At 47.4% G+C, this 121,896-nt stretch overlaps 3 protein-coding genes across 9 annotated transcripts in view; 1 reads left to right on the top strand and 2 right to left on the bottom strand.

Moving 5' to 3' along the window:
• Positions 1–16,754: 16,754 nt before the first annotated feature.
• Positions 16,755–43,810, top strand: npc1 (Niemann-Pick disease, type C1). The gene is made up of 25 exons (XM_038808538.1): positions 16,755–16,929; positions 20,139–20,270; positions 21,268–21,374; positions 22,022–22,182; positions 24,858–25,025; positions 25,492–25,741; positions 25,865–25,944; positions 26,155–26,525; positions 27,387–27,613; positions 28,865–28,965; positions 30,297–30,399; positions 30,499–30,688; positions 30,950–31,132; positions 31,223–31,337; positions 31,581–31,708; positions 32,825–32,956; positions 34,550–34,639; positions 34,723–34,913; positions 35,789–35,904; positions 36,351–36,480; positions 37,571–37,771; positions 39,869–40,100; positions 41,188–41,301; positions 41,552–41,714; positions 43,331–43,810. Exons 1-25 carry the CDS (start codon positions 16,858–16,860, stop codon positions 43,408–43,410), a joined length of 3,837 nt encoding a protein of 1,278 aa, XP_038664466.1. The 5' UTR covers positions 16,755–16,857; the 3' UTR covers positions 43,411–43,810.
• On the bottom strand, positions 43,711–107,276 carry rmc1 (regulator of MON1-CCZ1). Of its 7 annotated transcripts, none has more exons than XM_038808540.1 (20): positions 107,085–107,276; positions 102,655–102,731; positions 92,376–92,460; positions 92,212–92,268; positions 92,031–92,117; positions 89,302–89,442; positions 86,019–86,116; positions 82,421–82,510; positions 82,231–82,336; positions 80,001–80,112; positions 77,885–77,929; positions 76,194–76,247; positions 72,412–72,540; positions 71,503–71,609; positions 69,992–70,111; positions 68,266–68,346; positions 68,072–68,176; positions 55,832–55,900; positions 51,953–52,178; positions 43,711–43,931 (listed from the first exon to the last, which is right to left on the bottom strand). In XM_038808540.1, the coding sequence occupies exons 1-20, from the start codon at positions 107,202–107,204 to the stop codon at positions 43,855–43,857; spliced, it is 1,986 nt and encodes a 661-aa protein (XP_038664468.1). In that variant the 5' UTR covers positions 107,205–107,276; the 3' UTR covers positions 43,711–43,854. The 7 variants fall into 7 exon arrangements, with proteins under 7 accessions (XP_038664468.1, XP_038664469.1, XP_038664474.1 ...); XM_038808541.1 differs by having other exon boundaries at positions 68,266–68,343; XM_038808546.1 differs by lacking the exon at positions 51,953–52,178.
• Positions 107,277–119,022: 11,746 nt separating this feature from the next.
• The window catches only part of riok3 (RIO kinase 3 (yeast)), a 25,130-nt gene continuing 22,256 nt past the window's right edge, over positions 119,023–121,896 (bottom strand). Inside the window, exon 12 of the mRNA XM_038808537.1 lies at positions 119,023–119,791. Within this exon, the coding sequence (XP_038664465.1) occupies positions 119,696–119,791 (96 nt within the window). The 3' untranslated portion in view covers positions 119,023–119,695. The remainder of the gene's footprint in view (positions 119,792–121,896) is intronic.

Below are 121,896 nucleotides of genomic sequence, written 5' to 3'. Positions count from 1 at the left end.
CAGGACATAGATAGGTTGGAGACTTGGGCAGGGAAATGGCAAATGGAGTTTAATCCGGACAAATGTGAGGTAATGCATTTTGATAGGTCTAACATAGAGGGGAAATATACCGTAAATGGCAAAACTCTTAGGAATATAGAAAGTCAGAGAGGTCTGGGCATGCAGGTCCACAGATCTTTGAAGATGGCAACACAAGTGGACAAGGTAGTTAAGAAAGCATACGGAATGCTTGCCTTCATTGGACAGGGCATCGAGTATAAAAACTGGCAAGTCTTGCCACAGTTGTATAGAACCTTGGTAAGGCCGCACTTGGAATATTGCGCACAATTCTCGTCGCCACACTACCAGAAGGATGTGGAGAATTTAGAGAGGGTGCAGAGGGGGTTTACCAGGATGTTGCCTGGTCTGGAGGGTGTTAGCTATGTGGAGAGGCTGAATAGACTCAGACTGTTTTCATTAGAAAGGTGGAGGTTTAGGGGTCAGCTGATAGAGGTCGACAAGGTTATGAGGGGCATGGATAGAGTGGATGGGCAGACACTCTTTCCCAGGATGGAGGGGCCAGTCACCAGGGGGCATAGGTTTAAGGTCCATGGGGCAAAGTTTAGAGGAGATGTATGAGGCAGGTTTTTTTACGCAGAGGGTGGTGAGTGCCTGGAACGCGTTTACTGGGGAACTTGTGGAACCAGATACATTAACGGCGTTAAAAAGGGATCTTGACAAACACATGGATAGTATGTGTATAGAGGGGTACGGCACAAGGAAGTGCTGAGGGTTTTGGCAAAGGTTGGTATCATGACTGGTATACGCTTGGAGGGCCGAAGGACCTGTTCCTGTGCTGTATTGTTCTTTGAGATGGCACTGGCAATACGTGGAACCGAGGCCAAAACTGCTGGGGTGGCAACCGCAGTGGAGAGCCTGGAACATGTCAGCACCATGAGTGGTGTTGTCCAAGGCGTTGTTCAGTGATGGCCATGCTGAGTACCTCGACAGCATGTCCCATTTGCTGGGGGACATCCCCCTGGCGCAGGTGGACCTTGCGGAGCATATCTCAGTCTCAGATGGGCATTGCCCCGACGCTGTAGGGCATGTCCCAGACGCAGGACTTCGGCGAGGCTCTGCAAATCGTGACCCAGTCATAGAGGGGCATCGTTAAGGGCATCCACATTGTGGTGCAGACAATGGGGAGCCGCCAGAGTTAGGTGATCAAGAGGCGTCTGGAGCTCAATCCAGCTGCCTCTCCGTCTCAAGGTGACACCGAGGGCCCAAAGGGCACCGACCGGGAGGAGGGAGCGCTGGAGGATGACCCAGAGCAGCACTATGGAGAGATGACGGTGGTCAACAGCTGACCAGAGTCTTCCCTCCTGACAACGGCGCATCTTGGGGTCAGCGGGCGCAACAGGGTGGCACGGCGAGGCATGTGTCACCACCAAGGCAGCCCCAGACCCTCCAGAGAATGCCCACCAGGGGCATCAAAGGCCACAGGTCACGGTAAGCAGGTGGCTGCCTCCCCCTCTGATGTGCATCTTGGTTACAAACCTAGACGTAGTGGCAGAGTACGGAGGCTAAAAAGAGGATCATTGAGAAATTACTGGTCGGGTGGGGGGGAGCACCATTGGTAGCTCGGGACAGTTCGGGTCATGATTGTACATCATTAAAACAATTTACACTTCCTGATGTATTATTACTGGGCGGCGAATGTGGAGAAGGTATGGAACTGGGTCAGAGGGGTTGACTCCCAATGGGTCAGAATGGAGGAGACTTTGGTTAGGGGATCGGGATTGAAGGCGCCAGTGAAAGCGCCGATCCCGACGGTCCCTGGGAGATACTCGGGGAGTCCGGCAGTAATAGCTTCATTGAAACTTTGGAGGCAGTTTCGACAGCACTTCGGGTTGGGGACAGGGTCAAGGGAAATGCCGATTCGGGGGAACCATAGATTTGAGCCAGGGAAGTGGGATGGAAATTTTTGGAGATGGGAGGAGAAAGGAATTGGGACACTAAAAGATTTATTTTTTAGGGTTCGTTTTGCGGGTTTGAAGGAGCTGGGAGAGAAGTATGGGCTGAAGCAGAGGGAAATAATTAGATACATGCAGATTTGAGACTTTGCCAGAAAGGAGATACAGAGCTCCCAGTAGAGCCGGCTTCCACATTGCTGGAGGAGGTGCTGACGACAGGGGGACTGGAGAAGGAGAGCGTATCGGCGGTTTACGGGGCTATTTTGGAGGAGGAGAAGGCGCCGCTAGAAGGGATCAAGGCAAAGTGGGAGGAAGAGTTGGGAGAGAGTGTGGAGGAGGTGTTCTGGTGTGAGGTGCTCCGGAGGGTGAACGCTTCCACCTCGTGTGCAAGGTTGGGGCTGATACAGCTGAAGGTGGTGTATAGAGCGCATCTCACAAGGGCGAAGATGAGCCGGCTCTTTGAGGGCTAGAAGTTTTGGTCCTGTCCAAAGCTGGAGGATTACTGGAAGGAGGTGTTTAAGGTAATTTCTAAAGTGGTGGAACTGGACCCAGGCCCCCGGGAGGCCATATTTGGGGTGTCGGACCAGCTGAAGTTGGAAACGGGTGCAGAGGCAGATGTTGTAGCCTTCGCCTCGTTGACTGCCTGAAGGTGGATCCTGTTAGGGTGGAGATCAACCTCTCCACCCTGTGCCCTGGTGTGGCGCGGGGATCTGCTGGAATTCTTGACCCTTGAAAAGGTCAAATTTGAACTGAGGGGAAGGATGGAGGGGTTCTACAATTTATGGGCGTTATTCATTCTGCACTTTCGAGAATTTGATCACGTTGACCATTAGGAAGGTTGGGGGCTGGGAGGGTTGGGGCTGAGGGGGACTGTATGTGTTAATGGTGACTATGGGTGATTCCTTATTCCTTTTTGTCATTTGTTTATGTTAACATGTGGGCCAATGTCTGGGGTTTGGTGGGAGGATAGGATCGTTATTATTGATAAGGGGATTGACATTACATTCGTTACTGATTATTGTTTATTGTTGGGTTTAAATTTGGGAGAAAATGTGAAAAAGGAGAATAATAAATATTTTTTTAAAAACAATTTACACTTGAGACATGTGAAGCGTCTGCCACGTTATTCCACTTTGCGAGTCAGCCTGCACCCCTTCCCCCGCTCACCCTCCCTGGCCTCAACCCTCCCGGGCACAGTGGTCCTGGATCTGTCCCCCCCACTCAAGGCATACCACATGCAGGTGATAGGTGTGAAAACGTTGTCAGCAGACAAGCAGAAGTTGCCATATGGCATAGATTGAGGAACACAAGAGCTCAGCTCGCAATGGGTTATCACACCCTCCTGCCTTAAATACTAACCTATTGACACTGCCAAAACAGGCCCATCACCCTGGAATGATGGAGGGTGGGACAGGGTGAAATAGGTGGGGGAGGGATGGGGGAAGAAGAGGCGGATCGAGTGGGACAAGTGGGGGGGGGGGGGGGGGGGGGGGGGGTACAAGTGGGTAGGATGGGGGGGGGGGGGGGGTGAGATGTTGGACGAAGTCACATCCTATGTGAAGCAGGCGAGGATGAGGGTTTCCCTGGCCCTCCGGGCATGCCGGACCCTCGTCGCCGTGCTCCATCCTCCAGTGGGCCCACTTCTGGCTCATGCTCCAGCCCTTCCTGGTTCAGATGTGCCTCGTCCTCCTCCTCCGCAGCCACATGTTCCTCCTCCTGCACCTCCAGCATGTCACCCTGCTGCTGTGCCAGGTTGTAGAGTATTGGATTTTGTTCTGGAAAATACAGAAGGTGTCATTTGAAACATAGAGGTCTGCCAATATCTGGTCTGGGAGAGTGCAGGGAAAGATCCCACAAGAGGTTGGTGGCAGCTGAAAAGAGCAGAAACTGTGGCCAGCTCTTCTGTCAAAAATGCAGTCAATTTCAGTCTGTCAGAATTGTTATTAACAACCTGCAGCAGGAGAAAGGGAAAAAGAAAAAACAGAGTTTGCATACATTTCTTTGTGTTGTTGAAATATTGTAATGGACTGCCCCTTTAAGCCCCGTAGTCCTTTCCCTATCGGAGGTCCCGATCTCCCGCCAAAAATCACTAAGCGCGGGCTTCCCTCGCTCCTCCCCCCACGTGCGAGGCAGCAGACATCGGGAGAAAAGCAGAACGCGAGGGAGCAGCAGCTGGAGAGGTCAGAACGGAGCTCAGAGGAAGGAGGACAGAAAACAGAGAACCAGCATCAGGAGAGAAGAGGAGGAGAGAGAGAGAGAGAGAGAACTCGGTCATGGGAAAGGCAAAGCAAGCAGCTGAGTGTAAACGGTAATAGATTTAAAGAAGGCTAGGATTTAAAGGTAAAATGTTAAGGTGGGTCTGAAGGTCCCCAACCAACCAGACAACATCCAAAATCACTAATCTGTTTACCTTTCTGTAAAGAAAGTGATTACAACTTATAAAAAAAAAGTATGATAATAATAAAATAATTTAACCTGGAAAAGTGGTTATTAGCTTACTTCACTTCCTTAATAACGCAGGACCCAGGACATCAATGCTATTAAGGGGTAAGTAGGTAAAATTCTTCGGTGAAGGTATGGGTTATACCGGGGGATAACTTGAAAGGAGAGTTTGACCTGAATAGCACCCACAGAAGCCTGTATCAGAGTCAGGGAGTGAGAATCCCTGTTCACCATTTTAGAATATTGGCCCTTTTTTGGTATAGGGGGAATTCTAAGACAGAGTGGTGGATTTACAAAAACAATTTCTTTACTGTCACATGTACAGTGAAAGGTATTTTTCTGTGAGCAGCTCAAACAGATCATTTAGTAGATGAAAAGAAAAGAAAATACAAAATACAAGGTGCGCAATGTAAATACATAGACACCGGCATTGGGTGAAGCATACAGGAGTGTAGTATTAATCAGGTCAGTCCATAAGAGGGCCATTTAAGAGGCTGGTCACAGCGGGGTAGGAGCTGTTTTTGAATCTGAAGGCACAGCAGGCCATCACAAAGTTAGCAACCCTCCAGGGGGTGTACTGCAATGCACCACCAGAGAGTTCGAGCATCGGAACAGCATTGTAAGCAGGCCAATGCACCGCTCAATGACAGCCCGGGTGGTCACATGGGTCTCATTATATCAGTCTCATCTACATCAGTCACCGACCTCTGTACTGGCATCATTAACCAGGTTCCAAGCAGGTACCCCTTAATATCCAAGAGCCATCCAGTCATCATTGAACATACAGTGCAGAAGGAGGTAATTCGGCCCATCGAGTCCGCACCGACCCACTTAAGCTCACTTCCACCCTATCCCCGTAACCCAGTCACTAAGGGCAATTTATCATGGCCAATCCACCTAACCTGCACGTCTTTGGACTGTGGGAGGAATCCGGAGCACCCAGAGGAAACCCACGCAGACACGGGGAGAACGTGCAGACTCCGCACAGACAGTGACCCAGCGGGAAATCATCCTGGGGTGTCCCTTGAAGACGCTGGAGATCTGACTGTCCCAGGATGTAGCTATCGTACACACTCCTGGGGAACTGTGCACACACTTGCATGATCTTCAAGTGGTGGTCACACACAAGTTGGACTTTGAAGGAGTGGAACCCTTTCCTGTTAATGAAGGGAGCTCTCGGTGCAAGACAAAATGCCTGCCATCTATTATCCCCTGAATCTGGGGCATCCCGCCGATAGCAGTCTGGACATCTTGGTGAGCTTGGTCCAGGTCAAAGTTTATATAGTCAGCTGTCTGGGCAAACAGGGATACACTTGTGTGTTGTTGGTTGGGATGTTGTACACAAGTCCCTGCTCGAGCCTTGAAATGAATCCGATATATAAAAGTTCAGGGCTGTGGTGACTTTGATGGCTTCCGGCAGTGGGTTTACTCCTCCTCACCTGGTGCCAAGCCCACAAAGACATGGCACAGGTGTCGCACCATACCCTTGTTGAGGCGAAGCCTCCTGCAGCATATGCTGTGCCTCATCTCTTCAAACGACCAGCGATGCCTGTACACCTTGGGCTGTCGCTGAACCCCCCCCAAGCTCCACCCCCCGGTCCCTTCTGGTCTGATGGGTAGCCGGGTCCTCAGGGTGTGGGGTGGGCCTCTGCACATGGGCTACCGCCTCAAGCCTCTGCCAACGATGTTGCTGCCACCGTCGTCAACATCAGGCCAACTGGACTGTCAATGCCAATGCGAGGCCAGTTGCTGCGGGGTTGACAATTTCATCCAAACTATGAAATTTGTAAGGAATTGGAGAGGGTGTGAGGCCAACAATCAGTTATGATTGCCACCCCGTTACTCTAATCCCCCAAGCCTCCCCCACTCTTACATTCCCTGCCATTTTGCAAGGTGCTATCCAACAACCCGTTTGTGCTGTGAGACACTGTCTGCACACGCACCGCTGGCCACAGCAGGAGCCCCAGGGCACCGAGCCCCAGACCCCTGCTGGGAATGGAACTAGGACCAGGCCTAGGTACTCCCCCCCCCCCCCCCCCCCCCAAACGATACTCACACCCACCCTCTGGTAGCAGAGATGTCCCCAGTGCTGCAGCCCAACTCTGGGTTGAATGGTTGTTGGCTGCTGCCCGTGCGGTTGTGCAGCCTCCAGTGTTCAGGTAATGTGTCCGTGCCGCAAAGTCTGATTGGGGTGCCAGGCAGTAACACCCGCCCACTTCGTGGCATGTCTACCCATGGGTATCCACTTGGAAGCTGTGTTGCAACATTGCCAATTCCCTACTGCCTTCAGCTGTGCGGCCACAGGTCACCACGGTTGGTGGGGCTAAAGGAACCTGCACCATATTACCACAGACAGGGCTTTGTCCTGGGCTGTTCAGTGGGATGGATAGGCAGAAGCTGAAGTCGCTGTCTGGGATGTGGGTATACAGGATCATGGCATGTCAGATCCGCATGCGCTGAGCCCCCTGCAACCCAGGTCAGGGGCGACCCCCTTACCGGTGGCGGCCCACACCGCGACCGGGCCCAACCCTCCCTCTGAGAACTCCCCCCCTCCCGAGCACTGGGGCTATTGATCTTCCTTGCACTTGGGTCTCCAAGCCCATATCATTCTTACTTACATAACTCTTCTGAGTGCCTATCACTGCAATTGGTCTTCCATTTAATCTCCAGCAGTCTGATCTTACATATCCATCCTGTTACATAGTAACGTGCTACTTTTCTTCCTTCACCTCTGCCTCGACCTCTCCATTTTTAGTAGACAGGCATCCTTCACCTTGTTCCTTATTTCTAAGCTATTCCAGTAAAGCTACAACACTGGCATCTACCCGGAAATGTGGAAAATTGCCCAGGTATGTCCTGTACACAAAAAGCAGGACAAATCCAACCTGGCAACTTATAGATTTGATTTGATTTAGAAGTCACATATATTAGTACACAGTGAAAAGTATTGTTTCTTGCACGCTATGCAGACAACACATACCGTACATAGGGAAGGAAGGAGAGACTACAGAATGTAATGTTACAGTCATAGGTAGGGTGTAGAGAAAACTGCCCTATCAGTCCACTCTCAATCATCAATAAAGTGATGGAGGGGATCATCAACAGTACTCTCAAGCAGCACTCACTTAGCAATAACATGCTCGCTGATGTTCAGTTTGGGTTCCGCCAGGGTCACTCAGCTCCTGGCCTCATTACAGCCTTGGTTCAAACATGTTCAAAAGAGCTGAGTTCCAAAGGTGAGGTGAGAGTATGGCATCAAGGAGCCCTAGCAAAATTGGAGTCAGTGGGAGTCAGGGGGAAAACTCTCCATTGGTTGGAGTCATACCTAGCACAAAGGAAGATGGTTGTGGTGGTTGTAGGTCAGTCATCTCAGTTCCAGGGCAACACTGCAGGGTAGTTCCTCAGGATAGTGTCCTAGGCCCAACAGTCTTCAGCTGCTTCATCAATGACCTTCCTTCCAACATAAAGGTCACATGTGGGGATATTTGCAGATGACTGCACAACGTTCAGCACCATTCACAACTCCTCAGCACTGAAGAAGTTCATGTCCAAATGCAGCAAGACCTGGACAATATCCAGACTTGGGCTGACCAGTGGCAAGTAACATTCAGGCCACACAAGTGCCAGGAAATGACCATCTCCAACAAGAGAGAACGTAACCATCGCCCCTTGACATTCAATGGCATTACCATCCCCGAATCCCGCACTATCAACATCCTGCAGGTTACCATTGATCAGAAACGGAACTGAACCAGCCATATTAATACTTTGGCTACAAAAGCAGGTCAGAGGCTAGGAATCCTGCAGTGAGTAACTCACCTCCTGCGTCCCCAAAGCCTTTCCACCATCTACAAGGCACAAGTCAGGAATGTGAGGGGATACTCTCCACTTGCCTGGATGAGTGCAGCTCCAACCACACTCTAGAAGTGCAACACCATCCAGGACAAAGCAGCCTGCTTGATTGGCACCCCTTCCACAAACATTCACTCCCTCTGATGCACAGTAGCAGCCGTGTGTACCATCTAGAAGATGCACAGCGGGAACTCACCAAGACTATTTAGGCAGCATTTTCCAAACCCATGACCACTAACATCCAGAAGGACAAGGGCAGCAGACACATGGGAACACCACCATTATAATAATGATAATCTTTATTAGCATCACAAGTAGGCTCACATTAACTTTTTTTTTTATAAATTTAGAGTACCCAATTATTTTTTTCCAATTAAGGGGTAATTTAGTGTGGCCAGTGAAACCCACACAGACATGGGGAGAATGTGCAAACTCCACACAGACAGTGAAGGGGCTGGGATTGAACCCAGGTCCTCAGCGCCGTAGGCAGCAGTGCTAACCGTGCTGTCCTGGTTAACACTGTAATGAAGTTACAGAGAAAATCCCCTAGTCATCACACTATGGCACCTGTTCGGGTATATTGAGGGAGAATTCCAAATATCCTAGTTACCTAACAAGCATGCCTTTCGGGACTTGTGGGAGGAAACCGGAGTACCCGGAGCAAACCCACGTAGACACGGGGAGAACGTGCAGACTCCACACAGATAGTGATCCAAGCCGAGAATCGAACCCAGGTCTCTGACACTATGAAGCAACAGTGCTAACCACTGTGCTACCGTGCCACGATGAGGTTCCACTCCAAGTCACTTGCCAGCCTATCTTTGAAATATTTCGCCATTCATTCACTGTCGCTGAGTCAAAATCCTGGAACTCCCTCCTTAACACAGTAGCACAGTGGGTGTACCTGAACCACATGGACTGCAGCAGTTGAAGAAGGCATCTTCTCAAAGGCAATTAGGGATGGGCAACAAATGCTGGCCTAGCCAGAGAAGCCCACATCCCATAAAAATACATTTTTGAAAAACACTTTTACCATACTAGGTTTTCTATGGGCATGATATACCGGATGCATCCCACCGGAATCGGGACAGGATGTGACAGGTAGATTCGGGAGAGGCCTCCCCCAGGATTTTCGACAACCATTACGCCTTGCAAGATCTAATCAGATCTCGCGAGGCATCGCGATCTGGATCCCATCCACAATGATTTAAAAACCCTCTTAACTCTGCATTCGCCGGATCAAATGACCACCTGGCATCTACCGGCCTTGCTGAGACAGACCCCAGCCGGTCGCTATTTAATACTGGTCTCCACAAATGGGGACCAGGCGTAACTGCCTTGGGGGGGGGGGGGGGGGGGGGCTCACCCAGGCGATCGAAACATATTGTCTTTGTACTCTATTTCCTTTTTCAACCACTCCCACTGCTCTGATATGGATCTTTATACAAGGAGCTGCTTCCAATTCACTTTGGCCAGATCCTGTCTGATTAAAATAGGCCTTCCCCCAATTCAGAATCTATATTTTCTGTCCTTTTCCATAACTACCTTAAGACTTACTTAGTTGTGGTCACTGTAGAGAAACGGAGTTAACGTTTGGAGTCGATGCAATTCTCCCCCAGAGCAGGGAAGTGGTTTTAATAGGGCAATACAATGTCCCCTCGCTGTACAAAAGGCAAGTTAGGGCATGGCCCGAGTAATGTGTGCTTTTCTGGTTGTGATACACCATGAATAACGCACGACGAGTGATGAACGTGACTGAGGCTTTATATGCATATACATACACATACATACAATACATATCATGCTGTGGGTTTCCTCCCACAGTCCAAAGATGTGCAGGTTGGGTGGACTGGTCATGATAAATTGCCCTTAGTGTCCAAAATTCTATGATTAACCTAGGACAAAAGTTCGGCACAACATCGTGGGCCGAAGGGCCTGTTCTGTGCTGTATTTCTCTATCTATCTCTACACTAAACAGCAACCTCCAGCCTCTGGACCGAACTGGGTGCGGAGGCGGAGACTTGCCACTTTTATACAGGAGACTGAGGGGAGGAGCCACAGGCGGAGCCAGCCTGGACAAGCCCAGGAATGCACAATACAGTACAATACATATCATGCAATAACGTGGTTTACCACATTCACCCCCTGTTTAAAAAAAGAGTCCGGGGGGGGGGGGTGAAGTGGTTTTAAAGGTCAAGTATGTCGGGGGCCTTGACCTTCCGCCGTGATTGCCTCAGTCCCGGCTGTGGTGTGGGCGCCGGCGTCAAGACCTGCACGTCCGTGAGCGTGTTGTCTTCACCTTCTTCACCCAGCTGTTGAGTCGGCGAAGGGGGGCCGATGTATGGGCGGAGGTGGTGGTGCTTGTCGCCGGTTGGCGTGCGGGTGTCAGTTCGTGAGGGTGGGGGGTGGTGGTGATGGTCAACGGGGAGCCTGCAGGAGCCAAATCCCGAAGGGAAACCGTGTCCTGCTGCCCGTCCTGGAGTGCCACGTATGCATATTGGGGGTTTGCATGGAGCAGCAGGACCTTCTCGACGAGGGGGTCGGTTTTATGGCTCCTCGAATGCTTGCGGAGAAGGGCGGGCCCCGGGACTGTCAGCCAGGACGGAAGCGAGATCCCGGAGGTGCACTTCCTGGGGAAGGCAAACATACGATTATGAGGAGTCGCGTTAGTGGCTGTACATAGGAGCGAATGGATGGAGTGAAGCGCATCGGGGAGGACCTCCTGCCAGCGGGAGACTGGGAGATTTTTAGACCGTAGGGCCAGGAGGACGGCCTTCCAGACCGCCGCGTTCTTCCGGTCCACCTGTCCGTTTCTCCAGGGGTTATAGCTGGTAGTCCTACTGGAGGTGATGCCTTTGCTGAGCAGGAACTTGACGTAACACGTCGCTCATAAAGGAGGAGCCCCGATCACTGTGGATGTACGCGGGGAACCCGAACAGGGTGAAAAGACTGTGCAGGGCCTTGATAATGGAGGCAGAGGTCATGTCAGAGCAGGGGATGGCGAAGGGGAATCTGGAGTACTCGTCAACGATGTTGAGGAAGTACACGTTACGGTCAGTGGAGGAGAGAGGCCCTTTGAAGTCCATGCTGAGGCGCTCAAAGGGGCGGGAGGCCTTTACCAGATGTGCTCTGTCTGGCCGATAGAAGTGCGGTTTGCACTCCGCACAGACCTGGCTGTCCCTGGTCACCGACCTGACCTCCTCGATGGAGTTGGGCAGGTTGCGAGCATTGATGAAGTGGAAAAACCGGGCGATCCCCGGGTGACATAGGTCATTGTGGAGGGCCCGGAATCGGTCTACTTGTGCGCTGGCACATGTACCGCAGGAGAGGGCATCTGGGGGCTCATTGAGCTTCCCAGGTCGATACAAGAGATCATAGCTGTAGTTGGAGAGCTCGATCCTTCACCTCAGGATTTTGTCATTCTTGATCTTGCCCCGCTGTGTGTTATTGAACATGAAGGCAACCGACTGTTGGTCAGTGAGGAGAGTGAATCGCCTGCCGGCCAGATAATGCCTCCAATATCTCACAGCTTCTACAATGGCTTGGGCTTCCTTTTCGGTGGAGGAGTGTTTCGGAGGCATGGAGGAAGAAAGCCACGGGCCTGCCCGCCTGGTTGAGTGTAGCGGCCAGAGCAAATTCCGACGCATCGCTCTCCACTTGGAATGGGATGGACTCATCGTGCATCGCGGCTTTGGCAATTTCTGCTTTGATGCGATTGAAGGCCAGTCGGGCCTAAGCCGTCAGGGGAAAAATGGTGGATTTAATCAGTGGACGGGCCTTGTCCGCATATTGGGGACTCACTGGGCTTAGTAAGAGAAGAACCCCAGGCCTTGGGGCAGTGGGGGAAGGGGAGTTCCAGAAGGGGGCGCATGCAGTCGGGGTCGGGCCCTAGGACTCCGTGTTCCACGGCGTAGCTGAGGATGGCCAGGCGGGTTGTGCGGAAGATGCATTTCTCTCTATTATAAGTTAGGTTCAGGAGTTTAGCGGTGTGGAGCAAGCGCCGGACGGTCTCGTCATGGTCCTGCTGGTCACGGCCGCAGGTGGTGACGTTGTCTAGGTACGGGAACGTGGCCCGCAGCTCGTACTGGTCAACCATTCGGTCCATTTCCCTTTGGAAGACCGAGACCCCGTTGGTGACGCCAAAGGGAACCCTGAGGAAGTGATAGAGACGGCCATCTGCCTCGAAGGCAGTGTATTGGCGGTCCTCCGGGCGGAGAGGGAGCTTGAGGTACGCAGACTTCAAGTCGACTGTAGAGAAGACTCGATACTGTGCAATCTGATTGACCATGTCAGATGCGCGGGGGTGGGGTGGGGAGTGTACGCATCGAGCTGCGTGTACCAATTGATAGTCTGGCTATAATCGAAGACCATCCGGTGCTTCTCCCCAGTCTTGACGACCACCACTTGGGCTCTCCAGGAGCTGTTACAAGCCTCAATGATGCCCTCTCTCAGGAGTCGCTGGACCTCCAACCTGATCAAGGCCCTGTCCTGGGCACTGTACCGTCTGCTTCTGGTAACAACGGGCTTACAGTCCGGGATGAGGTTTGCGAAGAGGGAGGGTGGGGCGACCTTAAGGGTCACGAGGCTACAGACGGTGAGGAGGGGGGCAGGGGTCCATTGAACTTTAGGGTAAGGCTCTGGAGATGGCACTGGACGTCGAGCCCCAGTAATAGGGCCGTGCAGAGATGGGGGATGACGTAGAGCCTAAAGTTGGTGTACTCTACGTCTTGCACAGTAAGGGTCGCGACACAGTACCCCCAGATTTCTGCTACGTGGGATCCGGAAGCCAGGGAGATTTTCTCGGTCGCGGGTAGTCTGGGGAGGGAGCAGCACCTTACCGTATCTGCATGTATGAAGCTGTCTGTGCTACCGGAGTCGAAAAGGCAGGCCGTCTCGGGCCCGTTGATGCGGACGGTCATCGTGGACTTCGCGAGGTGGTGCAGCCGGGACTGGTCGAGTGTGACGGAGGCGAGTGTCGGAGATAGCGGTGGCCAGCGTACGGTCGGGTGAGCTGGGCTCCCGGGAGGCTGCGGAGTGGTCCCAAGATGGCGGCCCCCATGAGTCGCGTGTGGTGGGTGGCATCCGCGATGGCGTCCAAGATGGCGGTCCCCATTGGTCGCACATGGTGGGAGTCGGTAGCGATGGCTACCAAGATGGCGGCCACCATGGGTCAAATGTGTCGGCCGAAATTAAAGATGGCGGTGCCCACGGGTCGCACATGGCGAGTGGCGCGGCATCTGGGGGCGGCCCCGACAGGCAGGAGGCAGCGCTGCTGGGCCTAGAAGATTTAGGGGGGATCGGGCCTGGCAGGCTTTTGTGAAGTGGCCCTTCTTCCCGCAGCCGTTACAAGTTGCATTCTATGCCGGGCAGCGTTGTCGGTGGGGGGTGATTACTCTGGCCGCAGAAGTAGCACCTCGGACCTCCGGGGTTGGCGGGCCGCTGCGCGGCGCAGGCATTTGTCGCACCCGGGTCAGTTGATGGCTGCGTCCATGAGGCCCATGAGATACCGCGCGGTCGGAGGTGTAGGCCCCCATGTTCTGGGAGGCCACCTCCAACGAGTTGGAGAGTTGTATTGTCTCTGGGAGCAGAGTGTCCCCCCTTCTAGTAGACGCTGCAGATATAGTTGGAGTTCATGCCCGCGACATAAGTGTCCCTGATCAGTAGCTCCGTGTGCTGGGTAGTCGATATCGCCCGGCAATCACAGTTCCGGCAGAAAATGCGCAGGGCACGCAGGATTTCTTCCAGTGATTCCCCAGGGCGATGCCGTCTCATGGCAAGGAGGTGCCTAGCATATACCTGGTTAACAGATTTCACGTATTGTCCTTTTAGCAGCGTTACTGCTTCCACATACGAGGGGGCATCCCTGATGAGGGGAAAGACCTTTGGGCCCACCCGTGCGTGGAGGACCTGCTTCTTCTGGAAGTCTGTGAGGTCTTCGTCGAAGGATGCGAGGTTCGCCTCGAACCAGCTCAGCCAGTGCTCAAAAGTCTCTGTAGCGTCGGCTGTTTCTGGGTCCAGTTCCAAGCGATCAGGCATGAGTGATGAACATAGAACAGTACAGCACAGAACAGGCTCTTCAGCCCTCGATGCTGTGCCGAGCAATGATCACCCTACTCAAACCCACGTATCCACCCTATACCCGTAACCCAACAACCCCCCCCCCCCCCCCCTAACCTTACTTTTTTAAGACACTACGGGCAATTTAGCATGGCCAATCCACTTAACCCGCACATCTTTGGACTGAGTTCATTTTGAGGAGTTTAGTGTATTAAATTGATACACCATCAATAACACACGACGAGTGATGAACTTGACTGAGGCTTTAATACACTAAACAGCAAACCTCCTGCCTCTGGACCCAAACTGGGTCCGGAGGCTGAGACTTGCCACTTTTATAAAGGAGCCCGAGGGAAGGAGCCACAGACGGAGCCAGCCTGGACAAGCCCAAGCATACGCAATACAGTACAATACATTTCATGCAATAACGTGGTTTACCACAGGTTGCCACACTGTAGAAAGGAAGAAAGGCAGTGACTACACCAGAGAGGGTGTTATGGAGATTCATCAGGATGTTACCTGGGCTGGAGCATTTCAGCTATGAAGAGAGGCTTAGAATCACACAGTGCAGAAGAGGCCCTTCGGCCTCAAGCATGCACTGACAAACAAAAAAACAATTCTAATCTAAACTCATCCCACTTCCCAGCACTTGACCCATAGCCTTGAATGTTGTGGCATTTCAAGTGCTAATCCAAGTACTTTTTAAAGGTTGCGAGGTTTCCTCCCAGCAGTGCATTCGAGATTCCCACTACCCTCTGGGTGAAAACATTTTTCCTCAAATCCCCTCTCAAACCTCCTGCCTCTCAACTTAAAATGATGCCCCCTTATCATTGACCCTTCAACTTAGGGGAACAGCTGCCTTCCATCCATCCTGTCCATGCCCCTCATAATCTTATATACGTCAATCAGGTCCCCCCTCAGCCTTCTCTGCTCCAAGGAAAACAGCCCGAGCTTATCCAGCCTCTCTTCATAGCTAAAATGTTCCATCCCAGGCAATATCCCGGTTAGGCTGGGGTTAAGTGGGCAGCACGGTAGCACAGTGGTTAGCATTGTTGCTTCACAGCTCCAGGGTCCCAGGTTCGATTCCCGTCTTGGGTCACTGTCTGTGTGGAGTTTGCACCTATTCCCCGTGTGTGTGTGGGTTTCCTCCGGGTGCTCCGGTTTCCTCCCACAGTCCAAAGATGTGCAGGTTAGGTGGAATCGCCATGCTAAATTGCCCTTAGTGTCCAAAGGGGTTGGGTGGGGTTGCTGGGTTGCGGGTATGGGGCGGAGTTCTGGGCTTAAATGGGGTGCTCTTTCCAAGGGAAAGTGCAGGCTTGATGGGCCAAATGGCCTCCTTCTGCACTGTAAATTCTATGTTAATAGAGAAGGTTGGGTGGTGGGGGGTGCTGATTGAGGTCCATAAGATTACGAGGGAAATAGATAGGGTGGATAGGAAGAAACTAATATAAGGTAGGAGACTGGAGATTTTGGGGGGGGGGGGGTTGAGGAAAAGGTGTTTCACCCAGCGGGTGGTGGGGAATTGGGAACTCACTGCCTGAAAGGGCAGAAGAGGCGGGAACCCTCACAACAATGAACGTGTGTTTAGATGAGCACCTGACATGCCATAAGCATGCGGGGCAGGGGGCGGAGCGCTGGAAAATGGGGTTATAATAATCTTTATTAGTGTCACAAGTAGGCTTATATTAACACTGCAATGAAGTTACTATGAAAAGCCCCTAGTTGCCACACTCCGGCGCCTGTTCGGGTACACAGAGGAAGAATTCACAATGTCCAATTCACCTAACAGCACGTCTTTCAGGACCTGTGGGAGGAAACCGGAGCACCCGGAGGAAACCCACGCAGACACGGGGGAGAACGTGCAGACTCCGCAGACAGTGACCCAAGCCGAGAATCGAACCTGTGGCCCTGGAGCAGCAGTGCTAGCCACTGTGCCACCAGTGCATCACACGAACCTGCCTCCCATTCATTGACTCCATCTACACCTCCCGCTGCCAGGGGAAAGTGGGCAGCATAATCAAAGATCCCTCCCACCCGGCTTACTCACTCTTCCAACTTCTTCCATCGGGCAGGAGATACAGGAGTCTGAGAACACACACAAACAGATTCAAATACTGTTTCTTCCCCACTGTCACCAGATTCCTAAATGACCCTCTTATTGACTGACCTCATGAACACTACACCCTGTATGCTTCATCCGATGCCAATGCTTATGTAGTTGCATTGTATATCTTGTGTTGCCCTATTATGTATTTCCTTTTCTTCCCATGCACTTAATGATCTGTTTAAGCTGCTGGCAGAAAAATACAGATCCAATCCAGTGCCTTCCTTGCAGTGTAAATGTGACACTAATAAAGATGATAATTGGGATTGGTGCTTGTTGGCGGGAGGGGAGGGGCGGGTTGGGGTTGCTCCGCCCGGGGGGAGGAGGAGGAGAGTTGGGGGATGGATTATAAAAAGGGGAGGCTGAGGCGAAGGGACTGTGTGTGAGTGGGAAACCGGCCACCTTTCCTTGTCGAGGTCTTTACCGTCAATCCTGAGCTGAGTGGCTGCCATGAGGAACCCGTGCGCCGCCGCCTCCGCGCTGCTGCTGCTGTTGGCGCTGCTGGAGCTTCCAGAACGTTCGGTGAGTGGCGCGAGCCGCCGTTTGAACCCTAACGGCCGCCGTTTGAACCCTAACGGCCGCCGACCCCCGCTAACGGCCGCGGGGCCCGCGATCAGTGCCCTCTGTGTGTATCTACCTGTGTGGGAGGCGAGGCCAGGGGAAGGGATCTCATTCCCTCTCTCTCCGGCCGCCTTCTTGAGGAAGATGCCGGGCCGGCGGCGTCCATCAGCCGGCGAGTCCGCCCGGAGGTTTGTGTTTGCCTGAAGGAAGCCGGGATAATTTGTGGGTGAATTGGGGGAGGAGAGGGACGTAGGTCTCGTCACTGGTTAAAATTCACCGGCTTTTATTAAATTAACCGACTTTTACTGAGTGTGTGTGAAGCCGTCCCATAAACACGCCACCCCCGAGGGCAGCCGGCTGACTGGTGCCGCCGTCAGTGGGCCGGGGGGGGGGGGGGGGGGTTTGTGCGGACGGGTCGATTAGCTGTTGGAAAGTGGGTATGTTTCTCTCCAATGCCGGCTCTCGGGGCATTTCGTCAGCGGCTCCGGTCGGTGTGTTCCCCCGGCGCCGAGGTGATGGACCGGCCGCTGGGAATCCCTGGTCCGCCCACGTGACTCACCTGTCACCTCGCCCATGGTCCGATCGGGTGGCTCAGTGCGCCTGCGCCCCGGATGTACACAGGCTTCCTCGTGACTGTGAATCTGTACTGGAAGGAGTATTTATCCCTGCAGCTGGGAGGGGTTCTGCTCTCAACTGCACTGTCATTAACTAAACTCTGAGCAAAGCCAGAATATGTCGGTGTTCAATAAAGGGTGTAATCGTGGATTTGCAAATGGTGAAAATTAGTTATCATCGTAAACAGTTAAGTTTAGAATGCACCAACTTCTTGGCCGTGTAAATAGTCTGGTGCAGAAGGATCTGGATAATTGCCATGGAGGCAGAGGTCCCTTCACCAGAACAGCAGTACAAGGTGCATTCAACTTGCTGTCTACACTGGGAGTTCAAGAGGATCTGATACTTCCTGTTTTGTATGAGGTGGTTCCCTTAATGGGGCATTCTTATTCCAATTGCCAGTCTCAGGGGCCTGGTCTAAGTCATTATACTTCCATGTGCAGGAAGTAATTGGGAAGGCAAATGGAAATTATTTCCCTGCCCCCCCCCCTCTTAAAGGGGGAAGATATTTTGCAGCAGCTGTGACTCCACACTTGGGGTACTGAGTGATTTTGGCCTCCTCCTTGCCCAATGATATACTTGCACTGGAGTTTGCATGTTCTCCCAGTGTCTGCATGGGTTTCCTCTAGGTGGTCAGGTTTATTCCCACAGTATCAAAAATGTGCAGGTTTGGTGGATTGACCATAATGACATCTTCCCCCCCCCCACCATGTGTCTGAAGGTCAGGTGGGGTTATGGGGAGTGGGCCTAGGTTGGGTGCTTGTGCAGACTGTTCACCTTCTGCACTGTAGGGATTGGCCAGGTTACTTGGAGGAAAAGTTGAACCTGTTCTAACGGGTGAATGAGGTGACGACTGGGTGGATGTCAAGCTGGGGGTAGGGTTTTGAAGCCGTGGCCTAAAGTGGAGGAGGCTTGATGGATTGTTTTACTGTTCCTGTGGGAGATGGGAGGCTATTCTGTTCCATGAAAGATTTAAAAATTAATCTGACTCTCTCAAACTCTGCAATATTTCCTTTCAGAAGGTTAATGTGCCACCATTTTTGGTTAAGCAGTGTTTATTGTCCATCAAATGGGCTGCTGTGTCCTGGATGGTGGACTTCCTGTGTCATTGGAGCTGCACTCATCCAGGCACGTATTCCCCACACCAACTTGTGCCTTGTAGATGGTGGACAGGCTTTGGGGGGTGGGGGGGCAGGGCAGGTGGTGAGTTCCTAGCCTTTGATCTGCTCTAGTAGCCACAATGTTAATATGGCTAGGCCAGTTCAGTTTGGGAACATAGAACAGCACAGAACAGGCCCTTCGGCCCTCTATGTTGTGCCGAGCAATGATCACCCTACTCAACCCCACATATCCACTCTATACCCGTGACCCATTAACCTTACTTTTAAGGACACTACGGGCAATTTAGCATGGCCAATCCACCTAACCCACACATCTTTGGACTGTGGGAGGAAACCGGAGGGAACCCACGCACACACTGGGAGGATGTGCAGACTCCGCACAGACAGTGACCCAGCCGGGAACCGAACCTGGGACCCTGGAGCTGTGAAGCATTTATGCTAACCACCATGCTATCGTGCTGCCCCTTGTAGAACCTTGGATGTTGATTGTGGGATTTGGTGATGGTAATGCCAAGGGGTGGTGATTGAAGTGTCTCCTTGAAAATGGTCATTGCCTGGCACGCGTGACATGAATATAACTTGCAACTCAGTCTAAGCCTGGATATAGAACATAGAACAGAACAGGCCCTTCGGCCCTCGATGTTGTGCCGAGCCATGATCACCCTACTCAAACCCACGTATCCACCCTATACCTGTAACCCAACAACCCCCCCCCCCCCCCCCCTTAACCTTACTTTTTAGGACACTACGGGCAATTTAGCATGGCCAATCCACCTAACCCGCACATCTTTGGACTGTGGGAGGAAACCGGAGGAAACCCACGCACACACTGGGAGGACGTGCAGACTCCGCACAGACAGTGACCCAGCCGGGAATTGAACCTGGGACCCTGGAGCTGTGAAGCATTTATGCTAACTACCGTGCTGCCCGGTATTGGGCTGGGTATATTGTCTGGGTTTTGCTGCATATGGACATGGACTGCTTCATTAGGCATGAATGGCACTGAATGTTGTGCAGTCATCTGCAAACATCCCCATCTCATGATGGAAGGGAGGTCATTGATGAAGCAATGTAATTAACTCTATCCTATCAGATGGACAGTTTCTTGATATCTTTGTTGAGGACTTGTGTTGACACAAGAATTGTATACCCACCCATAAGAACATGGAGTCGGAATAAACATGTTGGACCTTGCCTGTTCTGCATTAGTACAATTGTGATGGGTCCTTTCTGTCTGCTGATGGTTATTTCCTTTTTCTTCAAATTTCCCAGATTTGAATGTTCTGATCGCCAGATTGTTGCTGTAGCACTGAGCTTGACTAGCACTCATTTTCGGAGTTTCAAATACTGCATGATCCTGTCTTCAGGAAAATTGCTTGTTTTGATGTAAACACCTTTAAACTGCTGCCAGTTGATCTAAATTCAAATTTTTTCTAGGTGTCTGCACTGAATGGAACTTGTGTTTGGTATGGAGAATGTGGGACAGATCCAGCCACACAGAAACATTACAATTGTAAATATGGTGGCCCACCAAAACCATTGCCTCAAGCAGGATATGACTTAATTGATGTAAGTGGTCTTGTGTTTTTGCTGACAGTCTGCAAACTAAACAATAAACATTACATGCTTTGGGAAAAAACTAAATTTAAGATTTCAATTCCTTGTCAGAGTTGATAAACTAAAATTATTGAAAAAGACATGATGCTGAAGAGTCTTTTGCACTCATCAGGGCTGAGGCAAGAATAATTTTGTAATGTAGGATGTACAGTCCTACAAAGCACCAATTGATTCAATTAATACAATAGTATTTTCCAGTCTTGTAGGTCAGCAGCCATTCAGCCCAACTGTCCCATCTTGAAATGAAAATCGCTTATTGTCACAAGTAGGCTTCAAATGAAGTTACTGTAAAAAGCCCCTAGTCGCCACATTCCAGCACCTGTTCGGGGAGGCTGGTACGGGAATCGAACCGTGCTGTTGGTCTGCTTTCAAAGCCAGTGATTTAGCCCTGTGCTAAACAGCCCATCTTGGTGTTTATGCTCCACTTGGTATCCTTGCAATCTAGCTTCATAACTCCATTCTTTTCTCATGATATCGAGCTACCCCTTGAAATGTAACTGTTCTCTTCAATAGTGAGTTTCTCAATTCTGGGTACCCTGAACCCTTGCCTCTTGGTCACCACTTGACTGACCAATCTTTCCTGGTTTACACCTGCACATTCTGGTGTCATCCTTGAATTTTCTCCTTCCAGTATCTTGTCGTTGAATCTAAAACATTTCTAAGCTCTAATCTTTTTCAGTTAATTCTTAAGCACTTTCTTCCCTTTATTGTTGGCCATGCCATCAACTTCCCAGGTATCAGCTCTGGAATTGTCTGTATGGTGCAATGACATTTTGGTCACTGTCTTCAAAATATTCCAAACATTACAAGTGCCCTGGAACAGTTAGCTAATTTTGATGCTGTATAGAAGCTGATTGTACCCTAATCCTTGTGGACTGTAGCTTGTGCTCTGTAACCTAATTTTTTTACCCGCATAGATGCAGTCACTATTTTGTCATTTTTTTTCTAGGAATTGTGCCCTAGTTTTCACTATGGAAATCTTGAACTTTGCTGTGATGTTCAACAACTACATACCCTCAAGGATAATATGCAGCTACCACTGCAGTTCTTGTCCAGGTATCCATTCTTTGTCTTTTGTTTAAAATATGTTCTAATTGCATTGTACCCAGGCTGCATTTCTATCAATTGAGGTTCCATCAGGATCGCTGATGGTGCCTTTTCTTGAGGAATGTGCTTTTAATGGTGGTCAGTATTTATCTCCAACTGCCCTTGAGCAAATGGTGGTAACAATATGGTCCTCCTAGACCAGATTGGGTAAGAATGATGGACTTGTTGGTGTCACTGGCAAGTCCAGCATTTGTTGCCTTGTTACACATCCGCCTTGGTGGTGGTGGTGGTGATGAGCCACCCACGGCCACAGAGCTGAAGGGAAGCTTTCAAATTAAGAATAACGTAATGGATGCTGTGGAACTTGGGGTGGCAATCAACAAAATTGCTTGTAGTATTGGAGTAGCACTCAAACGCCAAGAGTAGTGGGAACCTTGAATTCTTCCAACCCTTCACCACAAGCTTGCTGTGGCAGCTGAAGGGCCAATTAACTTTCAGATTTAAGATTTGTCAGGCAAGTGTTTGGGATATGAAACAAATGCATTTGGATGATACAAATCAGTAACTGACTCAAGGCTGAATGAGCAAATGGGATTTGTGTTGCAGACTACAGTTTGCATTGTGCTGAACATAATATTTTTATCTTTGACTTGCAGGTGTCCATCTTGCTTTCACAATTTCATGACTTTTTACTGTGAACTAACCTGCAGTCCTGCTCAGAGCTTTTTTCTGAATGCCACCAAATTTAAACCATATGTTCAGAACCAAACCAGCATTATTGAGGTGGAATATTACATTGGATCAAGTTTTGCAAATGGTGAGAATTTCATTTTATAAAAAAATTCAAAACTACAACATGAGTCTGTTGACCCTCCAAGCCTCTGTCAATCATGATGCCCTAACTTAAACCCTCCTGATCTGTATCCCTCTATTTCCCCTCTATTCATGTATTAATCCAAATGTCTCAAATATTGCTAATGTGCCTGCTTCCTCCACATGCATGTTCCAGGCACCCAGCACGCCATGAAACATTCCCAGCACATCTCCCTTAAACACTCTCTCTCTCCTTGAACCTGTGTCCCCTTGTAATTGCCACTTCCACCCTTAAAAAAAGCCTTTGACTATCTATCCTATTTATGCCTCATAATTCTGTAGACCTCCATTTTTCCAAAGCAAACAATCCTAGTTTATTCAATATCTCATTGCCAACACCCTCAGGACCAGGCAACCTCCTTTGCACTCTAAAGCTTCCATGTCCTTCTGACAATGTGGTGACCAGATGTAACACTTGTATGCCTCAATTACCCTTGGCCATCTGTGTTGCCACTTTAGGGACCTGCATGCCCAAATCCCTCTGTTAATGTTCCAAAAGGCTTCTGTCATTTGCAGTATAATACCCATGTTCTATACCTAGATTTGATCTTCAAATGCATCACTTCACATTTGTCTCTGCCATTTCTGTGCCTGAAAGGGTGATGGTGGTGGGGGAGGGTGAAGTTGGATGATCAGCCATGATTATTATAATGGCAGCAGGCTCAAAGAGCCATGTGGCCTCCAACTCCTATTTTCTATTCCTTTTGGAATAATCTGATTTTTCCAATCTGACTATGCACTGCTTTCCATCAAGTTCACAAACCCACACTGCTAATGTTGGCATGAAGAGTGGGTGGTGCAGTAATGTTGGGCTATTCATTGAATCGTCATTCTGGTGACAGCACATCCACAAAGGTGAAGTATCTATTTGGGAGTATTTGTTTCTGCAAACTTTCAATAGCACCTATTTGGGGATGAGGAATTGTGACCTGCTCAGCCCAAGACAGTAAAACTATATAGTTGTGAACCCAGTCCATCAAATTCCACTGCCTTGGGGAAAGCAGGCAGCATAATCAAAGACCCCCCCCCCCCCCCCTGCTCATTCTCTGTTCCAACTTCCATTGCCCATCCTTGGTTGCCCTTTGGGATGTGGTGATGACTTGCCTTTAACTGCTGCAGTCCTTTAGGTGTTGTGGGTGAGTTCCAGGATTTTGACCGTGTCAGTGAAGGAACAGCGAGATAATCCCAGTCAGGATGGTGAGTGACTGGTGGGTTCCCAGGTATCTGCTGATCCTGTCCTTCTAGATGCTGGTGGTTGTGGATTTGAAGTTGCTGTCTAAGGAACTTTGGGTTACTGCAATGCATTTTGTAAGATGGTACACAGCCGCCACTGTTAGTGGTGAAGGGATTGAATGAGTGTCAAGCTCAAGTGGTGGAGCTGCATTCACCCAGGGAAAATTGGGAGTAGTCATTACATTGCTGACTTGTGCCCTTTGAGAGGCTCATTTGGTGAGTTACTTGCCATAGGATTCCCAGCCTTTGACCTGCCCTGGTTGCCATAGTATTAATGTGGCCAGTTCAGTTTCTGATCAATAGTAACCTCTGGGATGTTTGTGGGGATTTGAGGCATTGAATGTGGAGGGGTGGTGATTAGATCCCCTCTTGTAGGAGATGGCCATTGTGTGGTGTGAATGTAGACCACTTATTGGGTAGCATGGTGGTTAGCATAAATGCTTCACAGCTCCAGGGTCCCAGGTTCGATTCCCGGCTGGGTCACTGTCTGTGCACAGTCTGCACGTCCTCCCCGTGTGTGCGTGGGTTTCCTCCAGGTGCTCCGGTTTCCTCCCACAGTCCAAAGATGTGTGGGTTAGGTGGATTGGCCATGCTAAATTGCCCATAGTGTCCTAAAAGTAAGGGGGGGGGGGGGGGGGGGGGGGGGTTGTTGGGTTACGGGTATAGGGTGGATACGTGGGTTTGGGTAGGGTCATCATGGCTCGGCACAACATTGAGGGCCGAAGGGCCTGTTCTGTGCTTGTACTGTTCTATGTTCTATCAGTCCAAGCCTGGGTATTGTCCAGATCTTGCCACATTTGGGCATGGACTGCTTTACTGAACATTGTGCAATCATTCTCAAACATCCCCACTTCTGATCTTGATGGCATGGAGGTCATTGATTAAGCAGCTGGATGGTTGGATCTACAGTGATGCTTTTCACTACCTGTGTATATGCTGACGAATCTAATGGAAGGCTTTTGTCTAACTGCAGATGGACAGGCTCTAATTAGCTTTCTAGGGTCATGTATCCAACTCCAGCTGAGTGGTACCTGTCATTGACTTGATCCACTGTCTGCCCCTGGGGAATGAGTAACCTTTTCCCTTGCAGCCAAAAGCAAATCACTTGATTAGTTTGTGATTGTTTCACCAGGTAGTTGATTAGCTTTGTACGGTTTAATGGACACAACACTTGGGGAAAACATTCCTTGCACAAGTTGTATTTTCATGGATTTGTCAGCAGTCCTGATTAATGAGTGGCGAGACCATTGCCCAATGGCCTACACAATGTCTTAATGAGCTAATATACTGAGTGCAATTTTGAGTTTCTACAATATCCATGTTATACTGAGGGAATGGCTCACTTTCTGTTTTGGCACTCCATTAATTGTGGTGTTTTTTAAACAGCTATGTACAATGCCTGCAAAGATGTTCAGTCTCCTTCAAGTAACGAAAAGGCTCTGGGATTGCTTTGTGGAAAAGATGTGAAAGATTGTAATGCAACCAACTGGATTCAGTACATGTGCAGCACAAGTAATGCCCAGACTCCCTTCAACATTATTCCCATCTTCAGTGGTAAGCCTTTGAAGACATTTGAGCAATAATGCAATGTAGACATGCCTTTTATTAAGATGCATCACATTTTACAAGTCCTGATTTGAACAATGCCCAAAAGTGCAAGGAACAATTTTGGTACTGATTACATTTGAACAGGAGATTAATTTTAAATTCATGGACTGCCTCTTGGCCATAGTCCTGATCACCTTCCTATGGTGGAATGAACTTGAAAATACCTTGCTAGCTTGGAAATTTGAAGTTCCTTCAAACGTCAATTCCCTTTAATGCAAAATGACCCATGTTTAGCTGATGGGAAAGAATGTGCTGTAGCTAAAAATCCATCATCCTTCCTTTCAATTGTGCAGAGGTATCAATGCAGTTTATACTAGCAAGAACTTCTGAAAATGATCACAATCCAGAATTTATCATTAATAGAAGCTTGCACACTTAATCTTTATTTTAGCAATTGTCTTTTTTCTTGTAGAGCATCCAATTGGAAGAATGATCCCAATGAATAATGAAACCAGAGGCTGCAATGAGACATTGGATGATGGTTCCCCACCATGCAGTTGCCAGGACTGCTCACTGGTCTGTGGTCCAAAACCAGTTCCCCCACCACTCCCTGTCCCATGGACTATATTTGGTTTAGATGCTATGGTTGTTATTATGTGGATCTCCTATCTGATCTTTTTGGCTGTCTTTGTGGGAGCAGTCATTAGCATGTGGTATTGCAGGTAACAATCTCTTTTTTTTTAAACTTGGCTCAATGACTGGCTTGGAAATTTGAAGTTCAATGACTTGATCTATTGAGAGTTCAAGTATATTAATGTCTGCAATTCAATCTATTACTCCTACAGAAAAATGCATATTGCTTCAGAATATGCACCAATAACTGATACCAGTGTGAATCAGTCAGTCAACATCAGTCATGACCTAGGTAGGTTATTCCATTTGTAGACTTGTGATCACTGTTAACATGGAGTGGGGGAATCATTGCTAAAGCTGAAGTTGCCAATATGGTACAGCTAGTTCTTAGAAGTGGATTGTCAATTTGCCTCTAACATTATTGGGGCATTTTTCCTCTTATTTGAAGGGACAGTGGTTTCCCTTCCCCCATTATTGATCATTTGCCACCTTCTCTCCTCAGATAACATATCTTGTTGTGAACAGCTTGGTGCAAAATCTGAAGCTCTTCTGCGTGACCTATTCACTTGGTGGGGGTCCTTCTGCGTCAGAAATCCTGCTCTGGTTATTGTGCTGACCGTTATTGCTGTTGGAATCTGCAGCTCTGGTTTGCTATTCATGAAAATAACAACTGATCCAGTTGAAATCTGGTCTGCTCCAACTAGCCAAGCTCGCAAGGAGAAGTATTATTTTGACACCCACTTTGGACCATTTTTCCGCACTGAGCAGTTGATTATTACAGCCCCAAATAGCTCATGGACCACTTACGCTCCTTATCCATCAGGGTCAGATGTGCCATTTGGCCCTCCACTGGGCAAAGACATCCTACATCAGGTTTGTTCTGTTCATAGTAACACTAGAAATATACTGGGCATTAGATGAGGATACTGGGCATGAGATGAGGAAGCTGGACTTCATTTTAAGATTTGACACTAAATGAGACAACTTGTGGCAGAAGGGGACTATAAGGAGAGCAGAGAATGGAACTAGAACCAACTGGTCTGGCAGGCTTTTAAATGGATAAATGACCAAGATGAAATGTTCCCAGGCTTCTGAGTGAGGCAAGGGAGGAAATAGCAGGGGTGCTGGCAGAATTTTCCATTCTTCTCTCACTGCAGGAGAGATGCTGGAGGACTAGGGATAATCCTATTGGAAAAATTAAGTCTGAATTATCAGCATTTGGGAAGGGCAGGGATTAATTTAGACCAGTTTTTTGTGCAAATTTTAGAGTTACCCCAGTGGCAGTATAGGCTGCAGAGGGTAATTGTTGGGAGGGTGTCTTTCTGACTGGGAGCCCTTGCTGTTGTGTGGATTGATTTGGATATGATCAGTTTACATTTAATACAGAAATGGGTGGTAAATAGTAACACAGGATGCAGATGGTCTGGCAGTGAGATGGTGCATTGGGCAGGCCAAAGCATTGAGGATTCTGTGCCTGTACACCAGTCCCTTGAGTAACAGGCCAAGTGAATACAGTAGTTATGTGGCATATTTAGAACAGGGATGTTATGCTGGAACTGGATTAGAATGGTTAGGTGGTTTAGTGCAGACATGGGCTGAAGGGTCTTTCTGTGCTGTATGATCCTCAGACTTGTGAATGGAGTAGCTCTTGCAAGTCATTATTTATTCTGGCTGTTGGCACTGAATCAACCTAAATTCAATGCAACATAGACCCAAGTATCTTTTTATTTTTAGGTACTGGATTTGCAGGATGCTATTCAAGATTTGGTAGCTTACTACAACAATGATACCGTGACGCTGCAGGACCTCTGCTTGGCACCTCTGGCTCCATATAACAATAATTGTACCATCTTGAGTGTCTTAAACTACTTTCAAAACAGCCATGCTGTCCTTGATCATTCTATTGGTGATGACTTTTTCGTGTATGCTGACTACCATAGCCACTTCCTGTATTGCACTAGGTATGTGACTCCTGACTTGACTGTAACACACCAAATCTATCTTCAAGAGTTCTCTATATAAAGAATGAATTGCATGCAAGGATAGAATTTATGCCCACCATTTGAGTCATGGAATTACTCCCTTGTCCTTTTGGTGAAATGCTGTCCAGACAGCAGTGGTTCAATAGTTGGCACTACTGCCTCAGTGCTGAGGCCCCAGGTTTGATCCTGGGTCATTGTCTGTGTGGAGTTTGCACATCTGTCTGTGGGTCTCTCCCACAACCCAAAGATGTGCAGGCTAGGTGGATTGGCTACACTAAATTGCCCTTTAATTGGAAAGACAATACTTGTTTCTTAAATCAAACCATTAATAGTTTCTACACTAGTCAACACACAATCACTATTTTATACACAAGACACTCTGCTCCTACAGCTAAGAGTTAGAATGAGTTCAAATATTTTGCAGATATGACCCTACCCAATCTTGCTCCAAACCAAATGCATGCCACCTGGTCTAGTAGTCCCATCAGCTTATCCAACATTTATCCCAAATACTGGAATATAATTTCAACTTCACTGGTGCTTTGTAGAGCTTGACAGTAGAGGCCATTCAGCCCATTGTTTTGTGCTGGCCATCAAGCACCTAAATCTCTTTTCATTTTCCAGCACTTAGTCTGTAGCCTGTGCTTGTGGTGTTCCAAGTGCTCATCTAAATGTTGAGGATTTGAAATGAAAACTGCTTATTGTCACAAGTAGGCTTCAAATGAAGTTACTGAAAAGCCCCTAGTCGCCACATTCCAGTGCCTATTTGGGGAGGCCGGTACGGAAATCGAACCATGCTGCTGGCCTGCTTTCAAAGCCAGCGATTTAGCAGTGTGCTAAACGCCTCTCTTGCCTCTTTAAGCTAGCCCCCCAGCTATTAACCCTCTTACTGAGGGGGAAGTTTAATATGATATGAATTTGTTTTTATACACTAACCTACTCTGCCATACAACTCGACCACTTCACTCGCTTCCTTCTCTTCAGTCCCAGCCTCCAGTAATTTACTAGTAAATGCAGCTTTTTATGCTTGAGCCCAAAGTTACTTTGGGTGGAGGGTGCAAGTATGCTAGTGGATTTCCTGTGGTGATTGTGGCAGTATTGGTTTGTGACTTGCTAAAAGAGACCATTTGGTCTGACTGCCAACATTAATTTTTAGTTTCATTATAGCAGCAATATTGGTATCTGATCTCATTACAACTGATCAATCCTAAACTATTTTGTTTCAAACAGAGCTCCAACTTCACTTAATGATACCACAATGCTCCACGATCCCTGTTTGGGCACATTTGGTGGACCAGTTTTTCCATGGCTGGTTTTGGGAGGATACAATGGTAAGCAAGTCTTGCACATTTAGACCCTCCCTAACTCCTAAGCAGCAGGAGGCCTTTCCTTTGATAAAGTTAGGAAACCATTATAGCCAATTCCTGTAGCCCACAGTACCAAATCCTGAGTTGAGCAATTCTTTATTCATTTGTGGGATGTGCTGACCAGGCCAGCATTTATTGCTTATCCCAAGTGCCTTGTAACTGATGCTGCTGCCTGGAACAACAATAGGCTGTTCAGCCAGGAAGTTGTCCTAGAGGGAAATTTGCAGGTGGTTATCCCTGGCTCCCCCCTCCCCCCAAACATGTATCGACCTTCCTTTCTATTAGAATGTACTACTGAAGGAGCCTTAGTGCAGTATCTCTTGTAGATGGTACAATGGCGAGGCTGTGAATACCTCTGGTGGGGTGATATCCAGCAGGCTGCTTTGGTGACTGGGTGAGTGCAGCTCCATCAACACAAGTGTTCCATCACACTGCTGAATTGTGCTTTATGGAGGCTTTGAAGTCCAGTTGCACTCATCACATCTGGTGTGGCAATAGTATTTAAATGGGGGAGTCCAATTCTGTTATCATCCAATGGTAACCCTGAGGATGTGAGGGGTGGTGGAATGCAAGTATTGTCACCAGCATCCCCACTTCTGACCTAATGTAATGAAGGTTTTTGAAGCAGCTGAAGGTGGTTGGGCTTGGGACATGAGCCTGAATGTGTCCTGGGACTGATATCATCATTGATTACCAACAGCCTTACTGTCCTTGTGCTCCCTGAGTCCAACAGCAGTCTCCTGGATCCCATTGTCTCAGTTCCTTGATCCCACACTAGATAAATGCTGTCTTGATGTAAAAGAGCAGTCCACTCCAATCAGAAGGCTATAATGGAGGTCCGGGCCAGTGAATCTTTGGTTGAAGATTATTAACACAGTCTGAATCTTGTTGATGCCTCCACTATTTGCATGACTTGTGCAGAATTGCCCTGGAATGAAACTTCACTCCACAATTAAGTGGAACACTGTCTGACTCGGGCGAGCTGTAATTTGAGCCACAATTCACTATTTTGGCAGGGCTTGTTCACTGTTGAGGAATTTAGCCTAATGGATGGGGAAACCCAACTGACAGGGATTGAGTAAATGGGTGTGGAGCAAAATGCTCCACTTTTAGTTTCATTTCGGGTGAGCAGGTAAATTATAAGCCAAGATCACCAACTAGCTGCTGAACCATGTAACCGTTTGTGGTCCAGATTTGTCAGTACTTTCCCAAATGTCCTGCTTTTACTGGATAAGCAGTGTAGAATGAACAAGTGGTTGAAATGCTAGAAGCTAATTGTAACTTTGACCCCACAGGTGATGATTATAACAATGCCACAGCACTGGTGATCACTTTCCCTCTAAATAATTATCACAATGACACTGAGAAATTAAACAAAGCTTTGGCTTGGGAGAAGGTGTAAGTAATATTTTGCTTTAGTTAGAAATGAATGGTTAAGACTTGATTTAATGTCTGTTTTGTGAAGCATGAGATGACTCTTTTCTTCTTCTTCTTCAGATTTATTGATTTTCTGAAAAATTACAATGAGTCCAACTTGACCATTGCTTTCTCTGCTGAACGAAGCATTGAAGATGAGATCAATCGCGAGAGTAACAGTGACATCAACACAATTATCATTAGCTACGCTATCATGTTCTTGTACATTTCCATTTCCCTGGGACACGTCAAAAGCTGCTGGACTTTCATGGTGGGTGGAACTGGAATGCACTGTTTAATAGGTTTTGAGTTGTGGAACAATGTTTCTATTCAAACACTAAATTGGGGGAGGAGAAAGACACAAAGCAAAAAACAGGCTTGTACAATGACATGGAATCTCAGTCGTGGATAAAGGCTTGGGTTCTGGATTGGGATTTTAGAGTTGGTCTTCGAGACCTAGATTAAAATTTCTCAAGCATTTGGCTGAAGTACATTGCTTTTCTCAAGTGTCCTTTATTGCAATCTTTTCCAGGTGGATTCTAAGATTTCTCTGGGTGTTGCTGGTATAGTCATTGTCCTGAGCTCCGTGACCTGTTCCCTTGGGATTTTCAGTTACGCAGGTATCCCCCTCACACTGATTGTAATTGAAGTCATCCCCTTTTTGGTATTGGCAGTTGGTGTCGACAACATCTTTATCATCGTTCAGACATTTCGGGTATGGATTCTACTTTCATGCACTGCAATGCTTTCACCAGCTTCCACTTGACTATGCATGAATACAATTTGTCGTCTTCTTTCTATCCAGAGAGACCAACGTTTACCGAATGAATCGCTTGACCAACAGATTGGCAGAGTGCTGGGGGATGTAGCACCAAGTATTTTCCTTTCGTCTTTCTCTGAGACCGTGGCATTCTTTCTGGGTATGTGATGCTCTTTTGAGGGCAGTAGCAGGCTCTCACCACTTGATTCAAAATACAAATGGGGTCAGCTTACAACTTTAGTGGTGATTTGAAATCCACATCAGGGTGGCAGATATTAACACTGCTGCCTTATTTCCAGTCACTGCCTTGTTGGGAGGGGGAACACCATTCTAGTCTCATTTGGGGCAGGAAGAGCTGTTTTGGACTGGGGGAAACTTAAACTTTTTTTATATTTGCCTTTAGGTTCTTTGTCAACAATGCCAGCAGTTCGCACCTTCTCCATTTTTGCAGGAATGGCTGTATTTATAGATTTCATACTCCAGATAACCTGCTTTGTAAGTCTCTTTGGGCTGGATATTCAGCGACAAGAGGTGAGTGAGTATCCATATTGGAATGAGCTCCATCTGATTCTCTTATCTTCAAATGCTCTGGTCATCCTATATTCAGACAGTGCAAGTCTTGTTCACCCATTTTCACTTTGCTTAAAATCCCAGTGCTCTGCCTCTCCCTATTTCTACTACAACCTTCCCTTGTACACTTTCTCCCTTCCCATAATGTTCAATTGCAGTAACATTGGTAACTGCCTTCAATTCTAAGGCTGTTTTACCTGCCTAAAAATCTTCATCTCTCAACCCCTCAGATGTTCCTTAACTTTCTTTGTCACCTGCTGACGAGTCTGAATTCCATCAGGGCTGCTTGGCTCCTGACCCCCATTATTCTTGGTATAAACATGGACAAAAGAGCTGAATGCCAGAAGTGAATGACTGCCCTTGACATCCAGGCAGCATTTGGCCAAGTGTGGCATCAAGGAGCCCTGACACCAATGAAGATGGTTGTGGAGGTCAATCATCTCCACCCCAGGAGTTCCTCCAGGTAGTGTCCTAGACCCAACCATCTTCAGCTGCTTTGTTAAATGACCTCCCTTCCATCAGTAAGTGGGGATGTTTGTGGATGACTCAACCATTCACAACTTTGACTACTCCGATAATGAAGCAGTCCCATGTCTAAGACCTGGAAGTGCCAGGCAATGACCATCTCCTACAAGAGTATCTAACCATTGCCTCTTGACATTCAATGGCATTACCATTACTGAATCTCCCACTGGGGTCTACCATTGACCAGGAACTGGACTAGCCATATTAATCCTGCAGGGAAGGTCAAGGCTAGGAATCCTACAGTGAAGATGCAAAGTGATGGAATACTCTCCACTTGCCTGGATGAGTGTAGCTCCAACAACACAAGAAGCTCGACACCATCCAGGACAAGCAGCCCACTTGATCACTCCCCCTTCACAAATATTCAAACCCTCCATAATGGCAGCCCGTGCACCATCTACAACATGCACTGCAGCAACTGCCCACCACCTGATGGGCAATAAATGCAGGCCTAGCCATGATGCCAAAGTCCCATAAATGAATGAACAAAGATCATTTGTGGCTTGGCATCAAAGCAAGTGCTAAATGTATTGTGTTCTCCACTTATTGCAGAGTAATCGTATGGATATCGTATGTTGTGTGAAACAAGAAAAAGTTGGTCGTCATTCAGAAGAGCTCCTCTTCAGAGGCTTCAAAAATGTGTACGCACCATTTTTATTAACTAACTGGGTGCGGCCCACTGTGGTAAGTATTGGATTCTGTTTGGATAAATGCTAACATTGTCAACAACTTTCAAATGTGGTTAATTTTCAGAACGGGCTGGTTTCAAATATAATCTTTAGTGTCACATGTGGGTTTACATTAACACTGCAATGAAGTTACTATGAAAAGTCGCCACACTGGCACCTGCTCAGGTATTCGGAATGTCAATTCACCTAGGCACTTGTGGGAAGAAACCGAAGCACCTGCAGGGAACCCCCCTCCCCAAGGAAACCCACGCAGAAACCTGGAGAATGTACAGACTCCAGTGACCCTCTAACCAGGTTCCCTGGCACTTGGTACTAACCCAGATTGTGGGATTCGGCACAATAGATAAAGTTGTTTGATCTACAATGAGCACCTGGGCAGGACTAGGGCTATGTCTTGGGGATTTGCGAGTGGCTGGGGAGAGCTCAAATTCAAGTGTCATGGGGATTAGACAGAGTCCAGGGGGAGAATAAGAACCGTGATGGACAGAAACCCAGGGCCGCAGGGATAAAAGATCGGGGATTGAAGATAAATGTAGGTCCCTGAGTCATATGGGAAATAAATTGGCTGAGCAACGTTGTTCAACAGAACCAATACACGGGCTGGATAAATCCCCAGAGCCTGAATCAACATCCCAGATGTTGAGGGAAATGGCCCTAGAAATGGTGGATACTGCATTGGTCGTCATTGTCCAAGTGTCTATGGACTCAAAAACAGTTATACAGATTGCAGGAGACCGCACCATTTTTTTTTAAAGTAGAGAAAAACAGCAGACATCATAGAATTACAGTGCAGAAGGAAACCATTCAGCCCATCAAGTCTGCACTGGCCCTTGGAAAGAGCACATGGGTCTTCCACAGGATCAGTCCTAGGCCCCCAGTTATTCAAGTGTATTAATGATTTTGAGGGAACTTGCTGCTTTGGGCACATGCCATTATCTACTTTGGTAGAAATGTGGGAAGGCAGATTATGAACTTGAGGCTATAGATTTATGGGGAAAAGCAATGAGACTTTGATGTCCTTGTACACCAGTTGCTGCAAGTGGTATGTTTGCATTGCAGTACAGAAGCAGATGCCCACAGGGCCTTTGGTGAGACCACCTAGAAAATGTGTAGTTTTGGCCTCTGGAGGAAAGAATGTTCTTTCTGGAGGGAGTGCAGCAAAGATCAGACCAATTTGGGAGGATTGACTTGAGGGTCAGTTAGGTTTGAAATTGTGTTCACTATGAAGCTTGAAACAAAAGAGGGAGATGTCTCATAGAAACCTAAAAATTAATAGGACAGTTGCTGCAGGAAGGATGTTCCCATTCAGCCACACCCAGTGACCAGAAGTTCCTGCCAGCGGTTAACAGACCCTTCATAGTCCTCATTGTATTTGTGGCAATCTTGTGGAAATGTTTTTGGAGTGATATGGGGGTTATGAACAGGTTACAAGTTATCAACCATGACAGAGCTGGCTCAAATGACTACCTCTGCGCATATCACAAACCTTTTGGCCCCACAATGAACTCTCATTTCAAAGGAGGAAAATATTATTCATTGGGTTTATCTAGTGTCATTAGCACTGATCTGAATTTTTCTTGCTCCATAGATATCAGTGTTTGTTGGTCTCCTGTCATTCAGTATTGCAGTATTAAATAAAGTTGAGATTGGGTTGAATCAAAGTTACTCCATGCCAGATGTAAGTACAACTCTGATTTTATTTGTTCCTCCAACTGCTGTAGGAGCTCATTCCGATACCAATGGTTATTCTCCTTTCCCCAGGACTCTTACGTGCTGCACTACTTTGAATCAATGGCCGAGTTTTTGAATGCAGGCCCTCCTGTCTACTTTGTGATTGAAGAAGGACATAATTACACTTCTCTAGAAGGACAGAATAGTGTGTGTGGTGGGATTGGCTGTAACAATGACTCACTTGTCCAACAAATTTATACTGCTGCTCTGCTGGACAACTAGTAAGTTGCACCTCAATTGCATAACATTTTTCTTGATCATCTGACTGGTCATGCTGCCCCCACTCCAGAGAAAAGATACTAAACTTGGGCAGTGTCAACATTCGAGCTGCTTCTCCAGATGGTTTTTCTTGATCATCTGACTGGTCATGCTGCCCCCGCTCCAGAGAAAAGATACTAAACTTGGGCAGTGTCAACATTCGAGCTGCTTCTCCAGATGGTTTTGCTGTTTGCTTGGCTTACCTTTCTAATCTTGGGTTGCACACCCCAATGTGTATTGATTGACATTAAAATCTTCAGGACTGTTCTCATAAAATCGCAGGGCAGCAGTGGGTTAGCCCTGCTTCCTTAGAGCACTGAGCTCCCAGGTTCAATCCCAGCTCTGGGTCACTGTCCATGTGAAGTGAATCTCCTGGTGTCTGCATGGGTGTCACCCCCCCCACAACCCACTATGTGCAGGGTAGGTGGATTGGCCACACTAAATTGTCCCTTAATTGGAAAAAATGAATTAGGTACTCTAAAATTTTTAATAAATTAAAATCTCCTTTGCACATCCCATATGGTCTTCCTGAAGTGTGGTAGCATTCAATTCACTTGGACCTGGCCAGTGGAATGAAAGGAAAAATATTAGAAAATCTCCAAGTCTGGCAGCATCTGTCGGGAGTGAACATTAGCTCTTGTCTCTCCCTACAGATGCTGCCAGACTTGCTGAGATTTTCCCTTTCGTTTCAGATTCCAGCATCCACAGTAATTTGCTTTTATCCTGACCAGTGGAAGATGTGTAAACTGTCTGCACTTGGGAACCCCATTTGCCGATATAGGCCTCTGTTTTAGATAATAGATGATTTGCTGGCTGAAGTGTGTTCAATTTCCCACAGTACAAGAATTGGTTTCCCATCGTCATCATGGATCGATGATTACTTTGACTGGGTGAAGCCACAATCCTCCTGTTGCAGACTCTACAACACTTCAGAGACGTTCTGCAATGCATCAGGTGACACTGTATTCTTGCTATTGTTTCAAATGATGGCCCAGCCCATGGGTGAGGGGCAAAATGTAATTTGAGGGTAGGTGGAAACTATACCCTCTGGTAGAGAGCCCAGAACAGATAACAAAATGGGACATGGTCATTTGGGGATGTCAGGAGGCACCTCACAGAACAATGGAAATCCAACTTCAGCATCAACTGAATCCAGGGTTGTTTTTTTTTTTGTAGATAAGTGGGTAAATGGAGTTTCTGCTATAATCCACATGAACGACAGACCTGCCTGCAGTCTTAACCAATCACTAAGTGAAAAATGGGCCATGGGGTAGATTAGCCAAGGTTTCTGTTACTGTTGCCATGAGTTAAGCTTTGGCACTTGCTAATCATCCTCCAGAGGGAGGTAGAAAATAATTCTCTACCCAAATCAACATGTTGTTTCTGTGCTTTTTTTTTAGTTGTTAATTCATCCTGTGTTCACTGCCGTCCATTAACGAAAGAAGGAAAACAAAGGCCTTATGGAGAAGACTTCATGACTTTTCTCCCCATGTTTCTGGCTGACAATCCAAGTCCAAAATGTGGTAAAGGGTAAGGAACCATCCTTGTACCTGTAGCATGACTTTCAAGACTCACTTGAGCAATCAAGTCTCTTATTCTTTGTTTATTTCTGCCCCCCCCCCCCCCCAGGGTGTAAAACAAACCTCGTGTTGCCTTTTGAATACCTTATTTAATAAGCTCCTTGAGTAGACTGGCAGGTGTGCATGAGGACATGAACTTGGGCTATGCCAGCCCATCTCCCAATGACACTTGAATTACCATCACTGAATTCCCCCCACAATGGGGGAGGGGGGAGAAAGAAAATTATCTTTGACCAGGAACTACTGACTAGCCATATAAATACTGGCTACACGAGCAGCTCTAGATCCTGGATTGGGGAATGCAGCAAGCAACTCGAGCGGTTTGCTTGATGGTACCCCCATCCATAAGTGTACCATGTACAAGGAGAACTGTAGCAAGGCTCCTTTGATATCTGCTTCCAAATAAACCACCAAAGGACCAGGGCAGTAGATGTCATAGAATCATAGAATTTACAGTACAGGAGGCCATTCAGCCCATCAAATCTGCACCAGCTCTTGGAAGGAGCACCCCACATCTCCACCCTATCCCCGTAACCCCACCCAACACTAAGGGCAATTTTGGGCAATTTAGCATGGCCAATCTGCCAAACCAGCACATCTTTGGACTGTGGGAAGAAACCCATACAGACTCCAGTGACCCAAGCTGGGAATTGAACCTGGGTCCCTGGAGCTGTGAAGCACTTGGTGCTAACCACTATGCTACCATGCTGCCCATGTGTGGAAATACCACCAGAAAGTTTCCCTCCAAACCCCACACCATCCTGACTTGAAAATATATCCCATTTTCCAATCATTACTGGGTGTACTGCGCCACACTGCAGTGTTTTGAAGGTGCCCTGTGCAAAATAATGTTTGCATCTAACATGACCTCCATCTGTACAATCGGTTTGATGTGGTTGTTGAAAGCTTTTGCTTCCCCATTTCAAATCTACTGCTTGACACCCCTTTGGAATCTTGGCCCATTTGAAAAGATACTTTTTAAAAAAAAAAAACAAAAAAAAAAAAAATCTACATTTACTATTTTTTTATTCCTTCTGTAGGGGCCATGCAGCATATGGCTCTGCAGTCAACCTGCTGGACAACAATACAGCTGTGGGAGCCACTTACTTTATGACTTTCCACACTGTACTGAAAACATCTGCTGATTACATTGCTGCTGCTGAGAATGCACATAGTCTAGCTGCAAACATCACTGAATCCATGGGCACTTCTCTCAAAGGCTATCGTGTCTTTCCATACAGGTAACTAACTTAATCTGAAGCCACATTCACTTCCCCAATCTTAATATGAGCAGTAAACTTGTGTACATCCAAAGGCTCTTTCAATAGTATTCCAGCTGGGGAGGACACTACCAACCATCCCCAATAGTAACGGGAAACAGAAAGGAAGGAACTTTGGGGGGTGGGAAATTGTTGGCATCCATTAATTAAGGAGGAAAGACATTTGGAAAGTCAAAATGCAATCTGTCAAGGTTTTGTGCAGGGTAAAGGACTAGTTCAAAGATGCAACGAGCCAAGTGACTATTGGGATCTATCCTGTAGATGTAGTATCTACTTCTAGACAACGTTTAGACCATAAGACATAGGAGCAGAATTAAGCCACTCTGCCTATTGAATGAATGGCAGAGCAGACTCCATCCTGGCTGAGATTTTCTCATTTTTTTCTTCCCCCCCCCCCCCCCCCCTCCATTCTCCTGCCTTCTCCCCATGATCCCCTTGTGCTGCAGTTAATACAAAGTGAAATGACTTTGGAATTGGGGGTGGTTTATTAGCTTGGATAGAAGACTGGCTAACTGACAAGGCAGTTGGGATAAATGGTCTGGTTGGCAAGATGTAATTAGTAGAGGGGAGAAATGAAATGACTTGGATGCAGGAAGATGGTCATATGGTCAAACTTGCGCTGTTCTGGTCACCACATTACTGGAAGGACTCTATTGCTCTGGAGTGGAGCTGGAAGGAGATTGGGTAGGTTGGGGTTAGTTTTCCTTTGGAACAAAGGCTGAGGGGTGACTTTGAGGGATAATATTGTTTCCCTTGGCGAGGAATCTAAAACCAGGGGCAGAAAGTGCAGAGGACATGAGAAACACCAGATAGCAAGTTTGGAATTCACTGCCTGAATTGGTTGTGGAGGCAGAGACTCTGGATCTGCACTACAGGACTATGGACTGGATGCAGGAAGGTGGCATTAGAAAGGGTACCCCTGTCCTTGGGCTGGCATGGACACAAATGGTCTCCCTTGCTTTGGTTGCAAATGGATATCTATTGATGGGTGAGTAAGCCAAAATTTGGTAGATGAGTGATATCCACATTGGTCAGAAGTGGAAAGGCAGAGGGATCTGGGTGTCCCTGTGCATGAATTGCAAAAAATTGGCATGCAGGTAATAAGAAGACAAACAAAATTTGGGCTTTTAAAAGTCCAAGGAATAAGAGTAAGTGTTGCTGCAACTGTAAAAGGCATTGGTGACTGCACCTGGAATGCCATGTAAAGTTTTCATCCCCTTGTTTGAGGAAGGATCATAGCATTTACAGCAGAGGCCATTCAGCCCATCAAGTATGCACCAGCCCTTGGAAAGAGCACCCCACTGAGTCCCACATCTCCACCCTATTCCCCCTGACCCCTGTAACCTATTAACTCCACCTAACTTTTTGGACATGAGGGCAATTTGGAATAGCCAATCCACCTAACCTGCACATCTTTGGATGAGAGCCAGCTCCAAGGAGGGTCACTTGATTCCAGAGGGATTTCTTGAAGAATGAGCCAGTTTAGGCTTATACTCATTGAGCTAAAATTGTGAAGGTATTCACAAAAGTAGATGTATTAAAGATGCATCTAGAATAACAGGTCATTTTTTGAATAACAGAAGAGCAAATTACTTGGTCATGGATCTGTAATTCACTCTCAATGTGATGGGTTATGGTAAGTAGTGAGACTGAGATTAGATCATCCATATTCTTACTGAATGATGGAATAAACATAGGTCATATACTGTAGTCATATTTGAGGACAAGGGATAATTTGCAGGAAATTTGGGCATGCCATTCTGGTCACATTACAGGAAGGACTTCATTGCTTGATTGGAGCTATTGACTGGGAGATTGGATAGGTTAGTTTTCCTTGGCACAAAGGCTGAAGGGTAAAATATGTTGCTATTTTAACACACTTTATCTATCTTGTCCACCTCTTCTCTCTCATGAGGATAGTGACCTATTAAGCTAGTGTTTCCAAGCTTGGCTTTTACCTCTACTTTTATTCCAACCTGAAATTGTTATGTTTACTTGCAGCTCCTGGGAATTTTGTTCAAAGGCACATAATAATAATCTTGTACTGTTTATTTACAGTGTGTTTTATGTATTTTATGAACAATATTTCACAATTGTGAAAGACACCATTTTCAACATCTGTATGTCACTGGGAGCTGTATTTATTGTGACTACAATCCTGCTGGGCTGTGAAATCTGGTCTGCTGCCATTGTCTGCATTACTATTTCTATGATAATCACAAACATGTTTGGAGTCATGTGGTTATGGAACATCAGCCTTAATGCAGTCTCATTAGTAAACCTGGTTATGGTAAGTGGATTACTTGGCATTTACATTTACATATCTGCTGTTTGTTTCCTGCTGATTTTGGTCTTTATGCCTGTTCCACACTGATCCATGTCATGCATTTTGTGATCTCTCATATCCTGATCTTTTGATGCTTTCCTCCAGTGGTGGAGAATCCCACTGGCTCACCAAGTGAAGGAGTTCTTCTCCTCCTCCTCCTCTTCCCCCCCCCCCCCCCCCCCCCACTTGCAGCAGAGGAAATTCCATCCCTGCATCCAGTCTGTCCAGCACAGAATTTTGTACATTTCCAACAGATTCCCTCAAGGCCCAGTTGACCCAATCTCATCCTAGCATCAGTCTGGCGAACCTCAACTGCACAATACTGGTGTCAATGGCCCTGTACAACTGCAGCCATCCTTGCTCCTATACTCCAATCTCAATGAAGGCCAACATATCACTTTCTTTGTTTGCTGTGCCTGCTTCCAGTGACTGGATACAAGAATGCCCAAGTCCTCATGAATATCCAGTCTTATCACCATTTAATTGTGCCACCTGTTTCTGTCACCGTATCTGTCAGCATCTATCGTGTATTTGCCTACTCAAACCTGTTACTATTAAATATTGTCAAATTAAAGCAGTTTGAGACTTGCAGGTTTCGAGTGAAGCTAGTAACTCCAAACTTTTACTAGCTGATGGTAGTGGGAAACTAGAATGCCCTTTTGGGGCATTATTCTGCCACTTCGGATCATTTGTGCTTAAACTGGCCACAAGATGGAGGAGCAGAAGTTGGCTATTTGGCCCATTGCATCTGCTCTGCTATTCAATGAGATCTGGCTGGTTGGAATCCTCAACTTCACTTTCTCACCACAGCCCCGATACTTGGATTCCCAAAGCACAGGTTCATATTGGCTAAATATTTTAATTTCAGCAATGCCATGAGTTGGAATACAGAATGGCAAATCATGTTTGGTTGAATGGTGTTACACTCTTGGGTGGGTTTCTCTACATACTTGAAACAGGTGATTAAATACACTCTCTATTCAGCTGAAGGAATATTGGGCTCTTATCTTGGGACAATGGATATTTGACAACTTTTTTCATTTCCTTGTAGTGCTGTGGTATTTCAGTTGAATTCTGTAGCCACATTGTTCGTGCATTTTCTGTCAGTATGAAGAAAACTAGGGTGCAGCGTGCTGAGGAAGCATTAGCAAATATGGGTAGTTCGGTAAGTACATTTACATATGCTATCAAACATCTGCTTATGGTTTTTAAACTGCTGCACACTTGCATTTTGGCCTCGCAAATGTACATGATCTGAACCTCTATTTTAAATTTGTTGGCAAAGCCACATTTGTACCTTAACTGCTTCAATCTGGTGTAGGTATTAATTTGGCCCACTATGGGATCCTCCAAGACTGGCAGTAGGTCTTTTACTGTAGCTGCAATACACAGATAATGAATTTTGTCTCTCCTAGGTATTCAGTGGCATCACATTGACTAAGTTTGGAGGTATTGTGATCCTGGCATTTTCCAAATCACAAATTTTCCAGATCTTCTACTTCAGGATGTACTTGGCAATTGTGCTTTTGGGAGCTGCTCATGGCCTTGTATTCCTTCCAGTATTGCTCAGTTACATAGGTAAGATTCATTGCAACATGTGTGTAATTCTCAATTCACTACAGGAACAGGCCTGTCAGCCCTCCAAGCCTGTGCTGATCATGATGCCTTAACTTCTGCCCTTCATCTGTATCCATCCAGATGCTGCTTTCACCTCTACCAGGCACCCACTACTCTCCTGCACATCTCCCTTAAACTTTACCCCCTCTCTCATTGAACCTGTGCTCCCTTGTAATTTACACTTCTCTAAGAAAAAGCCTCCTCTGACTATCCACCCTATTTATGACTCTTGAAATTTTGTAGATGTCAATCAGTCTCTCCTCAGCCTCCTAGGAAATTCAACGTCTCCTGCCAACATCCTGGTGAATCTTCTTTGCACTCAAAGCTTCCATGACCTTCAGATATGGTGACCAAGAACTGCATGCAATATTCCAAATGTGACCTAAAATTGTAGAAATACATGTTTTCCCAACTCTCCTGGCTGAAGGAGAGCATGCCATATGCTGCCTTGATCACTCTACCTGTGTTGCCACTTTAGGGAACTGTGTACCAGCACCCAGATCCCAAAGGGTTTCTACCATTTGGTATAATTCGTACCAAATTTGATCCTCCAAAATGCATCACATAAATTGTCCAGATTAAACTCCATCTGCCAAAGTCTCCAATCTATATATCCTGTTATCCCCTGCTATCAGCAACTTGCCAATCTGTCACCTGCAAAAGTAATCAGACCACCCATATTGGATCACTAGATCTCCATTCTGAAAAACACCCTTTCACCACTGTCTTCTATAATCAAGCCAGTTCTGTATCTATTGATTTCCTGACCTCCACCCATAATGTCTCATTAAAAGATCCCTCAACACAGCTGTATCTGCTCCCTAATCAGCAATGCAACTCCACCCCCCTCCCTGCTTCCTCCTTCTGTCCTGTCTAAAACACTGATATCCTGGAATGTTAAGCTGCCAATCCTGTATCTCCAACTGTCTCTGCAATTGCATCCTGGTTCCAGGCTCAGTTCATCTGTATACCTGTTATACTTTAAAGCAAACTTACTCCAGACCTACAGTCCCACTGAATCCTGGACTAGGGTATTGCTGGGATAGATTCTCCCTCTTGTATGGATATCGACTACAACAGAAGAGACTAGTTTCCATTGCAGAAAAGATTTACCAGGATTAGGGGTGATCTTGGGTCTGTAATATATTGAATGGTATAGATGAGTTAGATGGTCACCATCTCTTCCCAAAGGTAGGAAGTCTAAAACCAGAAGGGAGATGCAAAACAGTTAAGTGGGGTGTGTCTAGACATTTAAAGACCATTATATAGGCACGATGAGTGAGGGATATGGGCCAAATGTAGGCAATTTGGGACTAGCTTAGCATTAAAATCTGGACAGCATAGGCAAGTTGAGCTGATGCTGACTGACTATTTCATTGCAGCAGTCAGCAGCTGAAGATTTATGCTCCTGTCTTGGACCATATTCATAACTGAGTTTTATCCTGCAAATGTTGGCTTTCTACATCTAGCTAAAATTGATCACATTCATTTTCTAGAACATAGTTTAGACTTGGATGTTATACAGTTTAATGTTTTTGGATGTTATACTGGATTAATTAATTATTTTCTTTGTTTAGGACCACCAATGAACAAAGGGAAAGTTTTTGCACTGCACAACCACTACAAAGGCACTGAACGGGAGCGACTACTGAAATAAACATGGAGGACTAATCATCCTAAATGTGAAGGCACTGCAAGGGTACTGAACGGGAGCGACTGAAATAAACCAACCGGGTCTAAACATCCTAAATGTGAAGGATTTTGAACTACCTTTTTTAATGAGGTTGTGGTACTTTGAACTCAGGAAATTGGCTCGGTTTGCTTCAGCACAAACTTGTTTGGGTTCCCAACTGTGTCCAGTTTTATTGGATTAGTTATCTTGACTGCAGTTCTGTAAAACCAATTGCAATAATGCAACTTTTCCAGTTGACCTGTTTTGAAGAATGACACTGGGGAGTGACACTAATGCATATTTTTAATACATGCCAAAATTGTGTAGATATTTTTATGATCCTTTTTATAATGCACATTAATAAAGTTTAGCCATTCAGTAATAATAGTACATTGTTTTCTAAGTCTGTTCATAGAGCCAGATCCATGTTCATAAAGCCATTGTCAGAAGTGCTTGTTCGCCAAAAAGGGTTTTGAAATGGGTGATGTGTTCTTCACAATGCTCTCCTGAAAATAAAACGGCCCACAATGAGGTATGTGACCAGTATGTTGATGTCCCATTACTACAAATTGAGGGTGCCATTAACACAACTTATTCATGAGATGGGCATTTGACCTGGTCAGCATGTTGCCCATACCATTTGCCCTTTGGCTTATACCAATGCAGGCAAGTCAGGTGTCGCTAAAGGGACAAACTTTAATTCCAGATTTTTACGTGTGTTTTTTTTTGGCTATCTACCATGATGGGAATCTAAATCTGCGTCCCTGTACAATTACCCTGGCTCTGATTACCAGTCCACATGCTTTAATTTGCATTTGGTTTAATTTTGTCAATGCAACTTAAAATGAATAGTAAAATTCTAGCTGGAATTTAAAGATTCAAACTAGTTCCTCAAGTCCAAACATTAATGGGTGGGTGGGGGACTTTATATACTGCCTTATGACCAAGATATGGATAGAAAGTTGGTTAGTGGACAAAGTGGAGTTAGAATAATTTATTTTTTTTCTCCAGCAGGAGATGACTAGTTGGGCACCACCAGGATCTGTGCTGGGATTCCAACTGTTCACTTTTATATTAATTTGGGCAAGGAAACTATTCTCAACCATGTCTGATCCATCTCTTGCACATCTGCTCTTCCTTTCTTCTCATTCCCTCCCCCCCCCCCCCCCCCCCCAACCAGGATGGGGTCCCCTCATCCAACCCCACCAGCCTCCACATTCAGAATCATCAGCCAACTCTAGCATGATTCCGCCACCAAAAGACATCATCTTCTCCCTCACTCCAGCCACAATTCACAGGGACCATTTCCTCCAATATACCATGGGCTACTCCTACACACCACTTCCCATGATGCCTTTCCTTGTAATCACTCCATGAAACCGCAGACAGTGTAATCCTGCCCCTTTTTCTGCTTGCCATCCCAGGCCTAAAACAGTCAGCACTTCCCATGTTTCTCCAATCTGGTCTGCTGCTGCTCCCAATATGGTCTACTCTACATTGAGAGACTAAACACTGGCTGGGTGACCACTTTGCAGAACACTTCCAGTCCATTTTTGCAAGCAGGACCCAGACTTTCATGGTATTTCAACTTGCCATCCTATCCTTGGCTGGCCTGCAGTGTTCTAGTGCTCAGTGCAAAGTTACAGCCATCTGACTAATTTGGCTTCAGAGTGAACACTCCTCCACCTCCTGGTTTTTGCCACCCATCTGTTCCTAGTTGCACTTTTACACCTGTCATTCTCACATTCTCTTTTGTGCCAGCATCAGCACCCTTCCTAGTCTTAATCACTGCCACTTGCATCCCATTAGTTGTTCTCTATCAATCATTGCCCCAACAACTCCAGTGCGCCCCCCCCCCCCCCCCCCACGTATAGATCTGACCCTATTTCTAGTGTTGACAGAATCTCCAGACTCTAACATTGACAGCATTGGTCAAGAGAAGGGAGCCAGACTGTTGGTTGTCCAGTTTTTGTTTCAGATCCAGCAATTTGAACTAAATGGGTAAATTTGCAGATACAAAAGGGTGATCAGAGGATTGATGCATAATGTGGATAAATGTGATCCACTCAGGAGCAAAAAATAGGAAGGTGGGTTATTTTGAATGGATGTAAATTGAGGTAGATACTCCAACCTTGGCTGTCTTTGTGCAACCGGTGCTGAAAGTGCAGGTACAGCAGGCAGTAAAGAAGGCAAATGGGATGTTGGACTTGTAGCAATGATTTAGTAGTAAGGTTTACTAGTGTGTGTGTATATAAGGCAGATTTTACTAATAGGGCAGTGATGAGGCCTCAGCTGGAGTATTGTATGCAGTTTTGGTGGAGGGAGTGATCCCATGAGATGTTGAGTTAGGATTGTTTGGATTAGACCAGGTACATTCGATGTTCCTGATGGGGTAGCTCACATTAGTTCTAAAGGTTTATCCCTAAAACTATGACCCCTGACTGTAGGAAGGGGTATACAGTTTAATGGGTGATTCTTTCCTTCATTGGAAAGCTCCTCCAAATGAGGCAAACCAGGAGTAAGCTCTGGTAATGTGCAAGCAGACACCAAATTAATGACCTTAGCACTATACTAGAAGTGCAGAGGAGGCCTGTCAGCCCATCAAGCCTACACCAACCCAAGAGCCTTGACCTGCCCACCTAATCCCATTTGCCAGCAGTTGGCCCATGGCCTTCCTGGACAGGTGCTGGAATATGGCAACTAGGGGCTTTTCACAGTAACTTCGTTGGTGCCTATTCGTGACAATCGATTTTCAATGTTATGGATCCAGGAAAGTGAGGCATCCTGCCTCTACCATCCTCCCAGGCAATACATTCCAGACCATCACAACTCTTTGGAAAAGTTCTCTAATCCCCACTGAACCTCCCACCTTGAACTTGTGACCTTTCAACAAGGAACAGCTGCTACCTGTATGCTCTTCAACCAGTCATCCCCTCTTCAAAGAAAACAATCCAAGCCTATCCAACCTCTTCCATTGTGTCGAGGGATAATTGGGCATGGAGGAAAGATTCCAGTCAGGCTTTACCTACATTCCATGAAGATGGAGTAACTAATATAATTTGAAGGAATATTGTAATTGATAAGATGGTGCTGGCTACAGTGAACTGGGAAATTAGGTTAAGGAATCTGTCCAGATACAGTAGCAGATATTAGCGAGTTTCAGGCTAGATTCATTCCAGTGAGATACTTGGGGGAAAGACTGAACCATCCAGAAGGGTGGCTGGCTGAACAGAAAAGACTGACAGATTGAGGTGCTTTCTACAGAGGCTGGAAAATTATCAAAGAAATGGTGAATGAATTGAACAGGCTACCTCATTGTAGATCAGGATGCAAAATGGAGGGGAACCTGAAACTAGATAGTCCTCATCCTAGGATTGGAGCTAGAGTGGTAGTTGCATCTAGAGAGGCCACAGCAAGTTGTAAAATAGTGAATTTGACTCTAAAGGAAACTATAGGGCTTAACATGTCAGAAAAATTGCTGGAATCTATTTTGTCATAGCAAGTCACTAAAATCTCAATCTGAAAGGGATATAATGTTTGTCCAATTAATTTGGAGTTCTTTGTGGAAGTAACAAACAAGGGGAACATTTGGATGTGATATACTTGGATTTCCAGAGGCATTTGACAAGGTGCCACATCAATGGTTACGATGCAAAGCAAGGGTTTACGATGAGGACGTTAGCATGGAATAGAGGATTGGTCAGGAAACCAGCAAAAATGGGTAATTTTCCAAGTGGGAGTGCCACAGGAATCCACTATGTACAATTTATATTCGATTAGGATGGAAGGATCAAATGCACAGTTGCTAAATTTATTGATAAGAGTAGAAAAGTAAGTAGTGAAGAAGACATCCTTTAGTGTCTGCAAAGTGAGAAAGGCAAAGTTTAGCAAGATGGAGTACAATGCAGGAAAAATATCCATTTTGGCAGGAGATTGCAGAATGCAGAGGGATCTGGGTGGCTTGGTACATGAATCAATCAAAGTTAGTATAGACTTAAATGAAGTTACTGTGAAAAGCCCTTTGTTGCCACCTTCCAGCACCTGTTTGGGGAGGCCGGTACAGGGATGGAACCCACACTGCTGGTCTTGTTCTACATTACAAGCCAGCTGTTTAGCCCACTATGCTACCAGCCCCTCCCATATCTGGAACACTATATGGAATGTTAAACAGGAGTAGGCCCTTCGAGCCTGCTCCACTGTTCATTTTGATCATGGCTGATCGTTCAGTGACCTATTTGCACTTTCCCCCATATTTTCATCCCTTTTAACCCAAGAACTATATATAAATTCTTCTTAAACTGTTTTGGCCTAACATCTTTCTGTGGTAGAGAATTCCATAGGCTCACCACTCTCTGGGTGAAGAAAGTTCTCCATCTCAGTCCTACACGGCCTACCCCGTATCCTCGGACCCCTGGATGTGCACACACCCACCACCAGGAACATCCTTCCTGCATCTACCCTGTCCACTTACAGTTTTGGGTTTCTACAAGATCTTCCACACACAACCAACCCCCCCCCCCCCCCCCCCCCCCCCAAATGTTCTTCTGAATGCCGGCGAGCACAATCCTGACCGTCTCAAATCTCTCCTCGTACATCAGTCCCACTATTGTTACACACACTCCATAGCAAGAACATCCTTCCTCTGATAAGGAGATCAAAACACTAGCACTGCAGTTTCACAGGGACCCGGGTTTGATTCTGGCCTTGGGTGAGGGTGTTGAGTTTGTGTTGCGTGGGTTTTCTCTGGTTTCTTCACCGTTCACAGATGTGCAGATTAGGTAGTTTGGCCATGTTAAATTGCTCCTTAGTGTCCAAAGTTGTGCAGGTTAAGTGAAAGGGTTATTGGAGGGGGTAAGTGGAGTGCTCTTTCAGAGGGTCAGTGCAGACTCGATGGGCCGAATGGTCTCCTGCACTGCAGGGATTCTATGAAAACTGCACACAACATTCCAGGTGCAATCTTGCAAGACACCCCTGCTCCTGTACCAACATACCACACTCCTCCTTTATTAGTGTCACAACTAGGCTTACATTAACACTGCAAAGTTACTTCACTGCCTGCTTGCTTACTTTCAGAGACTGCTATACAAGGACCCCCAGGTCTCGATCTATAGAAATTCAGATAATCTGCCTTCCTGCTTTCCCTACCAAGTGGATAACCTCACATTTATCTACATTATACTTCATCTGCCATGCATTCTTGCACACTCGCTCAACTTATCCAAATCATGTTGTAGGATCTCTCCATCATTGTCACAGCTCATCTTCCCACCCAACTGTCATCTGCAAATTTGGAGATATTAAATTTAGCTCCCTCATCTAAGATCATTAATATATACTGTGAATAGCTGTGTCCATGCAGTGATACTAGTCACTGTGACACTTCAAAAAAGACACATTTATTCCTACTCTTCCTATACTCCATGACTGTGGAGTTTGCACTTTCTCCCTGTGTCTGTGTGGGTTTCATCCGGGTGCTCCGGTTTCCTCCCACAGTCCAAAGATGTGCAGGTTAGATGGATTGGCCATGTTAAATTGCCCCTTTGTGTCTAAAAGGTTAGATGGAGTTACTGGAATATGGAGGCGTGAGCTTAAGTAGAGTGGTCTTCCCAGGGGTCGGTGCAGACTCAATAGGCCGAATGGCCTCCTTTTGCACTGTAAATTCTATGAAATATCTCTATTCATTTGTAAGGTTCTTATTTCATCAGTGTAACTTACTACCCCACCTATTTTAGTGTCATCTGCAAATTTGGCTGCAGAATCTTCCATCCTGTATACAAGTTGTTAATATACACTGACACTCCACTAGTCACCCAGGAAAAGACCCATTTATCCCAACTCCATCTCCTGTCTGTCAGCCAATCTTCTATCCAAACAAATAAATTACCCCTAACCCCATGTGATCTAACCTTGTGTATGAACCTTAGATAGGCTAATGAGAGGTGAGGCCATATTGGATTTGGTACTGGGTAATGAACCAGGACAAGTGTTAGATTTGGAGGTAGGTGAGCATTTTGGTGATAGTGACCACAATTCGATTACGTTTACTTTAGTGATGGAAAGGGATAGGTACATAACGCAGGGCAAGAGTTATATCTGGGGGAAAGGCAATTATGATGCGATGAGGCAGGACTTAGGATGCATCGGATGAGGAGGGAAATTGCAGGGGATGGGCACAATGGAAATGTGGAGCTTGTTCAAGGAACAGCTACTGCGTGTCCTTGATAAGTATGTACCTGTCAGGCAGGGAGGAAGTGGTCGAGCGAGGGAACCATGGTTTACTAAAGCAGTTGAAACACTTGTCAAGAGGAAGGAGGAGGCTTACGTAAAGATGAGACCTGAAGGTTCAGTTAGGGCGCTCGAGAGTTACAAGTTAGCTTGGAAGGATCTAAAGAGAGTGCGAAGAAGAGCCAGGAGGGGACATGAGAAGTCTTTGGCAGGTAGGATCAAGGATAACCCTAAAGCTTTCTATAGATATGTCGGGAATAAAAGAATGACTAGGGTAAGAGTAAGGCCAGTCAAGGACAGTAGTGGGAAGTTGTGCGTGGAGTCCGAGGAGATAGGAGAGGTGCTAAATGAATATTTTTCGTCAGTATTCACGCAGGAAAAAGACAATGTTGTCGAGGAGAATACTGAGATACCGGCTACTAGACTAGAAGAGCTTGAGGTTCATAAGGAGGTGTGAGCAATTCTGGAAAGAGTGAAAATAGATACGTCCCCTGGGCTGGATGGGATTTATGTTAGGATTCTCTGGGAAGCTAGGGAGGGGATTGCTGAGCCTTTGGCTTTGATCTTTAAGTCATCTTTGTCGACAGGAATAGTGCCAGAAGACTGGAGGATAGCAAATGTTGTCCCCTTGTTCAAGAGAGTAGAGACAACCCCGGTAACTATAGACCAGTGAGCCTTACTTCTGTTGTGGGCAAAGTCTTGGAAAGGTTAATAAGAGATAGGATGTATAATAATCTGGAAAGGAATAATTTGATTAGAGATAGTCAACACGGATTTGTGAAAGGTAGGTCGTGCCTCACAAACCTTATTGAGTTCTTTGAGAAGGTGACCAAACAGGTGGATGAGGATAATGCAGTTGATGTGGTGTATATGGATTTCAGTAAAGTGTTTGATAAGGTTCCCCATGGTAGGCTATTGCAGAAAATACGGAGGCATGGGATTCAGGGTGATTTAGCAGTCTGGATCAGAAATTGGCTAGCTGGAAGACGACAAAGGGTGGTGGTTGATGGGAAATGTTCAGACTGGAGTCCAGTTACTAGTGGTGTAACACAAAGATCTGTTTTGGGGCCACTGCTGTTTGTCATTTTTATCAATGACCTGGAGGAGGGCGTAGAAGGATGGGTGAGTAAATTTGCAGATGACACTAAAGTCGGTGGAGTTGTGGACAGTGCGGAAGGATGTTACAAATCACAGAGGGACATAGATAAGCTGCAGAGCTGGGCTGAGAGGTGGCAAATGGAGTTTAATACAGAAAAGTGTGAGGTGATTCATTTTGGAAGGAATAACAGGAAGACAGAGTACTGGGCTAATGGTAAGATTCTTGATAGTGTGGATGAGCAGAGAGATCTCGGTGAACATGTACATAGATCCCTGAAAATTGCCACCCAGTTTGAGAGGGTTGTTAAGAAGGCGTATGGTGTGTTAGATTTTATTGGTAGAGTTTCGGAGCCATGAGGTCATGTTGCAGCTGTACAAACACTCTGGTGCGGCGTGCAGTTCTGGTCGCCTCATTATAGGAAGGATGTGGAAGCATTGGAAAGGGTGCAGAGGAGATTTACAAGAATGTTGCCTGGTATGGAGGGAAGATCTTATGAGGGAAGGCTGAGGGACTGGAGGCTGTTTTCGTTAGAGAGAAGAAGGTTAAGAGGTGACTTAATTGAGGCACACAAGATGATCAGATAGGGTGGACAGTGAGAGCCTTTTTCCTCGGATGGTGATGTCTAGTACGAGGGGACATAGCTTTAAATTGAGGGGAGATCGATACAGGACAGATGTCAACGGTAGGTTCTTTACTCAGAGTAGTAAGGGCGTGGAATGCCCTGCCTGCAACAGTAGTGGACTCGCCAACACTAAGGGCATTCAAATGGTCATTGGATAGACATATGGATGATAAGGGAATAGTGTAGATGGGCTTTAGAGGGGTTTCAAAGGTCGGCGCAATATCGAGGGCCGAAGGGCCTGTACTGCGCTGTAATGTTCTATGTGGCACCTTATCAAACACCTTCCAGAAGTTCACATATACAACATCTACTGGATCCCCATTATCCACTTGGCTTGTTAAGGCAAGGGTAGGTGGAGTTAAGGTCAGAGGAGAATGAGATTTTCCAATGATTACACTGAATTACCTACTCCTTATGCTCATGTGCTTCAATACACTTGAAGATTACTGCTCATTTAAGACCACCCTCGTTTGAGGAAAACTACTTCTCTAATCTTTTGAAATAGCGGTTAATGCACCTTTTTTGTAGTAATGGGACTATTCTCCCTCCCTACCACCATGCCGAAAGTAATCTGTATTTACCTGGTGTAAAATGTGAACTTCCCCGTAACCTCTGATTCCTTTGCTCAAAGAATTTGAAGGTGGTGTAGAACAGCATTGCATCTCCAGTCTGCCTTGCTGCATCCAAGAACTTGCGTGCTGAGATATTATCATGGCTGCCAACACTTCGAACAAACCGCAGTGCACCTAGAACCTGGTGTTTGGATAGTAAAACTTCCACAATCTCATCGTTGGCTGTGGAGAGTCTCTGCAATAGTGGAATTTCAAAAACTATTCATCCTGAGCCAAGTCAATCACATTACCAACAAGAGTACAATGCATACAGTGTTAGTGCTTTCTAGAATGAGAAATTGCTTTGTCAACATTAATTTTGCATTGTTGATTAGATGGAAAGAATGACTACAGTAAATCGCCATTCATTTAGCATGTCGTTATCTCTTTTATTGAACAGCCAGGTGAGAGACCGACTGCCAAAAGACAGTTTGCTACAAAACTTTACTTGTGAAAAGCGAGCCATGGATTCAGACGATAGACTATTAGTTTGCAGTGATTTTTATTCATTTGTGGGATGTCACTGGCAAGGTCAGCATTTATTGCCTATGCCTAATTGCATTTGGTAGGTGATGGTGAGACACCACCTTGAACCGTTGCAGTCCATGAGGTGTCGGTAGACCCAGAGTTCTATGAGAAAGGAGTTACATTCTGACACTGATAGTGTGCGCCCTGGAGGAAACTTGCAGGTTGTCGTGTTCCCATGTGTATGCTCCCTTTAGGTAGTAGAGGTCACAGGAGGTTTGGCAAGTGGCAGTGTGCATCATGTAGATGGTGTTGCTGCCAGTGTGGACCAGTGGTGGAGGAATTGTTGTTTATGGAAGGGGTGCTAATCAAGCAGCTTGCTTTGTCCCAGATGGTGTCGAACTGGAGTGTTGGCGTTGCATTCATTCAGGCAAGCAGAGAGTATTCTGTCACACTTCTGACATGTGCCTTGTAGATAGTGGAAAGGTTTTGGGAAGTCAGGGGGAGTTACTCACCACAAAATTCCAAGACTTCTACAGATGTGCCATAGCCCGGGACCGCAAGGAACTGCAGAGTGTGGTGAACTCACACAAGCTTGCCATCCTCCCATAGATTCTGTATACATCTCCCGCTGCCTCAAAGGCAGACAGCATTGTCAGAGACCCCTCACATCCAGACTTTGCCCTCTTCCAGACCCTCCCATCAGGCAGAAGATACAGAAGTCTCAAGACCCGAACATCCAGACATAGGAACAGCTTCCTCCCCACGGCTACCAGTTTCCTCAATGACTCTCCCTTGGACGGATCTGTTCCCTGTAAGAACACTATTCACAACGCCCTGTGCTGCTCTTGTTTGGCCCTTGTTCTGCACTGTAACCAATCACTATTTATTGATGTACCATTGTCAATGTCGTCTGTTGATTATTCTTTTGTCTACTATGTACGTACTGTGTACATTCCCTTGGCCGCAGGAAAATACTTTTCACTGTACTTCAGTACATGTGACAAGAAATGTCAATCAAGATGGTTATTGACTGGAACTAAATGACAAGTAACATTTTGCCACAAAGCAGTCCAAGTAGCAAACGTACAGTCTTGCTGCATGTGTACACAAACTACATCATTCTCCCAAGAGCTGCAGGTACTGAAAAGTCTGCAATAAATATCCCCACTTCTGACTTTGTGATTGAGGGAAGGTCACTGAAGTATCTAAAAATGATAAGGCCCAGGTTCCACACTGAGGAACTCCCTCAGGAGATGCCCTAGGACTGAGATGATTTCCTCCAACTATTTTTTATTTCCTTTTTTTATAAATTCATTTTTTCCAATGAAGGGGCAATTTAGCGTGGCTAATCCACCTACCCTGCACATCTTTTCGGTTGTGGGGGCGAAACCCACGCAAACACAGGGAGAATGTGCAAACTCCAGACAGGCAGTGACCCAGAGCCGGCATCGAACCTGGGACCTCGGGCGCAGTGAGGCAGCAGTGCTAACCCACTGTGCCACCGTGCTGCCCTATTCTAACAACTATAACCATCTTCCTTTGTGCTAGGTACGACTCAAACCAGAGGAGTGTGTTTCTCTATCACCCACCCGATTTCCATTGACTCCAATTTTGTTAAGGCTTCTTGATACCACACATTCATTAGCATAACCCAACAGGAATCTATTGAGGAAACTATGTTAACCATGATATATTATGAAGCTACATAATCAAAAGTAGAAATTCTGGCATTAGCAGCTATACTGATAATCTTTACTTGTTAGATTTCTATGAGATTTTGTTTAAAGGGGTGAGTGAGGGCAAGGTCCTATTTATTTATTAGAAATTGAACGTTAAATTTTGTGCAGTGTTTGAAGCCTTGGATCGTATTGGTGTGGACATTGATAATTCTTGAAACGTAGCATTCATTTTTGAAGCAAGTGATGTACCTCATAGGTGAGCTTGGAAGTGTATACCATGGCAACAGAATACAACCACTGCCCTAGCCATAGTGTTATTTCTTGCTGTTTCGATTGCTTTTTATTTGCATATCGAGACAGGACTACCTCAGAGCAGTATTTTATTTGCTTTTTTTTTTTAAAAACAAAAGTCAGCCGGTCGATTGTTTCAGAAGTTTATCACCCCAGCACCTCCACTGGTAGTGTCCCAGAAATGAATTTTAAAAATACCCAATGACTGTGGAGGGAATCTTGACCCAAATCATTGCTGACAAGGCGTACAAGAGCATCAGTGCATTTCAGGGAAAGCTGGATAAACAAGAAGGATAAAATCAAGGAAGTTAATGAGGGCAGGAGGAGACAATGGAGATGGAACAACAACACTGGCAATAAATAAGTGTTGTAACTTCAATATAACAAGCAGAAACCATTTAGCCATGGACAGTCTACCTGGTACAGATATTTGGGTTCAGCATGGTAAGAGTGGATACATACGGTATATGCTTGAAACAGTTCCCCATCACAGCTCTTTGAATCATCACAAGATGTTGCATGGTCAATTCATTCTTATATCATCGTGTGAAGGTTTCGCATTTATTTTCTTCCATTTCTTCCTGAACTGGAACACCTTGTGCGGGACTGTCCTTTATTACTTCACACCAGTGACTAATTTGGAATTGTGACTGAGTGTCTGCATTCCATTATGTGGCAGGGGAAGAACCAAACATAATGTTCCCTCGACTGTTGGTCACGTGTAAGTGTTTTGGGTAGGGGGACAATTCACAGAATTGTCCCGATTGAAAGCAGGTGCTTCTCGAGACTGAAACCAGTGTTTTCTTGATCCCAACAGTTTACAATCAAACATTGCTTGCTCAGCATTAGAGAAAGTGTCTGAGCCATAATATTAACCATTTCACTTGGGGCTATTAAAATCACACGTGTCCAATTCATGAGTTACACAGCTGCTGCATTGGATACATAATAACTTGCATTTATACAGCAGCGTTAACATAATAAAATATCCAAAGGAGTTTTACAGGAGTGATTATCAAACAAATTTGACACTGACCTCCAAAAGGAGATATCAAGACAGATGACAAAAAGCCCAATCAACAAAGTCCAAAATTTGTAAGGCTTTGGGGAAAGAGAAGCATTTTCAAGAAGACAGCACAGACGTGATGTGCCAAACTGCCTTGAGGTGTGCTGTATGATTCTCTGATTGTGCAATGGATTATTTAAGAGAATGGCTAAATGGACACAATCTATTTTAAGCCAAACTTGCTTGACCAAGGGTTTAAGTTATAAAGAATCCATCAATTGACATTAAATTCTGACCAAACCAGGCTGTCTTATAGGGCCCTTTGGGAGGGTGGTCACGATTAAGTGAGAAAGATGCTGCCAGAAAGCATTAAGGGATTATTTCACCCCCAATGTGAGCTCCTACCTTCAGCATGTCCAGGGAGAGTTGATGTGCAGGAGGGTAGGTGCTCTCCAGCGATAGAAGCAGACAGGCCTGGAACATAAAAGCACATCTAAAATCAATATCTTTTTTTCCAAAATTGAACGTGACTGTTATGCATTTATTGAATGGGAATGTTAGATAGATAGATAGATAGATAGAACAGTACAGCACTCGTGGTGAGTACGGGACTGATTCCGAGAGTGGAGGAGGCCGAGTATTCGGCCATTGCAATCTCCGACCACGCTCCGCATTGGATAGAGTTGGAGATGGGGGAGGTGCGAGACCAACGTCCGTTGTGGCGGTTGGATGTGGGGTTGTTGGCGGAGGAGGAGGTGTGTAGGAGGGTCCGGGCAAGTATTGAGGGGTACCTTGAGGTGAATGATACGGGGGAGGTTCAGGTGGGGATGGTCTGGGAAGCCCTGAAGGCAGTAATTCGTGGGGAGCTGATATCCATCCGGGCACACAGGGAGAGGAGCGAGAGGAGTGAGAGGGATAGACTGGTGGGAAAGATGCTGGAGGTGGACAGGAGGTATGCAGAGGCACCAGAGGAGGGACTGTTGGGGGAGAGGCGCAGCCTGCAGGCTAAATTTGATTTGCTGACCACTAGAAAGGCGGAGGCACAGTGGAGGAAGGCACAAGGGGCAGTGTATGAATATGGTGAAAAGGCGAGTAAGATGCTGGCTCATCAGCTCCGTAAGCAGGATGCGGCTAAGGAGATTGCTGGAGTGAGAGACAAGAGTGGGAATGTGGTGCGGAAGGGGGTAGAGGTGAATGAGGTCTTCAAGGACTTTTACGGGGAACTGTACCGGTCGGAGCCAACGGGGGAGAGGAGGGGAATGGAGAGGTTCCTTGACAGGCTTTCTTTCCCGAAGGTGCAGGTGGAGAAGGTGGAGGGGCTGGGTGCGCCGATTGAGCTGGAGGAGCTAGTTAAGGGGATCGGACAGATGCAGTCAGGGAAGGCACCGGGGCCGGATGGGTTCCCGGTGGAATTTTATAAAAAGTTTGTGGACCTAGTGGGCCCCTTGCTGGTGCGGACACTCAACGAAGCGTGGGAAGGGGGAACTTTGCCCCCGACGATGTCACGGGCGCTGATCTCGTTAATTTTAAAGAAGGACAAGGACCCCCAGCAGTGTGGTTCATACAGGCCCATATCTCTCCTCAACGTGGATGCTACGGTGCTGGCAAAAATCCTGGCCACCGGGATAGAGGACTGTGTGCCAGGGGTTGTGCATGAGGACCAGACAGGTTTTGTGAAGGGAAGGCAGCTGAACACGAATGTGCGGAGATTGCTGAATGTCATTATGATGCCAGCGATTGAGGGGGAGGCAGAGATAGTGGTGGCGCTGGATGCGGAGAAGGCCTTCGATAGAGTGGAGTGGGGGTACCTATGGTAGGTGTTGGGGAGGTTTGGATTTGGTGAAGGGTTCATTAGATGGGTAAGGCTGTTATATGAGGCCCCGATGGCGTGCGTGGCTATGAATAGGAGGAGGTCGGAGTACTTCCGGCTTTACCGAGGGACCAGGCAGGGTTGCTCCCTGTCCCCCTTGTTGTTTGCACTGGCAATCGAGCCGCTGGCGATGGCATTGAGAGATTCAGAGAGGTGGAGAGGCTTGGTGCGAGGTGGAGAGGAACATAGGGTGTCGTTGTATGCCGACGACCTGTTACTGTATGTGGCGGACCCGGTGGGAGGGATGCCGGGAGTGATGGAGTTACTAGCCGAGTTTGGGACCTTCTGAGGTTATAAATTAAACTTAGGCAAGAGCGAGGTGTTTGTGGTGCACCCTGGAGACCAGGAGGAAGGAATTGGTAGGCTCCCGCTTAGGCAGGCAGGGGAGAGCTTTAGGTACCTGGGGGTGCAAGTGGCCAGGGACTGGGGGACTCTCCACAAGCATAACTTTACCAGACTGGTAGATCAGATGGAGGAGGAGTTCAGGAGGTGGGACATGCTGCCATTGTCGTTGGCGGGGAGGGTGCAGTCCGTCAAAATGACAGTGCTTCCGAGGTTCTTGTTCCTTTTTCAGTGCCTGCCCATATTTATCCCCAGGGCCTTCTTTAGGAGAGTGACCGGCAGTATTCTGAGCTTTGTGTGGGCACATGGGACTCCGAGAGTGAGGAGGGTGTTCCTGGAGCGAGGAAGGGATAGAGGCGGGCTGGCGCTGCTCAACCTTCTGGGGTACTATTGGGCAGCCAATGTGTCAATGATGCGTAAATGGGTGATGGAGGGGGAGGGGCGGCGTGGAAAAGAATGGAGATGGCGTCATGTAGAGGTACGATCCTGGTTGCCATGGTAACGGCACCGTTGCCGCTCTCCCCTAAGAGGTTTACCACAAGCCCGGTGGTGGCGGCGACCCTAAGAATCTGGGGACAGTGGAGACGGCATCGGGGGGAAACAGGGGGCTCGATGGAGGCTCCACTGGGTGGCAACCATCGGTTCATCCCAGGGAACAAGGATGGGGGATTCAGGGGGTGGCAAAGGGCGGGCATCAGTAAATTGAGGGGCCTGTTTATTGGCGGGAGGTTTGCGTGCCTGGGGGAACTGGAAGATAAATTTGGCCTTCCCCAGGGGAACATGTTCAGATACCTGCAGGTAAAGGCGTTTGCTAGGCGACAGGTAGAGGGATTCCCTTTGCTGCCCTCGCAGGGGACGATGGACAGAGTGCTTTCGGGGGTGTGGGTAGGAGAGGGGAAGGTGTCTGACATCTATAAGGTAATGCAGGAGGTGGCGGAGTCGTCAGTGGAGGAGCTGAAGGCTAAATGGGAGGAGGAACTCGGGGAGCAGATAGAGGACGGGACTTGGGTGGAGGCCTTGGAGAGAGTCAACTCTTCCTCCTCATGTGCGAGGCTTAGTCTCATCCAATTTAAGGTGCTGCACCGGGCCCACATGTCCGGGACTAGGATGAGTAGGTTCTTCGGGGGTGAGGACAGGTGCACCAGATGTTCGGGGAGTCCTGCGAACCACGCCCATATGTTCTGGGCATGCCCAGCACTGGAAGAATTCTGGAAGGGGGTGGCGGGGACGGTGTCGAGGGTGGTTGGATCCAGGGTCAAACCAGGGTGGGGACTCGCGATTTTTGGAGTTGCGGTAGAGCCGGGAGTGCAGGAGGTGAAAGAGGCCGGTGTCCTGGCCTTTGCGTCCCTAGTAGCCCGTCGAAGGATTCTGTTACAATGGAAGGATGCAAGGCCCCCAAGCGTGGAGACCTGGATCAGTGACATGGCGGGATTTATAAAATTGGAAAATGTCAAATTTGCCCTGAGAGGATCAATACAAGGGTTCTATAAACGATGGCAGCCTTTTCTGGACTTCCTGGCTCAGAGATAGGTAACTGGGTCAATAGCAGCAGCAACCCGGGGGGGGGGGGGGGGGGGGGGGGGGCATTATAGTAGTGTTTATTCTGTAACTGTATAGTGTGTTAATTTGCGTTGTTGTTAAAATGCTGGGTTGTTCATGGGGATGGGGCGAATGCATATGATTGTTAATATTATTGTTATTTTCGGTATTTTACTAAGGTGCGTCAATGTTGTATAAAATCAAAATTTCTCAATAAAAATTATTTTTTAAAAAAAAGAACAGTACAGCACAGAACAGGCCCTTCGGCCCTCGATGTTGCGCTGAGCAATGATGACCCTACTCAAACCCACGTATCCACCCTATACCCGTAACCCCAACAATCCCCCCCCCCCCCCCCCTAACCTTACTTTTTAGGACACTGCGGGCAATTTAGCATGGCCAATCCACCTAACCCGCACATCTTTGGACTGTGGGAGGAAACCGGAGCACCCGGAGGAAACCCACGCACACACGGGGAGGACGTGCAGACTCCGCACAGACAGTGACCCAGCCGGGAACCGAACCTGGGACCCTGGAGCTGTGAAGCATTTATGCTAACCACCATGCTACCGTGCTGCCCCACACACCTCCCACATGGTTTAAATACTGCCCTCAGTGGATCACACATCTACCTTGGAGAGGATAGTGAGAGATAGGGAGGGACACGTGAGAGGATGAATTGGGGTCATAAAGAGTACCATCTGCAAGAACCTGTATTTATAGGTGTTTTAAGGTACTTTACAGGAGAGTTATCAAACAAAATTTGACACCAAGCCGCATAATATTAGAGCAGGTGACCAAAAGCGGCATCAAAACATTAGGTTTAAGGAGGATAGGATCAGGGAGACAATTCCTGAGTTTAGGGTCTCAACAACTCGAGGAATGGCCACCAGTAGTGGAGCGATGGAAATTTGTGGTGCACAAGGGGTCAGAATAGGAGGAGCAGAGAGATCAGAGAGGGTTGTAGGGCTGGAGGGGAGAGATCAGAGAGGGTTGTAGGGCTGGAGGGGAGAGATCAGAGAGGGTTGTAGGGCTGGAGGGGAGAGATCAGAGAGGGTTGTAGGGCTGGAGGGGAGAGATCAGAGAGGGTTGTAGGGCTGGAGGGGAGAGATCAGAGAGGGTAGTAGGGCTGGAGGAGGGAGATCGGAGAGGGTTGTAGGGCTGGAGGAGAGAGATCGGAGAGGGTTGTAGGGGAGAGATCGGAGAGGGTTGTAGGGCTGGAGGGGAGAGATCGGAGAGGGTTGTAGGGATGGAGGACAGAGATCGGAGAGGGTTGTAGGGGAGAGATCGGAGAGGGCTGTAGGGGAGAGATCGGAGAGGGTTGTAGGGCTGGAGGAGAGAGATCGGAGAGGGTTGTAGGGCTGGAGGAGAGAGATCGGAGAGGATTGTAGGGGAGAGATCGGAGAGGGTTGTAGGGCTGGAGGGGAGAGATCGGAGAGGGTTGTAGGGGAGAGATCAGAGAGGGTTGTAGGGCTGGAGGGGAGAGATCGGAGAGGGTTGTAGGGGAGAGATCAGAGAGGGTTGTAGGGCTGGAGGAGAGAGATTGGAGAGGGTTGTAGGGCTGGAGGAGAGAGATTGGAGAGGGTTGTAGGGCTGGAGGAGAGAGATCGGAGAGGATTGTAGGGGAGAGATCGGAGAGGGTTGTAGGGCTGGAGGGGAGAGATCGGAGGGTTGTAGGGATGGAGGACAGAGATCGGAGAGGGTTGTAGGGGAGAGATCGGAGAGGGCTGTAGGGGAGAGATCGGAGAGGGTTGTAGGGCTGGAGATGAGATCAGAGAGGGTTGTAGGGCTGGAGGAGATATCAGAGTAGGTTGTAGGGCTGGAGGAGAGAGATCGGAGAGGGTTGTAGGGGAGAGATCGGAGAGGGTTGTAGGGGAGAGATCAGAGAGGGTTGTAGGGCTGGAGGAGAGAGATTGGAGAGGGTTGTAGGGCTGGAGGAGAGAGATCGGAGAGGATTGTAGGGGAGAGATGAGAGAGGGTTGTAGGGCTAGAGGGGAGAGATCAGAGAGGGTTGTAGGGTTGGGGGAGAGAGATCGGAGAGGGTTGTATGGCTGGAGAGGAGAGATCGGAGAGGGTTGTAGGGCTGTAGGGCTGGAGGAGAGAGATCGGAGAGGGTTGTAGGGCTGGAGGAGAGAGATCGGAGAGGGTTGTAGGGCTGGAGGGGAGAGATCGGAGAGGGTTGTAGGGGAGAGATCAGAGAGGGTTGTAGGGCTAGAGGGGAGAGATCAGAGAGGGTTGTAGGGTTGGGGGAGAGAGATCGGAGAGGGTTGTATGGCTGGAGGGGAGAGATCGGAGAGGGTTGTAGGGCTGGAGGATAGAGATCAGAGAGGGTTGTAGGGCTGCAGGAGAGATCGGAGAGGGTTGTAGGGCTGGAGGAGAGATCAGAGAGGGTTGTAGGGCTGGAGGAGAGATCAGAGAGGGTTGTAGGGCTGGAGGGGAGAGATCGGAGAGGATTGTAGGGGAGAGATCGGAGGGGGTTGTAGGGCTGGAGGAGAGATCAGAGAGGGTTGTAGGGCTGGAGGAGAGATCGGAGAGGATTGTAGGGGAGAGATCGGAGAGGGTTGTAGGGCTGGAGGAGAGATCAGAGAGGGTTGTAGGGCTGGAGGAGAGATCAGAGAGGGTTGTAGGGGAGAGAGATCGGAGAGGGTTGTAGGGCTGGAGGAGAGATCAGAGAGAGTTGTAGGGCTGGAGGAGAGAGATCGGAGAGGGTTGTAGGGCTGGAGGAGAGAGATCGGAGAGGGTTGTAGGGCTGGAGGATAGAGATCAGAGAGGGTTGTAGGGCTGCAGGAGAGATCGGAGAGGGTTGTAGGGCTGGAGGAGAGATCAGAGAGGGTTGTAGGGCTGGAGGAGAGATCAGAGAGGGTTGTAGGGCTGGAGGGGAGAGATCGGAGAGGATTGTAGGGGAGAGATTGGAGGGGGTTGTAGGGCTGGAGGAGAGATCAGAGAGGGTTGTAGGGCTGGAGGAGAGATCGGAGAGGATTGTAGGGGAGAGATCGGAGAGGGTTGTAGGGCTGGAGGAGAGATCAGAGAGGGTTGTAGGGCTGGAGGAGAGATCAGAGAGGGTTGTAGGGGAGAGAGATCGGAGAGGGTTGTAGGGCTGGAGGAGAGATCAGAGAGAGTTGTAGGGCTGGAGGAGAGATCAGAGAGGGTTGTAGGGGAGAGAGATCGGAGAGAGTTGTAGGGCTGGAGGAGAGATCAGAGAGAGTTGTAGGGCTGGAGGAGAGATCAGAGAGGGTTGTAGGGCTGGAGGAGAGATCAGAGAGGGTTGTAGGGGAGAGAGATCGGAGAGGGTTGTAGGGCTGGAGGAGAGATCAGAGAGAGTTGTAGGGCTGGAGGAGAGAGATCGGAGAGGGTTGTAGGGCTGGAGGAGAGAGATCGGAGAGGGTTGTAGGGCTAGAGGAGAGATCGGAGAGGGTTGTAGGGGAGAGAGATCGGAGAGGGTTGTAGGGCTGGAGGAGAGAGATCAGAGAGGGTTGTAGGGCTGGAGGAGAGAGATCGGAGAGGGTTGTAGGGCTGGAGCAGTGATCGGAGAGGGTTGTAGGGCTGGAGGAGAGAGATCGGAGAGGGTTGTAGGGCTGGAGCAGCGATCGGAGAGGGTTGTAGGGGAGAGATCTCACAGGGTTGTAGGGCTGGAGGAGAGAGATCGGAGAGGGTTGTAGGGCAGGAGCAGCGATCGGAGAGGGTTGTAGGGGAGAGATCTCACCGGGTTGTAGGGCTGGAGGAGATGCACTATATAACTGCAAGTCTTTCTTCGTCTTTTTGCTTTAACTTGGACCCCTCTGGAATTCTTTTACATCCAAAATATTTGTGATTATGACATCTAATAATAAAAATTGAAAATGCTGGAAATACTCAGCAGGTCTGACAGCATATGTGGACAGAGAAAACAGATTTAATGTTTCAGGTCTGTGACCCTCCACCAGAACTGGGAAATCTACCAACAGTGAGGGAACCAACAAGAGGGAAAATCTGCTTCACCTCGTCCATACCAATCTACCTGTTGCCGATGCATCTGTCCATGATAGTATTGGTAAGAGTTACCAACCACTTGGACCTTGTGGAGACAAAATCCCATCTTCACATTGACAATGCCCTCCATCGTGTTCTGTGGCACTACCACTGTGCAAAATGGGATAGACTTCAACAGATCTAGCAACTCAAGACTGGGCATCAATGAGGCGCCATGGGCCATCAGCAGCAGCAGAATTGTATTCCACCACAATCTGTAACGTCATGGCCCTCACTCGTATATGCCACCATGGTCACAGACTTCATGAGTAACTATGTCGAAGATTGCGTGCCAAAGAAGGGAGTACATGCGTTCCTCAACCGGAAACCATGGTTTAACGATAGATTCACTCCATACTGAAGGCCAGGTCTGAGGCGTTCAAGACAGGTGATCCTGACCTATACAAGAAATCCAGTTATGACCTCCGCAAAGCCATCAGAAACGCTAAGAGGCAATACCAGACTAAGCTAGAGTCACAGACTAACAACATGGATCTCGTCGGTTGTGGCTACAAAGCAAAGCCAAGTAGAATTTCTGTCAACAGAGTACACCTCCTCGATGAACTCAGTGTATTCTATGCTCTTTTCAAGCAGGAATCCAACAAACCATTGTCAACTGCCCCGAAAGCCTCGGACACACCCACACCTCCCGTCACAGTCTCAGAAGTCAGATCGGCTTTCTTGAAAGTTCACCCACGGAAAGCAATGCTACCCTAGCCAACCGCACCCGATGTGGTCATCAACAGTGCAACCAAGCGGCAATTACTCAACAATAACCTGCTCACTGACGCTCAGATTGGGTTCCACCAGGGTCACTCAGCTCCTGACCTCATTGCAGTCTTGGTTCAATCAAACATGGACAAAGAGCTGAATGCTACTGTAGGAGTTCCTCAGGGTAGTGTTCTGGGCCCAACTATCGTCAGCTGATTCATCAATGACCTCACTTCCATCATAAGGTCAAAGTGGGAATGTTTGCAGATGACTGCACAATGTTCAGCACCATTAGCAACTCCTCAGATAATGAAGCAGCCCATGTCCAAATGCAGCAAGACCTGGACAATATCCAGGCTTGGGCTGACAAGTAGCAAATTACATTTGTGCCACACAAGTGCCATGCAATGATTATCTCCTATAAGAGAGGATTTAACCACCGTCCTTGACATTCAATAGCATTACTATCGCTGAAACACCCGCAATCAATATCCTGGGGGTTACCATTGATCAGAAACTGAACTGGACTAGCCATATTAATATTGTGGCTACCAGGGCAGGTCAAAGGCTGGGAATCCTATGGCGAGTAACTCATCTCCTGACCCCCGAAAGCCTGTCCACCATCTACAAGGCACAAGTCAAGAGCGTGATGGAATACTCTCCACTTACCTGGATGAGTGCAGCTCCAACAACACTCAAGAAGCTCGACACCACCCAGGACAAAGCAGCCCCACTTGATTGCTCCCCCTTCCACAAACATTCACTCCCTCCACCACCGACGAACAATGGCAGCCGTGTGTACCATCTACAAAGATGCACTGCAGTAACTCACCAAGTTTCCTTAGAAGCACATTCCAAACCCACGACCACTGACATCTAGAAGGACAAGAGCAGCAGATACCTGGGAACCCCACCACCTGGAGGTTCCCCTCCAAGTCACTCACCACGATGACTTGGAAATATATCAGCCATTTCTTCACTGTCGCTGGAGCAACATCCTGGAACTCCCTTCCTAACAGTACACCTCAAGGACGACAGCGGTTCAGAAAGGCAACTCACCACCACCTTCTAAAGCAGGGGTGGGCAAACTTTTCCGTGCAAGGGCCACATTCAGAAATTCACAATTTTAAAGGGCCGCATAGTATATTAAGTAAAATAATTAATATTTAAAATAGCCAAAATAAAAGGTTTTTAAAGAAAAAAGCAATTAATTTTTATTAATTAATATTTTAAAGTAGAAACTTTACATGAAACACATTTATTTGAAAAACAAAGTAACTCAGTTTAAAGAAAAAAAAGCAATTAATTTTTATTAATTAATATTTTAAAGTAGAAACTTCACATGAAACACATGTTGTGCCGAGCAATGATCACCCTACTCAAGTAACGTATCCACCCTATACCGGTAACCCAACAGCACCCCCCCCCCCCATTATGACTTGATCTTGGTGGGCCGCATGCGGCCCGCGGGCCGTAGTTTGCCCACCCCTGTTCTAAAGGGTAACTAGGAATGGACAATAAATGCTGTCCAAACCAGCGATACACATCCCAAAAATGAATAATTTTAAAAATCCCATGAAAGACAAAAAAATGAGAATGGATGGAAAAAGGAACAAGAGAGGCATCTGTGACCGTCGGAGGCTCAGAAAGATTAAACAACAAAAGGGATTATTGTGCTAGACCAAAGCAAATAATAATGGGACAAGGAACAAAAGATGTTATTTGGAGACCGGACCTGACCCCAACGTTGGTTAGGATGCCGGACCCGACCCCAACGTTGGTTAGGATGCCGGACCCGACCCCAACGTTGGTTAGGATGCCGGACCCGACCCCAACGTTGGTTAGGATGCCGGACCCGACCCCAACGTTGGTTAGGATGCCGGAACCGACCCCAACGTTGGTTAGGATGCCGGAACCGACCCCAACGTTGGTTAGGATGCCGGACCCGACCCCAACGTTGGTTAGGATGCCGGACCCGACCCCAACGTTGGTTAGGATGCCGGACCCGACCCCAACGTTGGTTAGGATGCCGGACCCGACCCCAACGTTGGTTAGGAATCCGGACCCGACCCCAACGTTGGTTAGGATGCCGGACCCGACCCCAACGTTGGTTAGGATGCCGGACCCGACCCCAACGTTGGTTAGGATGCCGGACCCGACCCCAGCGTTGGTTTGGATGCCGGACCCGACCCCAACGTTGGTTAGGATGCCGGACCCGACCCCAACATTGGTTAGGATGCCGGACCCGACCCCAACGTTGTTAGGATGCCGGACCCGACCCCAACGTTGGTTAGGATGCCGGACCCGACCCCAACGTTGGTTAGGATGCCGGACCCGACCCCAACGTTGGTTAGGAATCCGGACCCGACCCCAATGTTGGTTAGGATGCCGGACCCGACCCCAACGTTGGTTAGGATGCCGGACCCGACCCCAACGTTGGTTAGGATGCCGGACCCGACCCCAACGTTGGTTAGGATGCCGGACCCGACCCCAACGTTGGTTAGGATGCCGGACCCGACCCCAACGTTGGTTAGGATGCCGGACCCGACCCCAACGTTGGTTAGGAATCCGGACCCGACCCCAATGTTGGTTAGGATGCCGGACCCGACCCCAACGTTGGTTAGGATGCCGGACCCGACCCCAACGTTGGTTAGGATGCCGGACCCGACCCCAACGTTGGTTAGGATGCCGGACCCGACCCCAACGTTGGTTAGGATGCCGGACCCGACCCCAAACGTTGGTTCGGATGCCGGACAAGGACCCCAAACAATTTTTCAATTTGTAAAACTGCGAGGAAAGGATACTTCAGCCCAGGAATGACGACTCTGATCTGATAGTATCTTTTATGTTAAACCAAACTTTAATTTACACAAAGAATTAACCACATTATCAAATAAATACCTTTACAATTATCAGTTAACAGTTCTTAAATAAAAGGAATAACTTTAACTTCCTATTCACACCTGCCACTAATTCCAATTGAGCATCCCATTACATTCAAATGCCACCAATAAATAAAGTTACCAAAAACAGGTTACTTGATTATCGGTGTAGTGACGTTTGGAGAGAGTTCCTTTCAAGAATAGATCCAATCCAAGATGAGCATTTGAAACACCATAGTTTACAAGGCTATAGACCAAGTGCTGGAAACTGGAATTAGGATAGGTGCTTGATGGCCGGATATGATGGGCCAAAGGCCGGGGGCAAGATTCTCTCACCCCAGGGCCAGGCCGGGACCGGCGCGAATCGCCCCACGCCGCCCCAACCTGGTGATTCTCCGGAGGGCGCCGTTCACACCTGCTCTTACCCGGCAAGATCTCGGCGTGGATGCATCCGGGGGCGGCCTGGTGGTGGTGGGGTGGGTCTGACCGGGGGGGGGGGGGGGGGCTCCGCTGTGGCCTGGCCCAGTGGCCCACCGATCGGTGGGCCAGCCTCCCACACCAGCCCCTGTAGCCCTATGCCATGTTGCGTCGGGGCCGGCGCCACTGCACATGTGTGCATTGGTGCCTGCCGCACTGCGCATGCGCAGAACTGCGCCGCCCATCTGACGCTGCGGATCAGCAGCTGGAGCGGCGTGGGTCGCTCCTGTGCCGTGCTGGTCCCCTGGAGGGATCAGAATTGCTGCTCCTGAGGTCACGTTGACGCCGTTGTGAAACACAACGACGTTTACGACGGCGTCATCACTTAGCCTCCGGATCAGAGAATCTCGCCCCCTCTTCCAGTGTTGTAAAATTCTCTAGGCTATGAATTCAGAAAGCTGCAAACTGCCCGGTCAAGGGATGAGACCCTGCCTTGAGCTCACTGGAATAACATACCAGGTTGTTACCCCCTCCTCTGGTTTTACGCCATGAAATCTTTTATCATTTAATCTCAGTTGCCCTCCCACACTATCATAGACCTCCCCTTTCTTTTCTTTTGCCATCCCCCCCACCCTTTCAGCAGTTCAAAATCTATTGAATTTCCTTCTTTTCCCAGTTCTGACCAAAGGTCACAAACCTAAAACGTTAACTCGGTTCCTCTCTCCACAGAGGCTGCCTGACCTGCCGAGTATTTCTAGCATTGTGTTTTATTTCAGATTTCCAGTATTTTGTTAAAAGTTTGAAATGAATATTGTTTATCAGATTAAAGCTCAATTGAACAGTCAGGTGAATAGTTCAGAAAGTCAGGTACCTTACCAGTGGTTTGGAGTCACTAAGCACATGGTACTGTAGAAACTGGTGAAGCATGTAGAACAAGCTGTGCTGGACGAGGGTTTTTATAACCAATTCATACAGGTAATGCTGTAATAAAATACAATGTTTTAAAGAAAGTAAATAATTCAATTTCACAAATGTTGATATTACTGATTGAAATGAAAGGGTTGGATTACCTGGACTGTGATCTGATACTGATTTAGAGACCGGATGTATTCCATCAACACTGCACTAACAAACTTGTGGGGAAGGCCCTGCTAAAAGAGGTTGTAAAATAAAATCACATGATCCAAATAGGGAACAAGACCATTCAATCCACCAACGCCAGCATGTAAAAGCATTGTAGACTCTTAGCATAATCAATCAATGTGCTAAATATGTGCAGATAATGCTACCAGGGCTCTAGAAATACAATTCTGGCCATCAGAAACTCGAGGATTGCAATCAATAATGCAACGCTGGCTTTTTTACAAAACAATATTGGCCTAGAGTTTGCATTAATAATAATGGTGAGGCTATCACCTACAGTACTATGTCCATTGCTGGCCACTGTAATTTCAGAAGGATGCGAAGACTGAACAAGAAAGGCTCCAGGGATGCGTCACATCAGATAGGCAGAAAGACTGGGGAAACTGGGACAGTTTTCCTCAGCGATCAAAACGTTGAAAGGCGATTTAGAACATAGAACATAGAACAGTACAGCACAGAACAGGCCCTTCGGCACTCGATGTTGTGCCGAGCCATGATCACCCTACTCAAACCCACGTATCCACCCCTAACCCAACAACCCCCCGCTTAACCTTACTTTTTAGGACACTACGGGCAATTTAGCATGGCCAATCCACCTAACCCGCACATCTTTGGACTGTGGGAGGAAACCGGAGCATCCGGAGGAAACCCACGCACACACGGGGAGGACGTGCAGACTCTGCACAGACAGTGACCCAGCCGGGAATCGAACCTGGGACCCTGGAGCTGTGAAGCATTTATGCTAACCACTATGCTACCGTGCTGATTTGATTGAAGTGTTCAAAATCATGAGGGGTCTGGACAGATAGAAGGATTGAGAGCCAGAGGGCATAGATTTACGATGATTGGCAAAAGAACCAAAGGCCAGATGAGGAAAATACTTTTTTTTTTTGTCGGCAAGCGGTTAGGGTCTGGAATGCACTCCCCGAGAGAGCGGTGGAGGCTGGTTCAATTGTGGCTTTCAAAAGGGAATTGAATAAGCACCTAAAGGGAAGGAAAACTGCAGGGATACAGCACAAGGGTGGGGGAGTGGCGAGTAGTGAAACTGCCCTCGCAGTGTCGGTCTGGATCAGACGGATCAAATGATCTTTTTTCTGTACCGAAACCATTCTATGATCCTGCACTAACCGTTGTTAGAGGGCAAATCGGACAACTCTGACATCGGCACATGCACACAAATCGAGAAGTAGCCCACGCTGCCACAAGATGTGCTATTGCTGAACTCGCTGATGCTCAGCATTGAAAAGACTTGTAATGGTGTGAACTTAGCATACTTACCCACTAATTACTGGCTGACAGCCTCTAGCCCTAAAACTTAAATTTTACAATTGTGGAGTCCATTTCTTTTGAAGCTAAACATTACTGTTTGTTGGTGCTTGCTGCGTGCATTTTGGCTGCCCATTTTCTTTACAACAGTGCCTACATTTCAAAAAGCATTTAATTGGATGTTGGTTTATAATTATCCTGGAGAAGCTCTAAGGGGGTCAACAGAATACTTCAAAAGGTGCTAACACTGTACCAGTGTATAACTGCTGGATAATTTGGGATCGCCTGTCCCACTGTGCCATTGGATTAGAATGAGTTTTGGTTTATTTTGCTTTCCTCAGTTTTTTATTTCTCAACTTCAAGTGAATCTCATTCAGCAACACTAACCTTTTTCTCGGTGAACACAGACAAGACGTGGGTGTACATGTCAGATTGGTCTATGACAGCCTGTGTACGCACTGGCCTCTTCGGAGTTGAGCTACTGCGACTTGTTCCCGACTCTACAGTCTATGCAAAAGAGAAATGCTTCAATCACTGCACTCAAGGTGCTTATTTTCATACTCGGCTAGAAGGAGAAAGAAAAGATTGTGCCTAAAAGGCAGATATGGGATCTTATGCAAGGGGTACAAATCCTTTAACTCAATTTCAACAATGTGTAGAGGTACTGCTCCTCTTTGACTTTACCAAATGTTTTCTCCCAACCAACATCATTACCAAAAAAAATTAACTAGTTATTGTTACAATGCTATTTGTAATCTCGCTGTGTGCAAGCTGCTGTGGCCATCTAAAATGGCCGCCCGCAAAGGTTGATGGGAAATTTGGCCAAGCTGGAACACAAACAGGCTGCAGCCTGCAAAATATGCAAACTGGAGCCCAGACTTTATGCAGAAACTAACACAGGAGAAAGGCCATTTGGAGGTCTCCGCGGGACAATGGGTTCCAGGTAGAAACTAACAATAAGTGGTAGACTCAGCGGTGCAGGCTTTCTTTATTTGGGAAGACCTACGTACCTCGGACACTAACGGCCACGGCCGACCGGGACCCGCCCAGCCATCAAGGTGTCCGCCCCCAATTGGTCAGGGTGATCAAGACCCTATGGATCTTCACCTGGGACTGCCCAAAAGGGCACGAAAGATAGGAGGATAAAAGGCACTGCGCAGGCCATCATTCGCTCTCGCGACTGCCGCATCGACAGCTACCATCAACAGCCAAGAACAAGAGCCAACACCGTGCACAGAAGGACGACAACAGAGAACACAGACTACCTACTAGAACTACAGCCCTCCCATAAACGAGCAACACTGCCTACTGTTCTTACTACATTGCAACAGTGATTTTAGTTCAAAAAAAGTACTTAATTGGCTGTAAAGCACCAGGATGTGAAGGATGCAGTACAAATTCAATACCACTGAAGTCACGTTTTCAAAGCTTTTTGTCTTGCACTCATTAGGACCAGATAGAAGAACACCAAATTTCAAAGGGAGCTACAAGTCATACTGCATGAGAAAAGGGTGCTGATTGGCAGTTTTGGGCCCTTTTCTCACACAGCAAAAATGGTTGCTCCCTTCGAAATGTGACGTTCTTCCACCTGTCCTGACGAGTGCAAGACAGAAAGCTTCAACCATATGTCTCTTTTTTTTTCCCCAGCAAAACTCTTTCTTTTTCTTCTTTTGAAGATTATGTGGACAAACAGCTCTCAAAATATTTGAGTAATTCATCTAACTGACAACCCTATTATGCTCTGAATTTCACAGGAGGATCACCAGTTATGGAGGAATCGAAGGGCAGTGAGATTCTCGCCTGCACTTCTTGCTCCATGTCTTCTAGCAGTAAATTAAACTGCATCCCATTCGGGACTAAGCATTGCAAACAGTGAATACGCCGCAGGCAGTTCTCACCAAGGTATAGTTCTGCTCAGCATCCAGGTATTCCTTGTAGACCTGATTGAGTTTATCAAATACGGTAGCAATCACAGGCAAGCTACCACGCTCTGCTGCACTCAGCACTGGAATGAAAAGGTGCAACAGGATCAAAGGGCAGCCTCAGCAGACCCATACAACAATAATTAGAAAATTCCTTTGTAATATGCCACCAGGAACAGGAGCAGACCATTCAGCTTGCTCTGTCATTCAATTAGATCATGATCAATTTATATCTTTTAACTCCTTCTACCCACCTTGCAAGTAACCCTTAAAATCCCCTTCCCCAAATTATCCTATCTATCTCCACCTTGAAGCTTTCAACTGACCTCCCCCAGCCTCAACAGCTTCCTGGAGTGGGAAGAGTTCCAGATTTCCACTACCCTTTGTGCGAAGAGGTGCTTCCTGATGTAACCACCGAATGGCCTAGATCTAATTTTAAGGTTCCGCCTGCTTGTTCTGAACTTTCTCCACCAGACCAGAGGAAATAGTTTCTGTCAACCCTATCAAATCCTTCAATTCTCGTATACACCTCTATTGTATTGTCTATATTCAGGGGATTTCAAGCCTAGTTTAGGCACCAGTCTTCATATAAATTAACCCTCTAATCCCCTACGTCTACTACCAGAGTATATAGTACAAAGATAACAGCAAATTCTCAGCAGAAATGTCTGTTTTTTACGTTGTTAAACCTACGCTGCTTGCATAATGCGAAACAAACTTGACAAGTGATGAAAATAATCATAAAATTGGAATAGGAGGAAGGGATTCTGGATAAAACGCTGAAGGTTCATTTTAAAATGAGAAATTCTGCTTTATTATTGGTGTCTTCCAGACTAAAAACACATGAATGGTTATGATTCATTCCAAGTGCAGTCAGGTACTCACTCTGACAGCACACAGACAAGGTGACCATTTTGCAGTCTTTCCTCTGCAGTAAGAAATCCATTAACCGCCCCTTGTCTTGAAGCATGTGGACTATAGGCTGCAGCTTTATCTGGAGACACCACAAGTAACCTATTCACAAACCACAGAGACCAGTCAATTTAAAAAAGCTACAGAAAGAAGGAAGTTACAATAAACTTTTATAAAACTGCATAAACCACAGCCAGAGCAGTGGGTCCAATTCTGAGCCCCACGCTGTAGGAGGGTGTGAAGGAGGTTCACTAGAATAGTGTTGACAGACTTTAGTTACACAGAGAGCATGGAGAAGCTGGGATTGTTCTCTATTAGAGCAGGGAAGGGAAATTTCCGAAAGGGAAATTGATGATAGTTTCATGGTCACCATTACAGAAACTAGCTTTCAATTCCAGATTTATTAACGGAATTTCAATTCCACCAGCTGCATGGGTGAGACTTGAACCCACACCCGAGAGTACTGGTCCAGGCCTCAGGATTACTCATCCCGGCCTCTGGATTACTCATCCTGGCCTCTGGATTACTCATCCCGTGACATTACTACTACCCCACCACCTCCCCGCAATAGATGGAGTAAATAGAAGTAACTTTTTCACTGGTAGGAAACACAGATTTAAGATGTGGATAAGGTTTTTTTTTAAAATGCAACAAGTTCTGGAAATGGAGAAAATTGCAGGGACTATAGGGAAAGAGTAGGGGAGGTAGGGCAGACACAATGGGACAATTAGCTTCCTTCAGTGTATAAATCACTTGACATTACTCGTTCACAGAAAATCTGCACAGTTGCGATTTAATTAAATGCCAGCAGGTAGTAGACGCAATTGCCATAGTCCCAGATGACCATGGCTGTCTTTGACTGGTGGGGATTTAACCTGAGGATCACCACACCTCAGGCAAGGTGCAAGGTTGAGATGGTGGAGCCTTTGTGAATAACCTCAGCCAGTACAGGAATTGTACCCGCACTGCTGGCCTTGCTCTGTATCTCAAACCAGCTGTCTAGCTAACTGTGTTAAACTGGTCCTGCAGAAGCAGACGGAAGAATGGTCACTCAAGTCCAGGCACAATGCAATGTTCACAGGTGAGTAAATTGAAAATAAAACATGAAAATGTGCCAACTTATTTTTGTAGATGTACAGATATATTTAAGGTAAAACCAGATAAGCACATGAGGGGGAACAGTGCCTTTCATACAGTTCAACAAGAGTGCAGGAGGGCATGCCAGGAGCAATACCAGGCATACCAAAAAATGAGGTGTCAACCTGGTGAAGCTACAACACAGGAATACTTACATTCAAAACAGCATAAGCAGCAAATGATCGATAGAGCCAAGCGATTCCATAACCAGCAGATCAGATCTAAGCTCTACAGTCCCACTACACCCAGCTGGGAATGGTGGTGGACAATTAAACAACTCACTGGAGAAGGAGGTTCCACAAATATCCCCATCCTCAATGATGGAGGCGCCCAGCACATCTGAACAAAAGACAAGGCTGACAGGGCGGCATGTGGCGCAGTGGATAGCACTGGGACTGCGACCTGAGGACCCAGGTTCAAATCCCGGCTCTGGGTCACTGTCCGTGTGGAGTTTGCACATTCTCCCCATGTCTGCATGGGTTTCACCCCCACAACCCAAAGATGTGCAGGCTAGGTGGATTGGCCACGCTAAATTGCCCCTTAATTGCAAAAAATAATAATTGGGTACTCTAAATTTATATTAAAAAAAGACACGGCTGAAGCATTCACAACAATCATCAGCCAGAAGTGCCAAGTGAATGATCCATCTCGATCTCCTCCGGAGGTCCCCAGCATCACAGACGTCAGTCTTCAGCCAATACGATTCACTCCACATGATGTCAAGAAACATGTGAAGGCACTGGATATGGCAACGGCTATGAACCCTGACAATATTCCGGCAATATTACTGAAGACTTGTGCTCCAGAACTGGCCGCACCCCTCGACAACTACAACACTGGCATCTACCCGGCTATGTGGAAAATTGCCCAGCTGTGTCCTGTACACAAGAAACAGAACAAATCCAACCCAATCTTGATCATCAGAAAATTATGGAAGGGGTCATCAACAGTGCTATCAAGCGACACCTACTCAGCAATAACCTCACTGATGCTCGGTTTGGGTTCCGCCAGGGTCACTCAGTATCATGGACAATGGGAATCAGGGGTAAAAGCCTCCACTGGGCGAAGTTTAAAGTTGTGCAGGTCACGTGAATTGGCCATCCTTGTCCAGGGATGTGCAGATTAGGTTAAGGGGTTCGAGTGAGGGAGTGGACCTAGGTAGAGTGCTCTTTCAGAGGGTTGGTGCAGATTAGACAGGCCGGATTGCCTTTTTCCGTACTGTAGGGATTCCTAATACAAAAGGAAGATGACTGTGGTTGTTGGAGTTCATCATCGTTATCTGGGTCATCACTGCAGGAGTTCCTCAGGATAGTGTCCTAGGCCCAACCGTCCTCAGCTGCTTCATCAATGACCTTCCTTCCATCATATCAAAAGTGGGGATGTTTGCTGATGACTGCACAATGTTCAGCGCCATTCACGACTCCTCAGATACTGAAGCAGTCCATGTCTAAATGCAGCAAGACCTGGACAATATCCAGGCTTGGGCTGACCAGTGGGAAGTAACATTCAGGCCACACAAGTGCCAGGAAATGACCATCTCCAACAAGAGAGAACGTAACCATCGCCCCTTGACATTCAATGGCATTACCATCACTAAATCCCCCACTATCACTATTCTGGATTATCATGAACCAGAAACTGAACTGGGCTATCCATATAAATAAGGTGGCTACAATAGCAGGTGAGAGACTAGGAATCCTGCAGTGAATAATTCACCCCCCAGTCTCCCCAAAGCCTACCCACCACCTACAGGGCACAGGTCAGGAGCGTGATGGAACACTCCCCACTTGCCTGAATGAGTGCAGCTCCAACAACACTACCAGCATCCAGGACAAAGCAGCCCGTTTGATTGCTCCCCTTCCAAATTCAAACCCTCCACCACTGACGAACAGTAGCAGCCGTGTGTACCATCGACAAGCTGCACTGCAGGAACTCACCAAGGCTCCTTAGACAGCACCTTCCAAACTCACGACCACTACCATCTAGAAGGACAAGAGCAGCACAAACCTGGGAACACCACCACCTGGAGGTCACTTACCATCCAGACTTGGAACTATATTGCCATTTCTACACTGTCGCCGGGACAAAATCCTGGAACTCCCTCCCTAACAGCACCCTGGGTGTACCTACACCACATGGACTGCCGCAGTTCAAGAAGCAGCTCACAAGCACGTTCTCGAGGGCAATTAGGGATGGGCAATAAATGTTGGCCTCGTCAGAGATACTCAAATCCCATGGATTAATTTTTTAAAAAGACAGTAATAACTGGCTGTGTTAGAAAAAAAAATTAACTCCCCTTTAGTCATTTGTCAATTACCATCTTCTGGAAGACTTGCCAGATAACAGCAGGTAAATGACTGGGAGGACAGGGCAGAGTGAATGAGGGCAAAAAAGGCAAATAAATTACACACACACACAAATATGGCATTGCACTCTGGATTCACATTAAAAAAGTGACCTTGTAACAGTTGGCCACAAAGAATCAAACCGCTATCTTTCCGCAAGGTTTAAAACCAGTACAAGCTGGTTTAGGGATTGTTGCAAACCACTTTATTGACACTTTGCAAGTTTATAAATGTCCACATCACTAATATTAAGAACTGCCAGAATTCACTCACCTTCACTGGCATTGATTATAATATCAGGTTGAAACACAGTCCATGAGGAAGAATCTAAGTGTTAAAGAACGCACGGATGTCATTGACAAGATAATTACATCTTTACTGAATTTACTTGTGCATGGTTTTAAGAAAGATGGGCTTGCATTGATTATAGCACTTTACACAATCACTGGATGTGTCAAAATGCTCTAGTCAATAAAATCTTTTGTTGTCATTGTTGTGATGTAGGAAACGCGGCAACTAATTTGTACACAGCAAGCATCCAGACAGCAATGTGATAATGACCAGATAACCCGTTCTTGTGATGTTGATGGAGGGATTACAATTCACCGGAACACTGGGACTAGCACCACCCTGCTTTTTCCCCAAAATAACAGGGCTTTTATGTCCACCCTTGGTTTGACATCTCACCCAAAACATTTTCTCTTCACGTCTTCCAAAACTCACTCACTCGGCAGCTGGCTCTCTATTATCCCATATAGGGTTCCGGTTTATATCCCACCCTTCATGTTTTAGAGCCACCCACGATCATAAATAGCTCTGCGATATTATTTCTGAAGCCATTTCTTTTTAAATTATAGATTCAAGCGTAACTGGCATCTGAAACTCCCAAATTACCACCTTTTTCTTGAATGGCTTGTTCGGTTCTGCAACGGCCCTTAGAAAAAGCACCCAAATTAGTCTCCACCCTAGCCCTGTAACCTGGTAACCCCACCTAACCTTTTGGACACTAAGGGGCAATTTAGCATGGCAAATCCACCTAACCTGCACGTCTTTGGACTGTGGGAGGAAACCTCTTTTTCGACGGAGAAGTGCTGAATTTCGGAGGCATGGAGGGTGCGGGAGAAGAATGCCACGGGCCTGCCTGCCTGGTTGAGGGTGGCGGCCAGAGCGACGTCTGATGCATCACTCTCCGTCACTAACCAATCAGCATTCCTCCTCTGTTTGTCATTGCCTAAGTTGGTAATATCAACTAGCTTTAGCTTCTTGTGACTGTCTGGCGCAGACCCCTATTCACATATTGAAAACATCCATTTACCCGTATTTCCTACTTCCAAAAACAAATGAAAAATTCTCACTCCATTCAAAAACCCAGGTCATAAATGCTGTAAAAAAGCAGAGCTCGCTCAAATCGCTTGACTTTTACTGTATTCCGTGGCCAGAATTGAACCCGGGACCTTGGAGCTGTGAGGTAGCAGTGCTAACCACCATGCCGCCCTCTTGGCCTCTCTTTTCAGCAGTACCTGCTCACTCTACCTCAGAGACGCCCTGACCTACATTTCATTTCATTCTTCACCCCACCCCGTGCACTTCATTTCAGGTGTAAAGCACTGCAAGCTTCAATGGTTCAAAAGATACTAATGCCAACCCCCCCCCCCCCCTTGCTGACTCCGTCATTTCTTCCAATCATTCCTGACCTCCATTCTATCACATACCTTCCCCTTTCACCTTTCCTCCCCAACCCCTCTGCTCTGCAAAGATGTTATCTCTAACTTTTTACCATTCTGATTAATTGACCTGAAACTGTTCGCTGCTGTCCTCTCCACAGATGCTACCTGTCCTGCTGAGTGTATTTCAGTAGCCCAGCATCAGTCAAATTGCGCTCGTTTTGGAGTTTATCCCAAAATTCCCAAGAACTACTTTTAATTGTCACAGTGCACTGGTGTCCAATCCCCTCCGAAGGATACAAAGTTCACATGGGACTGGGCTTTGCGTTGTTACAGCTGATGGACCTGCCAAGACATTAACACAATATTATGTGTGGTGAAATTCTTATGTAAGATACAGTTTCCACATCTGTATTTAACTTCACAGGAATGTTATCAACTACCGAAGGCACATAAGGAGAGATCAGGACTGGCAAACAAAAGTTGGATCAAAGAACCACAAAAGAGAAGAGGGGGGGTGGGGGGGAAGAACCGATCCAGAGGGCGGCAAAATGCATATAGGGTCAATTAAATGAAAGACAAAAATAAACCTCTCTGTACAATAAAGTAAATTAACAGAGGTAGGAAAAATGTGATGTATATATATATATAAATATGAGCAATGCCAATAAAAAGATTTTTTTGAAAGTTGGATCAAAGATGCTCAACATTTTAAAGTAAGAAGTCTTACAACATCAGGTTAAAGTCCAACAGGTTTGTTTCAAATCACTAGCTTTCAGAGCACTGCTCCTTCCTCAGGTGAATTTCCTCAGCAGTGCTCCGAAAGCTAGTGTTTGAAACAAACCTGTTGGACTTTAGGGGCAACACGGTAGCATGGTGGTTAGCATAAATGCTTCACAGCTCCAGGGTCCCAGGTTCGATTCCCGGCTGGGTCACTGTCTGTGCGGAGTCTGCACGTCCTCCCAGTGTGTGCGTGGGTTTCCTCCGGGTGCTCCGGTTTCCTCCCACAGTCCAAAAGATGTGCAGGTGTAGAAGTGGATTTCATTTGGAACTTCGCTGATAGGGTTAATATAACAGTTCTGAAAAGCTCTGTGAAAGAGATGTCAACAGGTCAAGGGATGAAATAAAGGGAGCGTGTTCTGACCGGCATCTGTGAAAGCAGAGATGTCAGAAGGTTATGGGATGGAAGAAGGGGAGTGTGGCTTTAGTACTATTTAATGTTCTGACCCGCATCTGTGAAAGCAGAGAGGTCAAAAAGTCAAAGAATGGAATGAATGGGAAGCGTTACTTTATTGCAGAGATAGCGCAATTAAGCTCGTTTGACCAGTTGAAACGAATAAACATTGAGATGTAAGAGGAATGGGCTTTGGAATGAGTTAAGCCAGATGGCCATGGGATACAAAAACCTTTGTAGTAATATTAATAGTGACTTGTGCTAATGATTATGTCAAAAATAACCTCCCGACCTCGAAGAATAATTCCATATATGTACATGTTCTGGATCCTTGCCAAATCATAGGTGTATCTAGGAATTTAAGGGGACCACCCCTAAGCTGTAAAATGTATAAAAATACAGTCCTTATTCTGGGATTTTGGCACTTCTCGAAGGTAGTTACCCGACTGCTTAGAGATTTGTCCCGGCCGTAAATAAACGAATATTCGTTACTGACGTGTTCGAGTGTTTTACTTCTGGACTGACGATCAGATACGTGAAAGCGCAATTCACACAGGTTAGGTGGATTGGCCATGCTAAATTGCCCGTAGTGTCCTAAAAAGTAAGGTTAAGGGGGGGGGGGTTGTTGGGTTACGGGTATAGGGTGGACACGTGGGTTTGAGTAGGGTGATCATTGTTCGGCACAACATTGAGGGCCGAAGGGCCTGTTCTGTGCTGTACTGTTCTATTCTATTCTATTTAACCTGGTGTTGTAAGACTTCTTACTGTGCTCACCTCAGTCCAACACCGGCATCTCCACATCACAACATTTTAAAGAGCACCTTAAAGGAGAAGTGAGAGAATTAGAGGGGCGGAGGGGTTTGGTGAAGGAATTCCAGAGCTTAGGCCAAGACAGCCGAGGGCAAAGCCACCCACAGTGGGGTAGAGATAGCGGAGGATGCTCAAGATGCCAGAATTGGAGGGGATTACAGAGATCAGCAAACAGCAGCCTCCGCTACCTTACCATCCAGAAAGAGGAGCACCAGGGCTACTTTTAACACCTCCTTGTTTCTCTAGCTTTGGAATCACACAGGCTGGTGCTCCACAGCTCAGTTGGGGGTGGGAGGTGGGACTGAGGGAGAATTTACTTCTAAATTACATCCCTTTTCCATGAAGACAGAAACTGTGCTCAGCATTACACAAACCACCATCGAATTATGCAAAAATATCACTTACGCTCAAGACTTTTTTGAACTTACGCACCTGCTCGAGGAATCTTGCATGGGTGAATGGATAGAGATGGGAGCACTTGAGGATGAATCACGACAGCGCCATCAAATTCTGCTCGTAGTTTTATGTCAAAAATCATAGATGTCTGAACAAAATAAAACAAACTGCAAAGTCATATTTAGAGGTTCACAATTCTTTCCTCTCTCTCCTACAGTAACTGCATAAGATAAAGGTGTACGACGTTACGGGTAATGTAGTAGCAGAGATAGAGGATTGGTTAACTGACAGAAAGCAAAGAGCGGGGTTAAATTGGTGTTTTTCTGGTTGGTGATCAGTGACTAATGGTGTGCCTCAGGGATCAGTGTTGGGTCTGCAATTGTTCACAAATTACATAAATGATCTGGGGTTGGGGACCGAGTGTAATATGTCAAAGTTCACAGATGACACTAAGAAGAGTGGTACAGTAAAGTGTGCAGAGGACACAGAGTCTGCAGAGGGATATAGATAGTTTAAGTGAGTGAGCAAAGGTCTGGCAGATGGAGTTCAATGTTGATAAATGTAAGGTCATCCATTTTGGTAGGAATAACAGCAAAACGGACTATTATTTAAATGGTAAGAAATTGCAGCATGCTCCTGTGCAGAGGGACCTGGGTTTCCTTGTGCAAGAATCACAAAATGTTGGTTTGCGGGTGCAGCAGGTGATTAAGACGTCAAATGGAATGTTGTCCTTTATTGTTAAGAGGGATGGAGTTTAAAAACAGGGAAGTTATGCTGTAAGTGTATATGGTGCTGGTGAGGCCACACCTGGAGTACTGTGTACAGTATTGGTCTCCTTACTTGAGAAAGGATGTACTGGCACTGGAGGGCGTGCAGAGGAGATTCACTAGGTTAATTCGGAGTTGAGAGGATTGGCTTATGAGGAGAGACTAAGTAGACTGGAACTATAGTCATTGGAATTTAGAAGAATAAGGGAATTTTATAGAAACATATAAAATTAGGAAGGGAATAGATAGGATAGATGCGGGCAGATTGTTTCCACTGGCGGGTGAAACTAGAACAAGGGGGCATAGCCTCAAAATAAGGGGGAGTAGATTTAGGACTGAGTTGAGTAGGAACCTCTTCACTCAAAGGGTTGTGAATCTATGGAATTCCTGTCCATTGAAGCAGTTGAGGCTACCTCGTTAAATGTTTTAAGGCAAAGATAGAAACAGTGAAGGAATTAAGGGTTACGGTGAATGGGCAGGTAAGTGGAGCTGAGTACACAAAAAGATCAGCCATGATCTTGTTGAATGGCGGAGCAGACTCAAGGGGCCAGATGGCCTACTCCTGCTCCTAGTTCTTATGTAACTCCCATTAAAAGAACAACCACAATGCCAAAAGCCTTAAATTAAATCACTTTCAAAAGCTTTAAGAACAAAAGATCCACAAGCTATTGCACACCATCCTGACTTGGAACTATATCGCCATTCCTCAATTGTCATTGGATCCAAATCCTAGAACTGTTGCCCGAACAGCACTGTGGGGGCACCTCAGTCATATGGACTGCAGCGGTTCAAGGCAGCTCACCACCACCTTCTCACAGCCAACCAAGGATGGGCAATAACAATGATACCCACATCTCAAGGATGAATTTTTAAAACAATGATGGCAGTAGCAGTTCAGAGAAGGCACACTGGATTAATATCTGGGATGAAGGGGCAGACTCAGGAGGAACGATTGCGCAGGTTGGGTCTATACCCATTGGACCTCACAAAAATGAGGGGTGACCTTATTGAAACAGAAGAGATTCTGAGGGGGCCTGACTGATGTTAACAAGATGTTTCGTCTCGTGGGGGAATTTAGAACTGGGGTGCACAGTTTAACAATAACGGTCACCCATTTAAGATGAAGATGAGGAAGAATTTATTTCCTTAGAGAGTCATTAAAAAGGAAAATAAGAAGGGCTCCAGGACTTGATGGCTAAGGAAGATGTGTTCATAACGTCACCAAACAGGTTCAATGTGTCAACCTGCAAATCCCTCCAACATGCCAACAGCAAGTGTTAAGGGCATAGAGACTCCTGGTCAGACATGTTTGATGCAGAGTGGCACCCCTCAAGGTATAAGCCTCTGGCAACCAGTTCCAGGAAAAGCCTCGCTGTGGGAACAGATGAAAGTCTGCCATGTGCACATTAGATGCAGGAAAAGAAACAATATCAACTAAGATTATACATGCTGTAGGATCAAATAGCAACTGGGAAAGAGGCTACTGGTAAATTTCTTACCTGAGAACTCTGGTGATGCACCACAACCAAATTATCAACAACATTCAAAGCAAATTTTCCCGTGGTATTAAGTTTTAATATATGCTGTTTCTTACACTGTCCTTCCCTGCAATTAAAATGAAGCATATATTTAGGAAAACCATTCTAAAATACAGTGGAGGAAAATGTGATTCCAATCGACAAATCTTACCTGGATAAACAGTACAAAATCACTTCTGCACCTGGGTTATTGGGAGTTCTAGGTTGGTGCTTCAGATAAAGAACATAAAGTTGCCCATATCTGGTGTAAAAGATAGGTTTTTAAAACATTATTATGGCATTTTTAAAATTAACCCAACTGGATATACTGAGAGAAACAGGCACCTGTAAATAAATAGGAGGGATTCATTAGCATTTTTGAATAAGAATAAAAATCTTTACTACTGTCGCAAGTAGGCTTACATTAACACTGCAATGAAGTTACTGTGAAAATCCCCTCGTCGCCACACTCCGGCGTCTGTTCAGGTACACTGAGGGAGAATTCGGAATGTCCAAATTACCTAACAGCACGTCTTTCGGGACTCGTGGAAGGAAACCGGAACACCCGGAGGAAACCCACGCACACACGGGGAAAACGTGCAGACTCCGCACAGACAGTGACCCAAGCCGGGAATCAAACCCGGGAATCAAACCTGGCATTGTGAAGCAACAGTGCTAACCATTGCGCTGCCATGCACCAATAGAATGTGGGATAACTCAGCTCTGGAGGGAAGCAGCGGCAAGGGAAATTCGTCAGGTGAGGGATAGGGCAGGGAAGTTGGTGGTGGCTCCGGAGCTGATTAACAAGGTTTTTGAGGAGTTTTATGAGAGGTTGTACAGGTCAGAGCCACCCGGGGGAGACCGTGAGATTTAGGAATTTCTCGATGGGTTGGAGTACCCGAGGCTAGGGGAGGGGGACAGGGCTACATTAGAAGGAGCAATAGTGGAGTAGGAAATAAAGGATGCGATTGGGAGGATGCAGTCGGGGAAGGTGGCAGGGTCGGATGGGTTTCCGGTGGAATATTATAAAAAATTCAAGGATAAGCTGGCACCCCTGATGGTGGGGATGTTTGAAGAGGTGATAGGGGAAGGGGGTGTTGCCACAAACCTTGGGGCGGGCATCGATTTCACTGTTGCTAAAAAAAAGATAAGGATCCGACGGAGTGTGGGTCATATAAGCCCATATCACTTCTGAATGTGGACGCAAAAGTATCGGCGAAGGTACTGGCGGGTAGGCTGGAGGAGTGCTTCCCAAAGGTGAATGGTGAGGATCAGACAGGGTTCGTGAGAGGGAGGCAGCTTTTTTCGAACATTAGGAGGGTTTTGAACGTCGTTATGGCACGAGCAGAAGGGAAGGAAACAGAGGTGGTTGTGGCACTGAACGTCGAGAAGGCGTTTGACCGGGTAGAGTAGGGGTACTTGATGGCAGTTCTGGAGCGGTTTGGGATTGGACTAAACAGTTTGTGAACTGGGTAAAGCTATTATACAAGGAGCCGAAGGCGAGTGTCCGCACAAACATCAGCTCGAGATACTTTTCTCTCCACCGTGGGACGAGGCAGGTATGTCCTATGTCCCACCTGCTGTTTGCACTTGCGATTGAGCCGTTGGCCATCGCATTAAGAAGTTTGGGAGCATGGAAAGGAATAGTGTTTTGGGGGGGGGGGGGGGGATATGCCGACGACTTGCTGCTGTATGTGTCAGAACCGAGTGTGTCGATCGGGGGAATATTGGAGCTACTGCGAGTATTTGGGTCGTTCTTGAGGTCCAAGCTGAACCTGGACAAGAGAGTGAGTATTTTGTGGTGTCTCGGCCAGGGGGGGGGGGGGGGGGGGGGGGGGGGGGGGGGGGGGGGCTGCCATTCCGTAGGGCAGGGACTCGGGGGGGGGGGGGGGGGGCTTTGCAGGTACATCTCTAGTTTGGTGGGGAGAGTGAAAGCCGATCTGGCAAGGTGGGATGGTCTCCCTCGGTCACTGGTGGGTCGGGTAGAGGCGGTTCAAATGAATGTGTTGCCGCGGTTTCTGTTTATTTTACAATGCCTACCGATTTTCCTGCCAAAGGCTTTTTTGAGGGAGATTGAGGGAAGGATTACCTCGTTTATATGAGGAGGGAAGGTGGACAGAGTTAGAAAGGTGCTGCTGCAGAGGGGAAGGCAGGCAGGGAGTTTGGATCTTCCGAACCTGATGTGCTACTACTGGGCGGCGAATGTGGAGAAGGTGCGGAGCTGGGTCAGAGGGGTTGATACCCAGTGGGTCAGAATCAAGGAGAGTTTGTGCAGGGGGTCGGGATTGAAGGCACTAGCAACGGCACCGCTCCAGATAGCTCCGGGGAAATACTCAGGAAGTCCGGTAATAAGAGCTTCATTGAAAATCTAGAGGCAGTTTCGCTTCGGGTTGGGGGTGGGGTCAAGGGAAATGCCGATTCGGGGGAACCACAGATTTGAGCCAGGGAGGTGGGATGGAAATTTTCGGAAATGGGAAGAGAAGGGGATTAAGACGCTAGAAGATTTGTTTCTTAGGGGTCGGTTTGCAGGACTGAGGGAGCTGGAAGCAAAGTATCAGCTGGAGCAGGGAGAAATGTTTAGATACATGCAGGTTCGAGATTTTGCCAGAAAGGAGATACAGAGCTTCCCGGAGGAACCGGTCTCCACATTGCTGGAGGAGGTGCTGACGACAAGGGGTCTGGAAAAGGGGGCAGTGTCAACGGTGTACGGAGCTATTTTGGAAGAGGAGAAGGCACCACTGGAAGGGATCAAAGCAAAGTGGGAGGAAGAGTTGGGAGAGGTTTTAGAGGAGGGGGTCTGGTGTGAGGTACTCCGGAGAGTAAATGCCTCCACCCATGTGCAAGGTTGGGGCTGATACAGCTGAATGTGGTATACAGAGCACACCTCACGAGGGCGAGGATGAGCCGATTCTTTGAAGGAGTAGAAGGTGTGTGATCGTTGCGTGTGCGCCGGGGGTGGGGTTCATATTTTTGGTCCTGTCCAAAGCTAGAGGATTACTGGACTTGAAGGAGGTTTTTAGGGTAATTTCCAAAGCGGTGCATGTGAAACTGGACCCGGGCCCCCGAGAGGCTATATTCAGGGTGTCGGACTAGCCAGGGTTGGAAACGGGTGCGGAGGCAGATATCGTAGCCTTCGCCTCATTGAACGCCCGAAGGCGGATCCTGTTGCGATGGAGAGCAGCCTCTCCACCCTGTGCCCTGTTGTGGCGGGGGAACCTGTTGGAATTCTTGACTCTTGAGAAGGTTAAGTTTGAACTGAGGGGAAGGACGGAGAGGTTCTACAAGTCATGGGCATTATTCATTATGCATTTTCAAGAAATTTGAACATTAGTTGGGGGAGGATGGGTGAGAGGGTTGGGGGAGAGGGGGGGCTGTGTGTATTAAGGGTGAGTATGGATAATCCCTGATTCCTTTTTGTCATTTGTTTATGTAAACATGCGGGCTGATGTTTGGGGGTTGGTGGGAGGATGGGATTGTTGTTCTTGTTATGGGGATTGACATATTTGTTGCTGATTATTGTTTATTGCTGGTGGGTGTAAATCCGGGAGAAAATGTAAAAAAAGGAGAATAAAAATATTTTTTAAAAAAAGAATGTGGGATAACTGAAGAGTCAGGATCAAGCACAGCTGAAAGTCCTTCTAACCCGTACAAAGGATTTGCGCTGTCTTAGGATGGTAGCTTTGTTACTTAACAGATGCTCATCTGAAGTGTGAATGGTAGGCACCAATTTGGATAGAACAGTTGGAGAGAAATTGAAGCATTTTACTTACATGGTGGCCATTATAATATCAGAAAGACAGAGGTTTCCAGATTTAGGAGAAGCAGGTAACTCGATTTCAAACTTTGGCATTTTGGACATTGTTCCACTCTGGAAAGTAAAATCAAATTAATTCAAATCTCAACACGCAAACATTTGTGCCACAACTGCTCATCGTGACACAAGAGGTTTGGCTCTGTGCACTCAGTGTGTCACAGAGGATAAAGCTAGACCTCTCTCCAGAACAGGTAAATTGCTGAACCGCAATTGGTCGCTGACCTACATTGGTGTCTGCTCAAGCAATGTCTTAATTTAAAAATTCTCATGCTAGTTTCCAATCTCTCCATGGCCTCACGGACCCCGCTACCCCACCCCCCGCATCTCTCTCTTTTCTTCCAAATAACACACGCGTCTAATTCTGGCCTCATTCCGGATTTGAAATCGCTCCACCTTTGGCAGCTGTGCCTTCAGCTGCTTGGAATTTCCTCCCGAAACCCCTCTGCCTCTTCTTCCTCTTTCAAGATGCTCCTAAAAAGCTACCTCTTTGACCAAGTTTTTGATCACCCAGCCGAATATTTCCTTACAGGGTTCAGTGCCACGTTTGCTAACACTGCTGTGAAGCGCCTCGTGAGGTTTAATTACGTTAAAAGGTGCTCTATAAATACAAGGTACTATTCTGAACTTCAAATCTTATCTGACATCCCTTAGCCACACTGGATTCCAGAGATTTCGGGTAAATTTTCCAGTCCTACCCATTGCAGGAATCGGTGTGCACAGGGCAATTTGACAATCGAAAGGTCTGTTAACCTCGGGTGGGAATCTCTTATCCCGGGGCAGACAAGGCAAGAAAATCTCACTCACAGAATCTTCCTCGACACCCAGCACTGCTAGGGTGCAAATAGTGAAAAAACAACAGGCACCGTTCACTACTTTTGGATCTTCCAAACTGCTTGACAACAAAAAGTTTTTTTAAAGCGCAATCACGGTCATAATGTGGCAGACAATTAGTGAACAGCAAGATCCCAGACAACAATGTGATAGTGGCCTAGGAGGCGATTTAATGGCCTGACTTGGCGACAAGACAAGATCATTGAATGTTGCGAGAGGCCCCTCACATGATTCACAACGCTCGAAACACTGCACGGATTTAATGAGATCTCATGAAATGTCGCAATCTGGATCCCCGCCCCCGCTGGGCGAGACCCAGATTAACATATTTAAGTGAGTCATAAGGCTCATTTAAACATGTCTGCGCCATATTCACCCGGGAACTAAAGGCCTCGCCTGGGAGACCGCACCAGGATGCCATTTAGCGCAGGTTTCCACAAATGTGGACCAGGCATAGCGGCACCTGGGGGTGGGGCTCTGGACAGGGTTATAATCTGGCACTCCCACCTGGGCACCCCTTTTGCCAAGCTGTTGAGCTAGTCAGTACAGGAAATGAGCAAATGCGGCCTCTGCGGCGCATTCCTCACCGAGGCCAAAATAAACAGCAAAGTCCCATTAAAAGCAGCATCATTCTCGGCACTGCAGGCAACAAGAAACACCCAGCTAAACGCGCCCAAACGGGACTCTATTTTGGTCCCGTTCAATCACCCTCCAGATTTTGTTTCCGCGTGGGAATTCCATGGGACAGTTTTGTTCCCTCATGTACATAAATAACAACCACCTATTTGTAGAGTGGTGCCTGATGCTAATTCCGGCAGATCTGGAAGAGCAGGAAAGGGGAGGGGGATCCATCATCAATTTCCATCCACACCTGCACAAATCACTTTTTTTTTTTAAAACAGGCTAAAACCTTGGGCGCACTCTGCGAGATTGGAGATGCACCTGCCCGCTGAGCTCTTGGAGGTTTGATCAACTGTTTAATTCATTCCTCTGGGCCCAAATCTGCCTCTGTGAGTTCATTAACTTCTATATAAAGTCAAAGTCTCGATAAAGTCTGCATTGTGTTCTAGATTTAGAACACATTGGAGATGATCTCAAGTATTAAATGTTACACAATTTTAACAAACATCGAAATTCAAAAACTCCCTCTTATTAAAACAAAGGCACACAAAAATGTTTAATAAATTCTTCACAAAACAGATTTTACCCAGTTATTAACTTGAGAGAATTACCATTCCATTAAAATTCTGATTCAACACTTTCAGTTTTTCAAAACTAAGCACCATGAGATTATTCTGCCACAAAGAAATGCTTTGATTAATCACATGACTCCTTCCTTCTCGATCCTCCACAATGTTCCCACGTCCAATTATTCATTTATCAGTGTTCCCTCGTTCACTATCCCAGAGATGGAATTCAATGCCACAGACTGCCTTCCCACCGTCTTTCACTGTTGCACTCCCGATTTTCCTCCTCACTGAATATTTTTGTTCCCATTTATCTGCTTCCCAAGACAAAATTAAGCTGGCAATCCAAGAAATATCATTTGAGAATTGGGGTGGGCGTAGGCTTTAGACACTTATTCGATTTATAAAATAACAAACTGCATAATGTTTCAAGGAAACTGCATGAAAGTATTGCAACATAGTCACAGCACAGAACAGACCGTTCAACCCTCCTGATCTAACCCCATCGACATTTTGTTTCTCCCTTATCCACTTACCCAAGTTCCCTTTAATGCATCAATGCTATTTGTCTCAACTAGGACTGAGATGAGGAGGAATTTCTTCATTCACAGGATGGCGAATCTTTGGAATTCTCTAGGGGACTGTGGAAGCTCAATCATAGAACATGTTCAAGAAATACATTGATAGCTATTAAAGATAATGAGGGACGGTGCAGGAAAATGGCACTGGGGTAGAAGATCAGCTGTGATCTAGCTGAATGGTGGAGCAGGTTCAAAGGGGGGGGGGGGGGGGGTCGAAAAGCATACACCTGCTCTTAGTTCCTATATAACCCCCCCTTCTGATAGTAAATTTCACATTCAAATCATTCTCTGGGCAAAGCAGTTTCTCCAGAATGCTCCATTGAATTTATTAGTGAATGTTTATATTAGTCTCGTATTAGTCTCTCCCAACAAGTGGGAGTATCATTTCTACATTTATCCTCTCAGATCCTTTCATACTTTTACAGATCCTCTTCTGGCCACATCTCAGTCTTGGCTTTTCCAGAGAAAAGCAGTGCAGTGCGTTCAAGCCTTCCTGATAATTTCCCACTCCTGTTATTATTATTCTAGTAAATCTTTTCTGCACCTTCTCCAAGTGCTTTGGTGTCCTTTTATTTAATTTAGTTCAAAGAATTATGCAGAGGCTTCAAGCGGTGAGAGTAGAGAAAGATGCCCGACTTACCCGGAAATAAAATGGCTGAAGAACGTTGCCATGCACTGTGGTAGATAGGAGGAGTACAGCAGTTTCTGGGGAGTACATGCACCAATTAACATTGATGCTCTGATTCTTTAGAAGCTTGAGACTGCGCTTGTCAGGTAAAACCTGGGAATAACAAAAACAACACCAGCTGAGGCCAAATTCCAAAAAGCACCATTGTACCTTTCAGTGTTTTGGGATTTTAGCTTGTCTCTTCTGGACTGGGGCTTTAAATCAAAAAGCAAATTTCCAATTACATCAGCGATGGCAGAAGCAGCCTCGTTCTCTTTTGAATTTTCAACAGTGTGTCTGCGAGGCCAAGCATAACAGAAAACAAATTTTGACCGTAGAAGGTAGTGCCAAAGATTCAAGAAGTGTTTGCAGTTTATTGAAATGGAAGGATTACTGCTAACCCAATTGTCTAACCTTTCCACACTTACTCAGCAATGACCTGCACACTGACACTGGGTTCCGCCAGGGCCACTCTGCTCCTGATCTCATTAGGAGATGTAGAGTGACTACCCTTGACATCAAGGCAGTATGTGACAGAGTGCGTCATCAAGCTGCCCTAGCAAAACTGCAAACAATTAATATTGCAGCATGGTGACCAACTTACGTCGATGGAGAAGGAGATGCGGAAGGTGATGGAGGTGAACAAGGATCTGCGAGGGAAAATGGAAGACCGGGTGAAGAGGGCACTGTACATTAACAAGGTGCAGTGCGGCATTGTATATCCAGCAAAGCTGAGGGTGACTTACAAGCTCAAGGACTTTTATTTTGGAACAGCGGAGGAGTTTGCGAAGGCAGAAGGACTGTGGCAGAACTGAGAAATTGAGAAATGGCCATGTGCCGATGTAACCTCATGACTGTATTTCTTTTTTTTTGTTTGTTTGTTTCACTGCATGCGGGTGTATGGGCTAAAGGAGCCGGTGTTGTATATATTTGGACAAGGGAAGTGAAAAAGGGAAGGGAAAAATCTGGTCCACTCACGTCGACGCTATCACCAAGAAAGCACAACAGCGCCTACACTTCCTCAGGAAACTAAGGAAATTCGGCATGTCCACATTAACCCTGACCAACTTTTACAGATGCACTATAGAAAGCATCCTCTCGGGCTGCATCACAGCCTGGTATGGCAACTGCTCGGCCCAGGACCGCAAGAAACTTCAGAGAGTCGTGAATACCGCCCAGTCCATCACACGAACCTGCCTCCCATCCATGGACTCCATCTACACCTCCCGCTGCCGGGGGAAAGCGGGCAGCATAATCAAGGATCCCTCCCACCCGGCTTACTCACTTTTCCAACTTCTTCCATTGGGCAGGAGATTCAGAAGTCTGAGAACACGCACGAACAGACTCAAAAACAGCTTCTTCCCCACTGTCACCAGACTCCTAAATGACCGTCTTATTGACTGACCTCATTAACACTACACCCTGTATACTTCAACCGATGCCAATGTTTATGTAGTTACATTGTATATCTTGTGTTGCCCTATTATATATTCTCATGTATTTTCTTGAATTTTGTTTAATTCCCTTTTCTTCTATGTACTGAATGATCTGTTGAGCTGCTTGCAGAAAAATACTTTTCACTGTACCTCGGTACACATGACAATAAACAAATCCAATCCAATCCAATCGAATGGGACTTTCACTCGAAGTGAGGGCTCTTTGGGGTGTAGGTGGATATGCGGGGTTTGTGCACTAAAAGGGGGATTTTGGGGCTTTCCTAGGGTCGGGCAAGGGGGAAAGGGACCCGGGCGGGGACCTCCACACTGGCCGGTCTAAGCCGGCCAGTGAACGGGAGTGAGGTGGGGGGGAGGGGCTGCGGCCATCGGAGCCTGGCAGAACAGGGTCCGAGTGGTCTAGCCGGGGTGGAAAGGTGGAAAGTTGGAGGGGAAGGAACAGAGGTTGAGGGAAGGAGTTTTACAAGAGGTAGTGGACAGCAGGAGTTTGGGGGGGGGGGGTTGTTACAACTCTTGGGTATCATGTACGGCACTCTTTCAGAAGTTGGACGGCATTGAGTGTGTGTGTGTGTGTGGGGGGGGAGGGTGGAAGAGAGAGAGAGAGAGAGAGAGTGAGAGTGAGAGTGAGAGTGAGAGTGAGAGTGAGAGTGAGAGTGAGAGTGAGAGTGAGAGAGCGAGAACTCTATGGTGACCATGGGCGGTCCCGGACTTTTTTTCTTTTTCTCCTTTGCTTTTTGTTTCCACCGTGGGAGAGTTTGTTTTATTGGATGCATATATTGACAGGTGGGCCGTTGTTAGCGGTGGTGGGATGATGGGATCGTTGTTATTGGGATTGATTTTGTATTTGTTACCATTTACTGTTTGTGGGTGGGGTGTTAAATTTGGAGGAAAATGTGAAAATGGAGAATAAAAACATTTATTAAAAAAAACAACTTTAATTCGCTCTCCACAGATGCTACCCCGACCCCAAGTGCTTCCCCCACTTTGTCTTTATGACAGATTTCCAACCTTAGCAATATTTTGCTCTTACAGTTTCCAATGACTGGGTTCTTATTAATCTTGAACATCCATAGGCAAACGCATGAGGAAAAACAAGATTTAAACATGCACAAAGAAGAGGATATAAACGGAGGGCACTGAAAAGATGCTCGAGCTCGCCGTCTTTCTAAAGCAAGATGATGGTCACCTGGGAGGGTTTGTGGGGAAAAAGCTTGGGCTCTTTCTGTCCTCATTATGTACAGTACATACCTGATAAAATTCGATGCCCTGGTCAGTAATAAATACTATTTCATTTGCGCTGATCCAACAGAAACTCAAGATGTTGGCATTTTTAGTCTACAGAGGGAACAAAATAGAAAGATTTATTTTTACATGGGCAGGAAGTTACATTTTAGATTTAAAGCGTACAAATTTCAATTATAATTATTACCTTGCATTCTTGAGAGTATTCCATTTGAGGCAGATCAGGAATAAAGTTAATAAAATCCTGCAAGAAAAAAAATAAAGATTTTAGCACACACTGTGAAGTGTCTACTTCCTTCCAATCCCAAACCTTATTAAAAAAATACATCATCTGTAAAGACATTCCCTTACCACAGCCTTCGGTGTTCTCTGCACAGCTAGAATCTTGTTCCCAGATGAAAATTTGATGCATTTCACTTCTCCTTTGTCCTCCATTCTTTGGGAGGAATAATAAAGACGGTTTTAGAGAATTGAGCATAAAATCTGTCATTGCAAAGGGGACAGAGGCAAATGGCAACTGTTTTGGGTCCAACGAAAGCTCAGGCATGGGCTGAATTCTCCGTACCCCGCTGCTAAAATTGCAGCCGGTGCCGGGGCGGAGAATCTATTTCCCCGCACGGAATCGGGACTGGCGCCGGTTTTCCGATTCTGCAGGCCCCGAATAGCAGCGCACTGGCAAACTCCCGACTAATGTGGTCTTGCCGGTCAGGATACTAGTCGGGGGGTGGGCCGGGCAATGTTTGGGCGGGCAGTCAGGGTCGGGCACGCGGCCGATCGGGGGGTTTATTTTTCGGGTCCAGCTCCGCCGTCTGCCATGGAGCACGGCGTGGCTGCCGCCGGAGGCCGCCGCCATGCGCATACGCGGCCTCCGACCCGGAAATGCGGGGACCCGGGTCTTCAGCAAAAGCTTCTAGATTTACGTTGGGGCCCTGCTAGTCCCCTACCTTGCTAGGAATATGTGGCCCTTTCACGACAGTTTTTCTGGTGTGAAAGTCCAGAGTTTTGATGCCGGTGTGGGGACATAGTCCCAAAAACAGAGAACCCAGCCCATGAAGTTTCAAAACCTACTGCTTCTTTTTAACAGAGTAAAAGTGGAGACCTGTGGGCTGTGGGAGCGCTTCCACTTCCCAATAAAATCCAGTACAAACATTCAGAGCAGGAGTTAAAAGTCGGCCATGTTTATTTTCCATGGCCACCTCTCTCAATGGCTCAGTTTATTCAGAGAGTAGCTGAACGTATGCATCAGACTAAATTAGGTTTGATATGAAGTTTCAGCCGAGCTACATGCGAGGCTCTTGGATTGGGAGTTAACCGATATTCTCACTTCTGACTGCTATCCAGGAATCCCAATTGCAAATGAACATCCTTGGATATCAGGTGAGGAACAGATAAGCCTCTATTTAAATAAAGTGCTGACACTATCAAATCAAGGTTCACTCATGAATAATGTCACTAGGGCAAGCGGGCACGTGTGGACAGGAGAAATAGCCACTGGAGTCTGTGCCATCATTTGGCCAGCGCTGATCTGTAGCTCAACTCCATCTAGCCATCTTGGTTCCATCATCGGCAGGAATTTTAACTCAATAAAATATATGGAATTAAAAAGTCTAATGATGACCATGAAACCATTGTGGAAAAAACCCATCTGATTCACTAATATCCTTTAGAGAAGGAAATCTGCCGGCCTTACCTTGTCTGGCCTACATGTGACTCCAGACGCACAGCAATGTGGTTGACTCTTAACTGCCCCGTCAAGGGCAATAAGGGATGGGAACAGCCTGCGACACCCCCGCCCCATGAGTGAATAAAATAATCCCCTTACTCAACCCAATTCTATCAATCTCAGTTTCAAAATTTTCAACTGATCCCCCCCGTCTCAACATCTTTGTGAGGGAGTGTGTTCCAGATACCTACAACCCACCGTGTGACGAAGTGCTTCCTGCTCAAACTTTAGGGTTACATCCGCTTGTTCTGGACTCCCACAACCCAAAAAGGGCTGTTTAGCACAGGGCTAAATCGCTGGCTTTGAAAGCAGACCAAGACATGCCAGCAGCACGGTTCGATTCCTGTACCAGCCTCCCCAAACAGGCGCCGGAATGTGGCAACTAAGGGCTTTTCACAGTAACTTCATTTGAAGCCTACTTGTGACAATAAGCGATTTTCATTTTTCATTTCCACTATTGAATTTATTAATCATATTTAACACTTCAATCAAATCAATCCTCAACTTTCCAAACTCGAGGAAATACAAGCCATGTTATTACAACCCAACCATATTTAGCCTCAGTATCATTTGGCACCCCTTCTAAACCCCCCGATCGGCTGCGTGTTCTCTTTCCCGAGGGGTCGGTGCCTAAAACTGAACAGTTATTTCAGATGGAGTCTGATCAAAGCTCTTTGAAACAGGACTTCATCTCCCTAGGATGTTACCACCATGGAGATAAATTCCACTTTTGATTACATTTCAGAGCCATCCGTTTTCTCTTTTAGCGATTTGTATACCTACACACCCAAATCCCTTTCCTTTGTCATAGCTCCTCATCTCTCACTTTCAGGAAAATATTAAGATTTTTCTCTTGAACTCTATTTACCACAGTTCTGTGCAATCATTCAATTTTTCTAATTGTGTAACTTACTCCCCCCATCTAATTTATGTACCTCCTAAATTAGTGACATGCACAAATTTGAAGTCCATAACCTGGGTCAGGAAGATTAACAATTATCAACGGTTAAAAACCTACTTCCATTGTTAATCACCCAACATTCTGTGCTGAACTTAATGAATTATTACATACAAACTAAGGGCAAGATCTTGCTTACGCGAGGGAAAGCTTTTGACCATTAACTAGATACCAAATAAAAACCACATCGGAGAGGGCGACACGTTGGTTAGCACTGCTGCCTCACGGCGCTCAGGACCCAGGATCAATCCCGGCCCCGGGTCACTGCCCGTGTGGAGTTTGCACATTCTCCCGGTGTCTGCGTGGATCTCATCCCCACAACCCAAAAAGGTGTGCAGGGTAGGTGGATTGGCCGCACTATATTGCCCCTTAGTTGGAAAGAAAAAGAATTGGATACTCTAAGTTTATGTTAAAAAAACCCACATCAGAGGCCCACTGGTAACAAAGGCATTTTGTTAACTGAATCACGAGTCAATTGCTTCCTTTACACCACTTCCACTTTCAACACTGGTACCTCGGCAAGACTCTTGTCCAAAAGATTATACATTTCTATTTTTGTCGCTAAAATGTGAATATTTGATAAATAGAATCAAATCTACCACAGGGTCAGGTTGTAGGTAAAAATGAGGTATTTAAACTTTTTCTTCCTCCATGATTTCTAAAATTCATAATAAACAATATTTGATAAATAATCACAGCTGTGTTTCAGTTGAACCCATTCTCACCTCTGAATCACAAGGTTCTGCGTTTACTAACCATAAGAAACAGGAACAGGCGTAGGCCATTCGGCCCCTCGAGCCAGCTCCACCATTCAATGTGATCATGGCTGATCCGACATTCCTCACGTCCACTCTACTGCCCTTTCCCTGTAACCCTCGATTCTCTGACTGATCAAGGATGTAACTATCTCGGCCTTAAATATACACACAGACTCTGCCCCTCCCAGCTCTCTGTGACGAGGAGTTCCAACGACTGACAACCCTCCGAGAGAGGAAATTCCTCCTCATTTCAGTTTTAAATTGGCTCCCCATTATTCTGAGACTCTGCTCTCTGGTCCCAGACTCTCCCATCAGGCGGAGACATCCTCTCAGCATTTACCCTGTCAGCCCCTGTAGAATCTGACATGTTCCAATGAGATCACCTCTCATTCTTCGAAATTCCAATGAGTCGATTCCAACCTGTTTAACCTTAGCTCACAAGACAATCATCTGGATCATCCCAGTGAACCTTCTCTGAGCCCCCTCCAATTAAAAATATCTTTCCTTAAATAATGGGATCAAAACTGCTCCAAGTGCTCCAGATGTGGTCTCACCAGTTCCTTGTACAGTTGCAGCAAGACTTCTCCACTCTGAAACTCCAACCCCCCAGAAATAAGGGCCAACATTCCATTACCCTTCCTGATTACCTGCTGCCCCTGTGTGCTAGCTTTCTGTGCTTCGTGCACAAGTCCCCCCAAGTCCCTTTGTGTTGCAGCTTTCTGCAGTTTTTCTTCCTTTAAGTAATACTCTGTTCATTTGTTCTCCCTTCCAAAATTAACTTCACGTTTTCCCACATTGTACCCCATTTGTCAACTTACTCGACCTATCAATATCTCTTTGCAAACTGTTTGGATCCCTCTCGTAACTTGCCTTTCCATCTATTTTTGCGTCGTCTGCAAATGTGACTACAGTACATTCGCTTCCTTCCTCCAAGTCATTGATACATATTGTAAACAGTTGTGGTCCCAACACTGATCCCTGTGGAATCCCACTGGTTACAGGTCACCAACCTGTAAAATAACCCCTTATCCCCACTCACTGTGTCCTGCCCATTAGCCAATTCTCTATCCCCATGCCAGTATACTGCCTCCAACACCATGGGTCTTATCTTAAGACATAACATTTTGTGAGGTACTTTGTTGAACCTTGGTGGTGCAGTGGTCTTGTCACTGGACCAATAATCCAGTCACCCAGGGGACTGCTTTGGGGTCCTGGGTTCAAATCCTACCACGACAGATAGGGAATTGGAATTTTTTTTTAAAATCTGGAATTAAAAGTCTAACGATGACCATGAAACCATCAACTGCTGTTAAAAAAAACATCTGGTTTATTGATGCCCTTTAGGGAAAGTTGGGGGGGTGAAATCCACACAGACACGAGGTGAATGTGCAAACTCCACATGGACAGCGACCTGGGCCTGGAATCGAACCCAGGTCCTCGGCACCGTGAGGCAGCAGTGCTAACCACTGCGCCACTGTGCCGCCCTCTATTTTGACAGGAGTTCCTTACTTCCTCTGCTCAAATTAAAAGGCCCGTCTCCATTAACGATCCATGGACCAAATATGATAAGGACAAAATAAAAGAAATAGGAACTAGGAGAATCAGCAGGAAGGGCCCTTACACTGAATGTTACAAGTGTGACACCGTGTGGCCTGTATTGGTTCTGCGATCACTCAGCAGAGGACAAGGTCGTGTTTTTAATGTTACCTCAAAACATGTTATATGGAATTATACTGAACATACAGCACAGAAATAGGTGATGCAGTCCAACTGATATTTATAAAAGCAAATTACTCCGGATGCTGGAATCTGAAACCAAAGAGAAAATGCTGGGAAATCTCAGCAGGTCTGGCAGAATCTGTAGGGAGAGAAAAGAGCTAACGTTTCGAGTCCAGATGACCCTTTGTCAAAGCTAAAACAGAGAAAGTGGGAAATATTTATTCTGTGGAGTGAGAATGAAAGATGAGTCAAAGCCACAGAAACCCAGGGAAACGCAGGGTGCTAATAGCCACAGAAACCATGGGGAAAGAGTGCTAATGGCAGTCCCCAGAGAGAACAAAAGGCGTGAAGGGCCAAACAGCAGGGAAACTAACCTCAGAGGGTAAACTGTGACAGATATAGATGCGGGGGGAGGGGAAGGGGGAAGCAAAGGGGAGAAAGGGTAAGGAAAAGTGGATAAGATTGGGGGGAGTTCATTATATATATAAAGAAAGACAAGAGAGAAAGAAATGGTAAAACACAGTTAAAATGAAATGGGATGAAAACAAATGGGTCGAGGTGGGGTAGAGATAACCATCTGACGTTGTTGAATTTTATGTTGAGACCGGAAGGCCTAACCGGAAGATGAGATGTTGTTCCTGTCATAATATCCACTCAAGTATATAATGAGATGCAGACAGGCAGTGATTGACACATAGGGATGACCAGTAAACATACAGCACAGTACAACCAATCACCAGACAGGACACTACCACTATAAAGCCAGAGGGCACTAGGTTTTCCGCTCTCTCGGGACCCAGCCACTGAGACAGTCAGAGTCCACGAGCTAGCAAGTGCAAACACCATGCGGTAGCTAGTAAGTCTGGTCAGGCTACTACAAGGTCACCAGTCAGATCAGTATAGTGTCGACCCACAGCTGAATATGTATATCAGTTCTATAGTTGAATAAAACAGTGTTGGATCTTCTCCAGTGTTAGACGTCTGTTTCTAACTTCCCTGCATCGAGTGCAATCCACATCGAACAAACCTGCCTAACACATCAGTTCCTCCAGTTTGCGTTAAGCTTCAATGGAACATTGCAACAGGCCAAGGACAGACACGCGCACATGGGAGCAGGGTCTTGTGTTAAAATGGCAAGCAACGGGAAGGTCAGGGTCCTGAATGCGCACAGAAGCCTTTGCTTGCCATTATATATCATCAAGACCACCTATTTCCAACGCCATGTCATTCATCCCAGCCTCAGCCTGCCTGATCGGACTCGAACCTTGCAGCTCATCCAGAACTCTACTCCCATACTCTAACTGGCACCAACTCCCATTCACTCATCACCGACTATGGTCACTGACCCACAGTCCTCCCAGTCCAGCCCTATAACCTTCTTTGTGCATTCTTGATTTTCCACTACTTGCATGTGACCTTTCACCTGTCTCAGTCCCAATTCCCTCCCTCAGCCTCTGTAGCCTTACATAGATTTCATAGAATTTACAGTGCAGAAGGAGGCCATTCGGCTCATCAAGTCTGCACCAGCCTTACAAAGAGCACCCTACTGAAGCCTACGTGTCTACCCTATCCCTGTAACATTTTTTGGACACGAAGGGCAATTTAGCATGGCCAATCCACATAACCCGCACATCTTTGGACTGTGGGAGGAATCCGCACATCTTTGGACTGTGGGAGGAATCCGGAGTACCCGGGAGGAAACCCACGCAGACACGGGGAGAACGTGCAGACTCCGCACAGACAGTGACCCAAGCCGGGAATCGAACCTGGGACCCTGGAGCTGTGAAGCAACTGTGCTAACCACTGGGCAACAGTGCTTGCGATGCTCCTTGACCAAGCTTTTCGACACCCGTGTTAATACCTCCTTATGGATTAACTATTGGCAAAATTGTGCTGAGACAGTGTTTAAAGTGGCGCTGCCAATGAACAGCTCCTTAATCTTGGATTTATCATATGCATCACCTCTTTACATTCTATTTATCATCATATTGATCACAAAATGAATTAAAAAACCATCAGCAAACATTTTTCAACTAGAACGATCATTTCCCTTTTTTTAATTCTTGTCGGAAAGGAGAAATGAAGGTTCCAGAGGATGGTAGCAAACGATAACTATCACACAGTCCTGCTGCCAAGCACCGCAATCAGGAACAAGGGAGTTTCTCAGCTCCTGCCTATGACATGTGCAGCTGCTGGGGAGGAGGACAGGATGCTGCTTAAAAGAACGTTAAGTATTCACGGCTACTTCACCAATCAGTTGCACCTTGCTCAAAGACACAAGGCATATCCCAATATAGATCTTACCCTCGCCTCCATTTAGTTCAGATTAGCTCCCATAGGGTACAGGGAGTACAAAGGAAAGTGGAGTTGCGACCACAATCAGATCTTAGTGAATAGCGGAGTGGACTCAAGAAGGCTCAAATGTCCATATCACATTCTTCTGCTGCTGCCATTTACAGCTCCAGCTTTTGATCTGCTACCTGCTCCATTGCCATCTCTCTCTGCCTTCCATCATTTTATTTCTCCCGCTCTCCATCACATGTAAGAGCTTCCCTTCCATCTTTCCTCTCATACCCCCCCAAATCCAGTTGTACTTCTTATAATTGCTTACACCTCATACTTCTCCCAGTTTTGATGAATTCATAGAATCCCGACAATGAAGAAGGTCATTTGCACCGGGTTCAATTCCGGTGGACCGTCTGTGCGGAGTCTGCACGTTCTCCCCGTGTCTGCGCGGGTTTCCTCCGGGTGCTCCGTTTCCTCCCACAGTCCAAAGATGTGCAGGTTAGGTGGATTGGCCATGATAAATTGCCCCTTTGTGTTCCTTAGGTTAGGTGGAGTAATAGGGCGGGGGAGCAGGCCCAGGTAAGGTGCTATTTCAGAGGGTCGGTGCAGACCCGATGGGCCTAATGGCCTCCTTCTGCATTGTAGGGATTCTATGATTCAACTGAATGTGGAAGGAGCTGGTTGCGTATAATAATTATTCTCTGCGATGGAACAAAGATTTTACAAATGCTGACTGTTATGATCCAGCAGATGGGAATTACTATACAAACCAAATCCCCAAGGGAAACTTGGCCCACTTATCATAATACTTTTTTGTATTCTGGCCACGAGACGATGCGTTTACTGAAATCAGAAGCCGTGAGTTCCAGTAACACTTTTGGGATTTTGAACTTTAACTTAAAAACACATTGATTAACAAAAAAAAAGAAAATATACACACAAAAGATTACATTTACACAGTTAAAAGTTAGGTGTACAAAATATTCCCCTTAAAAGACCCTCGGCTTGGTCAGGCACACAAGTAAATATCCTTTAGACAATACTCCTTTACAGATGTTTAACTACAAAAATGAGTGATATTCCAACAAAGCAAACCCACTGCTGTTGCAGGAAAAGTATATTATTGGACTGTTCACTCTGTCCCACTTTGCTGTGGAAATTCAAAACACAACCCTGCTTTCTGAAAAACAGACTCTTTTCTGGGTTGGCTGCTTCAGCTCCTTGCCCAACACACAGCAGCACCCCAGGAAGTCTCACAGAGCCACTCCATCTAAGCTCCCAAATCTCGCCTAAAGTATCTTTCTGTCTCTTTCATCTTTGACTCCACTGTCCTTAGTCCTTGTTTGAAACTTCACGTTCTCAGAATATAAAAACCTTTCATGTTCTCCCTACCGCCTTCACTTTCAGGTCAAATATTTAATATATTTTCCAAGTTGCAAACTCTTTTACTCCACTTTTAAATTTAACACCTAAAAATCTAAACCTTTACTTATCTCCCAAGTTAAATTTCTAATGTTTGCTTATTTACTTGTAGAAAATTAACTTGCCATCCTTACTTCAAATGCATGCCCTGAACACAAACATTCCTTCAAAATCCTAAACTTTGTAGACAATCTGTCTTTATTTAATTAAATTATTTACACTCAGACGCAAGTGTGCTTCACAGAATGACACAATAAACCCCATAATACCATCTCTCATCACACTACCTACCGTTTAAAAAAATTATTTCATGGGATATGAGCAATGCTGGCAAGGCCAGCATTTGTTGCCCATCCCTAATTGCCCTTGAACTGAGTGGCTTGCTAGTGAATTTCAGAGGGCAATTAAGAGTCAACCAGGAGTCACATGTAGTCCAGACTGGGTAAGGATGGCGGATTTTCATCTCTAAAAGGGACACTTTGAACCAGATAGATTCTTGCAACAATGATGATAGTTTAAGTATTGAATCCTGGGTTTTTATTCACTGAATTCCAAAAGGTACTGTGGGGAGATCTGAACTATGCCTCAGAGCATTAATAATACATGGATTGGGTGGCCGCTTTGCGGAACACCTTCACACAGCCCGCAAGCATGACCCAGACCTTCCTGCCGCTTGCCATTTCAACTCAACATTTTGCTTTCATGCTCGCGTTTCTGTCCTTGGCCTGCTGCAACATTCCAGTGAAGCCCAACACAAACTGGAGGAAAGCAAATTACTGCAGATGCTGGAATCTGAAACCAAAGAGAAAATGCTGGAAAACCTTTGGGGTCAACTGGACTTGAAACGTTCGCTCTTTTCTCTCCAAACAGATGCTGCCAGACCTGCTGAGATTTTCCAGCATTTTCTCTTTGGTTACAACCTGGAAGAATGTCACCGTGTCATCCAATTAGGCACTTTACAGCCTTCTGGACTCAACACGGGAGTTCAATAACTTCAGACCATTAGCACTGTCCTCCATTTTGATCTTTTTTAAATTCCCCACCCCCACACCTCTTTTTGCACCTTCTTCAGTCTTCTTGCACTTCCATTAACACTCCCTTTGTTTCATGTCCAAGGCACCGTTGTACAATCTCTCCTAGCTCACACCCATCACTGCCGTTTTACTTTGCTCCAGATGCTGCACCCCCTCTCTTCATAAGAACATAAGAACTAGGAGCAGGAGTAGGCCATCTGACCCCTCGAGCCTGCTCCGCCATTCAATGAGATCATGGCTGATCTTTTGTGGACTCAGCTCCACTTTCCGGCCCGAACACCATATCCTTTAATTCTTCAAAAAACTATCTATCTTTACCTTAAAAACATTTAATGAAGGAGCCTCTACTGCTTCACTGGGCAAGGAATTTCATAGATTCAATCTTCAATCTTATAGAATCCATCAGCTCTCAGGAAGATTCATACTGACTTGAAGATTTACTCGTTTTTCCCCCTCTCTCCAGAGATGTTGCCAAACCTACTGAGTTTGTGCAGCATTTAAGTTATGTTTAAGGTGTATTACCTGCAGTGATTGTACAATGTGTTTTCATCTCATTATTGCACATCAACATTCATCTGCAACACTAGGGAGTTTTCTCACTAAATGATGATGTACCAAGTGGTGAGCTGTTTGGTAAGTGAAGTGTTCGTAAAACCTTCCAATGTCTACTTGACGTCTACAGCACGTGTGCCTTTAAATATCTTCCCTGTGTTTTTACAGCATGCCTTACCTGAAAGAGATGCAGCTCTTGTCATCAGGCCCTTTAACCACTACACCAGTAGCACCCCCAGATCGAACAGCAAACACCTATGAGCAGCAAATGAAAAAAATAGTTTAAATCTGCTACCTAATCCAATGAATCATACATTTCTGGTAGGCTTATAATTGTGATCATATACAAAGAGGGACATAGATAGTTTAAGTGAGTGGGTAAAACATTTGTCGGATGGAATATAATGGGGGAATATGTGAGGTTGTCCACTTTTATAGGAACAATCTGTCTATGTGGAGTTGTCTCTGTCTACGGATAGAGGATTGGTTAGGTAAAAGGAAACAGTAGACATAAATTGGCCATTTCCGGGTTCACAAGAAGTGACGAGCAGAGTGCCACAGGAATCAGTGCTGGGTCGCAACTCTTTACAATTTATGTTGATGACTTGGATGAAGGGACCAATTATACGGTTGCTAAATTTGCTGATGTCATAAATATAGGTATTAAACTAAGTTGTGAAGAGGACGTAGAGCCTCCAAGGGATACTGATAGATGAAAAGAGTGGGCAAAATTTGGCAGATGGTTAATGATCTTATGATGTGGAAAAATATGAACTTGTCCGCTTTGGCAGGAAGCATCGAATAGAAGCAGGTTATTAAAATGGAGAGAGACTGCAGAAAACTCGGGAGATGCAGAGGGAGCTGGCTGTCATGGTACATGATTCAGGAAATGCAGGTACAGCAAGTCATTAAGAAGGCAAGAGCAATGTTCTCTTTTATTTTAAGGGGAATGGAACATGAAAGGAGGGATATTTTGATGCAGCTCTACAGGACTTTGGTGACATACAGAGAGCACTCAGTAGAGTTTTGGTCTCCTTATTTAAGAAAATATATAAATGCATTGGAAACAATTCAGAGAAGGTTGACGCAACGGACACTTGTGATCAGAAGGGGGGTTATCAAGAAAAAGGGCTGGACAGGGTGGGACTGCTTCCATTGGGGGTTTAGAATATTGAGAGGTGATCTTATTGGAACATAAGGTCCTCAAAGGACTGAAGAGGGTTGGATGCTTCCCCTTGTGAGAGAAACTAGAACTAGGGGACACGATTTAAAAGTATGAATCTTCTTTTTAAGAACGAGATGAGATTTTTCTTCTTTCAGGAGATCATGAATCTTTGGAACCCGCTTGCCCCGAGAATGGTGCAGGGAGGGTCAATGAATATTTTCAAAGCAGAGGGAGGTAGACTCTTGACTAATAACGGAGTCAACGGTTGTTGGGGCTGGTGGAAAGTGAATTGGAGGCCACAATCATCTCAGCCATTATCTTATTGAATGGCAGAGTAGGGGCCAAATGGCCAAAGCCTGCTCTTATTTAGTATATGTGAACGTGTCCTGGAATAATATCTAGTCAAACTCCCATTGTTGTTTGTGAGCTGCCAGTTTTTTGACATTAGTAAGGAGGGAGTGCTGCACTGTCAGACGGTCAGTACTGAGGGAGTGCTGCACTGTCAGACGGTCAGTACTGAGGGAGTGCTGCACTGTCAGAGGGTCAGTACTGAGGGAGTGCTGCACTGTCAGAGGGTCAGTACTGAGGGAGTGCCGCACTGTCAGAGGGTCAGTACTGAGGGAGTGCCGCACTGTCAGAGGGTCAGTACCGAGGGAGAGCTGCACTGTCAGAGGGTCAGTACTGAGGCAGTGCCACACTGTCAGAGGGGCAGTACTGAGGGAGTGCCACACTGTCAGAGGGGCAGTACTGAGGGAGAGCCGCACTGTCAGAGGGTCAGTACTGAGGGAGTGCCGCACTGTCAGAGGGTCAGTACTGAGGGAGCGCCGCACTGTCAGAGGGTCAGTACTGGGCGAGTGCCGCACTGTCAGAGGGTCAGTACTGAGGGAGTGCCGCACTGTCAGAGGGTCAGTACTGAGGCAGAGCCGCACTGTCAGAGGGTCAGTACTGAGTGAGTGCTGCACTGTCAGAGGGTCAGTACTGAGGGAGTGCTGCACTGTCAGAGGGTCAGTACTGAGGGAGTGCTGCACTGTCAGAGGGTGAGTGCTGAGGGGAGTGATGAGGGGAGTGATGAGGGGGCGCTGAGGGGGTGATGAGGAGGTGCTGAGGGGGGGTGATGATGAGGGAGTGCTGAGGGGGTGATGATGAGGGGGTGATGATGAGGGGGTGATGATGAGGGGGTGATGAGGAGGGGGTGATGAGGAGGGGGTGATGAGGAGGGGGTGATGAGGAGGGGGTGATGAGGAGGGGGTGATGAGGAGGGGGTGATGAGGAGGGGGTGATGAGGAGGGGGTGATGAGGAGGGGGTGATGAGGAGGGGGTGATGAGGAGGGGGTGATGAGGAGGGGGTGATGAGGAGGGGGTGATGAGGAGGGGGTGATGAGGAGGGGGTGATGAGGAGGGGGTGATGAGGAGGGGGTGATGAGGAGGGGGTGATGAGGAGGGGTGATGAGGAGGGGGTGATGAGGAGGGGGTGATGAGGAGGGGGTGATGAGGAGGGGGTGATGAGGAGGGGGTGATGAGGAGGGGGTGATGAGGAGGGGGTGATGAGGAGGGGGTGATGAGGAGGGGGTGATGAGGAGGGGGTGATGAGGAGGGGGTGATGAGGAGGGGGTGATGAGGAGGGGGTGATGAGGAGGGGGTGATGAGGAGGGGGTGATGAGGAGGGGGTGATGAGGAGGGGGTGATGAGGAGGGGGTGATGAGGAGGGGGTGATGAGGAGGGGGTGATGAGGAGGGGGTGATGAGGAGGGGGGTGATGAGGAGGGGGTGATGAGGAGGGGGTGATGAGGAGGTGCTGATGAGGAGGTGCTGAGGGGGTGAGGAGGAGGTGCTGAGGGGGGTGATGAGGAGGGAGTGCTGAGGGGGGGTGATGAGGAGGGAGTGCTGAGGGGGCGATGAGGAGGTGATGAGGAGGTGCTGAGGAGGTGCTGAGGGGGTGATGAGGAGGTGCTGAGGGGGTGATGAGGAGGTGCTGAGGGGTGATGAGGAGGTGCTGAGGGGGTGCTGAGGGGGTGATGAGGAGGTGCTGAGGGGGTGATGAGGGGGTGCTGAGGGGGTGATGAGGAGGTGCTGAGGGGGGTGATGATGAGGGAGTGCTGAGGAGGTGCTGAGGGGGTGATGAGGAGGTGCTGAGGAGGTGCTGAAGGGGGGGGTGATGAGGAGGTGCTGAGGGGGGGTGATGAGGGAGTGATGAGGAGGTGCTGAGGGGGGGTGATGATGAGGGAGTGATGAGGAGGTGCTGAGGGGGGTGATGATGAGGGAGTGCTGAGGGGGTGATGAGGAGGTGCTGAGGAGGTGCTGAGGGGGTGATGAGGAGGTGTTGAGGGGGTGATGAGGGGTGCTGAGGGGGTGATGAGGGGGTGATGAGGGGGTGATGAGGGGGTGATGAGGGGGTGATGAGGGGGTGATGAGGGGGTGATGAGGAGGTGCTGAGGGGGTGATGAGGAGGTGCTGAGGGGGTGATGAGGAGGTGCTGAGGGGGTGATGAGGAGGTGCTGAGGGGGTGATGAGGAGGTGCTGAGGGGTGCTGAGGGGGTGCTGAGGGGGGTGATGAGGAGGTGCTGAGGGGGGTGATGAGGGAGTGATGAGGAGGTGCTGAGGGGGTTGGGGGGGGTGCTGAGGGGGGGTGATGATGAGGGAGTGATGAGGAGGTGCTGAGGGGGGTGGGGGGGGTGCTGAGGGGGGGTGATGATGAGGGAGTGATGAGGAGGTGATGAGGGGGGGGGTGATGAGGGGGGGGTGATGAGGGGGGTGATGAGGGGGGTGATGAGGGGGGGTGATGAGGGGGGGGTGATGATGGGGGGTGATGAGGGGGGGGTGATGAGGGGGGGTGATGAGGGGGGGGTGATGATGAGGGGGGGTGATGAGGGTGGGGAGGGTGATGATGAGCGAGTGATGGGGGGGTGCTGAGTGGGGGGAGGGGGGTGATGAGGGGGGGTGCTGAGGGGGGGTGATGATGAGGGGGGGGGGTGATGAGGGTGGGGAGGGTGATGATGAGCGAGTGATGGGGGGGGGTGCTGAGGGGGGAGGGGGGGTGATGAGGGGGGGGTGCTGAGGGGGGGTGATGATGAGGGGGGGGGGATGAGGGTGGGGAGGGTGATGATGAGCGAGTGATGGGGGGGGTGCTGAGTGGGGGAGGGGGGGTGATGATGGGGGGGGTGATGAGGGTGGGGAGGGTGATGATGAGGGGGGGTGATGAGGGTGGGGAGGGTGGGGAGGGTGATGATGAGCGAGTGATGGGGGGGGGGTGCTGAGTGGGGGGAGGGGGGGTGATGATGGGGGGGGTGATGAGGGTGGGGAGGGTGATGATGAGGGGGGGGGGTGCTGAGGGTGATGATGAGCGAGTGATGAGGGGGGGGGGGGGTGCCGCACTGTCGGTGGTGCCGCGGTGAGCTGCTGCTGTCTGTTATTGTTGATCCACATTTCTCGCGTTTCCAGTCTCACCTGTTTATTGGCTTCATCGAAAAACACATTATTGACGGAGGAGACCTTCTCGAACTGCACGGGGCTCTCACACAGCTCCAGGTAATGACCCCCTGGCGGCGGCAGCGCCATTGTCACCATCAGCACCTCAGCCGTCTTCCCACCGCCTCTTCAGGACTGGCACAGCGCCCTACTGCGCACGCGCAGCCACGCCAGCCACTGCGCACGCGCGCCCCCGGCGTCTGGGCCCTGCGTCATCAACATCCGACCGCAACACTGCGCACGCGCGCTAACGGCGCTTGGGCACGCGTCATCACTATCCGACCGCAACACTGCGCACGCGGACGGCAGCAACACAGCGCACGCACGCTAAGGGCTGCTGGTCCCTGCGTCATCACCATCTGACCGCAACACTGCGCACGCGCAATCCTGACGGTAGCAACACTGCGCACGCGCATTTGATCCAATCAAATTTTAATTTGACAGGGAAGTCACTAAAATTGCAGTTCACTGGTGTAATATTTTTAAATTTAGAGTACCCAATTATTTTTTTCCAATCAAGGGGCAATTTAGCGTGGCCAATCCACCCACCCTGCATATCTTTGCGTTGTGGGGGTGAGACCCCGGCAGACAGGTCACTGGTGTAATTACTGAGTAATAGTAACAACTGGCATAATAACTGGTATAATAGTAACGACTGATGTAATAACTAGTATAATAGTAACGACTGGCGTAATAACTGATGTAATAACTAGTATAATAGTAACGACTGGTGTAATTAGAACATAAGAACTAGGAGCAGGAGTCGGCCATCTGGCCCCTCGAGCCTGCTCCGCCATTCAATGAGATCATGGCTGATCTTTTGTGGACTCAGCTCCACTTTCCGGCCCGAACACCATAACCCTTAATCCCTATAAGAACATAACTGGTGTAATTACTTATGTAATAGTAACAACTGGTGTAGTAACTGGTGTAATTACTGAAGTAATAGTAACAACTGGTGTATTAACTGGTAATTTTTCCTTCTTGCAATTATAACATTCATAACTTCTTTCCAGCGTTCCTTCTAAAGTTATAGTCGTGAAAATGGTTAATTTGAAATTCAAGGATCAGTGCACAAATTCTAATTAAAAATGTGAACTTTTGACTTCCGGTTGCGGTGTTGCGGAGCTAAGCTGCACGTTCGGTAGCTCCCGCTATTTTTGGACTTTCGGGCTCTTTTAAGGGCCCGCAGCGGTGCTGGTTGGACTTTCCCCCTGGTGGGAACACATCCACTGTGCTCATCTGCCGGTGGATGGACTGGACCAGGAGCGGGGCGGTCAAAAAATCGGCTTTGGAGCAGAGAAAGGTGCGAGGCAGGAAAAACAAGATGGCAGCGGGCGGGGAACCAGCAGCAGTGGGCGCAGGAGCAGCAGGAGCTGCTCCATCGCTGCTTCAGAGAGCTGAATGCTGAGATCCTGGAGCCGTTTAAGGCCTCGCTGGACAAGCTCATGGCGACTCAGGGTGCGGAGATCCGAGCTACAGCAAAAGGCCTCGGAAAGCGAGGACGAACTCCTAGACCTGGCAGTGAAGGTGGAATCGCACGAGGCGCTTCACAAGAAATGGCTGGCAAGGATGGAGGAGATGGAGAACCGCTCCCGTCGGAATAACCTGCGGATTTTGGGCCTCCCGGAGGGGCTGGAAGGTTCGAATTTGGGGGCCTACGTGGTTGTGATGCTGAATTCGTTAATGGGCGCGAGGTCGTTCCGGGGACCCTTGGAGCTGGAGGGGGCCCATCGAGTGCTGTTGAGGAAGCCCAGGCCGAACGAGCCGCCTAGGGCGGTGCTGGTCCGTTTTCACCGCTTCGTTGACCGTGAGTGTGTGCTGAGATGGGCAAAGAAGGAAAGGAGCAGCAAGTGGGAGAATGCAGAGATCACGATCTATCAGGACTGGAGCGCGGAGGTGGCGAAGAGAAGGGCTGGTTTCAATTGGGCGAAGGGAGTGCTTCACAGGAAAGGGGTGAAGTTTGGCTTGTTACAACTGGCTCGCCTCTGGGTCACTTGCAAGGACCGCCAGCTCTACTTTGATTCTCTGGAGGAGGCCTGGGCCTTTGTCCAGGCAGAGAAGTTGGACTCGAACTGAGGACTGGGGGGCTGGGGAATGATGTACATAGTCCGGAGGCTCTGTCCTTCTTGGTATCCTTTCGTTTTTATTGGCTGTGTTTGATGTTGCCTTTTCGCTGTTCTGCTTTTTCGCTTTTTGGGGCTGTTATTTATTTATTGGGGTGCTTTTTAGTTTTTTCACTAGTGGAGGGTTGGAGAGCTGTTCGCGGTCCCGCTGGGTCAGGTGCCCGTCTTTTTCCCACGTGTTGGATCGGGGGGGCGGGGTTTGGGATGGAAGCGCGGGCTTTCTTCCCGTGCTGGAGGGGGCGGGGCCGGCACTGGGAGGGGTGATTGGTGGTTGTGTTGCATCGGGGGGGGGGTCGTCGGGTAGGCGGGAGCAGCCGGGGTCAGCAGGAGTCGCCTGACTTACGGAAGTACAATGGTAGGGGTTACACAGCTAGGGGGTCCCTAGCTTGAGGGGGGAGTAGGGGGGTACCGGGTTGCTGCTGCAGGGGCCGTAGGGGAACTGCTGGTGAAGGGGGATGGGGGGGGGGGTGTCTGCCACCATGGGGAACGGGCCTGGGGGGTTCTCTGGGCACGTGGTGAGCCGAGGGAGAGCTATAGCTGACCGGCACAGAGGGAGGGGGAAGACCCCCCAGATTCAGCTGGTCACATGGAACGTGAGGGGGGGGGCTGAATGGACCGGTGAAGCGGTCCCGGGTCTTGGCGCACCTGAAGGGGCTGGGAGTGGACGTAGCTATGCTCCAGGAGACGCACCTTAAGGTGGCGGATCAGGTGAGGCTGAGAAGAGGCTGGGTGGGGCAGGTGTTTCACTCGGGGCTTGATGCGAAGAATCGAGGGGTGGCGATCTTAGTTGCCAAGAGCTTGTCGTTTGTTGCGTCGAGTGTGGTGGCGGACAGTGGAGGTAGATACGTAATGGTGAGTGGTGGACTTCAGGGGGAGCGGGTGGTTCTGGTCAATGTGTACGCCCCCAACTGGGACGATGCGGCGAATGTTGAGCCGGATCCCGGACCTGGAGATGGGGCGTTTGATCCTGGGAGGGGACTTTAATACGGTGTTGGATACGGCTCTGGATCGTTCGAAGTCTAGGAGGGGTAAGAGGCCGGCAACGGCCTCGGTGCTGAGGGGGTTCATGGATCAGATGGGAGGGGTAGACCCTTGGAGGTTTTTGAAGCCGGGGAGTAGGGAGTTCTCCTTTTTCTCCCATGTCCACAAGGCTTATTCCCGGATTGACTTTTTTGTTCTCAGCAGGGCGCTAATCCCTAGAGTGGTGGGGGCGGAGTGTTCGGCGATAGCCATATCTGACCATGCTCCGCATTTGGTGGACCTGGAGCTGGGGGAGGGGAACGATCAGCGCCCGCTGTGGAGGTTAGATGTGGGGCTTCTGGCAGAGGAGGAAGTATGTGGGCGGGTCCGTAGGGGTATAGAGGGGTATTTGGAAACCAACGATAACGGGGAGGTGCAAGTTGGGGTGGTTTGGGAAGCGTTGAAGGCAGTGGTTAGAGGGGAGCTGATATCTATTCTGGCGTACAGAGAGAGGGGGGGAGAGGGTTGAGAGGGAGAGGCTGGTGGAAGAAATGGTAAGGGTGGACAGGAGGTACGCGGATGTCCCGGAGGAGGGGCTTTTGAGGAAGCATCGCAATCTCCAAGTGGAGTTTGATATACTGACCACCCGGAAGGCAGAGGCGCAGTGGAGGAGGGCGCAGCGGGCGGTATATGAGCACGGGGAGAAGGCAAGTCGGATGCTGGCCCACCAGCTCCGGAAGCGGGAGGCAGCGAGAGAGATAGGGGGAGTCACAGATGCAGGAGGGAACTTGGTGCGGGGTGGCAGGGACATTAATGGGGTGTTCAGATCCTTTTACGAGGGGCTGTACCAGGCGGTGACCCTACGGAGGTGGGCGGGATGGACTGCTTTCTGGGTAGGTTGGAGTTCCCAAGAGTAGAGGATGAGCGGGTGGAGGGTCTGGGGGCCCCAATCGAGTTGGAGGAGCTGATGGAGGCACTGGGGAGCATGCAGACAGGGAAAGCACCGGGAACTGACAGGTTCCCAGTGGAGTTTTATAAGAAGTTTTCAGATCTGCTGGGCCCGCTGCTTGTGAGGATGTCTAGAGCAATAATTTTGCTGATCCTGAAGCGGGATAAGGACCCCCTCCAGTGTGGGTCTTACAGGCCAATTTTGCTCCTCAACGTGGATGCAAAGTTGTTGGCGAAGGTACTGTCCAGAAGGATGGAAGATGTGGTCCCGATGGTTATCCATGAGGACCAAACGGGGTTTGTGAAGGGGAGGCAGCTGAATGTTAATGTGCTGCGGCTTCTTAATGTTATGATGATGGCGTCGGAGGCTGGGGAGGCAGAAATAGTAGCATCGATGGATGCGGAGAAAGCTTTTGACAGGGTGGAGTGGAGCTACCTGTGGGGGCTGGTTTAGCTCACTGGGCTAAATTGCTGGCTTTTAAAGCAGCCCAGCAGCACGGTTCGATTCCCGTACCAGCCTCCCCGGACATGCACCGGAATGTGGTGACTAGGGGCTTTTCACAGTAACTTAATTGCAGCCTACTTGTGACAATAAGCAATTTTCATTTCAAGTGCTGAGGAGGTTCGGGTTTGGTGAGGGATTCATCAGCTGGGTGATGTTGCTGTACAGCTCCCCGGTGGCGAGTGTGGTGACGAATGGGAGGAGGTCGGAGGACTTTTGGCTTTCCCGGGGGACGAGGCAGGGGTGCCTCTTGTATCCCCTGCTCTTCGCGTTAGCGATTGAGCCCTTGACCATGGCGCTGAGGGATTTGAAGAACTGGAGGGGGATTGTGCGGGGGGGGGGGGGGGGGGGGGGAGCACCGGTTTTCGTTGTACGCAGATGATTTACTGTTGTACACGCGGATCCGGCGGGGGGGGGGGGGGGGGGGATGCCAGAGGTGTTGAAGATACTTGGGGAGTTTGGGGACTTTTCGGGCTACAAGCTCAATGTGGGGAAAAGTGAGCTGTTTGTGCTGCACCTGGGGGACCAGGAGAGGGAGATAGGAGAGCTCCCGTTGAAGAAGGCGGAGAGGAGCTTTAGATATCTTGGGGTCCAGATAGCAAGGAGCTTGGGGGCCCTGCACAGGCTAAACTTTTGAAGGCTGGTGGAACAGATGGAGGGGGAGTTCAGGACGTGGGACGCGCTGCCGCTCTCCCTAGCGGGCAGGGTCCAGTCGGTTAAGATGACGGTGCTCCCGAGGTTTTTGTTTCTTTTCCAGTGCCTACCCATATTGATTCCGTAGGCTTTTTTCAAGAGGGTGAATAAGAGTATTCTGGGGTTCGTGTGGGCGCGGAAGACCCCGAGAGTGAGGAGGGTATTCCTGGAGCGAAGAAGGGAGGCAGGCGGTTTGGCGCTGCCCAACCTGTATGGGTATTACTGGCTGCGAATGTGGCAATGATTCGCAGGTGGGTGATGGAGGGGGAGGGTGCCACATGGAAGAGGTTGGAGGTGGCGTCCTGTGTGGGTACGAGTTTGGAGGCATTGGTGACGGCCCCGCTTCCACTCCCCCCGGCAAGATATTCCACGAGTCCAGTAGTGGTGGCGTCCCTCAAGATTTGGGGGCAGTGGAGGCGGCACGGGGGGGGGGGGGGGGAGTGAAGGCCTCAGTGTGGGCCCCGATACGGGGCAATCACCGGTTTGCACCAGAGAGAATAGATGGTGGGTTTTTGAGTTGGCATAGGGCGGGCATCAGGCGGATGGGGGACCTTTTCCTCGATGGGAAGTTTGCGACTTGAGAGGAGTTGGAGGGGAAGTGGGGCCTCCCCCCTGGGAATGTTTTCAGGTATATGCAGATTAGGGCGTTTGTTAAGCGGCAGGTGGCGGAGTTCCCGCTGCTGCCCCTAGGGGGTGCAGGATAGGGTGCTCTTGGGGACGTGGGTCGGTGAGGGGAGGATCTCGGCAATTTATCAGATGATGCAGGAAGAGGAGGAGGCCTCTGTGGAAGAGCTGAAAGCGAAGTGGGAGGAGGAGCTAGGGGAGGAGATCGACGATGGGACGTGGCGGATGCCCTGGGGAGGGTGAACTCGTCCTCTTCTTGCGCATGGCTCAGCTTAATTCAGCTGAAGGTGCTGCAAAGGGCGCACATGACTGGGGCCAGGATGAGCCGGTTCTTTGGGGGGGAAGACAGGTGTGGGAGGTGTTCGGGAGGCCCGGCGAACCACACTCACATGTTTTGGGCATGTCCGGCGTTGGAGGGGTTTTGGAAGGGGGTGGTGGGGACTTTGTCCAAGGTGGTCAGTTACAGGGTGGAGCCGGGCTGGGGGCTCGCGATCTTTGGGGTAGCATCGGAGCCGGAGGCGAGAGAGGCCGGTACCCTGGCCTTTGTGTCTCTAGTAGCCCGGCGTAGGATTCTCTTACAGTGGAGGGACGCGAAGCCCCCGAGCTCGGAGGCCTGGATCAATGACATGGCCGGGTTCATCAGGCTGGAAAAGGTTAAGTTTGCCCTGAGGGGTCGGTACAAGGGTTCCTCCGGCGGTGGCAGCCTTTTCCCGATTTCCTGGCGGAGGGGTAGAGGGTGGTCAGTCTCAGCAGCAACCCGGGGGGGGGGGGGGGGGTTTGTTAAGGGGTTTGTTTTTGCGACGATGTGTTTACAATTTTCTTCTGTCTTGTGTTGTTATTAGTTATTAATTTATTACTTTGTATTGGGGGGATTTCTGTTTCTATTTAGTTTTACACCTTGTTTACTTTAACTGTTGGGAGAAAATTTGTTGAAAAATTTGAATAAACATTTTTTTTAAAAATGTAAACTTTATTTTATACCTCTATTTATAAAGGGGAGGGATTTTTGTTACAGCTTTTCCCCAGGGTGGAAGAGTCAATTACTGGGGGACATAGGGTTAATGCGCAAGGGGCAAAGTTTACAGGAGATGTCCCAGTGGGTAATGGATGCCTGAAACTCACTGCCTGGGGAGGTGGAGGAAACAGGTACGATACTGATGTGTAAGGAGCATCATTACAAATTCATGAAGAGGATGGGAATAGAGGGAAATGGACCCTGGAAGTGTGGAAGATTTTAGGTTAGACGGACAGCATGGTCCACGAAGGCTTGAAGGGCCGATGGGCCTGTTCCTGGGCTGTACGTTTTGTTCTTTGTTAACCCCAAGATAATTCCCATTAAGTAGTTATAACTGCTACTTGCCAGAGATCCGGGTTCGATTCCGAACTTGGATGACTGTGTGGGATTTGCATGTTCTCCCCATGTCTGCGTGGGTCACCTCCGGGTGCTCTGGTTTCCTCCCACGGTCCAAAGATGTGCAGGTTAGATGAATTGGCCATGATCAGTTGCCCCCGGGTGGACTTACAAGGATAGGGTGGGGAATTGGGCCAAGGTAGGGTGCTCTTTCAGAGGGCCAGTACAGACTCAATGGGCTGAATGGCCTCCTTCTGCACTGTAGGGATTCTATGATAAGTACACAGTGTACAACACAGAAGGCTTTTGATAAAGTCACGCATAAAGATCAGTGTCTAAAATTAGGATTAGGGATATTATATTGGGATGGATAGAAAACTGATTACAGACAGGAAACAAAGAGTAAGAATTAATGGGTCTTTTTCAAATTGGCAGGCAGTGACTTGTGGGATATCGCAGTCATCGATGCTGTAACCCCAGCTATTCACAATATAAATGATTTAGATGAGGGGAAAAAATGTAATATCTCAAAATTTGCAGAAGACACCAAGTTGTGTGGGAGGGTGAGCAGTTAGATTTAGATATATTGTCACATGTACCAGAAAGTATTGTTTTGCGTGTAGTCCAGGGATACTGCTCCATACGTGAAAACATAGAACATACGAATAATACACAATGTAAAAATATAAACAGAGACATCGGGTGAAGCAGATAGAACGTAGTGCTACAACTGTAGAGAAGATGCGTAGAAAGATCAGTTCAGTCCATAAGGTGGCCATTCAGGAGTCTGGTAACAGCGGGGAAGAAGCTGTTTTTGAATTTATTGGTGCGTGTTTTCAAATTTTTTATCTTCTGCCTGATGGAAGAGGTTGGAAGAGGGAATAACCGAGTGGGAGGGGTCTTTGATTATGCTGCCCGCTTTCCCAAGGCAGTGGGAGGTGTAGACAGAGTCAATGGATGGGAGACGGGCTTGCGTGATGGACAGGGCTGTGTTCAGGACTCTCTGCAGTTTCTTACGGTCATGGGCTGAGCAGTTGCCATACCAGGCTGTGATGCAGCCAGATAGGATGCTTTCTATGGTGCATCGATAAAAAGTGGTAAGTCAGTGTGGACATGCCAAATTTCCTTAGTTTCCTGAGGAAGTATAGGTGCTGTTGTGCCTTCTTGGTGGTAGCGTCGACGTGAGTGGATCAGGACAAATTTTTGGTGATGTGCACCCCTAGGAATTTGAAGCTGTCAACCATCTCCAGCGGCACCATTGATGCAGACAGGGGTGTGTACAGTACTTTGCTTTCTGAAGTCAGTGACCAGCTCTTTAGTTTTGCTACCATTACGGGAGAGATTGTTGTCATTGCACCATGCCACTAGGTTCTCTATCTCACTTATTGTTGTTTGAGATTTGACTCACTATGGTTGTGTCATCAGCAAACCTGTAGATGGAGTTGGAGCCAAATTTTGCCACATAGTTGTGTGTGTATAAGGAGTATAGTAGGAGGCTAAGTATGCAGCCTTGTGGGGCCCCGGTATTGAGGGCTATCATGGAGGAGGTGTTGTTTATTCTTACAGATTGTGGACTGGGGCTGGTTTAGCACACTGGGCTAAATCGCTGGCTTATGAAAGCAGACCAAGTCAGGCCAGCAACATGGTCCAATTCCCGTACCAACCTCCCCGAACAGGCGCCGGAATGTGGCGACTAGGGGCTTTTCACAGTAACTCCATTTGAAGCCTACTTGTGACAATAAGCACATTTCTTTTCATTCTGTGGGTCAGAAAGTCGAGGATCCAGTTGCAGAGTGAGGAGCCAAATCCCAGGTTTTGGAGCTTTGATATGAGCTTGGCTGGGATTATGGTGTAGAATGTAGAGCTGTTACCAGACTCCTAGAAGACCCTCTTATGGACTGACCTGATTAATACTACACTCCTGTATTCTTCACCCGATGCCGGTGTCTATGTATTTACATTGTGTTACCCTAGTATGTATTTTATTTTATTTTCATCTACTCACTGATCTGTTTGAGCTGCTTGCAGAAAAATACTTGTCACTGTAACTCGGAACACGTGACAATAAACAAATTCAGTTCAATGAACAGGAGTCTGACATAGGAGTCCTTGTTGAGATGCTCCAGATATTAATGTAGGGCCAGTGTAGGGTCAGGGAAATAGCATCTGTGGCCCGCTTGTGGTTGATGCGAATTGCTGTGGATCTAGGCATCCTGGGAATATGGAGTTGATGTGTCTCAGGACCAACCTCTCGAAGCACTTCATAATAATAAATGTCAGGGCACCAGTCAGTAGTCTTTGAGGCATGTTACCTGGTTCCTCTTTGGCACCGGTATGATCGCGATCTTCTTGAAGTAGGTGGGAACCTCAATGGAGTAGGGAGAGATTAAAGATGTCTGCGAAAACATCCGGCAGCTGATCCACACAGGATCTGAGTGCACGGCCAGGGACTCCGTCAGGACCCATTGTTTTCTCTGGGTTCACTTTTAAGAAGGCTGATCATTGGGGAGGGGCACCCTAGTTGCTGGAGATTCTACTCGGCTTTGTTTTGAAGCCCGTTATCTAATTTAAGCCCTGCCACAACTGACGAGAGTCTGTGTCGTTTGTCTCTGACTCTGGCTTAACCTGGTATTGTCTCTTGGCGTCCCTGATGGCTTTGTGGAGGCGATACCTAGATTTCTTGTATAGGTCAGGGTGACCCATCTTGAATGCCTCAGACCTGGCCTTCAGTCAGGATCTCCCAGTTAAACCATGGTTTCCGTTTGGGGAACGCATATACTACCTTCTTTGGCATGCAGTCTTTTACACAGTTGCTGAAGAAGTCTGTGACTGTTTAGGTTGGCCTCTGAGTTCTTGAATTATGATCCATTCCACTGACTCCAAGCAGTCACGGCAGAACTCTTCCGCTGCCTCAGACCAGCATTGCACCGATCCTCCCGCTTAAATTTGTGTTTGTATGCCGGGAGGAGAATTCAGTGTGATTTGGACAAGTTAAGTGAGTGGGCAAATGAATACAAGGTTATCCACTTTGGTAGCAAAAATGAGAAGGCTGACTATTATCTGAATGGCAATAAATTCGGAGAGGTGAATATGCAACAAGACCGGGGTGTCCTCGTACATCAGTCACTGAAGGTAAGCATGCAGGTACAGCAGGTGGTAAAGAAGGCGGCAAACGGTATGTTGGCCCTCATTGCGAGAGGATTCAAGTACAGGGGCAGGGATGTGTTGCTGCAATTCTACAGGGCTTTGGTGAGGCCACACTTGGAGTATTGTGAGCAGTTTTGGTCTCCTTATCTGAGGAAGGATGTTCTTGCTCTGGAGGGAGTGCAGCGAAGGTTTACCAGGCTGATTCCTGGGATGTTGGGACTGACGTATGAGAGATTGAATCGGTTAGGATTGTATTCGCTGGAGTTCAGAAGAATGAGGGGAGATCTCATAGAAACCTATACAATTCTAACAGGACTGGACAGGGTAGACGCAGGAAGGATGTTACTAATGGTGGGTGTGTCCAGAACCAGGGGGGTCAGTCTGTGATTATTTGGGGGCCTGCAGTAAAGTCCTATCAAAGTGATCACTCCCTTCTTATTTTTATTTGGTTGGGGAGGGCCAATGACAGGAACTTTTGTCTTTGTCTCGATATGTATATACAGGTTATGCAAGTGTTATGTTGGCTTTTTTACACGTGCGGCACAGTGGTTAGCACTGCTGCCTCATCAGCAGGGACCCGGGTTTGATTCTGACCTTGGGTGACTGTCTGTATGGAGTTTGCACGTTTTCGGTGCCTGCGTGGGTTTCCTCCGGATGCTCCTGTTTCCTCCCACAGTCCAAAGGTATGCAGGTTAGATGGATTGGCTGTGATAAAATTGCCCTAGTGTCCAAAGGTTAGGTGGGATTACAGGGTTAGGGCGGGGATTTGTGGTCTATGTGGGGTGGTCTTTCAATTGGTCGGTGCAGACTCAATGGGCTAAATGGCCTCCTTCTGCATTGTAGGGATTCTATGAATTAGAGTACAATCAGAGTTGTGTGATTGGAGGAGATTCCGGAGATAGGGAGGGGCAAGTCCATGAAGAGATGCAAACAACCAAGAGAATCTTAAAAATCACACCCTTGCTTTAACTGGGACCAATTTGGGAACACAGGCGAAGGCTGAACAAGACTTTGTTCACGTTTAGTTCCTGGGAAGCAGGGCAGTAGACATAGTCTGTATGGACTTCAGTAAGGCCTTTGATAAAGTTCCACATGGTAGGCTGCTCTAGAAGGTTAGATCACATGGAATCCAGGGAGAGCTGGTAAATTGGATATACAATTGGCTTAATGGTCAGAAGCAGAGGGTAATGGTGGAAAGATGCTTGTCGGACTCGAGGCCTGTGACTAGTGGTGTGCCTCAGGGCTCAGTGCTGGGCCCCTTGCTGTTATCTGTATCAACGATTTGTATTAGAATGTACAAGGCATGATCAGTAAGTTTGCAAATGACACTAAAATAGCTGGTATGGTAGACAATGAGGAAGGTTATCAAAAATTGCAGCAGGATCTTGATCAGCTGGGGAAGTGGGCCGAGAAATGGCAAATGGAGTTCAATACAGATAAGTGAGGTGTTGCATTTTGGAAAGTCAAATCAAGGTAAGACTTTCACGGTGAATGACGTGAAGATTCTAGATGCCCTTTGCCTCTGGAGCATGCTGTTTTGTTAAATGCCATTTATAAACAAAATGATTAGTTTCCCCAAATATTTTTAATACATTTTAAGATTCATTGATAATCTGCTGAACACATTAGTAATCTGTTGAATACAAACAGGATTTTACTATGTATTTTTTAAACAAATGTGATGCGTTATAAAATCACCTCGTAACAGCACAAGTAATGTCAGTCTATTTGTTAACAAGTGAATCGAAAGCCATATTAGTTCAGATTACATAGCGCTGTCGCAGTGAATCAACTGGAGTGCAGGTCCTTCACTACCAGTGGCACCTTCAACACATCAAATAGGATTACCATTTTGGAGAATAACGTCCATTCCTCTTATTCCAGTTCTAAAACGTGCAACATTTTATGGTTAAATTCCAGGTGTCAAAATATGGCTTTCACTCAAAATGTAAAGTTGAGACGTTGTTTATTTGATTTGAAACTTCACTAACACGAGAATGCAAGCGTTTCTCTGACACAGGTGCCAAATTAATATTAATACAGATGGTGCAGACAGAGGAATATCTTCAACATCACCACACCAGTCTAATTTTGGTCACAAATACCAATTACTGTATACAAATCTAATGATAATCTAATTTTAAATCAAATTAAACTGCACAATCAAATTTCCATCGCTGTTGAATCCCAGCTTGCAAAGCTCAGTCTGCAAGAGTTTTTTAAAAGCCTTTTCCCTGGTTTAGTCCTCTCCCAGAACTTCAAATTCAGAAATCATCCTCCCACGTTTCCCTATCTGTCGGACGTGGTCTTCATTGATTTTTTCCAAATCTTCGATCTAAGATTTTTTTTTAAGAAAGGCAAATAAGGACAGAGTTTTTACTAAAATTAATGAATCCATTGATTGTATTTAAAATTTTACACGTAAAAGAATTAGATGCTGTTTGTTTTCTGAACCAAATATGCATCGATTGATAAAAACTGAAGTTACATTTTGTCTTAAAGCCAGAATCACTAAATCCATTCAGGCAACAGACACATTTTCACCTATTTGTACAAACCGTGATCAGCCATGATTGAATGGCAGAGCAGACTCGATGGGCCAAATGGCCAAATTCTGCTCCTACATCTTATGAACCGTGGAAAGAAATAAACTCTCAGATAATCCAAAGAGTTTACCCCCTGGCAACACAGCAATTAACTTCATTCTTGCCCATCCAAATATACTGGAGTGGTTGGGACTGTTTTTCTCAAGAGAAAAGAAGGTTGAGAGGAGATTTGATTGGGATATTCAAACTTCGGAGGGGTCTAGACAGAGTAGATAGGGAGAAATATTCCCATTAATGAAAGTGCCGAGAAGGTACAAAGTGAGGAGGAAAACCTTTTACAGAGTGAGTGGTTGGGGTCTGGAATGCACTGACTGAGTGTGGAGGAGGCAGGTTCAATCGAGGCCTTTGAAGGGGATTTGGATTACTCTGTGAAAAAGAAGAATGTGCAGGGTTATGGGGAGGAGCCGCGGGAAATGGACTAAATTAATTGCTCATTTGGAGAGCTGGTGCAGCCACAGTGGGGCACACCAAAAATTATTACTTAAAATAAAAACTCACGGTGTAGGGGTATAGAAGCCAGCTATTTTCTATCGGTAAAAGTAATAGGTAAAAGATAGCTATTTAGCATTAAGCCCCATGTCTATTAAATACCATTTTAAAACTCACTCATAACCTCAGGTCATTTCAAAACACATTCAGCATGCAAAGCATAGCTTCAAAAGAACACAGAAACAGATAGATTAAAACAGCATTCTTATTCAGCTAACAAATACATTTGCAAGATAAAGTAACCCAAGGACAAGGCAAGCTCCATGGCAACAGCATAGAGACCATTGTCCTAACAAGCAAGTCAGCAAGAAACTGGTTCAAGCTATATGCGATAAGGAAGCCAAATCGCATTCCATAGCTCATACAAGAATAAATTTTAAGTTAATGTTGCCTATTAATGACAGACGGCTGAGCGTCGAATCAAACTTATTTGATGTTAATCCAGACCAATTAGAATTACATTTAGCACACTGGGCTAAATCGCTGGCTTTGAAAGCAGACCAAGACAGGCCAGCAGCACGGTTCAATTCCCGTACCAGCCTCCCTGAACAGGCGCCGGAATGTGGCGACTAGGGGCTTTTCACAGTAACTTCATTTGAAGCCTACTTGTGACAATGAGCGATTTTCGTTTTTCATTTCAGATGGCTAAATCCTGATATGATTTGGTATAACCGTGATGTCTCTTCGGCCATTTTCCATTCCGGAATCAATCTATATTTGACTTAACTATTCGCTGTCTCTCTGTCTTTCATATTTCACTTTCTACCTCTTGAAGTTATTGCAAGCTGTTTGCTGTAAGCAAGAAAATTATTTCTGTATTATTTGAACGTTGAATTGTCACAAAATTGCTTGTCTTGACTCCTTTTGCTAGCTGGTCTTATTAGAGAATAAGACTTAAATGATTCTCAATTGTAATCAATACAGACAAATAAAACGATTCTTATTTGCACCCGAGAAGTGTTGACTCAAATTTGTACTGAGTTTTAGTGTTCGCAAGTGCCACTAAATCCGCATGGTAGATCTCTACAAGGGGTAACAGGTTGACTAGCTAACAGGAAACAGAGTTGGCATGAATGGGTCTTTTTCTAGTTGGCAGGATGTGACGAGTGGTGTGCCTCGTGTTGGGCCTCAACTTACAATTGATATAAATGACTTGGATGAAGGAGCTAAAGGTAAGGCTGCTAAATTTGCTGGTGACACAAAGGTAGGAAAGTAAATTGTGAAGAGGACGTAAGGACGTTACAAAAGGAACATAGATAGCTACGGGATTGAGGTTAACAATCAGATCAACCATGATCTGGGCAGCGCGGTGGAACAGTGGTTAGCACTGCTGCCTCACAGCTTC

This window comes from Scyliorhinus canicula, chromosome 10 (genome assembly GCF_902713615.1).
Source record: "Scyliorhinus canicula chromosome 10, sScyCan1.1, whole genome shotgun sequence".
NCBI lineage: Eukaryota > Metazoa > Chordata > Chondrichthyes > Carcharhiniformes > Scyliorhinidae > Scyliorhinus > Scyliorhinus canicula.
The sequence above is the reverse complement of the archived record's forward strand: the minus strand, read 5'-3'. Positions and strand labels throughout refer to the sequence as shown.

What these genes read in the sequence shown, in the direction of transcription:
- rmc1 (XM_038808540.1), bottom strand. Translation starts at nt 107,204, where the DNA reads ATGGTGACAATGGCGCTGCCGCCGCCAGGGGGTCATTACCTGGAGCTG. An exon ending in AAGAGCTGCATCTCTTTCAG is followed by an intron (nt 92,461 to 102,654) that starts GTAAGGCATGCT and finishes TTCCTCCCAAAG; the next exon opens with AATGGAGGACAAAGGAGAAG. An exon ending in CTGAGCAGAACTATACCTTG is followed by an intron (nt 70,112 to 71,502) that starts GTGAGAACTGCC and finishes TCTTTTGCATAG; the next exon opens with ACTGTAGAGTCGGGAACAAG.
- npc1 (XM_038808538.1), top strand. Translation starts at nt 16,858, where the DNA reads ATGAGGAACCCGTGCGCCGCCGCCTCCGCGCTGCTGCTGCTGTTGGCG. An exon ending in TGGATATTCAGCGACAAGAG is followed by an intron (nt 31,709 to 32,824) that starts GTGAGTGAGTAT and finishes CACTTATTGCAG; the next exon opens with AGTAATCGTATGGATATCGT. An exon ending in AGTATTGCTCAGTTACATAG is followed by an intron (nt 41,715 to 43,330) that starts GTAAGATTCATT and finishes TTCTTTGTTTAG; the next exon opens with GACCACCAATGAACAAAGGG.